This window comes from Malus domestica, chromosome 10 (assembly GCF_042453785.1).
Source record: "Malus domestica chromosome 10, GDT2T_hap1".
Lineage (NCBI taxonomy): Eukaryota > Viridiplantae > Streptophyta > Magnoliopsida > Rosales > Rosaceae > Malus > Malus domestica.
In genome coordinates this window covers 10,487,795-10,610,204 of record NC_091670.1, presented here as the reverse complement: position 1 = coordinate 10,610,204, position 122,410 = coordinate 10,487,795, and the positions used below count along the sequence as shown (strand labels likewise).

Sequence of the window (122,410 nt, the reverse complement as noted above, 5' to 3'; positions counted from 1 at the left end):
AAAAACTATTAAAGACTTTAGGTAAGTGAAAATATACTTAAAAGAAAATTGCGTTTTTATGTTTTGGATGTGACAATATGGTATGTATATACTTATTTAGTGTTATGTTTTTCATTTGATTATTTATTGGTTTAAAATATATTTTCCTTAATGGGTAACGGGTCGGGTCATATTACTTGTTAATATTATCGGGTCGATTTCGGGTCGGGCTATTTTACCCGTTTATTTTAACGGGTGTTACACGACATGACCCGTTAAGATATCGGGTATAACACGAAAATGACACGAACATGAAAAACTAGTCAATTTTAAATGTGGAATTATTGTCACAGCCTGTCCCGAAAATTTATTTATCGTGGATGTGAAATGATAGAATTGCCCTTAAAGGCTATTAAGGTACGTGTGACATGTTATTCAAATAAATGTATACATCCCTAAGTTTTTAAAAAATTGAGTTGGATTAAAAATTTTGTTTACATTTTGTGTGGCTAGGGACTTAGGAGCACCCACACACTCAAAGCAAACCCCCACTCTCTCTCTCCTATCTCGTATATCTCTCTTTTCTCTCAGAACTCTCTCTCTCCCACGATCATCCAAGCACAGATCGAAGGTATTAAGGGCACCATTGTACTCGTGAGGATCCTACGAACTCACCCATACCCATTTTAGGTAAGAAATCTTTCAATTTCACGTTGAAAACTCGAGGTCCGATTTGAGTACTGTTCACGAACTTTGTAATAGTTGGTTTTTAGGACAATCCAAGCTCACAGTGAGCTTTAGGAGGTTCTCACGAAGCTCGGGGATGTTCGTTTGAAGGTTTTGGACGTCGGGATCACAAGGTTCGAAGGTGGCCGGTTTCGGGTGAAATTTCCCGACCTAATTTCGAAGGATTTGGAAGTTTTTAAAGGCATAGCCTTCTTGCTCTCGTAAATTGTGAAGTTTTGGTGAAAATTTCATGGAAAATGATTAAGAATCGAGCGAGAAAAGGGCGATTCCAGGTTTGCCCAGTTTCCGGTGCCGGCGAGTTTTTTCGGCGACTGAAGGTAGGGGATGACGCACGTGGGGGCGCATGGACCCGTGCCTATCCCGGCGCGTGGGGGCGTGTGGCAAGTCCAAAATTTTTTCTAAAAATACCTCAACATCCGTGACATCGAGTAGGTCACTGTGGTATATTCATATACCCAATTTGAGCATCGTATGAGAAGTTATTACGTATTTTCGGTTATGTGCTTTAAATAACGTTTTTATAGTTATTTCGCATATAGGTGATACTTATCCCGAGGACGAGCGCATTCAAGGACGTCACGGGGGTTACGACCCTTCGACTTACCAGTAAGTGGGCAGTATTTTTTGTATTTACCTATATATTATTGATTTTTCCCAGAAATTGAATTTAAATGAAAGTGTGTTTTAAAATGCCATGCATGCATATTATGAAATATGTGAATTAGTATTTGATGCATATATATTGGTGATGTGGATGCACAGATGAGTATCAGGTGAGTTTTATGTTAATCATGTGATTTATTGTGATGTGAATTGTATTGAAAGCTCAAACATGCACCCCTGGTGTTAGTGCTTATATTATTCACCCCGCACCACACGATCGCCTTGGATCCAAGTAGGTGCATGTCGTACAGACCATTAGAGGGTTCCGACATGTAGTACAGACCATGAGAGGTGGTTCCGACTTGTAGGTGATTTTAGATTATTATACAGCTGTTGATGAGAGAAGCACTAGAGCGTATTCTTACACCTTTCTTATCGTACAAACTACTTCAAGTAGTTCCGATTTATGTGCAGAGTAGCGCCGTACAGGTCACTGTGGTGACTCCGGTTGGATTGGATATTAAGCTTTAGAATTAACCGTATAGGACCAACTGCAGGGTCTCTGGTTGATTCCTTATTTCACCTGTTATAATGTTGAATTCTTATTTTGTTGTTGACGTTTATGGCATGGCATACTTTCTGGTTTTTGATAAAGATTGGTGATTTGAGATATATGAAGATTTATATGCATATTATGTTATTTTCTGGGAAAGTATACAGGTTTTACAGCAAGGGGTTAGAAATGTTATTAAATGAAATGTTTTCAAAAAGCTTTGTTTTACTGACCCACTCAATTTTGTTTTGCGCCCCTCCAGGTTCTAGTTAGCGGTGTGGTGGCTCACGAGGATTCCCACGGCGTTCTGACAGACTACATAAATGTAGGACTCACCTTCGGGTGTTGTAATTTAGTTATGTTCCTACTTGACTGCACCTAGTACTTATGCTCTGAATATGTGTGTTTCACACTTAAACTCACTCTAGCATGTTAGTTGGATATTATTGCTAGTAGTTGGTTTTTTTTTATTCCTTCGTATTTCTCTTATCTATTGCTTCCACGTCGCACTTTTGGTTACGTCACGCCCACGTGACGGCCAACACGCCTTGATTCTAGGATCGGGGTGTGTCAATTATCTTAAAAGGCAGTAATTTGCAATATGACCCCTGTTTTGAAGTGTAGACTATTGTGTACTTATGTGAAACTATTTTTCACATCTTTTTTTTTATTTGTATTGAGCCAACTTGTACCAACATCCAAGCCAAGGTGCCATCATTTACAACAAGTTCATGTTTGAACCCCTTGTTGCACCTAGTATTCCACCTCTAGGATGTCGTTAAACCATGCTCCACTAGAAACTTAGTATTCTAACCTTAAGATTTCCTTGAGCGTTGCTCCACTAGATTGATCTACCGTTTTACACTGACCAAGAATTTGCTTGAGTTTACATTGAGCATTAGAGTCTTCTTAACCATGTGTCTTCCACACCTTGAGCATGTGTGCCTTAGCCAAAACCAAGATTTGATACCAAATGTCATGTACTATAATAACCAATGATATGTGAAAGTGACATGTGGCATGATCTGGTGTGTCAAGGTTGTTATAAAGTAGTTAAGGTAGGTATAAGGATTGAGTTTGTTAAGAAGGTTAAGAGTGTAATTGTATGAGTTAGTTAGAAGGGTATTCATGTAATTGTGGACTATGAGTGGTTTCTATATATAGTCATTTAGTCCTTACTATTGCAAGAATGCTTTGTGTAATAAAACATTCATATCGAAAATACTGTTACATTTATCTCTCTTTCTTCTGCATTTCTCTTTCTTCTTGCTCTTTAAAGCTTGATTTCTCAGTTTGTTAAAGTTGTTCATATGGTATTAGAGTTGGGAAGGCTTGTTATCGCCGCTAATCTCTAAGTTTCTTTCATTGCTAATCAATTTCTAACGTTCTTATCGCATCAAAGCTCTAGGTTTTCAAGTTTAGAGGTTCAAGATTACAGAACCAAGGTTGGTGCTAGTTGATTGGTGCTCATCGTATGAATTGGGTTTCTCTCAGGTGATAGTGACACACCCCGACCGAGATCAAGGCATGCTGGCCATCGCGTGAGAGTGACGAAGCCATGTGCACAGTGTGGAAGCGATAGAGATAAGAAATATACGAATAATAAAAACCAAATTACTAGAGTGCACTACTAAACAGAAAGTGATAGAAGTTAGTTACAAACGTAAACACTCCTAATCAGAGCATAGCAAGTCTAGATGCAGTCCAGTAGGACAAGTACTAGTTATACAGTACCAGAAATGTCCTACTATTATTTAGATAGGTCGGAACTGCCGACGTCCTCAAGCCACCAACAACAAGCTTACTTAAAACCTGGAAGGGCGCAAAATAGAAAATGTGAGTAGGCAAAAACAAATGTTTTACAAAATCATTTTCTTTATCAATATATCTAATCCCTCACTGTAAAACATGTATAATTTTTCCCATAATTAGAATATAAGCATATAAATAATTTATATATATATATATATACACACACACACGTATATATATATAATCATATCAATTCAATTCATGCTTCACATAATCATATTCATATGTATGCCATAACAAAATATAACTAAGTAAACAATCTAGGTAAGAATGATTTCATAGAAATATGATATGTTAGCCGGAACCCCTATGGTAGTCTGTACGGCTGAATTCATAGCTCTAAGTCAATCTAGTCGGAGTCACTACAATGACCTATACGGCAATATACTGCACATAAGTCAGAACCACTAAAAATGGGTCTGTACGACAAGATTTGGTGTAATATAATTATGCTGAATTCTATTTTCTCATAATAGCCAGGCGATAAATTACTAGTCACCTACAAGTTGGAACCATAAATAAGGTCTGTATGACAAGACTGTGCACTTAAGTTGGATCCAATTTGAGCATATAGTGCGGGAGGTGACGTAAATAAACAGGCATGTACTTTATATCTCTGGCTAAATCACAATCACCCTAGGTGCAGTTTTATGAGCTCAACATTATACAATCACATATCACATCATCGATGATTCACATAACCAAACGTAACTTACCTGAACTTACCTGAACTTACAGGTGCCTCCACAGCACCACATTTATATATATATATATATGCAACCATGAAATGCATATTCAGAATATAAAAGCATTTGGCATATTATTTCAAAGCATACTTTCCTAAAAATGCATTTATGGGAAATATATCAAGTATATAAGTATATACTGAAAACAAAAGCCCACTCACTAGTATGTTGACGGGTCGTAACCCCGAGTCGCCCGTGGATACGCTCGTCCTCGGGATAAGTCTTACCTATATGTGAATTAACTATAAAAACGTTATTTTAAAGCACATAGACAAAACTAGCTAATAACTTCTCATACATTGCTCAAAATGGGTATATGAATATACCACAGTGATCTACACAACTTCGGGATCATCCCCAAATTTTTAGATAAATTTTTCGAGCTCCCATGCGCCGCCACGCACCTGCAAGGGCACGGCAAAACGCGCCCCCACACGCGGCCAAACCTGACGGATTCCCTAACCACCGTTAGGAAATATTCCGTTAAAGCATAACAAATTCCGTTAAAACTGATTGACGACGTCAGCATATTCCGTCCAAACTAACAGAATATGTCGTCATCTTCTTCGGCGAGTCGCCGGTCGTCGGAAAACTGGGTAAAACTTTAAAACGTCTATTCTCACTCGTTTCTTAACCATTTTTCATGAAATTTGTACCAAAATGAAGCTAGGGACATCCACAATCATGTTATAACAGTTTTAAGACCTAAAACTGCTACATTTTTCCTAGGGAAAGCTCGATAGTTGGGCTTACCTAGAATAGCTTTAATCTCGGCCCTCCGACATCCATTTCCTTCCAACGAAGTACCCCGAGACTCGTGAGGACCTCCTTAAGCTTCCTGTGAACTTGAAATTTCCAAAAACACAAGATTTAACATTTGCATGAACAGTACCCCAAATCGGGGTTATGGTTTCGACGTGAAATCAAAGGTTTCCTTACCAGAAATTGATACCTTCGAACTCGTAGGGTCCTCATGAATACAATGGTACCATTTTCTTTCTCAATCAATGAGGTTTGAGAGGTCCTTGGTGTTCGTCCGTACAAAAAAAATGAGAGAGAGAGAGTCTGAGAGAGTGCGGGAGAGAGAAGAGATAGTGTGTGTGTGTGGCCTAGGATTGGTCAACCACCAAAAATATCATAACTTAATCCTAACTGGTTCCAAACAATTAGGATTTAAGAATATTGACCCAAAACCACACTTAAACTATATAACACAACTAACGTCTAAGGGTATTTTCGTTAATTCACGCCGTTGATAAATATATATTTGGGACGGGCTGTGACAAACAGTGTGCTGATTTCTGAATTGATTGTTGTCGAATTCAAGAATTCAAGATGTTGAGTTTGCTGATTGAAATTTGGGGATCTTCTGTGATTCAATTGGTTGTTATAAACTAGTATGCAGTCTTTCTTTGTGATTTTCTTTCAAGACAGTATCGTTCTCTCATAATCTGTGCGAAAGTATCATTCTTTCGAGAATTGTTGATCAATTGTTGTTATCAGTTTTCTTAAAAAGTTCATTTGTGAGTTCTTGTCAAGAGAGTGTCGTTCTCTCATATTATGGGTGAAAGTATCATTCTTTCAAGTCTCAATAAGTTACAATTTAATTGTTAAGTGGTATTCTCACTGTGTCAAGAAAGTATCATTCTTTCTTGATCAAGAAAGTACTTGTTCAAGAATTTTCTGTGATGTTAGAAGTTTTAATAACTTTGCTAAATAGTCATTTCAATTCAAGTCAGTTCTGAAGGGATACAAATTATTGGATCATTTTAATGGTAGTAATGTGTGTCCTCCAAGATTTGTGATTCATACTGATATTGGGGGTGACTTTTGAATTAACTATTGTTTATGTTCCTTGGGAATGTACTGATTTGGCACTACTTAGCTTATTGGTTGCTACCTTATCAGAAAAGGCTATAGAATATGTTTGTGGTTGCAAAACTACTGCAGAAGCATGGTCAAATCTTGTCAATAAATATGAATTTGTTTCTAAATCTTTAGTTAATCATCTCAAGATTGAGCTTCATACATTCCAAAAATGAGCTAATTCAATTGACAGATATTTCTTAAGATTGAAGAGTATCAGGCAACAATTAAATGCTGCAAGAGAAAGTGTTTCTGACAATGACATTATCATTGAGGGTTTTGCTGGATTACCAAAAGAGTATGCAATTATTAAAACTGTAATATTGGCAAGAGAGACATCCATTACTTTAAAACAATTTCGAGCATATCTTCTTGGTGCTGAGAATGAAATTGAAGGAGAAGCAAATATGATTTCTTAGAGCTTCTCTGCCATGTATGTGAATGGTCCCAATTTTGTCTCAAGAACATCTTCTAGTTCAGGTTCAGGTTCTACTTCTAATCTTGCAGGACATATTCACATTTCACCAGCCACTGGAAGTACTATAATTCAAGTTCCTTATAATGGTCCTCCAAAGGCATATCCATCTGCTCCACCAAGTTCATACCCTCAATCATATACACCATATTCTATTTCATTTTATCCACCTCCTTATGGTTATGGGTTTATAGGAAACAATGTTGGTCCAAGACCTCAGTTTGGGTCACAGCCTTTCAATGGTGGCTGTAATTACAAGGGGAACAACTTTAGATCAAGTACTGGTTTCAAAGGTAAGAATTATAACTCTGGAAGATCATCTAGCTTTCAATCTGGGAATTCAAGGCGAAATAAATCAAAAGTGTGGTCTGGTAATACTGAAACTGGATCAATAGTGGTGATTGAATGCTAAATTTGTAATAAATGAGGTCACACTGCTGTGAACTACTTTAGAAGGAACATAAACACTTCATCTTCTGGATTTGTAATGGAATGCCAGATTTGTGGGAAAATAGGACATTCAGCTTTGGAGTGTTATCATAGAGGCAACTATGCCTATCAAGGACAGCCACTACCACAGTCATTCAATGCTATGGCAGCACAGCAATCAACTGAATTTATTCCACATGATGCCTGTATTCTTGATTCTGGCACACCACGTCACATCACTGCAGATGTTAATTCTAAGTCATACTCTTTCCAATCTTAGTGATACATCTTCTTTGCTTCATATCCTAGATTCATCACAACTACAGGTAATCCTCCCATTTTCTCCAAGTACTACAATCATTGATCAATCTAATGCTCAAGATAATTGCATTCAGACTAGATTATAGACATAAGTTATATCAAGGAGAGATTATTCTTCTTTCTTAGCAACTTTACCTGAGTTATGATCCTTGCACTTTGACAATTGTGTGGAATATGATATGGGAATCAATACATGTGGTTTTTCCTTCTTGGCTGATATAAGTGAAGTTGAGGAACCAAAACATTTCAAGGCTGCATCCAGAATTGTTCAAAGGCAACAGTCAATGCAAGAGGAATATGATGCATTACAAGCTCAAGGAACATGGAAATTAGTTCCTCCTCCATCCAATAGAAGTGTAATAAAGAGTAAGTGGGTATATAAATTCAAAAGAAAACCAAATGGTAGTTTGTCAAGGTATAAATGAAGGCTAGTGGCACAAGGCTTTAGTTAACAATAAGGTTTAGACTACTCTGAGACTTTTAGTCATGTGGTTAGGCATACAACAGTGAGGATTATTCTTACTTTGGCAGCTCAATTTAACTGGGACTTGTGACAATTGGACATTAAAAATGCATTCTTCTAGAGGAAAGGGTGTATATAAAGCAACCAAATGGTTTTGTAGGTCCAAATCATCCAAATCATGTTTGTAGACTTATCAAATCCTTATATGGCCTAAAACAAGCGCCAAGGGCATGGAATTCAAAGTTTACAAGTTTTCTCCCAACACTTGGTTTTGAAGCTGCATTATCAGACTCCAATATATTTATGAAGAGTGATGGTGCAGATGTTATTCCACTTTTGTTATGTGTAGATAACATCATTCTAACTGGTTGAAGTACATCAAAGATTCAATATGTAATCACAGATCTTGCTTCAGTATTTGACCTTAAAGATATGGGAAAATTAACATATTTTTTTGGGTTGCAAATTCAGTATCAACCTGATGGTTCATTATTAGACAATCAATCTAAGTATGCAAATGAGTTGTTGAAGAAAGCAGGAATGGAGACATGTAAACAAATATCTACTCCTTCCAAACCTCATTCCTAGTTACTTGTTGCTGAATGTACTCCCCTGGTTGATCCAACTCAGTATCGAAGTCTTGTAGATGCACTTCAGTACTTAACCTTCGTAAGACCTGATATTGTACACTCAGTTAATGTAGTGTGTCAGTATATGACATCACCAACATATTTACATATGCATTTGGTGAAAAGAATCATGAGATATTTGCAGAGAACAACATAATGTGGTTTGAAGTATACTAAGTTAGCTGATTTCAATATTGAAGCTTATTCAAATTCTGATTGGGCATCACACATTAATACAAGGAGATCCATTATTGGTTTTGTTGTATATTTGGGTTCTAATCCAGTGTCATGGCAATCCAAGAAACAATCTACATTCTCACGGAGCTCAACAGAGGCGGAATACAAGGCTCTTGCGCACTGTGCAGCTAATGTATATTGGATTTGATCTCTACTCAAAGATATTCATCAGTTTATTGCTATACCACCAAAATTGCATTGTGATAACTTGTCTGCTCTAGCATTGTGCTCTAATCTAGTATTCCATTCCAAAATTAAACATCTCGACACTGATTTCCACTTTGTCAGAGAGAAAGTTCAAAAGGGAGATCTTGTAGTTCAGTATATACCTACAGAGGAACAGGTTGCAAATGTGTTCACTAAGGGACTTCACAATCCAACATTTGTCAAACATTGTAATAACTTGAATTTGGGAGTAGTGCATTCTTCATTGCAGAAATCAGTGCCTTCTTCATTACAAAAATTCTCAATTCATAATTCCACTTCAGTTCAAGACTCAAGTTCAACATCTAATCAAACTCAGCTTCACACCTCGCTTTGTTTGAGGAGGGAGTAATAACCAATGATATGTGGAAGTGACATGTGGTATGATCTTGTGTGTCAAGGTTGTTATAAAGTAGTTAAGGTAGGTATAAGGATTGAGTTTGTTAAGAAGGATAAGAGTGTAATTGTGTGAGTTAGTTAGAAGGGTATTCATGTAATTGTGGATTATGAGTGGTTTCCATATATAGCCATTTAGTTCTTACAATTGTAAGTAAGCTTTGTGTAATGATACATTCCTATCGAAAATACTGTTACATCATCTCTCTCTCTCTTCTGCATTTCTCTTTCTTTTTGCTCTCTAAAGCTTGATTTCTTAGTTTGTTAAAGTTGTTCATATACTAAATTTGAACCATGCATGATATCGTACACCTTTAACTTAACCACCTATTATCAACAAACTTTAGATATGGAGTTATATTTTAAAAGCCACCGGTGCAGATACCACTGATTATCGATGGACTTTGGATGTTGAGTTAAAAAACATCGGTGGCATACTTCCCTATTAAAATAACTTTTACTTGTCTTTCTAGTCTTAATGTGCATTACTGCTAATTTTCTACTAACGTGCAATACTTTAATTTTCTACTAAAGAAGAATTTCTAGCATAATTTAATAATTCTAAAATGTTTGAAGTTACTTTTTATCTCTAATTGGAAATTATATAACTTCAAGTGTAGAATATTGTTCTGACCAATAGGACTACTCTTGAAAACCTTCTTAGTTTGTATCGAGCTAACTTACATAAAAAAATATGAATATTATAATCTACCTATTATGTTTTATCAATGTAAATAATAATAACAAAAATGTACCTAATCAATCAATGGGTTGTTTCCCTTTTCCACATTTATTGTAGGAATAAAAATGTAAATTAAGACAAAAAAAATAAAAAATGAAATTATTCCTAGTAAACCCTGATGCATTTTGAATTTAGATCCAAGCTAGCAACTCGTAGGGGTAAAACAATTTTGTTGTATAACGAAAATAAGAAACTTTATCATGTATGTTATCATTGTTTTAAAATATATATATTTATAACTGATCATATTCGGAATTAGTTGAAAAATAAAAATGAGAAAAACAAAGAAAATCATATCAACTTTCTGCTAGCTAGTTTGTCTTATAGATGGCAGATATGGAAACAGATGAGGGGAGGGAGAAGAGGGGGGCAATACAACAAGGTGGGTGGGATCAATAAATCCCACATTCAAACTCTCACGTGTTAGACTACGTGATCAGTTATTAATTGAGACTTGAGGTCCACAACATTTCAAGGAAAGACCAGAGACCATCCGACTCGAAGGGATGAAACAATTTTTGTTTTTCTAATAGCTAATTTTGGATTGCCAATATCTTTTAATGTGGACGTATGTTGTTAGAATAGATTAGGAGACAGCTAGGAGGACATGGTCAATGAGGGACAACAATTTGAACTTCCTTAGGCCAGTTTTTTACCGAAGAATTAAAAGTGCAAATCAAAAATAGCAAATAGGAGAAATATTTGCAAAAAAAAATAGAAGTTGGGTGGAGAAATCTTCCTCATTTGTCGGAGGAACATTTGTTTCCTCGAATTATTATCATACCACTTGTTTTCCTCTCCCTCTGAGAATCCTCCCCGGTTGCATGCCCTCCTCCTTTAGGTACAATCTCCTTCTCTATCTCTTTGTCTCTCTCACACACAACCCTATGCACGTAGCTAATTAACTAGGTACACCATGCAAACAACAACGTAATTACGTGCATGCATGCATGCATTGAATAACTTTTTTTTTATTTGATTGAATAACTTAGTAGGTTCTGTATTATTCTTTACATATGGCATGCATGCATGATCCGAACATTTTTTTCTGTTGCATTGGATTGTTTTGTTTTTCAAATCGTGACTAAATTTTGTTTGCTTCTTTATACCTTTGACTAATGTTAGAAATAGGGGTCATCAACAGGCTCACCTAACAAAGGAGTGGGGGTTTCTCCGGCACAAACCCACTGTAATATTGATCGAAAACTCCTCCCAAAATGGGGTCCTCTGACGATCAGAACTCGTCATCAGATTCTCCATCGTCTGACTCTTCATCATCTTCATCGCCAACTCCCCCATCATCGTCATCGTCGTCGTCATCATCGACATCGTCATCATCCCCCTCTCCACCATCATCAGATTCAGGTAATTCGGATTCAGGTTCAGGTTCAAGTTCATCACCCCCACCATCTCCTCCAAAGGACTCATCATCTTCAGGTGACTCATCCTCCTCAGGTGACTCATCGCCATCAAACGGCTCGTCAAACAGCTCGCCGCCACCGTCCAATAATTCAAACAACTCGTCGCCTCCCTCCGACAACAATTCGTCCAACAATTCGTCCAACAATTCAAACAACAACAATTCGGGTAACTCATCATCTTCCAATAGCTCAAACAACTCGGATAACTCAACGGATAATTCATCGTCTTCCAACAACTCGAAAAACTCGCCGCCTTCCAACAACAACTCGAACAATTCCAACGACAACTCCAGCAATTCCAACAATTCCAACAACAATTCAAATGGAAACTCAAGCGGCAATTCCAACTCAAACGGCAACTCAAACGACTCAGACAACAAAAATAACAACTCAAACAGCTCAGACAACAAAAATAACAACAACTCAAACAGCTCAGACAACAAAAATAACAACAACAACAACAACAACAACTCAAAGAACAACAACTCGAACAATAACTCCAATTCCCATAAATCCCCCCCACAAAACTCCAACTCCCAAAAATCTCCCTCTTCCCAGAACAATGGAGGGCAAAATGACTCTCAGTCTCCACCCAAATCATCTCAAGGGAATTGGTCACCGAAATCGTCTGAGAATTGGTCACCCCCAGCACTTGGATCATCAAGCAAGTCACATCGCTCATCATCGTCGGACAATGATGGATCGCCGCCAACTTCGCACTCAGGAAGCTCTATGCCTATAATCGTAGGAGTTGTAGCTATAGCAGGGGTGTTGTTGCTTGTCTTTGTTTTGCTTTTCTTGGCTTGCTCTAAGAGAAGGAAGAAGAGACAGACTGCTTCCCACCTCATGGAGAACCCTGATCCATATCGTCCAAATGGTAATTCTCCAAAGTCTTTTTGTTTTCCTAGCACTTGTACAACTTTTGATTTGCTTTATGGTTTAATTAACATTTATGGAACTTTTAAATGGATTGAATTCTAGATAACAGATTTACTTAAATCATATTTTGTAAACTATATGATGTGGCAATTTAGATTTTTTTTTCTTTAAATCACTAAAGAAATATTCTAAAAATCAACTGCCACATCAAGTAGTATACAAAATATGGTCTAAAAATATGGTCTCCATAGTAATTTTATAACAGTATATACAAAGTAATGCTGGGAGACCACATTATTATACCACATTAGTGCATCCACATTTCATATGGCAAGTGAAACATAAAATCAGCATCCAATAAGATATAATCATTAATTGACGTGATATGTATACATTACTTGCCATATAAAATAGTAAAAAATTATGGTAAAAAAATATGATCTCCTTAAAAAATTGCATATATATATGTGTGTGTACTAATATTTATGTAATAATATGGGTACTGTGCATGGGCAGGAAGTGGTGAATATTGGCAAGGTGGACCTAAAAGCTCCGAGCACGTTCTTAATATGCCTCCTTCTGGCCGTGCTCCCAATGGAGGTTGGACTATGACATCCGGTGGAGCACCCCCCATGATGAGTGGCGATATGAGCTCGTCCAACTTCTCCGGTCCACACGGTCCCCCTCTGCCACCTCCACACCCTAATGTGGCATTCGGGTTCAACAAGAGCACCTTCACCTATGAAGAGCTGGCGGCTGCAACCTCAGGGTTTGCGCAAGCCAAGCTAATAGGCCAAGGTGGCTTTGGGTACGTGCACAAAGGGGTGTTGCCAAATGGAAAGGAAATTGCCGTTAAGAGCCTCAAAGCGGGTAGCGGACAAGGTGACCGTGAATTTGCAGCCGAGGTTGAGATCATTAGCCGTGTTCATCATCGCCACCTTGTGTCGCTTGTTGGGTACTGCCTTGCAGGAGAGCGAAAGCTGTTGGTCTATGAATTTATTGCTAATAACAACCTCGAGTTCCACCTTCACAGTATGCATTCTAGTTAACTCTACGTCATCAATACCTTATATACTAACTATATCATCTATCGACTTGTTAGATCTCAACTGATGTGATCATACTTCACTGTTCATCATTTGACAGGCGCGGATCGGCCACCCTTGGAATGGGCCAACAGGGTCAAAATCGCGTTGGGATCGGCTAAAGGGCTTGCTTACTTGCATGAAGACTGTAAGTAGTTCGTGAAATTACTACAACTATGTATATTCCTTTGATCCATTGCTCTCTTATACCTTAGTTCTCATACCGTATTTGGATTCTTTCAGGTCACCCAAAGATTATCCACCGTGACATTAAAGCTGCAAATATTCTGATTGACTATAGTTTCGAAGCTAAGGTATGTAACCCAAATTTGTTAATGAAATCTAGGAATAGCTTAACATATTAAAAGATGACTAATGTTTTTATTTGCTAATTTATATGCATGATATGTTCAGGTGGCAGATTTTGGACTAGCAAAGCTAAACCAGGAAAATGTCACCCATGTATCAACTCGTGTCATGGGAACATTTGGGTAAGGAACTTTTCTCATCAGCTCCTTAATTTAACTTGCAAGATATATAAAACTTTAAGTTACAAACTAACCACAGAATATGAATTTAATATTATGGCAAACTGATGATGCAGGTACTTGGCTCCTGAGTACGCATCGAGTGGTAAGCTGACCGAGAAGTCTGACGTCTTCTCTTTTGGTATTATGCTCCTGGAGCTCATTACTGGACGCCGCCCTGTGGACTTGTCTGGGGAATACGAGGAAGATACCTTAGTAGACTGGGTTCGAACTCTCCCTCCCTAATGAATTAACTTGCAATTACACATGAATTATGTTCTCTTGACAGACTGAATCAAATGTTAAGTTATTAGACTGTCAATATCCAATATCGATTTGATGAATTCGTATTTTTACTTGTGGTAGTGTGGATATCTCAATTGTTTATATACAACAAGTTTAATATGATGATGAGTTACGTATTCTCTGCATTATGCATGAACAACAACAGGCAAGACCTCTCTGCATGAAAGCAATAGATACTGGGGACTATTCTGAATTGTTGGATCGACGACTAGAGAACAATTACAACCAGGAACAGGTAGCACGCATGGTGGCTTGTGCGGCTGCGAGTGTTCGACACTCTGCGAAGAAGCGTCCGAAAATGAGCCAGGTAAGGACCACTCCTATGTAGAAATGAGACCCGCTCCTGCCATTTTTGTTGCTGATATTGTGCATAATGTACAACCTTTTAAATATATCTAAAGCGATATTTGAAATTTTACGCAGATTGTTCGTGCATTGGAAGGCGACGTCTCAATGGAAGACTTGCACGAGGGGATTAAAGGACAATTGGGGTCGTCTGGCTCTCCTAGTATGGCTTCCTCCGAGTTTGAAGCTGATTCGTATAACGCGAAAATGAAAGGGCTTAGGAAGCCGGCGTTGATGGACAGCACAGATTATCCAAGCAGCGAGTACGGTGCTACAAGCGAGTATGGCCTCAATCCCTCTGCAACCTCTAGCAGTAATAACTTATAAGAGATGAATAACAAATTAAGGGATCAACCGGCCACACAGTCCAGTTTGAGCAAGCGATAGTACCTCAAACTTGGACGGGACTGTCCAAATAAAGAAAATGAGAACTGGTTATAAATCCTTTGGGAGTAATTAATAATTATAGAGCCTTAAAATTAATGACTCTTCATGTTAATTAGTGGTAACTAACGCACTAAGATGGATGATGATGCTATAGTTGTATGTATCGTGTCGAAAAAGTGGTAGGCATTAGTGTGTGTGTCACTCTTCGTTCCCTGCAGACGTTTTTGTATTCACCCTGCACCAGCAGAAGCTTAACAGATATACGTCTGATTGATTTCAGGTAGGTCGAAGATGGCGGTAGAAGCATAATTGCGACGTTGTGTTAGACAAGGGCACCATTGAAGGAGGAGTTGTGATTTCTTTCTTCTGTTTTTCTGTTTATTTTCTTCTTTCTTTTGGAAATAGCTATGTGTGTTTGGATTTGCTACTGTTATGAAACAAACACATGCATTTGGAAGAATATTTGACCAGTACCTTATGTGTTTGTATTTTCTAACTTTAATATCTAATATTATTACTGTTGAAAATTGGTGAGATTTGAGAATAGATGGAAATTTTTGCTACAATAATTTACAATGTATTGGAACCAAACTGCAAAACCAACATGCCTGAGAGTAAACTGCAAACAGTAATATTGTCATCTGCAGTAGCATGCTGATATTTTTCGAAGGAATTGCCCACATATCCATGGTGACATGGGCTTTAATCGCTGACAAAGAAAAAATTACGAAAGGAAAAATCCATCTTCCAAACCTAAAGAACTGACACACCCCGATTCAGAAATGTTCACCTGGACATCCGAATCGAGTTGTGTTGGTCGAGACCTCGAAGGTGACAAAGCCATACAGTGATGGTGATGTGTAAAGTGCTCCTAATTTAAACCCTAAAATAACTAATGCTAGAATGTGCATGTTAGCAGGGTTGAACCCTTATCACACAAGTGATGTCAGAGCATAAGTAAGTTGCAGTAGGAGTAAAGAACATTTATACCATACGAAGAAACTTCCTTCGTCTCAGCTTTTTCCAGAAATACTCGTCATCATTAGAGCTCTACCACTAAATCCTGGAGGGCAAAAAAACAATGGTGACTAGGTTTATAAAAATAAAGTTTTGAAAACTTTTTCGAAAACATGTAACCCCATGTTGTAAATCATGTATATAGCATCCTAAAAATAATAATATAATACTAGTATATAGTAGTTACCCTTTAGCACGAGTGAGTCAAAGGATATAAGGTGCTGCTACAAAAAATATCTCATCATCAAATCTCAAATCACCATCAAATAAGAAAATCAATGCTCATTAACTAATGATGGCACACGAGTCATGTAGAAAGTAGCTACATGAACAGGTTGGGTGTTAAGGTTTACATTCTAGTATTACACCATGAAGTTAAGCAAAACGCATCACATAAATGTCTATCACCCTAAGGGATCTACCACAACCCTAAGAGGAATAAGCTAACACCTAACTTTGGATCCAAAGCGAATGTAAGTAGTGCAATGTGAGCATACACGTGGGCTTGTCCTATGCTCGGACCAGTACAATAAATAATAGACACTAATGCATATCACAATTAATGAGCAGATATGATGCAAGAATGTCATGTCACAGGTTTATGTTACAAATAATATTATAAACGTCAAGTGCATGCAAAGTTTACTTGTGATCAGAGAGGGTGGGACATTATTGTACTGTCACCGGTGAAGGTAGATTTGGGGCGGGATTTTTTCTAGTTTTCTTTTTTCTTTTTTTTCTTTTTTGTTTTTTCACATAGGGTCACATCAACATAAAATGATTTTTTAAATGCCACTTTGGCTGAAATGACTAAATTACCCTTTCACGCCAGAACATTTGACGGCCTTTTGACAAAATTGACAAAATCTCACCAAAGTGAAGGGAATATTGAGGTCCAAGGTGCGACATGGTGATATTATAGTTGGAAATTGCTATTCCCACACCCGTTTTTACTTTCCACATACCCGTGATAAAATTTTTGCCATTCATCTTCTTCAATTATCAGATCCGACGGTCAAAAATTAAAAGAGGTGTGTGAGAAGTAAAAATGTATGTGTGGATAGCACTATCAATTTTAATATCAGGGGAGAGCAAAATTAAGGTCGAGTTATAAGACCATCTCCAACCCATGGGATAAAGTTTTAAGCCCCCCCCCCAAACCATCTCCAACCATTGGACTAAAATAAGCCCCGGGGAGAAAATATATATCTGGGCTAAATTTCCCCCATAATTTAAGTCTGACTTAAATTATTCTGAACTCACCAAACTGTCTTATTTCAAACCTTTTTTTGTTTGTTACTTATAATCTAACGGCTATGATCAAATGAGATCAAATATAATGGTAAAAAAAATGATTTGACAGCAGAAAATTAAATCTAACGTTTTTAAATTATTTAAGAAAATTATTTAAATCAAATTTAACTTTAAACTTTAAAATGCCTATGTATTTGTATGGTTTTTAATTACTTATCGAAATTTAAATATATTTAGATTAAAATGTTCATAAAAATAAATTAGGATAATCTACATATATTTTATTTTCAAAAAAAAAATATTACCCAAAAAAAAGGGCTAAAACCATTATTTAATAATCTCGTGCTAAAATTTTAAGTCATAAGGATTGAAGGAGAAAAGCAGTTTCTAAATTATGGCTTAAAATTTTCGGGGTTAAATTTTTAAGCTTTGTCTCCAAGGATTAGAGATAGTCGAAGAGGCATTGCAAAGATACAAAGCCTAATTGCTATATAAAATTCAAACGTGTTTCAAATAAAAAAATAAAAAATTCAAACGTGTTTCAAATAAAAGCAGTTCTAACAAAAGTGCTTATGACAGTGTTTAGTACGGATGTAATCACAAACGGACACTTGATGGCTGTATACTATTTATTGATGATGCATCATAACTTTCAACTTTACAGTCACGATGGTTTAAGATTTGGGACAACAGATGCCAACAAAGGTAAAACTTTGCAAGGGAAGGAAGAAGAGGAAAACCAGAGGAACCAAACAGTAATACAATTATCTTCTTTGCGATTCGGTGTCTCAAAATTCAGGTCTACCACAACAAATGTAATTGGAAAGAAAAACTACACTTGAATAAACAAGAAAAATTGGGTGACTGGTATATCAATCCAACGATATCTTGACACGATACGATTCCGACCAAATTATTACTAATTAAGCAGATGAGCAGCCAAACGCTCAATCGAAAATGCAAATTGACCTCTCGCAAGCCCCTCGACCTCAAACTAGTAATGTTCATTTCTTTCTACAAAATATTTTGATCTGTATGCAGCCGTATCCCCCGCCACTGCTCTCATTATAGAAAAGTGAAAAAGCTGTTGTTCAATGACAGCATTAACCAACTAGCCGCTGGCCACAATCTCATGAATGGCATCACTGACAGCTCCATCCTCCGATCTGACAGTAAGTTTCATCGCAACCTCCTTCGATGAACTGTCAATTCCAAATAACAACCGCACAAGAACCTTCACATTGCCTATGTACACACCGGACAATACGCATGTGTGTGACCTTGAGTTGCTGGCAACGACCTCTGTGCCCTGAGCCATGCACACAATATATGTTATCACTATAAAACGTTACCACTTCAAACTTCAAGCAGGAACAGAATATAATGCATTGTTAAGTATCTACTGCAGATTTATAGAGGTATTGTATCCATTATGCATCTGCGTTGTTGAAGCGCAGCGATAAAAAGCCCTCAGACTTTTTAACATCCAGATCAACTGATTCCACAAGTACTTGCATAAAGACAAATCATAGACGTTTAATCTTAAAACAAAATTACCTCACAGGGCTGCATTCCAAGGAGGTTGATGACAGCATTAACAGCTTCAGTCAAGTTCTCCCTTGGCCCCAGGCCATATTCATCTACCCGCTCAAAATCAGCACCCATGCTATCCCAAGCATTCTTGAAATTGAAGACTGGAACCTTCAAAATGTAATCTGCAGCGACAACCTCAAGATCTTCCAGCTGGTATTCATCTTCCACACCATCTTCCTCTGCCTCACCAGTGGTTGGATCAACCTAGTGGCACACCCCCGGCTCATGAGAAAAGGGATTCAGACAAAGCTCAAAAGTTCTAAGGGTTGGCTTCTTAATATTGTATATTTATTATTTTCTTGCAGGATTTGATATCGTATATCATTGTGTATGTTCATAGGAAAAATCTGATTTAATGGTGCAGGTTATTACAAGTAAAGATCAACTATAAGCTTTGAACAGTATATCTGTGATGTGATGGTTGTAGATGACAAGAATTGCACATTATATAGAACGTGAAAAATCACATATAGCTTTCAATAGTTTTATTAGCTTAAAGTAGGCTGCACTCAAAATGACCAGTGCCAAATGATTAGTTAATTGTCAAGAAAGTTGGTCTATAAACAGGGATAAAGGGAAGAACTTGATACCTCTTTAACAATGAACCTCAACAAGTTTGTAAATTTTCCAACTGCAGGGACACCTTCTGGCTTCTCAAATGCCAAAAAGGTTTGTCCAGGTGTATCATATGGAAGAGACCTGAGAGACCTGGATGCCACTTCAGAAAATTCCTCAGCTTCTGAAGCATCAACCACGACAATGACCTACAGGCAGAGAGTTGTAAGGAAATTCTGACGCCTAACTACAAAAGTAAAAGTGCTTTTTTAATATAAAAAAGGGCTTTACATCTTCCAGTAATTGCTCGGGAATGGTATTGGTGCAGTTGTACTGGAACACAACATGGCTATCAAAAATGTGCTTGACAACATTAACTGCATATTCAGTTTCTGGCTCTGTTAACTCCACAGGTGCTGAGGACTGACATGTGAAAAAAGTACGCAATTAATTCCTAAGACAAAAAACATGAGCTGTAACGTGCATTTAAGGTATGAGAAAATATTCACGTTGCAGAACCTTGAATAGTTTCCCAAAGTTTGAATACTCCGGAATAGAGGAAAGCAATGTCTCATAAGCAGCAACTGTGGATGCAGGGCCAGTTGGAAGAGCACCAAGACCAGTTGGCTTTTTACTTTGAGCTTTCTTCTCAGCAAGTGGCTGCGACTTAACCTCCTTGGGTACAGAATTAATGTCAAATGGTTCTTCCGAAGCCTCCTATAATCACATTAAAACAATCCTCAGAAGTCAAAACACAAGATAAGGACCTTAAGGGCACAAAAACAAAAAGCAAATGGAGGTTATGTTACTCACATAATTCTTCAAACTTGTCTCCAGATTGACAAGTGGGACATCCAGAGACCCAAAGAGGAAGTCCTTTACATCATTGTCAGTCTCAACAACTGAACCATCTCCTCCAAGCGTATTTAGATAGAGTGTTGCCCTATCACGAACCTGAGAGAGTACCAAAAAGAAATTCAGTATATAACTATATACTGAAGCTAAAACAAAAAAAATCATGAAAGAAATGGCACAGGAACACAGAAACTCAGAAGCAGATTTGTACAGAGCCAGATACCTCGTTTTAGGTGAATGCTCATACATGTTATATATAACCTAAATTTAAGGCCTTGAATATACATATAGGATACCTCATCATCACTGTCAAAGAGACATCGTCGCAGCAGAATAAACACTCGCGGCTGATACATAGAAAAAAATAATTATAGTTCATTGTCATCAGTAACCATAGACAAACATATCTTCTTTGTATAGAGGGGGAGGGGGATCAGATTAAACCATAATTCATTGAAAAAGATGTTACCTTCAATGAATCAACCATAGCACCAAATTTTGCCAATGTACTAACTGCACTCGCGCGAACAGTGGCATTCTCAAGATGTACTCGATTATATATGTACCTTATATACTTGCTTGGATCAGAGGTTTTTGGCCCTTCAATGCCCAAAAAGTGGAGTATCTAATAATAAAATATCTCAATCAGCCAAAAGAGTATTAAGAGGAATAGATTCTTCACCAAGTTTATGATAGATAAATCCCACCTGTGTAGAAAGATAGGTGAATTCACAATCTTCGATGAACTCACAGAGATGAAGCAAGCCACTTTCTTTTGCATCAGGGATATCTCTAATGAGAATCACAATTGAATCAACAATTGCCTTTTTGTACTCAAATCCACCTTCTTCTCTGAGAATGTTGCTCAAAAAGTTCATCCTGTAGAAAACAAGAAGCAGTGACCATTACTTTGAAAACAACGAAGACAAATAAGAATATGTGCACTGAAAGATGAACAACATGAAACCAAACGTTCTCAAACAAAATTTTGAGTATGTGGTAGATCACTCACAGAGCTCTGAACTTCAAAGGAAATTTCAAACACAACGATCTTATGGCTTCCACAACAACAATTTTGAACTCGTCAGCGATATCTGACATGAAATTAGTTATCTGCTTCATCAAGCGATCCACACTTGATTCATTTCCTGTCTTCAGAAGTGTTGTGATTGCAAGTGTGGCAATGCTTCTGTTCTGGTCAGAAATCAAACTCTCCATATCAATGTTGCAGTTTGTGACAGGCACTGGATGTGTCATTGCCACCTGGAAGAAAGGTCAAAGTGATTATCAGGAATATCATTCACCGGGAAGCAAGAAAATAACTGCAATCAAAATAATTTAGTCTAACAAGCCTTGTTTCACATGCAGAATAAAGAAACAGAACTAAAATCTACATACTATCAGTAATTGCCTCAGATTACCCTCAAACTCTTTTCATATAGGATTTCTCATCTATCTCAAAACTACAAAAGCAGAACTCAGGACAGCAGGTCACTTTATTATAATAAATTTCAAACACAATGTTTAGTAGAGTAAAAGGAGAAGAAGGATGCCTTGTTCAAGGTGCGGACAGCAGCAAATCTTAGAACTGGTTTCGAAGAGCTTAGAAATAGCTGCAGAACAGTGATTGCTGGAGTAAGTTCTCTGGGGGTCACACCATGGAGCTCTGTAATTGCTCTAGCAGCCTCCAAAATCACCATCTCCGCTTTGTGGCGAAGACAAGCCTCAAGATAATCGTAAAAGGGACGGTCGCCCGCTTGTGCATTTCCAGACTCGCGGATAACCTATAGACAAATAATTTACTAAAATAAAGCATCAAAACACCAACGAAGCTAAAATAAAAGGTCCATAAGAATAAGCACCTGACTAGTATAACGAATCAAAAGGCACTGGGCCAATGGAGAGCGGACAGTCCCCCTTGTCAAGCTGGTAACCAACTTGCTCACAGCAAGACGGTCATTCTGTCGTATCTGCAATGTCAAAAGTACAAGATTATCAACACCTTTCAATTGTAAAAAGGATAATTTATAATTATTATAATGAAAATTGTTGAGTAGATGCAGAATCTTTCTTTGTATTCCACTTTAAAACTTAAAGAATGAAGGTTCACCTACAAGAATCACATTATATGGAATGAATGCTAAAAAAGGAAACAAGGGCCCATGATTGAGAATTAAAAGCTGAACCAGTCTGCAAAACAACAAATCACTGCACACCTAGCCCACTTGCTCACATCAACCAAACATTTGTCTATAAATGCAAGTAATTAGTTAAGAAATGATGTGGTAAATAACCATATGGAATGGATTTTGACTAAAAGCTTCCTCTATGTTTCAGGAAAGAAAAAATCTTGAATGTAAAGTCTGAAAACCAAACCAACTATGGCACATACCTGATGAAGTAAAGCCAGTGCATGAAACTGTACAAGGGCTGCTCTTGACTGGACAGCTTCCTGAACCTCATTACTCCATCTTTTGACAATCTCTGGGTTAGTCTGTCAAAAGAGAAAGATAAGGGTACAAAGCCAACAAATAAATAAAACCTGAGACTTATGTACAGCAGAAACAGTACCTGGAGCAGATGGATCCCACTGACTAGAGCTGCACTTGCAACCACTGGATTCTTATCAACAATGGCTTGTTTCAGATACCGCTCAATCTGGGTAAGAAGGGTTCCATCTGTAATCCGACAGAGGACACGGATGGCATTTGCCCGATACATGTCTGTTTTACTATTCATATCCTTCATCAGGGAGCTTGTCACAATAATAACCTTGTTATGAGAAAAATTTCAGAAGTCAGTCCCAATTTTTGAGCATGCAAATGTACGAAGGAAATTAAATGATACAAAGTCGAGTCACCTCATCTGCAGAGGGGGACAACTCTTTTATGATCAGATAAACCATTCTCCTCAATCCTATATCTCTCGATTGGAAAAGCTTGGTCACGGAAAAGAAAACTTCTGTAGCTTCAACCTAATAATTATACAAAGTAACAAGAATCAATTGATGGCCAAAGTATACAATAACAAAATGATGCAACTAGATCACTCAAATTGACAATAAGATATTGATCAATGTCAAGGGAGCAACAGAACCATTCGGTACAGAAGAAACCTGACCTTTGTAAAGGTTTCCCCCTGGTTCAGTAGATACAAAAGCTTTGTGATAACCTGAAAATTGACGACAATGCCAAACATACAAAATCAGTTTCTGCTGAGCAAATAAGAAGACAGAAAAAAGGCAATTAGATGGATAATTTGGTGGTGCAAAGCAATAACCTGGGAGCATCTTCTAGCGTCGAGTTGAGGATCATTAAAAACCCTCGCTTCCTGAAGAACAGCACCCTTCTCAATCCCCAGAAACGGAGAGTACTCTGCAGAAAATCAACATTAAAACAATTACAACAAGAATCACACCATTAACATTTCTAATACCGCGAAACCCGGACCTAATTAAACGAGGCTACAAGATCCCTATCACTATCCCACTGGCATTAAATAAAGACAAACTGAGTAGATTTGCCACAATTTTACTAACCGCATTGCGACATAACCTCAACAAAACTTAGAAAATATCCAGATCAGGACAAATTGAAGCAGATCAACAATAATTAAACCCTAATTCACTCATATCCGATTCAAATGCCTCACAGTAGGTAAATCGAGAAACAAAACCGCTAAAACAAAGAGATCTGGGAACACGAATCGCCGATTGATGAGTCGCAACACAGAGAGCCGAAGTTGAACAAAATTGGGAGAAAAAACCAGATCGAATTGGAGAGCGAGAACAATTGAGAGGTCTGTGAGTGAGGGGACATACCTTCGTCGTCGCGATCGTCGTCCTTCTTCACGAGAGGCTGAGCCATCGCAGAACGAAGTGAATCTCTGAGATGTGCAAAAACTGTAGGACTAAAACCTCCCTCTCTCTTCTCTCTGTGTGTTGTTCGTTGGTTCGCTTCGCGAGTGAGGTAGTTTGAAGGAGGAATGACAAGAGAAAAATGAGGGTTTCTTTCTAAAAACAACCGCACAGAGGGCTTCAGATCAGATGGTGAACTAGACGATGGAGTTCGGTTCCTCTGTGGCTGAGGATCTGGTGGTGGTGAAGTGTCTGCCCAATAGTAGTGCGCCACGTCTTGTGGCTCGTGGTTCTAGTAAGAGTTGAATTTCTAAGTTACTCTTCCACTCAAAAGTAATAGTTAGTGGTTGTTTTTTTTTTTTTTTGAGGAATAGTTAGTGGTTGTTAAGCCACCTCAAATGGAAAGGGCTTTACAAGGTTCAAAGCAAAAAAATGACTTGATTTGTTCAAAAATTCATCACTAACTGATGATTGGGTTATAATTATACGAAGCCCATCAAGTTATTATTTGGCCAAATGAGCATCAGGCTGGCCAAATGAAGTTCCCTTCTAAACCTATTTTTTTTTAGTCAACTCTTTAATTGTAATAATTGATTCAAATTCAACGGTTAGATTTGAAAACATTAAACGGTAGTTTAATTAAATTAAGCAATAAATTTAAAGTATAAACTTAAAACTAAAAAAATTATTAAGGGGTTATGTTTTAGCTCATCGGTTAGAGACGATACATGAGTATAGTCTGATATTGTTCATTTAAAAAAAAAATTCAAAGCTAGACAGGGCTATGTTTAGCCATTTCAGATAGAAATAGCCTTACATTTCCTCATATATTTTCCTCCCAATCTATTGGAATTTAAATCACAAAATTTAAACTGAATTGACGTAATTAATCGACTCTAGTTGAGAAGCTAGGATGTCATCCACCACCTCAAATCAACTCCAAACATGCAGACAGCCCATAATAGCCCCCAATTGCCTATGCCTCAGCCATTAGACCAAGTACAGCAAGGCCTTTAGCCCGATGGACCGTGGACAGAATAGGACCAAATCGCTAGGGCAATCAAGTCCAGCCCATGCGGGCTTTAGCGCTGAAAAGGGCCTGAGCGACAGGTCAGGCCCGAATCGCTGGCCCGAGAGCTCGAGGTGGAGATGATGCAAGGCTAACGTTAGCCACGATTTATAACATGGGTCACCGGACCCCTCAAGGGAGAACATTGGAAAATTTGGTAAGGATTCATCCCTATTCCGATCTCGACTTAAAACTCCATTAAAAATTGTAATTTAAGCACAAAAATGATGCTAAAATGAAAAGGAACAAGATTCTACCATTGTGAGTAATAATCGTGGTCGAGATTAGCCGGGTTTGGTCATGGAGCTCGCCGGATTCTGGAAAAACGAAACATAAAGCATGCACAGCGAAAAGAACAAAATTTAACCATTAAGTCTTTACTCGGAATCACAACACCAACAAGAAAATCCCAAATATTCAAAGGAACAAGGAAATCTCACATGAAACTACAAGCTAGAGCTTGAAGCTCTTAGGTTTAGGATCACTGCACTTCCCAGTGCACCGATGGTGCATGCAAGCAAGGGCTGATCCATATAGGGACCAAGGTGGTTCTAGGACCACCCGGATGCCAGAAAAACGCCTATGAAGATCCTTGGGAAACCCTCCAAATATTACAATAGGGAGGACAAATTCACACCTAGGACTATATGGGCTACGCCTAGGAAATTTATTTTGTTAAATGAGATAGTTATGGATGGACCGTGATACAATCAAAATTCTAGTGCAGTGCATCCATGGAGGAGGTAGAGGAGGTGCAGCTTTCCCGTGAGGAAAAAGGCAAGTATTTACAAATTAGAAGAAGGGATTTTATTCATGATGACCTAGCTTTGTTTTTACCATGATTTATGAATGAAAAATATTATTATTTAGTTTTTGTAAGTTTATCGTTTATTTCTTTTTTTTTATGTTTTACATTGGGTGGTTATGACCACCCAATGTGAGAATCCTGAATCCACCACTGCATGCAATAACCCAGTTATGTTCCTAAAGTTGCCAGGAGTCCAAATATACAAGTTCCAAGTTCACAATGTGAAGAAATGGTAGGGAATTATCGTGATGCTCTCGGTGCTTTATCCGAAATTACAAATAAAATTATTTTGTACTATTTTATAAAATAAAAAATACTAATATTTTATTACCTATTGTCAGGGCTATTCAGTTTTAGGAGTGAAGATGCAAAAGACAGTTATTGTTCATTAAGGACAGTTAATGTTCACTGAGTGAATTCAATAGTGAATAGCTCTAAGGGGCGTTTGCAATGCTGAAGTTGCTCTAACACTAGAGAACTAGAACTGAATACAAGGCCACCGCGCCACGTTTCATTCACTCTTGTGATTTGGAAATGTCATGTATTAAATAAAACTCCAAAACACCTTCATAATCTTGTACCAAATTCAAAATGTTATGTCAAAGGTTGTCATAAACCTTCTCAGCCATCAAATAACGCTTCAAATCTTCAGTACCCAATATTTGTACCAAAAAAGTACTAGCCTTCTTAAATTTCGACACACCACCTACCGCATCTCTCTCCCTAACCTAGCAATAATAGGTTTAACTATAATTATAAGAAAAATAAAACTAATCCAAAAGCCAAAAAACTCAACAGCAGACAAAACTCTCCACCCCAACCCACCCTCGACAGCCACTCTACTCCGTCATCGACTTCCAACTTCCTCCTCGCCGCCAGCTGCAGCGTCTCCATCAGTCATTGACTCAACAACTTAAAGCTAAGCCTTCTGCCGCGTCTAGCTACAGTAAGTGTACTTGCAAAGGAACATAGCTATTGGCGATGCCGATGACTAGTGCAGGAAAAGATTTAAAACAACAAATACTTCTTTGCAAATTCATTCCTGGTAAGTAAACACACATTAGTTATTTACTTTCATTTCTTTTCTCCCTCTATCTTTTAATTTTCAAAACAACAAATACCCAAAAACAAGAGCAAGCAAATAGAAAAACATAAGGGGCAAAGAGCGTAAGATAAAACAGATAAGTCATTTACAACATTCTAACGGAAGGTACATGGACGCGTGGGAGACGGTAGCTACAGAGGGAATATATTCAGGCAGTGAGCAGATGGGACGGTTTCTCAAGCCGGAGTTTTCGTGAAATGTATCTCTTTTTTCTCCCAATGTTAAAATTGACTGTTTTTCCATGTGGGGTTACAACAAGCAGCAACACATTAGAGCATCTTTTAGTTTCTCAAACCCAGTATCTTCATCAACAATACAGAAAGCTACGAAGGACATACTATGCGAGGCATTGAGAACAGTGGATACAGAAGATGGAGGTATCTGCTTCCCGGTTGGTTCAAATTATCTTCCTATGCCCTCCGAAAGCCCATATCTGAAATAAACACGAAGTAAAGTCATATTTCATAATAAGCAATATGGCACTTTTTCTAATGAATGATGCATGGTAGACTGATTGAGAACATAAAGAAGAAAACCAGCATAACTCCATGAATATCAGACTCAGAGATATAGGATAACTAGAACAAAGATACTTAACTCCCGTGGTAGATTATGCATACAAGGATGCTTTTGCATGTCAAAGTGTCATAGGAAGGAGAGATTCTCTCGTGCAACCAATATTTAGTCCTAGTGGTGCCACCGTCCAATAAATGCTTGCCATGTGTTATAAAAGTGCACTCACAGTCTAATTGGCTATTGACATGTCTTGAATTGGTGATATGAGCATAAAAAGGGTACTAACTTGCAACATAAACATCAAATTACACTGCCTTATTTTATATTCTTTTTCCTCTACTTTTATTTGCATTCATGATTGCAGAAAGAAACGCATTAAGAAGATAAATCAACGAATAATAGTAAAAATAATGTTTCCCATGCATGTTGCATGCAGAATGGCCTAAGTGAAATAACAGATACAGGGCTAAGGGAAATAACCTTTAAATTTGTATCCCAACTTCCTGTACACAAGGCACTTCCATCAGCCGACAAACCCAAACAGCTAATCTGTGCCTCATGTGAGTTTTGGAGGGATCCCAAGTTCAAAACCACCTGTCACAAAATGAGAGAGCAATTAGAGCCAATTCATCCTTTTACAGGCGTTGCCATAAAATCCATAGCCACAAGCCAATATTAATAAAATGATGGAACAAAATCAAAATGCAAGATTTACAAGACTAGTTTATGACTAGGCATTCTAAAAGTGTTACGATTGTATTTATGAAAATTTTGCACCATAACATCTCATTTGGCAGGATTAATTTATGACTCTGACATTTAAAAGTATGACATTTTTATTTACAAAATATTGACATTTTTATTTACAAAATATTGACATTTCTACGTTGCAGCATGGACAACCATAACCTCCCAAGGTGGAACCCAACAGCTACTCCTCCTTCCCCCAACCCTAGGTATTGAAGGAGGTTTACTAAACAAACTTTATTCCTCAAATTGCATGCAATGCTATAGACGTTATTTTGACATTATGATTGATCACGGTATAGGCAGGGCACATGGCAATAGACTTTACCAGGAAACCTTGACAATCCAAGATGCATTTTCTTGCTTTAAGAATAACTATCACAAATGAAAACCTTAACTGTATTTTCAACCAAGGAAGTGAGACTTATATTAAGATTATATCAAGTGCTAGAACCTATGAGAAACACAATCAAGGGAGAAATAAGAGCTAAGCTACAGAATTTCAAGTTACCCTGCTAAATGGAACCAATTGGGTAGGATGACTTTACATTGTGAACAAGACATTCTGCTGTGTTTAGCTTAAAAAACAAAACATTCATAAAATGCTTATATTTACAAGTCATATTTGAGACTAGAAAAAATAACTTATAAATCAAATGTATGTAAATGTGACGTACCACCCATGCAAGATGTTGCCAATAAACATGCTGAATAAAATGCTTATAGACCAAAACTAGAATCTAAAGTACAAGACAACATGACTGTACGGCATCAGCAGAATAACTTATTAAATAAAAGAAGGGGGATCAATTGAAGATGCAAAAGCATATTCATATTTGGTGAAGAGGTTGAATATGGCCAACGAAATTGGCTTTACCTTTGCCAGCAAAGTATCCCATACATAGCAATCCCCATTTGTGTATCCAGCAAAGAGAAGCCTTCCTGATATTGAGAATGCAATTGTTTTCACAGGTGGTACATCATTATCACTGTGTGTCTGATGGTATACTTGGAGTTGGTGCCCAGTTCTAATGTCAAATAATCTGCAAGTTCCATCATCTGAGCCAGTTCCAAATCTATTTCCATCTGGAAAGAACTTTACCACATTAACATCCCCCTCATGACCATGAAATGTTCGCACTGCTCGACTTGCAACACGAGTGTCCCACAATCGAGCAGTTGTATCACAGGAACCAGAGACAAACAATCTTGAGTTGCTTTGATTGATGGATACACTGAAAGAATGCAAAACAATTTACTTAGAATTCCATGAGAAATAGTATCCTTTCGTAAACACTGAGATTTGTGTGACAAATAGAGTGCTCATGATGGAAAAGCAAAAGTAAAAGCAAACGGTAAAGGTACAGGAGGAAACATTAAGGATTAAGGAATATTCTTTTAAACTCAAATACAGAACAGAAAACCATATATCAGGATAACTAAAAATACATCACTTACCAGTCAAAGTTAGGAATGAATGGCAAGCCTAGACACAATTTCTAACAGCATTCAGTATGTTAGAGCAAACAGTTCCATTACATCGTAAATTCATGGACATGAATATGGACCAGAAACTCCAGATGCAATAAATGTTACGCATACAGCCATTTAAAATCAGCCGGTATACCTCAGTACATCTGCAGTGTGTCGTCCAGACTGAAATTCACCTCCAAAAACTGAAGTCCTGAGTCCAGTAGTAATATCCCACAAAACACATGTTTGATCTCCAGATCCAGTAATCAGGTGGGTGTCCTCATCTGGATCGTATTGACAGGAGGAAACATAACCCTTATGCCCATTAAGTGTTCTTGATACAGGTAGATTCCCATCCTTGTCGCACAGAGAATTCAGGTTGAAAATAGAGCAAGCACTATCAAGGCCACCACAAGCAACAGATTGACCAGTCGGTGAGAAAGCACAAGTCATGACCCATGCACAAGGTAATTTTATAGCATGAGTCTTCTGGCTTGTTAGCGCATTCCACACTATCAAACGCCCGTCTTGAGATGCACTGACAATTCGATTCTTTTCAGAGGTCCAATCTAACGAATACACCTACAGCAGTCTCAGCGAGCATAAATCTTATAGAACCTTCTCATATTCAACTGGCATCACAAATACTTTAACTAGACATAAACTGATTTTAATTATTTGTAAGGGTGAAGAGTAACACAAATCTTGTTCTATTACTTCTTTTCCTTCATAATGTCAAAATGTGAATCAATTTAGTTCCTATATAATTTTGCATAGTTTTGTATATCCAATTTATTTTTTTATAAACCTCAAAACCACTGTGCTCTTTCTCCACTAATTTTCCATTGCACATTTTGTTAGCTACTCACCTCCCACAAACTCTATAGCAATTTAATCACGGGTAGTAGCTCTCTTAGACCTGAAAGTTTCTTAGCTGGACAATTCTACCATTCTACACCCACAATCTCAAAAGAAAATGAAAGAAGACATGGCTAGGCTGAGACCCCCCGGACATGACTTCTTTTCAAACAAATTATTGTTTTAGTTTTTAGTTTTTTTTTTTTTTTTTTTGGAACCATGTAGGAGGATACAAATGTTCAGTTAAGAAAGAGGACTTCTTTTACGGTGGCAATAGGGCTACCCTTTATACGATGTCAAATTTAAAATCTTCCAATTACTACAGGTCAATCTCCTAGTATTGATTGGGCTTGCTGCCTGAAATGCCACTACCCATTAATACTTTCGACCATTGTCTTGAATGCATTTAACTCCAATTACTGTCTTCTAGACATTTAACTTAGTCCATATCCCTAATCAACCTACCCATTTTTTAGGCTAGTTTGTCCTGCGATACGATTCGTGCCCTTTTTCTTTGGTATGATTTCACTCTCAACAATTACTCACACTCTCCCAACTAGTCAAACCCAAACATTACAATTTCACATATCCAAAAACATAAAAGAAACTAGCTTTGTAATCTGAATAGCACGCTTCAAACAACCAATGCCCAACAATTCCACTAACCCATACGAATGTGATTCGAAAGAACCGAAAGATGATCACTTTTAAAAAAAAAACACAACACAGACCACACAGGCACAAAAACACACAGAATTACATGTGGGCAATCATACCTTCCTTGTATGACCTTGCAAGGTTCTGCAGCATACAAGATCGGTGGGGCCAAATGTGAGCGGAGTCTTCCCCTGAGACATTGCATAGCCAGCCACTGCAAAAATTCCACCAGCACAACCAATTAGATCTAAAACCCCCAAAAATTACAATCCAGTAGAACAATATTCGGTAATAATTAACAAACCAGCAACCCCACCACCGCCATACCATCAGTGTCGAGCAAGGAGGCGCGCTTCTGCTTCAACCGCTCTCTGAGCGAGTTGACGGTGTCGCTCGCCGCCACGTGGCGCTCTTTAAGCTCCGCAACTGACATTGCTCGGAATTCGAGCTCAGGATTGGGTCATGGAGCAGAAGTCGAAAGAGTCCTCCGGTTCAGAGTGAAATTAGGGTTTCCATTTCTGCTTCTGCAAATCCAATGGGAAGCTAAAACTCGCGAGGAAGGAAGGGAAGCTCTGAATGTACGTGTGTGAAAGGTGAAAAGGCGAAGACGGTTGTTGGCTTCTGGTCTCGTGGCTGAGAGAGAGGGAGGGAGGGAGAGCGGTGTGACCTGTGAAGACGTTGTGGCAATTTGCGTGCGAGTCGTGAGGTTACAGGTGTAATTTCCAGTGGCGGCTCCGGGTCCCGCGTTGGTCCACTTGGCAATTTTTCTTCGGAAGATGCTGTGGACGTGAGACACCGTGTCATGTGGAGTCTGATGTCATAAACTCACATGTCACACGATTCATGTGAATGCTACAACTTTTGCTCGGATTCGAATTTGGTTGTTATTCACATTCCGCTTGAATATAATATAGCAATTTGTATAAAACAGATTTATTGTTATTCTTATTTTTCGTTTGAATATAAATTTTTAAACTCAAAGTCCATTTAGTATGGCAATTTGTATGGAATAGATTTATTGTGATTATGTCATTCTGTTCGATTCATAAATCTTTTAAGTCTAAAATTATCTAGTATAGCAATTTCATAGAACAAATTTATTGTTATTAAAGCTTATTGTTCGAGTAATGTCATGTCTTGTGTTAAATTCTTTTTAAATTAACACGATATTATTTTTTCAAACATCACGTCACAGTTATTTTGTTTCTAATTATTTTATATATAAAACTAACGAAAAGTCCAAAAAAAAAATTTTAGTTTTTATGAAAAATGACAAATAAAGGTATAGTGAATAGTACCAAGGAAAGGTGAAAATATGATTTTTCGTTAAAAATGAACAATACCGAGAGTCTTTCATTAAAACTCCCTATTTTATATTTTTATGTGTTGAATTCTCAAGGAGCGAGGGACCGGTTGAAACTTTATTGTTTAATGGATTCTCTTTGTGGAGATCCGGATGATCAATCAATTGTGTCCATTTGGTCAATTTTCGTTAGATACTGTTTATATTTAATTTTTAAATAAAAAAATTTAAATAATTTTTAATTGCACGATGTACAATGAACGGACACGATTGATTGATCATTTGGATCTCCACAAATAGGATCCTATTCGTTTTTTAATTAGCTCATTTTGTAAGCTCAAAATGTGTGAATAGACACATTGGGTGACAATATTAACAATGTGTGAGAGGAGGGAAGGGAATAGGATGAGAATATGAGAGAAGAGAATCCTACTCTATTTCATAAAATACATAAATGGATATGAAAACTAGGCAATTGGAATGGAAATAAACTAATTAAACTAATTAAATATAATACAAATGGATCAACAATTTGTTTTTTTATAAATGATAGTGCTAGTGAATTAAATTGTTATTTGTTAAGGAGATGGGAACCAGTGAATATGAAACTCGCATCATAGTGCATAGGTATGATTATTTTTCACTATTGCGATGAAGTCCCATCTATAGATGGATGGGCACTTGAAAAAAATTAAAAAAAAAATCTTTTCTTATAATTTATGACATTGGATGTATTGGGTGCTCAACACACTGACAAATCTCTCATTTAATGCAAACAATAGAATAATTTGAAGCAATGGTCCTGAATTCCTTCGCGATTTACATATTTGTCATTTAATTCGTTTTTAGTTCTTGCACTATTGGTCTTGCCATTAATTCTGTTATGTTTTTTTTTTTGACTAAATACATGAGCAAATGAGGTATTTTACCTCGTAAAAAAAAGTGAAATAAAATTGGTATAAGAAATAAAGGGAGATGTCAGTTAATATTTCGGTCTAGTCGTATTCTTTTTTACTTGTAAGTGAGAGCTTTTAAGTTCGATTCTCGTGAAAGACGAATTCGACCACATTATTGCTAACACATTATGACTCTAAGTCCATTTTTCACTCTCTTAATATAGATAATATTGTTTGTTCAGAGATTAGAGTGGGGTTGTTGTGGTGGTTGGGGAGTGGGGAGAAGGGGCCTGAGTGGTGGCAGCAGCATGGGTTTGTGAGTTGAATAGCTATATGAGTTTGGGTTTGAATATCAATATGCATCGATTGAATTCAATTCATTCGATATAATAGTACAATTCTTGTTTAGAGTATTTATTTTTGCATTTAAAACCTCGAGTATCACTTGTATAAAAGGAAAAATAAACATAAAAATCATCCCAAATAGATCACAGATCATATACGTCTTTTCCCAAAGAAAATAAAATATAGCAGCATATATGTGAAAGTGTAAAATTAAATAAAATGCCAAAAAGTTCCATTGCCGGGAATCGAACCCGGGTCTCCTGGGTGAAAGCCAGATATCCTAACCGCTGGACGACAATGGATTCCTTGTTCATTGGTCTCACAATATTTTTATTAAATATATGTTCACAAAGCAGTTCATAACCTGGGTTTTTGTTTTTACTAAATCCATAGACAAACTAGATCAATTATGTTGCCCAGAGTTAATAAGTATATATAGATGAACCAATTTTCAACCATAGGTGCAATGGCGGTTTATTGCAATCACTGAAAATAATAATACTTATACATCTTGATGCGGGTTTCCTAACAATTGAGGGTTTTACCCCAATAATGATATCATTTATAAGATAGAAAATAAAAAAAATCCAAGCATAGGCATTGTACCTATCAAGTTAAGAAATGTTTAGCGTGACAATTATTAATTTTGCAAGTGTTGGTTTGAATCTTCCTCTTCAACCTACTCCTTTTGAGTTCAAACTATCCCTCATTCCCCTAGTTTAGATAAATTTAGGGTATATTAGCATATCATTTATCATAAAAAAAATATGGTAGAATGCGAATATAAGTTTCTTTCATGACTAACTTGTGACAGCCCGTCCCTGATTTTAAGAGTTTCTAAAGTTTTAATAAAGGATTTTACAAAAAAAAAAAAAAAAAAAAAAAAATATGCCCTTTGAGGCACACGCATTATTCGAGGTTAATCGTTGTGTCGTGCCATCTAAGATTTGTTTTCTTGGCTTATCCTCGTAGTACTCGTCGCTACGGAAGCGTGGGCGCACGCGGTTCGTGATATGGAGTTATATCGAAGAAGATATTAACGTTTAAAGTTTGGGACATTTTAGTAACTCAATTATTTGTGGTAGAATTTCAGTTTTAAGAAGGGGAATTAAGGGTTGGGCGCTGCCCAGTTAGAGAGGGGAGAGAGGTGGACTGCCCTATCAGAAATAAAAGAAAGAAGAAGGGGGATCGGCTGCCCAACCAAGGAAGGAGGAGATGGACCAATCGGAACAGTGAGAGAAGGGAAGGACCAATCAGAATCAGGGAAAGGAGGAAAGAAGGGAGAAGGAAAATGAGGGGATCGGCCGGACCCAGTTCGACCCGCGCGCGACCCGTCAGATTTTCTACACATTTCCTTCGAAATTCCACCATTTTTCCGGCGAATTGCTTCAAGAAATCACTTGGAAACTTCTCCATGACCTCTCCTCTATCCATTCCATCTCAAATTTGGAGACATTTAGCCTTGAAAATGGAGAAAACCGCAAGAAGGGGTGCGGCGACTTTGGCTTCGAATCACCCAATCCCGAAGCAAATTCTTTCAATTGCCACCACCCATAGCTTCCTCTTGAGGCCTAGAACAAAGCCCAAGCATTGATTGGGACGACGGAGTTGATTTGAAGACGAATTGGAACTCACCCAATTCTAGGGTTCCACACGGATTTTGGTGAAATTGAAGTGTTTCCAGGCCAAATTGGCCTTGGCCTCAGGTATAAAGTTTGCTCTACTCGTTGAGATCTTCAATTTTGTATGTTTTGAGAATTTTTTGAAATAGTTGGATTTTCCGGCGAGCCGGGGCGGCCCGTGCGGCGGCGCATGGCCAGTGGCCCGCCAATGTCATTCTTAGCATGTGTTTAATGCTCTAGGTTCAGTTTTGATAATTGATGGACGTAAATTGAGTAATTGAACCTAAGTTCGTTACGATTCGTGGTTAGGTGAAAATGTGAATTTACGATCCGACCGTTGGATCGTCACCAAACTTTGATACGTCGTAGTATGTAATATTTGAGGATTATAGGAACTTACGGATCGGGAATCCGATTTACGGATCTTCTGGAATTTGAGTTGTAAGTTCATAAAATAGAATGTTAACCGTCACTTGGTTTTGGAAATTGACGGAGATCAGACCGTTGGTTGGTAATGAAATTTTAGGTAGTTGTCCTAGAGGTATATTGTGGACCTCTGGAAGTTATGGATTGGAAATCTGAGTTGCAGATCTTCCGGATCGAACTGCGTAGTGATGTGTTTTATATAAGTTATATTCTATCGATATGATTTCTGAGGTTGGATTTGATTATTGTTCTAGGCGCCGATCGTGATGACGCCTTGATGTATTGTGCTAGGGAGTTGTAGGGCGAACTCCAGGTGAGTGGACAGTATTTTCTATATTTACCTATATACTATTGATTTTTCCCAGAAATTGAATTTAAATGAAAGTATGATTTAAAATGCCATGCATGCACATTATGAAATATATGAATTGATAATTGATGTGTATATATGTTTGAATTGGTGCTGTGGATGCACAGGTGAGTATCAGGTGAGTTTATATGGTTTATATGAATTAATGATGATGTGATTTGCATTGGAAGCTCATAACCTGCACCCTAGGTGATAATGCTTATATTATTCACCACACCGCACGCTCGCCTTGGATCCAAGTAGGTGGATGTCGTACAGACCACTAGAGGTGGTTCCGACATGCCAGTCGTACAGACCATTAGAGGGGTTCCGACTGGTAGGTGACCTTAGATTATGTGCACAAATGGCTGATGAGAGAAGCACTAGAGCGTATTATTTCACCATCTTAGTCGTACAGACTACTATAGGTAGTTCCGACTTATGTGCAGTGTAGTGCCGTACATGTCACAGTTGGTGACTCCGGCAGGGCCGTACAGGTCACAGTTGGTGACTCCGGCTGGATGGGATAGTGAGCTATAGAATCAGCCGTACAGGACACTGTAGGGTCTACGGTTGATTTATTATTTCACCTGTTATATTGATGCATCTTTATTATGTTTTGATGCATTGCATGACATATTTTCTTGAAAAGTGTTAAAGACTTGAGATTTGAGTTTGAGATTATATATGGTATATATATGTTAATTTATGGGAAAGTATACAGGTTTTACAGCGAGGGGTTAGAAATGTGTTAATTGAAATGTTTTCGAAAAACTTTGTTTTACTGACCCACTCAACTTTGTTTTGCGCCCCTCCAGGTTCTAGATAGCAGAGCTTTGGTGGCCACGAGGAATCCAGCGGTGTTCTGACAGAATTCACAAAAGTAGGACTCACTCTCGGGTGTTTCATTTTAGTAATTGTATTTTTTTTAAAGCTTCCGAACTGTATAAATGGTTACGTCACTCTCACGTGACGACCAGCATGCCCTCCTTCGGGACGGGGTGTGTCATAACTTCTTTTGGAAGTTGGACTCCATAATTTCATCCTTTAACGTAGCTTGAATTTAGTAAGTTATTCAATCTAATCCAATCCCAAACACCAAACATGAACAAAGTGTAATTGAATAAATTGTATATGTACAATTTTCATTTCTATCAATTGTCAACAAGAGAACTTTATAATTTTCTTCCTAGTTAGTTAGTAATTGCTTATAGCATGTTTGTGATTGCTTCTGTAATGGTTAAAAGTACGTTTTGATAACTAACATCATTTTATTACTATGTTTAGCAAAAAAAAGTTTGTGTTTGCGAGTTATAGTAGCGCTTTCAAAGAGACACTTGCATGGTTCATTTGAAAGTGTTTTTAAAATAACTTAGGTGCTTTTGGTAAAAATAGATTTTAGAATAAGCATTAGATATGTGCTTCTTGCAAAAAACATTTGATTGTTTTTCCAGGATCACTTAAATTTTTGCTACGAATCGGTTTTAAAAACATTTTTAAGAAAAACGCTTTTAGTTATTTTAAAAATAATTTACAACGAAATATATTTTTATGTAGGGCATTAAAAAATGTATACTCCACTTCCCTGGCCCCATGCCATGTTTCTTGGCAAAAGTAGCAATTGCCTCACAATGCAAAAGCAAATATGATATGTCCATCAAAGGTTGGAATCTAGTTCTATTGCTACTTGGGCTATCATTGCTGCTGACAATGCCAGGTGCCCATCAATCGAACAATAACAAAAATGTTGCCCACTCTCGTTCAAAATGATTGGAGAGAGGGAGAGCGCGCGCATAGCCACAAAATCATTTCGGTTGAGTAGGAGGGTAAAATTTTTGGAGTTGTGGTAGCTGACAGTCGCTTAAAGATGTCAAAAAAACGGTTGACGTTCACTCAAGCGCATAAACGATGGCAGTACAATTCTGGGATCGGGAATTGAAGTTTCATTTGCATGTCGTGTGCTTCTTTCTTGTTCAGCAACGAAAAAGATTGCTCTCTATGAAATTCAGCTCATGATACTCCTCCAACAAAGTAAAGTCTAAATACCGCTAAATAATTTTCGGTTAGAGGTAAGCAACGCGGCCGAAAAACATTACCACTGGGCAACTTCTAGTTCAATAAGGCGCCCGCAAAGATTTCACTAGCCACATTGTTTGCGAAAGTCGGATGCAGTCTTCAACATGAACAAAGCTCTAACTCAATCCAATCAATCCAATCAATACCGAGAGTCGAACGGTGGTACAAACCCCACAAAATTTCCACTTTTGTACCAAATACATACGCGAAAACAAAACCTTCTTGTGGTAGAGTTCTTACAGTTAATAAATATCCCAAATAAAACTAGGAACCTTTACAATTAAACGGCTACATATATAAATTAAAAACAACAAAAAAGCACACCAATACATTAAACGGCTACATATATAAATTAAAAACAACAAAAAAGCACACCAATACCTTATTCCTTGTATCCAATTGATTTCTAACCTTAACGAATCCGTTATTCGGTATAATATTAACTTTCCCTGCTTCCACAGGTAGTCATGTACTTCCACCAGTGTAACTGCAAGCATTATAACCTGCAATCAATTCAAAGACGTAATTAGCAAGAGTTCCGAAACAAATCAAGCAGAATTTTTTTCACAGGTAGTCATGCTGGTTTTGGAGATGTTCCATTTTTTCACCGGTATAAACCGCGTGAAAAGAAAAATGCCACAGTTTTTAAGTAGTGCAATCATTCACAAAAGTTGTTGGATTATAAAGAGAATGGTTATCACCACAAAAGTCAAAAAGATTATACACTTTTACGTTTCTAATCGGTCACTTTATAAATTATTATCCCAGAAAGTAAATCACCCTTTATGTTAAGTGTGTCCTCATCATGGAAAACATGGGCCATTTCGATATGTGCTCGTGTTAAAGAAAACTTACTGGGATTTGAGGATGTGAGCATCGCAGTTTGTGAGAAATCGCAATTCAGAGGAACTGTGCCAACAGTATGATAATACAGATTCATGGCATAGGCAGCATGCGATGCAACAGTGTTTGGGTCGAAACAGGCGCCTCCTGGTTGGATTGCGCTGCAATCAATACCATGGCCGCAAGCATAGTCAAGATTTGCCTGCAATTGAGCATCAGAAACGCCGGATTTGGGCACACACCACTGTGCTGAAGTAGGCTTGGGTGAAGGAGACACCGTTGGGGTTGATGGAGTCTGAAGGATAGAAATCCAAGGGTTATAACTAATCATGCGTATTATAAAGCATAGAATATTAGGCATTATAAGGTCCGGCCAGATACAGGACATGTTATGTTCTCATACGTATTGAACGGTCCATATAACGAATTATCTAGATTTGCAGTCAACAAATATAACACATAAAAGTGATGTGGTAAGAGAACATTTTGCTAGAAGGTTTTAAATATGTCACCTGGCTACTCTTTGTGAGACCAACTTCATATGTCGCAGTTAGATCAGGCTTGAATAGACCAAAGGATCGCTCAGAGGCTGGACCAGGTTTCAAATCCTCATCATAGAGCGCAAAGATATAAGTCTCCACAGATTTTCCAGGCATCAACGGAGTTCCAACCATGGATCTAAGGTGTGCAATCAGATTGCCATTATACGCCCTTGCATTCTCCACACTAGTTCCAACTTCGTTGCTATCTCCATGGTATGGCCATCCAGTCTCAGTGATCAAAATGTCAATGTCCTTGAATCCAACTGCATTCAAGGCTGACCGCACAGCATCAACCTAGAGAAAGTAAAACTTCGTCATTTATATTACTGCATCAATCAATGACTTCAAAAGCATAAGGGTTAAACCATTGGAACTCTCTAATTAGTTAGCTTGTCATTAAAATTTTCATTGCAAGAAAAGAAAACACTGCACATAGTTCAAACAAGTTATGCATTTACTAAGCAACAGAGAAAAAAAACGCCGTTCAATTAACGATATACCAAAAGGAAAATACTTCAAAACTCGATTTCATTTTCAAATATTCTTTCCAATTCTTTCACATGGGTAGGACCTATGATAGTGCGATACAATGGTAAAAGATTGAGGTCTGTCTTACAGCATCATCCGACCGCAAAAGATTCGAATGCTATCTCAAAGATCTGCGGGGAAAAAAACCCATTGCTGCTAAAGTTTCACTAACATTTTCTCCTATAGGAAGAAATAGGAGGTTTATACTTTTATATGGTGGTCCCAAATTAAATTTTTGGTTCTATGAAACAACAAAATTTGTCTAGGTTTTTTTTTTCAAATACATTGTACTAAATCCAAAGCCAAAAGAAATCATGGCCTCATCTAAAATTATTGTGATGGGCCACTAGCCAGCCTGTCACATTGTCACCATCCATCAATTGCATATAGAAGGTAATTTCAATGATCCCATCATTTCCTTGATAAAGCAAAGGACAATAATACAAGAGTAATATGGATGACGCTAATTAAATGACCGTTGAAATTGGGGTTTCCAAAAACCCTCATTTCCTACACCTAAACCTTATTATCCATGCTTTTTATTAAGCTTTGAGCATTTCCAAAAGAGATGTCAAAATATCCAAATCAGCACTAATACTAAAAAATAAGGCAACAACAATGTATTCAAATCGAAAAGCCAAATCTAATGTGACATGACATGAATTGACAGCCCACACCCTTGCTACCAAAATTGACAGCAACTTCAATTTTTTTTTAATTGATTATAAAATGCATTTTATTACGTTTTAAAACATTTATTATAATAGCTTAATGTAATAAAATAATAGTTTAATTTGACATATTGGGTGAAAAACAACAAAAAAACAGGTCAAAGTGCAACATAGACTGTCAAATTAAATTTTACGTTCATAATTAGATGTTCAAGTAAAAGACCTAAAAGTTAAAGATATGGTAATATTATATTAATTGATTTATTCTACATTTTCTTTCATCTAGTTTTTCAACTAATCCTCACACCCCACGTTGTCTAATTTTCTCTAATCTACTTTTGACTCTAAACACATGCAGGGTGCATATTTGCCTCAAGTGTTTGGTTGGCTACAACAACCGACGTCTTTTAGATAACGAAAAACTATTTCAAATAATAAAAGTACTTTTAATACTCTATCCATGCTTTCCATAGAAGCACCTACATGAAACCCTTCTCTTGATTTTAGCTTCTAACAAAAGTGCTTATGTGCATGCTTCTCAAACAAACCGCAAAGTGAACGCCAATTACCAAAAAAAACCATTAGTTCTAAACTCTTACGTCAATGTAGTGGACTCATGATTTAAAGACTAACGTGTGAGTCGTCGTATGACGCAAATCGTAGTCCGTTGACGGTTGACCCACGGGTCAATTTTTCAACTGGGCCTAGATCCATTCAATAAAAAGCTCAAATCCGGCCCACTAAAGTGTAAAACTCGCTCACCTGAGCATCGAACATATTCATGTACTTGATTCCGCTCCCCGAGTCGACTCGTCCCGCGTTGGGTTGGAACAAGCAAAACGCCAGCGTTTCGGGCCTCGGGTCGCTCTGGTAAGCAAAAAATGGGTAGGGGTTGACCGCAAACGGTGATCCATTGTCCCTCTGGAAGGCGAGAAGTCCTTTGAGAACGTCCTGGAATCCCGGGTTGAACTGACCGGAAGATGGCGGGTCGGACTGGGCTAAAACGGCCATGGAGTGCACCGTGGAGACCCGGACCTTGCCGCCGAGAGACGCGGCGGAGAGGGCAGATAGGACATTTCGCATGGCGGGAAGGAGCTGGGAGATGAGGCCCTGGTCGTTCGATAGGAGAACCTCGTTGCCGACATTGATGAGGTCGATTTTGCTGGCAGGGTAGAAGGGGAGGACGTTGGAATTCACCCACTGCGCCGCCGCGTTGGGATCGGAGGCGAGGGCCGGGATGTCGCCGTTCGAGGCGCCGATGGCGATGGCGATGCCGGAGCCGGCGAGGGCCTTGATTATGGCCGGGTCGGCGCCGTAGAGACGGACGCGCTTGATGGCGGTGGACTGGAGGAGTTTAGCGGTTTCAGAGGGCGGCGGGAGGTTGTCGGCGACCTGGCCGTAGTTGACGCCGATGAAGGACTGTGAGTCTGCGATCAAAACAAACCGTTTCAGTGGGGTTTTTCCCTACTTACGATGTGAGGTAAGTAACGGAAGGTTTGGTGGAATTCGAGCAGTGCTAATAACTGTGCTCTCATGAATTCATTACGCAAAACTAACAAATTTTTATATTTTTCTCGGGAAAGTAGAAGTAATTACGTACCTGCAGAAAGGAAAGCGGTGAATGAGAGGAAGAGAAGGAGGATGGGGAAGTGCGAAAGCGACGACGCCATGGACGATGACGATGAAGTGTGTCGACAGAAGGGATACTAGTGAGAAGCTGTGTGCTGCTTTTGTGCAGAGTGCGGAAGACGACGGAGGAATATATAAGGAAGCACCGGACTTCAGACCCCAAAACAAACAAGATTGAGGGCAACGGTCAGAAAGTAAGCAAGGTGACTCTGAAGTCTGAACTCAAGTGCTCACGTGCGATGGGACCCCACCTGTCTCTCACTCTTCTCGTTGACGTATGCCAAATATTTATCCATTTTTATATGTTACTTGTATGTTACGTCTAATTAATGAGATATTGTATTTGTTAACATGTGTTAATTTTTTCTAACAAATGCTTTTTCAAACGAGAAATGTCAAGAAGATTCTTTGAAAGTGAAATTTTCTAACACTTCACAGTTAATGTCAATTTTTATGCTAATATTATAAATATTATGTCAAAAATATAAGATGACGGATAGTTTATGGATAGTTATATTTTTGAAAGAGTATCCTTAGCATCTCTTTGAGGAATTCGTTTTAACTTTCTACTATTCTCTGCTGGCCTTTTCTATTTAATTTTAAACTTGTCTTTCTCAATTTATTTCTTCAATTTAATGGCGAAAAAAAGGTTAATGACTATTAACTCCAAGAAGAAATCGAGTTTTGATAGCTGATATATGAATAAGGATAATGCTAGGAACATTAAATTTGTAAGTTAAATGATGTGTTAGTAATAAGAAACAAACATGTTAATTAATAATCTAACCATTGACAACCACAACATTTAATTTACAAATTTAGTTCAAAATATTTGATCTACCTAGTTGTTTAACCAAATTATTGTATTAGATTCAATGTTAAAACCTTAAATTCTCATTGGAATAAAAACATGGGAGTTTGTTATTATCATTCCCAAAGAATCATTGTGCACTCCTGCTTAGGGTTTAGTTTGTGGTTACTTAATCTTTTATAGAAAGGTGGAGTCTTAACTATGTTTGGTAAATGATTAAAAAAAAAAAGTTTTTTTTTTTTTTTTCAAAATCATATCCAAAACAACAGAAAGCAGAGCAACTCTAGACATGCTTTTTTTTTTTTCATTGGAGGCGGGTGAACAAATACCAATTAATGCAACTTTTATATCGACAATCCTACCCCAATCTTAACACTTTTTTTTAGCTAAAAACACTTTTATTACTATAGTATATCAAGCAATTTTGAAAAAAGCACAACAACACCAAACTAGCTCTTAGTATTATATTCTTTCGAGACTGATGGGGCTGGAACCCGCAGCTTCCGCCTTGACTAAATTTTTTTATCGAACAAGGTCAAATTGTGTCAGCTAAAACCCTCACTCGATGAAATGACTTCTGCAAACCCTTGAACTAGATAAAGGTGTACTTGGGTGAAGTCGTCATTTCTAATGAGAGATAGGGACAACGAGGGAAGTGAAGAAAGTTGAGATTCCACTATAAAATCAATTGGCAATATATATAGACATTAGCCTAACTTATTTATAAGCTCATGCAAGATCTTTCCTCCTATCAATGTGAGGTTTATTCTCAACCACAAATACATGAGGTTTTTACTTTATTTTGAGTTATTATCACAAATGATCTCTAAAATTGACCTAACTCATCACTGTAGTCCATTAATTTGAAAATCGATCATTTTCGTCCTTAAAATTGACCTAAAATATTAACTTGATCCATGCCATCTAGTTTCGTTAGATTTTCTATTAGTTTGTTGATGTGACAAGATATGAGCGGGTAATCTGGTGTTGTGCTCATTGTCATTGACAATACTTGTATTTAGGTAATTAGGAATAATGTCGTGGAGTTGATCACTCATATGGTAGTGATTCTATAAAATTAACTATCAGAGTTTTTTTATAACAATTTCATTTTGAGTTATCGTTGTAAAATAAATATTGGAAAGTAGTTGGATTGACTACTAGAGTATTCGCACGCGGTTGCGCATAGACTTTCAGATTTGGTTGGGTGTTGGTCGGTCTTGCCTTTGGAGAATCTCAGCGTCATCAACCCACCTACGCTGACGGTGGAAACATGGAATTCCAAGTGCAAAGGGACTTTTTGGTCGCTGAGAAAGTTATTCTTTCACACTTGCCGCGAAAATGCAAAGGAACTTTTTGAACAAGAAACTTCCCCGAGGGGTAAACTAGCACTCGTACACCCGCAAAGTTCTTGTGTTTAAATTCAGGACAACAGCAAAAATATTATCATTTATATAACTCTACTTGAATTACGTGACTTGTGCTCATAAACATTTTTGTTGGAATTGCGATAATTTAGGCGTGAGGGGAGTTTCAAACCCCGGACACATAAGTAGAAACTCAATACTCTACACTAGGACATTAGATATTAAAATTGAAGTGTTTCATAAAAATGTAACTGAAAGTACGACGACGACTCCATATTGCTTGAACTATAAAGGAACAAGTTTGAGATTGTTTTTAAAATGGTTAAAAGTGTTTTCTGCAACCAAAAATGATGATTGCGTTTGATAGAAATTTATAGAAGAACTGTACTTTATACAAGTGGTTTTAGGAGAAGAATATGCCAAATGCTTCTTCGAGAAACACTAAAGCACTTGTAGATTTTTAATAAAGAATTCAAAGTTTGTATATTTAAATCATTTCCAACTCATTGAGATTAGTCTAGTGGTGGCGATGGATAGAATGATGGTTGTTCTTCTAACTGCTTTTTGGAATACACTAAAAAAAAAAAAAAATACTTGGGGACATATGAAAATACGTTTATCCGTGTTAAAATACTACCAACCAAACCTAGATGAGTATAACCGACAGATATACACACACGGTGAGTTTCAGGTTTGTGTGTGTGTGTGTGTGTGTTAGATGATGAAATGAAAGGATGTAACGAGTAACGAGTGGACCTCCCAAACTTATGGTGTTTGCTTTGCTCAAGGAAGACTTGGTGAAGGACTTTGAAGTGAGGAAGACTTGGTGAAGGACTTTGAAGTACTCTGCAGTGAGTTGCTGGCTGTAATAAGTCTGCACTGGCTAAAATGGATGGATATGGAAAAGGCCACGTATATACTTGAGGACTTTATGCAATCTATACCAGGTGGTGAAAGCAAGGGCATTAGGCTATCTCTAATCGAGGGTTAGCCAGATGGCTCGTTTTAGCCATTTGGCCTTCCAAGATATTAATATTTTAATGAACAATATAGGGTCATATTTGCTTCCATCTCCAACTGAAGGCCAAAGGGCCATATGGCTCGTTTTAGCCCTGTCACAAAAAACCATCTCCAATAGAGAGCCAAAGGGCTATAGGGCCAAACATAATTTATTATTTAAATTTAAAAACAACAACTTAAATTTAAAAACAACAATTTAAATTTGAAATAAAATGAAGTGAGATAGTATGCGAGGGTGAAAATTATGTGAGAAATGGTGTAGAACTGACTTAGGTATTTATATTTATAGAAGAAAAAAAAAGGTTTAAATTCATAACAAAAAAAAAATGTAAGGCAACGGCTAGCTGCAGTCAGTTAGCTGTTGTATTCAAAATTTTAAATTATTTGTGTCGATTATAACCGATACGATTGCAATTCAAATTACTATTCGTGTCGGTTATAACCAACACGATTCTATCGAGTCAAACTGATTCCTGCGATGCCATTTATATTCAAATTAACCGACATGATTTCAATAATAAAAATGATTCATGTTGGTTATATCTGACAGGAAATCCGACATTTTTACACAAACTTTTGGCGCCTGGTTGGCGGGAAGGAGCCAGCCCTCTGGCCCTTTGGCCCTTTCAGATTCCATCGAGCCTACTACAAGCCCTCTGGCCTAGCCCTCAGTTAGAGACGGTTTTCGGGCTATTTTCGACCCTTTAACCCTTTGGATCTTTCAGTTGGAGATGGCCTTAACCTCCAACCCAATAAACCCTCTCCAGCAGTCCATAAAGCAAAGGCAATTGGTGAGCCAACCACTGCCTCCTAGAGCTAGAAACACCTTATTTTGTTTCGTACAAGGGTGACTTATCATATTTAGAATCACTCTGCGACGTGCTCTGTTTACTATTCTTTCGTACTCTCTTCTCTTTACCACGTGATAGGTCAGCGAAGCGTGAGCAGGCACGGATAAGGAAACGGCAAACAGTTTGACCTCATGCGAATGAGCAACGACGAAATGACAAGATGAGGTGCTCCGGGCACCCCCGAAGAAGGGTCGAAGGTTTTGAGCTTGTAGGGGGAGGGGGAGCGGCCCCCCGGGGGAATCCAACGTGACAACTTTGCGAGGTTGAAATCACAATTGTTTTTGGTTGAAATTGAGCACAAACCATGGCGAGAAAAAAAAAAAATCAAGAATGTGAACATATACAATAAAAATAAATAAATTGGATGCGTCTCACATACCAACTCAAATGCATCAAATCTATTTCGAACTCCAAGGTTAAGTGAATTAGGCCGGGAATAATACTAGAATGAGTGACCTCCTAGTAAGTCCTTTAGTTTCATTCAGCTAGCACCTCTAGTCTGTTTGATGAATAAAAATTTCATCCAACTTAGATTTTTCAAATGTGAATACGTCCACAAATGGGAAACGTGAACTTACCTAATGAATTGGACGAAAGTGAAATCAGAACGAAACTGCAAGGACAAAACTGTAGAGATGAAAGTGAAAATCCAAGTTTATTACAAGGACTAATAGTGCAATTTGGCCTTAAAGAAACGTAACTATTTAGAAGTACAGGCAAACACATCTCAAAATAATGTAGAAGGTGACTACAAATATATGATCAGGAACAAAAAGATTGAGATAATGTATTACAAGCGAAAAAACATCGCTACGACACTCATCTAGAAACAATCTTCCAAAAACAATCATGCAAAAGAATCTCATTTTCCATGAGACATGTAAATCAATCATCTGGTTTGATCATCCAACAAACCACCGGTGAGATTGATAAGAGCATAACCCACAAGGCTGGGAATGTGTCACCCTTATAAAATGAAGGCAATTGAATAAAGGAGAAAGTAGAAAGAAGAACAAAAAAGCCAATCCTCAATCCATCCTAGTATTCTCTTCTTCAAGTACGAGATAATTGGTATAAAAAGAGTCCAAATTACCCTCCGGCTGAGTGAGAGACTGGAGTAGTTTCAAAGCGACCATCCTTAAACATATGAATAAACTGTTCCGGCAAAGCATGCTCCGCCTGCAAGATAAAAAGTGGTAAACTCAAGAAATCACATAACATTTAGTGTTACTTTGATTAGCAAAGATGCATTTCCCATGTAATGCATGAATTTAGGAAGGATCCTAACAGTCAGAACGGACATGCAACGGTTGCAACCCCATATTATATCATACTCCAAATAAAGAGAGTAGAAAGTGAAAAAATAGATTTAATGGAGTGAAAGGAAGCATCAGCTTCATGGGAGCAAGATAAGAGATAACGATCCTACTACATTGGAGTATGTACCCAGAAGCTTTTGGTGTACTGGTAAGTTAAAATATCATAGGGAACAAATACTAGCCTACAAAACCTAAACCTAAATATCATAGGGTACCAACAGATAGGCTTGCGTCTTAAGGCTCTTCTGTACAAGCCAGTAGCCATATCTCATACAACAAGGCATTGCAAGCCAATATCATCATCCAACTAAAAGAACATAGTATTCCTAGCATTAATTACGTGAACCAACTAACCCTAAATCCCACGTTCCCATCTAAGTTACTGGCGAAGTGGCTGGAAATATTTCAACAGGATTTGAAAAACACTAGTACTTCATATGTTGAGCATCGACACAAGAGATGAAAAAAACTTTCAGGCAACTAAAGGACAACTGTCCAACTGTTGCATACTCCGTTTTTTACAATGAATATAAAAAGGTAGCTTAAATTTCAAGCAGAATCATGTATTATTTATATACAATAAGGTCCGGATATTGATACAATTCCTCTAATTATTCTTTCTAATACAATACTTCAGTAAATTTCGATTTATTTATCATATTTTATTTTAGTTTTAGTTTTCTTCTACGAAATTTCTTAAAAAATGAGGAGTCTTTTATGCCACGTTACAGAGGGCCTTTTTCAGAAAAATCCGTCGTCCGGGTGCTTTACCTGGACTAACTAGTAAAAAGCCTAGAGCCAGAAGTGATCTTAGAAACCAATCGTGCCCCAGAAAAAAAATCTCAATATCATATTCGTTTAGAAGAAAAACAAAAATTAATTTCAAGCAGAATCGTGTACAATCTGGGTAATATAGTCAGTAATGGATTAACAAGCTACTTCAGCAAAGCATTTAGTAAACATAAAATTTGAACCATCTCTACAAATAACATATGTGGATATGCTCCCCAGACCTAAGAAGTTTACTGTGTCGTAGGCCAATTATTTAGGTATTCATAGAACTATCTAAACACCTAGCTTGCATTCCAAGATAACTTGGAAGTTGCAGGGAAGAACAATCAAGCAAGTCTTGAAAAGAATCAAATAAATATAAAATAAAAGACAAACATGGAACATACCCAATCACCATCAGCTCCAGAACTGGGTACCAATATATTGACCTCACTGGACTTAGCAGTTGTTATAGATGCCCCCATAGCATCTTTGCTCAAATAAAATTGGCAGCCAGTTGTGTTGTCCACTGAAACTGTAGGAGCGGAGCCCTGGAATAGCATACGATGAATGAATATAACAAAGATCACAAGATGATTTTATATATCACCATATAAGAAGCCACTGAATGGTGATATTTGGGATGATAAATGTTGCCAAAATTCAATTTTCATGTCCTAGAGTCAAATTGCATATAGGCTTTATAGCTAAGATCATACAGTGGTTTTATATAGCATTATAAATGAAGCTACTGCATAGAATTATGATTGGCAACACTGGAAACATCCACCTTCATGTCTTAAAATCGCTGAAAGTTTCATGAGATGAATTCTAACCTGGCATTGCACCTCAACACGGTTGCAATTTACGATCTCACAAGCAGCCACAACATCCTTTGTTCACAAGAGAACACACAATTAGCACAGATACATCAATATGAATTGCTTCATTACTAATCTTACACTAACCGTAAACAGGACTCCCATGTTAGCGCATTTGTCGATGGTAATGTTGTTTACTTTCCCTGCACATTGTGCAAATAATTGTAAGTTCACATGATTTTCGTACAATGACCCTACTACTTTCTTAAACCTGACAGCTACCTATTTACATATGACATAAAAGTTTGTAAGGAAAGGCAATTTAACGTTTAATATATTTATACAATTGAAAATAAAGTTTTTCATACGGTTAAAGTACCTTGAATTTGAAGAACAGAATCTTTGCACCCAAAAATATATACAGACTGTTTTGAATCACATTCACTAATAACCAAATCTTTCTTCGCAATCTGATTCTCAACAACCCACCTGCCAGGGCATAACATGACAAAAAACAAAATCACTTGCTGCTTTTACTCCCTCACATGAAGTTTTAAACATAGTAGAATGATCATGTGTACTCACTTGCGACCCATTTGGAGCTCAAACTTTGGTGGTCCTACTTTAGCAACAGCAGGTGAACTCATACGACTTTCCTTCTCATGGGTACCAACAACGCCACTTCTGTCAGCACGATTCTTTGTCTTCATATCAGCTGTCACCTTTCTCAGACCTAGGGGACACAAAAACCAAATCAGCACTGTCCAACATGTACAATTTAATGACAAGAATAAAAATTACCTGAAGTCACAGGCTTTCCAGAATTAATCTCTTGGAAAACAGCTGCCATCCCTTCTTTGGGGCGAGATGATGAAGCCTGTGAAGTTTCGGAGCTAAAGAGTGATGCTGATGGAGGAGGTGGAGGAGCAGGGGCACCTGGTGCAGGAGCTTTTGGTTTTGAAGAAGCAGCAGTTACAGCTTTTCCGGTTGAACTCCAAACTGGACCCAATGGATAGAAACTCTTAACATAATCTCTTAAACCAGGTAAATACAGTTCCTTGAGAGCTTTGGCCCACTCTACATGATTTGGGTCTTTGGTTTTATACTCCACAAGAATCTGTATAATCACGAATTACTGAGTCAACACCCACTCACTGTAAAACTTTACTTTGATGCAATCATTACATGATTGGTGATAATTGATAAGTGCTGCAAGAAAAAGGACCTGTGTGCAATTAGAACATGTGATTCCAGGACATGCAGTTCCCTTTATATAAATTACCAGATTCTTACAGACGTGCATAGTACCTTGTTGCAGTAGAATTCAGCCATCTGCCAACTTTCTTCGACATGTGCAATAGGCATGCTCATACCTTGAAAGAGACAAAGCACAATAAGGCATTTGAAACATAAATGAATTTTCATCTGTCTGTAATGCAATATAACACCGATTGATTTTCCTTACCACATTCCTTCCCTGTATATGCAGTCCATGCCAAAGCTGAGAGACTGTCAGCAGCAGTCTTCGAGTGATTAAAAAAATCAGACCGCCTCCCTTCTGTCAAAGAATTTGCCTTTGTGATGGCCTCATTCAGTGGTTTCAGAAACTCAGCTAACCCTGCATTGTCAGGTTTCTGCACAACACGGAACAATCCAATTAACATAATTATTTCATTTCACCAGCCAACTTACAAGATATAGTGCAGTTAAACTAAGTAACCTCTCTCACTCCTGCTACTATCAACACTAAAAATATCTACAGAATAGCATCATCAATCCTTCAAATTACCCCCAAAACATAGCAACACTAAATTCTGAACAGAAAATTTCATTGTGCAAAAGTATTTTGAGAAAGAGAAAAGGAAAGCACGAGTGCAGTATACCCTTAGAGATTCCTTTACCGGTTTATCTTTTCCTGATTTTCTGCTAACATTTCATTGTTAATTTGCTATGGTAAGGCAACCAAATGTTGATTCCATCTTTCAAAAGCTTGTAACTTTTAATTATTCTTATTTGATATTGAAAAAAAAGAGGTCGCACTTGGTGCGATGGCAAGTGCCTTCGCCCATGAGCGGTAGGTCTCGGGTTCGAGACTTGGGAGCAGCCTCTCCATAAATGGGGGTAAGGCTAGCCGACATTCACCTCTCCCAGACCTTGCGTAAAGCGGGAGCCTTGTGCACTGGGTACGACCTTTTTTTATTTGATATTGAAAAAAGTACATAAACATCGGATCCAAACCCAACAAGACAGCACATCTCATTCAATGTCCTTTACACAATCGATCACATTTACGACCCGATTAACATCTAGCATGAAATACACTGTTTCTTAACCTCAATTCCGCAATCTAAAAGCTAAAACGTCATCTCATTTTACATTTATAAATCCGAAATTTTCAACACCCAATGAAACCAAACAATAAAAAACGAAAAAGAAAATCCCAAAAACACAAAGGCATCACAAGCGAGACTGACCTGAGTTTGCTTAACCTGGATAAGCAGGTCCTTCTGAGTAGAAAAAGCTTGCTGGAGAACCTTGGTGATGTCCAGCACCTGCCCCCCAATCTTCTCAGCTGCGGCCGAAACCCTACCCAGGTACTGCCCAATCAGATCCTCATAAGCCACAATCGACGGATCCAGCGGCGCATCCTGGAAACCCCTGGCTGTCGCCGACCCTCCACCACCGGACAGCGACAGCGCCTCTAAGCGCGACACAGCCGATTCCAGCCTCTGTATCAGCTTCTCCTCCATAGCCACAAACCTCAACCGCACTCTCTCTTGCACACTCTCGGTCTTTCTCTCTCTACGGTGAGATTAGATGCGATTGTTTGGTGCTTTTTTCTTTATTTTTGGAATTTTTGGAATTTTTGGGGGTTTTTCTTATTTTCTGACGCTGAAAGGTGAAGAGGGAATTTTGATTTGGCGGGTGTTAATCCGAGCCTTCCCGGTTTCTTTGGGGCTTCAAGCCTTCAAGTTTAAGCGAGACGTGGGGACACCTGGCGGAAGTGGAGCGAATCATGGCCGTTTGTTCGTGCGTTGTTGTGGATCACCTGTAATTACTTTGTGTTGTAGTTAACATTGTTATTCGTTAGGGAGAGAATTCGATTGCAAAGCAAGTTTTAGCAAAAGACTCGGTAGGCACTCGACAATCTCATCCCGTCATCAATTTCAATGGAAAATTTAAATAAGGATTCTCCATAGACTTTTTGTCAAGAAAATTTTATTCTCAAGACAATCTCGTCGATCTCTTCATCTAGTCATTACAGAGATCCAATTTTCAGATACTTGCTCGAGGAATTAGAATGCCTAACTCGTTTGATTTATTTGTCTGGTAGATACCAAGTTAAGCTTAATATACTTTATTTCCCTTAGTTGAGGAGCATTTGTCTTACTGGATTTTGCTAACCTGACAATATTTAGCTGGGCACCTAACCTAGGTTGGTAATGTTGAGCGTCGTTTGATTTCCTCAAACTTAGACTTTGCCCTTCTCAGCTTTTTATCTGAGACTTTGGGTTTTGTCCTACTTTAGGTTTAACCTTTATCAATAGTTTATGAGTTTATGTTTCCTTAATGCAATCTTAATCTAGATTCGTCAACAATCATCCGAGAATACCTGATGCGACTACTTTTTAAGCTTTACACACTCAAGGGGGCGTGTTGTAATTAATATTGTTTAAGAATGTGATTATGTAAATATAAAAATAGATTCCAATAGGAATAAGGGATATCTAATCCCTCTATGACTTGTATTACTTGTGAGACAAGTAAAGCCCACCTGACTAGTATAAACAAAAACATAAGGCTAACAAGGAGCATGAGTGAATAGATTCGCTAAGCTCTCTTTTTTCTATCTCTTGCCGTCCCTCTCCTACTTTCACTCTCTAAATTTTCTTTCAACAATTCACTAGTTTTTGTTCAAATGACAATGCTTCGACTAGAAAACAAAATTGGAAAAAGTTTTTAGGAAAGAGAAGGTTTTCTTTCTTCTACTTTTGATATCAGTACAAGTTTTTTTTTTTTGGGTCAAGGTAGGTAATAATCATTAAAACGAAGTCCAGACAGACGAATTACATCGTACATAGCCTTAGAAGGAACCAACATATAGAAAGAAGACCCCACTTATGCAAACAAAACATGACAAAATAGTACATAAATGAAAGAATACAACTATGTTTTAGACCAAGAAGATTAGTCCTCGACCTAAGGCCAAAGGTGGCAAGTAAGAAAAGCCTAGAAGCCTAGGTGTTAGATGACCCACCTCAGCTACCTAGAAACCAAAAGTGGCCGGCAAAACACACCACCAATTCTGCACCATAAAGTAACACTTGTTCATCACGACGTCATGCCATACAAAGCCCTTCAATTGCCCTAAATAATAAATAAAGTTAAACCACCAACATACACTGTCCAAATACCTCAAGCAAATTGAAATTTATCACCAATTAACATACAAACCGAAAGAAGCAGCCAAATCGCAACTATATTCATTGCCCGGGGACCATCAAGAACATAACTTAACACTAACAAAGTAAGCCATGATAATCCACGACCCCAGGCATCCAACACAGTGGGTCAAGCACGTGTCAGGACATCCCCTACCCCGAGGTATGAGGCATACACACCTTTGAACGCCACATGCGTGGCCATTTACCCCAGCATAGCACACTTGATACCGAAGCCAAAGCCAAGGCACCCGGATTACAAGCCCACGAAGAACATGAGCACGTTTTGTTGCTACCAAGAGCATAACGGCCATGACGGCGAGAAGTGTATCACTCTTCGTGATCGTATTGAAGCTTTGGCACGTGAAGGAAAAATTGATCAATTCCTCATTCACCCTCCAAGGGATAACCGTAACCAACGCCAGGTAAATGTGATATATTCCATAAGTGGTGGCACACCCATATCTAAATCTTCCAACAGGGCCATGAAAAATAGTGAACGAGCTTTAAGGTCTGGCCACCAACTGTTTCACATGAAAGACATCAGGGGAGGTAAGTATCAAAAGCCTAACTGGGATCCAATATGTTTCTACCCTGAGGAAGAAAGAGGTATCATCTACCCTCACAACGACCCACTGATCGTGGAAGCTCACATAGCCAACTTTGAAGTACGACGAATCCTGGTAGACACGGGGGCTTCGATCAATATCATGTTTGCTGAAGCTTTCTATGCACTTAATGTAGCTGAACACTTGCTCGACTGCTCGATTTCCCCTCTGATAAGCTTCTCCGGTGATATCGTGCAACCTTTGGGGAGCATACACTTACCTTTCACCATTGGTACAGGCCCTTACACAGCTACCATTACCACTAACTTCCTGGTGGTTGATTGTCCAACGACATACAATGTCATATTCGGACGCACATGCATTAATGATCTCAAGGCCATGGTATCCACGCATATGTTGTTGATGAAATTTCCAACCCCCTATGGCAATGGTTACATCAAAGGAGATCAACTTAGTGCACGATCATGTTACAACACTTCGGTCAAGCAACAGCGTCTGCATGTGCCCAAGGAAACCCTTTCTATACATGACCAAGTCATAAAGACCAGCCCAGACGAAGCCAACTTGGATCTTCACGATGGCAACGGTCAACCCGACGATCCTCGAGATGACTTTTTCACCCAGCAAACACAACTCGCTGAAGAGTTGGAGAAGGTCTCTATCTCAAAAGATTATCCAGATCACATGGTGAAGATTGGTACCACTTTGTCACCATCTATTCGGTTGGCATTGATCTCTTTTTTGCAAGAGAACACTGAGGTCTTCGCCTGGTCATATGAGGACATGCCAGACATCTCTCCCGATATAATCTGTCATCGCTTAAGTATTGACCCCAAGACCAAGCCAGTGAGACAAAAGCGAAGATCTTATGACGCTGAACGGTACGAGGAATGAAGGCAGAAGTTGAAAAACTCAAAGGCATAGGCTTCGTCCGCGAAGTCAATTATCCAACGTGGGTAGCAAATGTTGTCCTTGTTAAGAAGAATCCGACCAAGGAAAATCTCATGCTCCAAAAGGTCTTGTGGATAATGTGTGTCGATTACACCGACCTCAACAAAGAATGCTTGAAGGATAGCTTTCCTCTTCCTCTCATAGACAGACTTATAGACTTTACAACAGGGTGTGAACTCCTGAGCTTCATGGATGCTTACTCAGGATACAACCAAATCCTCATGAACCCTCCGGACCAAGAACACACAGCCTTCACTACTGACAGGGAACTATATTGCTATAAAGTCATGCCTTTCGGCCTAAAGAATGCAGGAGCGACTTATCAGAGACTGGTCAATTCAATGTTCACCGAACAGATTGGGAAGAGCATAGAAGTTTACGTTGATGATATGCTAGTCAAGAGTAAACATGTTGACCAACACATCACCAACCTATCTGAAAGTTTCACCATTCTTAAGAGGTATAAAATGAGGTTGAACCCCAACAAATGTGCCTTCGGCATAGGCTCTGGCAAATTCTTAAGCTTCATGATAAGCCAACGAGGCATTGAGGCTAATCTCGAGAAAATCAAAGCAATCCTCGACATGAAGGAACCGGTAACTTTAAAAGACATCCAGAACCTTACTGGCAAGATGGCAGCCTTAACTAGGTTCATCTCTAAGGCCACAGACAGATGTGCTCCTTTCTTCAAAGCACTTAAGGGAAGTAAGAAGTACATTACATGGACTGATGAATGTGTTGAGGCATTCAAGAACCTCAAAGACTACATGAGTAAAGCCCATTTGCTCTCCAAACCTGAGGTTGGTGACACTCTCATTATCTATCTGTCGGTATCGGCTTTAGTAGTAAGTTCCATTCTCATTCGAAATAATGGTAATGTCGAAAGACATGTCTACTACGCTAGCAAGGCCTTACAAGATGCGGAGACACGATACTCCAACATTGAGAAATTGGCTCTAGCATTGGTCATGTCTGCTCGAAAACTTCGCCCTTACTTCCAAGCATACTTCATCATCGTGTTTACCAATCATCATTTTCGACAGATACTCCAAAGTCCTGACATTTGCGGGCGAATGATCAAATAGGCGATAGCATTTGGTGAGTTTGGCATCTCCTACCAACCAAATCCAGCTGAGAAGGGCCAAGCAATGGCAGACTTCATCGCCGACTTCACATATTATGTTGACATTGTTTCTACGCCTAAAGAAGTGGTTTCAAATTCAAGGCGTCGAACAATGAGGTCGAATATGAAGCCCTCCTAACAGGCTTACATTTGGCCAAACACCTTGGGGTTAAACGAATTGATATCTTCAGTGACTCCCAATTGGTGGTTAACCAGGTCACCAACAACTTTGACGCTAAGGATAGCTCCATGGCAGCATATCTGGCACAAACACAATTATTGCTCAAGCACTTCCACTACCAGATCACCCAAATTCCTCGAGCGACAAATAGTCATAAAGATGCTTTGGCTCGCCTCGCCTCAGCGGTGGAAGACAAGACTGGGAGAAAAATTCAGGTCGAATTGTTGGCAGCACCAAGCACCATGATTGCGGAAGTGTGCAATTTACAACAAGGAGATAGTTGGATTACCCCGATTTATAGATTCCTTGCTCATGACACCCTTCCAAATGACAAAGGCGAAGCTAAGCAGATTCAATACAAGGATACCTGTTACTTGATCATTAATGACCAACTCTACAAGTGAGGTTTTAACCTACCATACCTAAGATGCCTTACGCCCGCAGAGGTGGAAACTGTAATTCGGGAAATACATGAAGGAGTCTGCGGAGATCATGCTGGATCTCGATCCCTAGCACACAAGGCTTTTCGCCAAGGATATTACTGGCCAACACTCTACCAAGATGCCATCAAAAGATCCCGCTCATGTGATAAGTGTCAACGCTACGTAACTATTCCTCACTCCCCTTCCAAGCCGCTCACTCCTATGATCAGCCCTTGACCCTTGGCCCGATGGGGACTTGATTTGATCGGCCCAATGCCTGCAGGGAAGGGCAAGATTCACTATGCAATCGTTGCAGTTGACTACTTCACCAAATGGGCCGAAGTAGAACCCTTGGCAACCATTACTGAGGCAAAAATAGAAGACTTCATATAGAAGAACATCATTTGCAGATTCGGCATTCCCAATGCGATAATCACTGACAACGGGCGACAGTTCAACAACAATAAGTTAAGGATGTTCTGCTCTAAGTTCAACATCAACTTATGTTTTGCCTCCCCAGCTCATCCCTAATCTAATGGACAAGTTGAAGCCATCAACAAAATAATCAAGCGAACTTTGAAAACCAGTTTGGACAAGGCTAAAGGTTGTTGGCCAGAATTTGTACCCCAAGTTCTTTGGTCATACCGCACTTCGTATCGGACATCAACAGGAGAAACCCCATTCTCACTTGCCTTTGGTACAGAGGCAGTTGTCCCAGTTAAGCTTGAGCAAGCAACGTTCCGAGTTCAGAATTACGTGCAAAGTGAAAATGACAAACAACGTACCCTCAACTTAGATATAATCGAGGAACACAGAAACCAAGCTCACTTGAGGAATGTCGCCTACAAGCAGCGCATCTCCAACTACTATGACTCAAGGGTCAAACCTCGTTCTTTCAAAGTGGGGTACTGGGTATTGAAGAAAAGATTACTCTGCGACAGAGTCCCGAGTGAAAAAACACTTAGTCCAAACTAGGATAAACAGTTTGAAGTTGTTGGTATTAGTCTCCCTGGCTCCTACAAGCTTAGAAGCTCTGATGGCTCCTACAAGCTTAGAACGTTGATCACTTGAAGTACTATTACAAGTAAACTCACATTGTACAAGTGTTAAACTTCAATTGTTCGGCATCCTATGTAACGAAGACTATTTGGCAGGAATTCAATAAAGAGGTGATTTAGACAACTCGATCATAATCTTCTTACATTCCTAGAAATGAAACACTCGGGGTTCAAAGCTTCAACATCCCTATATAACTTAACATAGTATACCCAATCACCAACCTCGAACACCCTTTCAGTTCTTTTTTTGTCACTTTAAACCTTCATCCGATTTCGAGCAGCCTCCAGATTAGACTTTAAACTGCCAATATTCGATTCCTTTCTTGCAATGTTTGATCCACTGCTGCAACATTAGTAGTACCACTGTCATAAAAAGAAACAGAAACAAGTGGAGGTGACTGCTCATACACAATTTCATAAGGTGTCATCTTTGTAGCAGTGTGATACCCTATGTTGTAACTTCATTCAGCCCAAGATAACCACATAGCCCATTTCCTTGGTTATAAACTGCAAAAACACCTTAAATATGTTTCAAGACATCTATTGACAACCTCAGTTTGCCCATTTGTTTGGGGATGATACCTATAACTGAAACACAATTTAGAACCATGGAAAGTGAAAAACTCCTTCCAAAATTTGCTCATGAAGGTTGGATCTCTGTCACTAAAGATGGAGTTAGGCATCCCATGCAACTTGAAGATGTGATCCACAAATATTTGAGCAATCATAGAGGCTAAATAAGGATGAATAACTGCTAAAAAATAAGCATACTTAGATAATCGATCAACCACCACCCAAATTACAAATTTTCCTTTGCAATGAGGCAAACTAACAATGAAATCCATAGAGATGTCAGCCCAAACCTTAGTAGGAATAGGGAGTGGTTGGAGTAACCATAAAGGTGATAAAGTTTCATACCTATGTTGTTGACATATGGGACAGCTAGCAACCATGTCTTTAATGTGCTTTTTCATGCCTTCCCAATAAAAAGATATAGAGATCCTCTATATGTTTTAAGGAACCCTTCATGACCTGTAATAGGACTAGAGTGATTTTCCTCGAAAATTTTTGTTCTCCAAGAGCTTTGGGGTCTAAGAACAATTCTGCACTTGAACTTCAAAAAACTATTATTGATTTGATATCTGAGATTTCCCACTAGATCTTCATCTGCAGAATTAGTCAAAACCTGCTGGATTTTGTCCAATATCCAAGGATCCTTTTTAACATGCTTCCTGAGTTCATCCATCCACTAAGAATAAGGGTATGAAATTACTAAACATTCCACATGGTCTAATAAATTCAGTGTAGATAATTCAGTGACCACTTGATTCCTTGACAATGCATCAGCTGCTAGATTATCACTACCTTGCTTATAATGAATCTCATAATCGAATCCCATAAGCTTGGACACTCATTTTTTTCTAAAATGGTGCATTTGCTCTCATTTTAAGGAAATACTTCAAACTATGGTGACTAGTTTGAATAATGAAATGGTTTTCAACCAAATATGATTGCCATTTGGTAATTGCATGAACAATGGCCAATAATTCCCTTTCATAAGTATTGATTCCTTGGACACAAAGCTTTACTTGTGAAAGCTATAGGTCTACCTTCTTGTTGCAGAACTACTCTAATTCCAAACCCAGAAGCATCAGTTTCGATACAAATGGCTTGTTGAAATCAGGTAAAGCAAGAACATGTGGTGATAGCATAACAATTTTGAGAGTATTGAAAGCTGTTGTAGCTTCTTCAGTCTAATTTGGACACAAAGCTTTAATGTAGTTAAGGGACCAACAACTCTTCCAAAATGAGGTATGAACTTTCTGTAATATCCAGTCAATCCAAGGAACCCTCTCAAGGCTTTGATAGAATTAGAAAAATGCCATTTTGCAATAGTCTAATTTGGAAGGGTCATCAGCTACCCCTTCTTTGGACACATTGTGACCTAAGTACTCCACCTTCTCTTGTCTAAAAGCACACTTGGATATCTTGACAAACAAAGAGTGACTTTGTAATGTATCAAAAATTGTTCTCAGATTTTGCAAATGAGGCTCCCAAGAAGCATTGTAGACTAAAATATCATCAAATAAGACCAATATAAACTTCCTTAAATATGGCATGAATATCTCATTCATCAAACATTGAAATGTTGCAGGTGCATTTGTCAATCCGAATGGCATAACCAAGAATTCATAATGTCCATCATGAGTCATATGTGTAGTCTTTTCTATATCATCTGGATGCATTTTTATCTGGTGATAGCTAGCTTTTAGATCCAACTTTGAAAAGTATTAAACTTCATACAATTCATCTAACAATTCATCAATAAGTGGAATTGGAAATTTGTCTTTAACAATGATCAAGTTGAGACCCCTATAGTCCATACACATCCTCCAAGTACCTTATTTCTTCCTTACTAAAATAATAGAAGATGAATAAGGGCTGTTACTCACTCTGATAAAACCAAATTGCAACAATTCATTAACACACTTCTCTATTTCTATCTTTTGCACTGGTCCATATCTATATGGTGTACAATTAGGAGGTTTGCTGCCCCTAACTAATGGAATTTTGTGATCATGCATTCGATGTGGTGGTAAGGAATTTGGAGCAAGGAACAATACCTCATATTCCTCAAGTAATTATTGTAATTCCTGCTGCTGTGTGACAGAAAAATTCTGGGGCAATTGCTTGACTAAAGATTGATCCATATGGGATGCATCTATGTGGCAGAGAAAGGCTCCAATAGTAGTTTCTTGCTGCAAAAGCTTATGCATTTGTAGGGCAGTGATATCCTCAATCTGGTGCAAAGAAGAACTATGACTAGTAATGCAAAATGTTTGAGAGCCTTTGGAAAACTTCATATACATTTTGTCAAAATCCCACAAAATTAGGCCAAGAATTCTTAACCACTGCACTCCCAGTACCATATCACATCCTCTTAATGGTATTGCATACAAATTAGTGATGTAGATGAATTCTTGAATTTTGACAAAAACTTGACTTAAGGTTCATTTTGTAGCCACTCTTCAACCATCAGCAATCTTAACATTGAATATATGTCCAGTATCCAATGTGTACTTCACTTTCTTAACCAAACTCAGATTAATGAAGTTGTGAGAACTGCCTGAGTCAATGAGAATTGTAACTGGGCAATTTTTAATGAACCCTTTAACCCTTATTGTATTAATGGTAGGAGGTGCAAGAGTGCCAAACAAGGCACATGTAGTGATCTCAAGCTCTACAATTTCATTGACTTCCTCCTCCCCGTTCCCCAAATTCTCAAAATCTTGAACATTAATCAGGAGCAGCTGTTTCTTTTCACAAGTGTGACCCCTAACATATTTCTCTTTGAAGTGAAAACACAGACCATTTTTTTTACAGTGATCAATTTCTTCAGGGGTTAATCTCCTCACAGAAGGGCTTTTAGGACGGTTTTCAAGGACTATTGAATTAATGACATTTTGCAAGGCAAGTGATCGAAAGGTAAGTTGAAAAGAAGAAGCTTTATGTAAAGATTTCACCTTCAGATCCGATAGCTTAGCATCAACTTGCTGGGCAAAGGAAGAAGCTTCAAGAACATCTCTTGGTTTAAGCAACTTCACATCATGGTGCAATTCTGCTCTCAACCCACCAATGAAGCAAGATTTAAGAAGGGCATGACTTATATCTGTAGTTCGATTGGATAATCTTCAAAACTCCATGATATAATCTTTGAGAGACCCAGTCTACCTTAATTTCATCAGATTTTCAGCACAATCTTCAAATTCTGAAGTCCAAATTCTTGGCAAAAAATCTTAGTGAATTTCCTCCATGAAAGATATTGAGTGAGGCACTTCCCCCATTGGAACCATTTTAAAGCTTATCCTTCCATGTGAAATGGTGCCAACTTCACATTCTTTGAGTCTTCAATGTTGAAGAAGTCAAAGTAGTGTTCAACCTTAAACACCCACCCCAATGGGTCATCTCTGTCCACAAATATAGGAAAATCCATCTTCAAGAATGGTGGTCCACTAGCAGTTGGACCCAAATCCTGGCTATTGAAATTGTGATTAGGGTTCATCCCATCTAGAAGATTGGGATTCGACGACGTTGTTTCAAAAGATTCTCCACACGATCCCCCACTGCCTTTGGCTACTATAGATTAGCAGTTGTTGTATTATCAGATCTTGACTGGTTTTGAGCTCCGTTTCGAGATTGGCAATCATGGTTTCAAGATTAGAAACACAGGATTCCGTGGCTTTCCTCGTAGCTTGGTGCGTCATATAACGATGAAGGATTGAGTGGATCAAACGCTGACTAATACCAATGTTAAACCCAAGCTCCACATCTTCATATATTGTATACAAATTGATTGGTATTTCTTACAACAAACAATTACACAACAACTTCCTCTTCTAGAAATTTCCCTATATACTAGCTAGTACTTTGCTCACTAAGTAACCCACTTAACAGACTAACCGAAATACTTCACAACAATTCTAACAAACATAACAGCCTTATCAGCTAACTAACCATCTTGGTCGTACATTTGGACAAACTAGATGATGCCACTTGGCAACCTAACACATAGTCGGCCATAAGAGAAAAGGGAGAGGGATTTCACTTAAGTGGAAAGCCCTATATAAGGAGGCGCATTATAGCTCCACCCTTTATTAGAGTTTTCAAGAGGCAGAAGAGAGAAAATATCTCTCATTCACTCTTGGAGGCCGGCCCTAGAGTCGAGATGTAGAGGCCTCCTATTTTGGTGGCTTTGGAGAATTCATTCAAGCATCCAAATCCAAGAATCTAAAAAGCCATACTGATGAAGATGAAGGCTATGAAGTTCAACTCAAAAAGAGGAATGAAAAGCCCTCACTTTGGGTGATTAACCCTTGTCTATGCAAGAGTATCTACAAAGATATAAAGAAATCCGAACTTTTTCTCTTTGATTTAGGTTGATTTTTGGTTCACAACTACTATACTTTGAATTTCATGGGTTAAGTTTTATTTTTTAGTATATACAAGCATGCTTCTGTTATTTAATTGTTAAATGTGTATGTATGTATGTCGTTCTATGAACTTAATTTAGAAAAGAAAAAAAAATTCTACAACTACAACGTCTGCTTGTAGGGTGGAAAATGTCTTCCAATCCCAAAAATACTCCTTTAGCTTTAATTTTTGCTGAAAACATAAATTTGAACAAAACTAATGAACAGTAAAGGAAAACATAGGGTACGACGCAAGAATTAAGTCTAAAAAGCAATAAACATAGGTACGAAAACGAACCTATCATGACCAGTTCACCAATGTGGCATTTGGTTTGTTAACCTACATAATGGCGTAACATTTATCTACTACCAAATGTACAATTCAGAGCTAATATCAGAGTAAATATTAGAAAAAAAATTGTAAACCTATCAATTTATATAGTAGTGTAAAGAAAGCTCATATAGTAGAAAATTATGAAATTTAGACACAAAGATGCCCATCCTCTTAGCTTTCTGCTCTAATTGGTCGTGTGTCGAAACTCTTCTAAGTCGATTTATTGGTTGAAATTAAAAAAAAGAGGAAAATGATGAGGCTGTTTTAAAACAAATTAAACCTAGGATTGATATAAAATTAAATAGTGTCCTATCCCTTCTAAATAAAGCGGATGTAATGTCATTTATTAAAGGTAATGTTAAGTAAACAAAATATGTAGATAAAATTTTAAAAATTAAATAATATGAAAGTTAATAATTAATTTATTACTTAAACATTGATAAATATGCTCATTCCTATTGGTGACACATTATTTAGTTTGTAAATTTTATCTACAAATTTTGTCTCTCTAACATTACCCTTTATTAAAACGGATTTACATCATTTTATATAGAGTAATACTAGGAAGACCAAATGATATGGATGTTGATGATTGGATTATTACTTCAGTATTGATTAACGTGCTTATTTTCTATTGACGACACATCACTTGATTTAAAATTTTGGTCTTCCTAACATTATTCTTTTAAATAAGGAAAATAATTAGGAAGTCATTAGTGAGTATTCTATGTACTCACTTTCTGATTGCCCCAACAAAGAAATGTCACATATTCCTTGTTTTTAAAGCCGAAGAAAAATTAATAATATGTTTTTTATTTTTTAAAACAATAAAACATGTGTTAATTTATCCTTGAACAAATTTAAAAGGTAATTACTCATTAGTGAGTACTCAAGTATTATCCTTTATATAATTTGAGTGCGACAATGAATTAATTGATAAGGGATTTTATTTGTTTTTTGTATCATGATTCATGTCGCACCATCATGACATGATATAATTGGGGTCAAGGGGCCAAAACTAGCCTATAATTGTGAAACTTCTGTGTCCTATTACATATATTTTCATATGTTACGCAACTTTAGGTGTGGAATTTTTCATATCCTGACCACTCATCATATTACATTCACCGTTATGACCACCCTGAGATGGTTTTGGTTAACACACGCTTAACAACTGACATACACATGAAGCCGTTCGATCTGAATAGCCCTGAGCGCCAGGAACAAAATAGGTTTCATTGATCGCTCGATTAAAGGCCATCAACAGGTTTGGCTTTTGACAATGACCTTATGATCGATCGAGCCATCAATGAAATTCAAACCCTTGATCTTAATCACTAAGGGCTTGTTTGGTATTATATTTTAATCTAATTTTATAGACTCAAAAACACTTTTTAAGTTTACACTTTGAATACTTTTTTAGTGTGACTGTTTTAAAAGACTAAACTCAAAACTAAAATAAAAATTAGCCTACTTTTAGAAAACACAAAAAATGAGTTTTTAGAGTTTTTAAACTCCAAACTCATTACTTTCTCTCTTCTCTCCTCTCACTCCCAGTCTTTTTTTGCTAGCTATATGTCTCTATCCTTTCTTTTTCTCTCATTCCCCCCTCAAAATCTCTCATCTCTCTCTATTGTTGTTCTCTCTACTCATTCTCTCTCATCTCTCTCTCCTTCGACTTTCTCTTTGGATTTCTTTGCGTGTCAAATTGAATTTAGTAGTAATTCTTGAATTGACAAGAGTTGTTCTAGGTTTTTTGTTTTTGTTTTTTTTTTAAATTTAAAAACAATTTTGAATCTCATACCAAACATATTTTTAGATCTTAAAGAAAATTGATCTTAAAAAATATTATTAAGAAATGTTTTGAAAAATTATAAATATTTTTTAATACGATACCAAACATGTTGTTACATATTTGCACTTTTCAGTACATCTTCCTATTCCCTTTGTCACAAAGTACTTAGAGCAACGCCAGCGTTGCTGGTTGCTCGGGCGACAGGGGAGGAGAAAGGGCCTGAGGGCCGGTGGGAGCAGCTCCAGCGGGGAAGGGCCCGAGTGAGGGTGGGAGCCCGAGTGGGAGGCCCATGGAAAATTGACAGGCCTGGCCCCCAAGCCTTATGACGTCAGGCTGACGCAAGGGCTGGGTTCGGCCTTTTATTTTTATTTTTTTTGTGTCAGGCGCGTGCCCCTCACTCGCGAGTGGGGGCGCGTCGCCCGACAGGATTTCAGGGGGATGGCCCGCACACCAGTTACCTTTGGGAAGCCACGTGGCTTCCCACGGTCCGTTAGATCCCAACGGTTCTTTAATAAGAACCGTCCGATTTACAACGGTAAAAAAAAAAAAAAACTGATTTTATATCAACCGTTCGATCTGAGATCAACGGTTGATATTAATCTGCTTTATAAATTAAAAAAAAACTAGTTTTAAAATTAAGAAAAGTTACCGTTGTGACACGTGGCACAATCTGGAGTGTTGGAATTCAAAATTTTTAAATCCAACGGCAGAGATTAATTATTTGAATAAAAATTTAAAAAAAAATTGTAAAAAATCTGAAAAAAATTTGTAAAAATTTGTTTTTACTTTTCTATAAATACCACTTCTTCTCCATCTACCCTACACCACAATTTTATATTTTCTCAACTACTTTCGAAATCCATCGCTAAATAATTGTTTTTTTTATAAAATGACATGTGGCGCAACGAGAACGATTTAAAAAATCTTATCCGAAATTACAAATAATTTTATTTTGTATTATTTAAACAAACAAAAAAAACTAATATTTTATTGCCTATTGCCAGGGGGAGGGCTCCAAGGGTGGAGATGCAAATGGCAATTACTGTTCATTAATGGCAGTTACTATTCATTAAAGGCAGTTACTGTTCAAAATGGTGGATTCAATAGTGGATTGCCAGGGGAAAAGGCTCCATGGATGGAGTTGCTCTTAAGTTGTACTAAAGATTGCAGCATCGTTACGAATGAGCACGCGACCAATTATAAGCACCTCCCTCGTGATCTCCTTTAAAAGGAAGTACTTTTCCAGCACATTCACATCTCAGTTGTTCCAACTCACGAAATTATCAAATGACATATTGAATGCTTATAAGTTATAATAAGGCCCTACCCACGCTCCTTCTCGGCAGAAAACTCAAACCCCCGACCTAAAATCACCTCTATTTCCCACAATATTTACAACAAGCCCTCGCACTTTTCCCATTTTCAAAGACTTATAAATGTTGATTAAATTGGTAATTGAAACTTTAGATCCTATTCTGCCCTCAATGGCCCTTACTCACTGAGTTCTTCTAGTATGCAGACTGAATATTTGCACGACAGTAGCGGGATGTGAGCGTTAGGTTGTTCAATAAGGTTCGTTTGGAACTGTTTTATAAAATTTAAAAATAAAAAAAAACTTCTACTTGAACGCATTTCAGTAAAAGTGCTTCTATTAGAAGCAGACTGAACTTTTTGCTAAAAATGAAAGTGATAAACATGATCCACCACCAACATCATCAATATTGTCATAACTTATTAGGTATTGAGTTTTTTTCACAAAAACGCTCAGTGAAATTATATGTAAAAACTCTCATAGATTAATGGTATATTATTTTGTCATATGACGATTGTGAGATCTTATTTTCAAACAGAAAGTGCTCCTTTAAGCATTTGAGTGCGTAACTAAAAAACACTTCTAACTTTTTCTGTCGAATATGGTTAGAAACACTTTTGGTATTCTAAAAGCGTTTTTAGTTATTTTAAAAGTATTTCCAAATAAGTACAAGTACTGATTGGCCAACACTTGCATCCCGCAATCCTATATTGAAAAAATTCATCAAACCTAAAACCATTTCGAATACTCAGAAGAAAATTACTATTAGACTAAAAGCTAAGCGTTGATTTTAATAATATCATCCATTTGACATTTTTATGTTGTTGGGAGAATGATCAAATAGATTCCTTAAGATTTTAGCCAAAGAAGAAAACAATAATTCGACTATAAAATATGGGACTTTAATGGCTTAAGACAAATTAATATTCTTCAAACTATGATATAATCCTAAAAGCTCCAACTAGCTAGTGCTCTTTTTTCTTCTCAACTTAAAGATTTTAAAGATTTTACTCTTTGCCATATATATATATATATATATATATATATATATATATATTTATTTATTTATTTAGGTGGTGAGTTATATTAGACAGCCACGTTCGACCTCAACCCACCGATTACACGAAATAGGGTTCATTGGTCGTGACCTGTATAATATATGGTGGTTGAAACTTTGGCATATTTGGTTTCCAAGTAGAGAAATGACAAAGAGATGTTACCCTCCCTCAAATAATATATTTCTTATTTATTTATTTATTTATTTATTTATTTCTTTTAATATAAATGTAATGCCTAAAAATATATGAAAACCTTGATGAACATATCCCACAAAAAGAATCCAAGTAGTTGATCTTGTGTGTCTTGCAACGTGCAAAACACACCTACCCAAATGTGCAATGTGCAGAATACCATGTGCATCCATCGTTATATAAATATCTTTATGATTTCTAAGTAATTGTGGATGTGAAAGTTTACAAGTGATCATTGGCCATATTTTTGTTTATGTTATATATCATAAGGGTATATAATTAGGGTTTAAAATTAATTAGAGAAAAGGAGAGAGATTCAAAATTGAGTGTAAGCAGGTGGACATATTGTTGGAGAATATGATTTCACAATGCTCATATAACAAAATAATATATAACTAATATATGGAGGTTACACCCCTAATATCACTCAAGCCTTTAATGATAAAATCGTCACCTAATAATAGGTAGTTAAGTTAGGACAATATCGGTAATATTAGTGGTGGACCATGCTGAACCTATAAATTTTATCATGGTATCATAGTAGCCTATTCTTTCCACTTTTATCGAGGCATTTGGCATAAAAATCTTACATCTATTGATTGCACAGGTGATTAAGTGGGAACAATATCAATACTATTAGTAGTGAACCATGGTATGTCTCTTTGAAACTTTAACATGATGATTGGGCTGTCGAAAAGTTGTGTTAGCTTTAATATAATGATGTGACTAGTTCTCATTGTGGGAATTGGTTCCTTGTGACCCCATGTGGGGCCATTCGTGAGGGACATGTTGGAGAATAAGATCCCACATCAATGTTCTGACAAAACAATATACAACTAATAATATCACCGAAGTCTTTTGTGATAAGTGGTTAAAACCCAACATCTAATAATAGGTGATTAAATTTGAACAATATCGACAATATTGGTGATGAACAATAGTGAACCTATAAAGTTTATTACACATTACCATAATTCACTAGTCCAACTCTTATCTGCAAATTTGATTCAAACTCAGACCCATCAAATGACAGTCAAGCTTTCAAGCAAAAACTACTTAAAGCTAACAAACAGAGCCTAAGATTGGTTCGAAAAGTTTATAACTACTAAACATTTGTGATAAGGCATTTCGAAATCAGTTCAAGCTAGATCTGTAAAGCTTAATCCTGATTTAACTTCCAAATTAAAATATTGAAATCTAAACATTTCATTATTAGTAAGCAATTGACGTGGCCTTTAAGCTCAAGGTTAGTTTGCCCCACATTTTTTTGAGTCAATCTTGAGTACATATATAATGCACATATCACACATGCACACATGCACAGCTGCATATATAGTTTTCCATGGATACGACGTCTAGATATTAGTATTATTATTATTATTTTAACGAAAGAGATATCCTATAAGATATTAATGGCGAACTAATTCTTCTTCTCATGTAGTTTTAGTACCACATAAAAGTGGCATCGTACTTTTGACTTTCGAGTCAAATGGTATCCTAAAGCAGAGCTGGAGCTGCAAGAGATGCATCCATGAGAGCTTGAACTTTGATCGGAATTCCAAACCTTTTTCACGATCCACTTGACCAACCTGCAGATGATAGGATGTCTAATTTTATTGAAGAAAGAATGGTCGATATGGTATTTAAATAGCATCTAATGTCATTGTTGAACATATCAATAACTATCCAAAAAAAAAAAAGAGTAATGTTATATTTACCATATATTTGTATTATCTCTATAATAAAGGTCGGGTGCACCAACACATATGGATCTCATCTCTATTAGAGATCTATTAGAGAGATAGTGCGAATAGAAGGTAAGAACAATATTTTTGATAAAATAATTAGAGAATTAGGAGTGGACTATGAATGTTTCGTTTTTGGGGATCAACAATTTACTAGGGCTAAAATTGTTTAGTTTGTGTCTTTAGTTCGATTTCGTATAAAACACTTCATTATTTTTATATTGCTAAATTTAGTTTAATTTTTAAAACTAATCTACTTTGTCACTTAATATTATGGTCTAGTGATATTCATTTTCTTTAGTAAATGAGAAATTTTAAATTCGATACTCGCTAAATACAAAGTTGAATCACATTATCATAACAAACTCGTTATAAGACTTACCAAACCGGCCTAAAGTCATTGCTATTTGGCTGGCTGTTCCCTACAACTGCAGTGGCAGTTCTGTAGTAACCTCACATACCAAACCCAAAATCTAACTACTCCTTCTTCCTCTTTCTCTTTTTTTATCCATTTTTTTTCTCTAATCTTTTACTTTCTTTCCTTCCCTTCAACTTTTGCTTTTCGCTTTTGTTTCCGTTGAAACCCCTCTCTCTCCCCTCTCTCTCTGTCTCTCTCTCGATGCAAAATCCTCCAACGTCTATATTGCTGACTGAACTTTAACTTCAAGATATTTCCCATCAAGCCCAACAAACACTCCCACCACCTCTCTCTCTGGAGAAAATTCACACCTCGAATTTTCCATCAACCTCGCTTGCCGGTAACAATGGCAGTTCTCGGAGAGACAACCGAAGCCTCAAACAACTCCCTCTCCCACAAGATCACCGCCAAAACCCCATTATTCAACCTCAAACTCTACGCTGTTATCGCCATCCTCGTCCTCTGCCTCCTCGCAGCCGCCCTTCTCATCTTCCTCTGCCTCCGCATAACTCGAGTCTCCCGAAAACGCAAGATGCGCGTGAAGCACAGCTCCGGCTCAATCCCCCTAGTCTCCAAGGAGATCGCCGAGATCAAGGAACCGAGTCCACGCGCCGCCGACAATGGCGAGAGAAAAATGGGAAATGAAAAGTTGAAGGAAGCTCCGCTGGAGGTGACGGAGATTGTTGACATCGAAAGAGGGAAAGGGAACCGGAGCGGGTTGGAAAGTGACGGGTCGGGCCCGCATAACATCGGGTGGGGCCGGTGGTACAGCTTGAAGGAGCTGGAGATCGCGACACGCGGGTTTTCTCCACAGAACGTGATTGGAGAAGGAGGATACGGCATCGTCTACAGCGGCGAGCTGCAGGACGGCTCTGTCGTGGCCGTCAAGAACCTTCTGAACAACAAGTACGTGAATTTTATTACTTAGTGTAAAAACTATTATTTCCATTTTTTTTATTTCATGAAATTATTTTCTGTGCAAACAATTAAATAAATAGGGGATTAGTTAAGGAAAATGAGTGTCTTGTTATTTTTATGATTAGGATTTAGATCCAATCCAAGCGCCTTTTAAGCTCTGTACTCAATAATGTTTTTTGAATGAGGATTCTTTGTGAAAATTCTGAGGATTCTCAAATCGTGCATCGTGTGGTTATAAATCATTTTAAATATGTTTATTTAAAATTATATATGAACAGTAACTCGATTTGAGGATCTCAGGATCCTCACAAGAGAATTCATATTCATGTTTTTCGCGGTCAACAGTTAATAATTATTTTTATGGTATATTTGTTTTTTCAAATATATTTAATTTAAAATCTCTAAGCTCAAGCGGCATTAAGAAGCGGTGGTGGTCCTTGTGGCTTCAAACTTACGTCCAAAGATGTGTTTATTTATGTCAGTTGCACAACAGTACGTGCGTACATTGTTATATGTAAGTTTCGTGCTGATGGAGATAAAGTCACAACGGGAAGTTATTAGAACATTTCTTTTGAAGATGTCAAATTTTAAATATAAAATTTAAATTTGACAGCTTATGTGGTACTTTAACAACTTTTAAATTTTGCTTTCTACTCGATATGTCAAATTTTAAATATAAACTAAAAATTCATATTTATTTTCTTTGCATTGATAATGAAAGAAAATGAAATAAATGGTATAAATATATTTAAACATTGCATTGGTAATGGAAAGAAACAAAAAGGCAGTACTTTGAACTAACAAAACTTAAATAAAATAATTAAGTAAAATAAATTTGAAGTTGCTGTCAAATTTGGCAGCAAGAGGAGAGATATGTCATTTCATGTCATGCCACATCAAATTTGGCTTCTCGCTTGGAAAACATTGTTGTTGTCATTTTTTACCAGTATTGCTGATTTGGACATTTTGATATTTCCTTGGAGATGCTCTTATGGTGGTATTTCAAGCTAATCGTACACTAATATCTATTTCATATTTTTGTAAAAGAATGTATGATTGACTTGAAATATTGTTACAATAATATTTTATTAACTAAATTTGTTGTCTTTTTTTTTGTCATAAACTAAATTTGTTAAAAAAGGAGAAACGGAAACAACTCCGTTATTTTGCTTTTCTTTTTCTTTTTATGTGTGAGTTCTGGGTGTACATAATATTTTATTTTTTAATTATTCTCTATGTAGTATGTCACATCAAAAATATAGACGTTGTTTTGCATGTAATTTATATAATATACTTTTTGAACTTGTTAAATAATATTAATAATCACAGTTTGTAGACCAGAGTTTGAATGACATGCTTATCTTTTGATAAATAAAAAAAAGTAAAAGAGACTCCCTTTGTGCTTTTCTCAATTTTATTCTTCCTTTTTTTTTTTTTATTAGTTATATTCCAATACAAATTATGACCTGTTACCTTTTTGCTTTCTAGACTTCCAATGTCTCATTGCTTTGTCTGATCTTTACACGAAATTTGTTTTCACTTTTGATTGACCAAACATTACTTTGTCATCGTCATATCCTGGTTTTTGGATTTGGATCCTTATGAATCCTCGTTGTAAGGATCCTAGGATCAAGTCATTGTAGTCATTCACCACATATTATGCGGCCACAAATCATTTGAATTTTTAATCTTATCTACATGGCATAATAATTTATGATCATAGAATTTGTAGTGAACGGCTGCGATAACTTGATCTCTAAGATCCTCACAATGAGGATCCGGAGAGGATCCAAATCCCTAGTGTTATATATGTGTCTGCACTTTTGCATTCGAATTCGAATTTCTCTCCTCGTAAGTTAGAAGTAGGTTAGAATATTGCTTAGAAAAAACATATGCTGATGTTAATGCGTATACCGAAGAAAGCTAATAGGAGCAAGAGGAAAAACAGTTGCCTGTAAAATTATATATAGAGTGACTTTTCCTCGTCTGCTGATTTGAATTCCGTATTGGTATTATATTTTTGTCAACTCGAAACTCATCGCTGCTAGTCATCTGATGCATAGGGGTCAGGCAGAGAACGAGTTTAAGGTGGAAGTCGAAGCCATTGGGAAAGTAAAGCATAAGAACTTGGTGGGTCTAATTGGTTATTGTGCAGAAGGTGCTCAAAGGTAAAACTCCATTATCTTATCCTTTAGGTGAACTGAGATCGATGAACCTCTTTTCTCCTCTAACATGCCCATTGGGACTTTTATTGATCTGCAGGATGCTTGTGTACGAGTACATTGACAACGGCAACTTGGAGCAATGGTTGCACGGCGATGTTGGGCCTGTCAGCCCTCTGACCTGGGATATTCGTATGAAAATCGCCATCGGGACAGCAAAAGGGTGAGATAGTTTTGTTTCTCCTTGTTCGTTTCACTTGTTCTTCCTTTCTTTTTAAATAAAAGAAAGTGAATCTAACATGAAGGTTAATTAATCTAGTAGTCGTACAACGAAAACGTGTAAAAGATTGTGCTGTGTTTGTCACTCTCGTGATTTCCTTTATATCGCTACGAGAATACTTTTCATCCTTATGATTCTTGTTTCTCTGACAGGCTGGCCTATTTGCATGAAGGGTTAGAACCCAAGGTGGTGCACCGTGATATAAAATCCAGTAACATTCTTCTGGATAGAAAGTGGAACGCAAAAGTATCAGATTTTGGTCTGGCCAAGCTCTTAGGATCGGAGGCAAGCTATGTGACTACACGCGTTATGGGGACATTCGGGTTAGTTAATTCTCAAATCCTAATGATAACTACCATGATGCATTATCAAGGCTGTGTTATAGTGATTCTTTGCTATAATTTTCTGTAGATATGTAGCTCCAGAATATGCAAGCACAGGTATGCTTAACGAGGGGAGTGATGTATATAGTTTCGGAGTTCTACTAATGGAGATAATTACAGGAAGAAACCCAATTGACTATTCCAAACCAGCAGGAGAGGTAAAACTAATTTCTCCTCTTCTTCGGTTCTTCCTATAGAAGCATTGCATCAGTATCGTAACTGTTTACAGTTGCTGTATATCAGATGAACCTGGTTGATTGGTTTAAAGGAATGATCCAAAGTCGCCGTGGAGAGGATGTTGTTGATCCTCTGATTGCAGTTCAGCCCCCTCCAAGAGCTATGAAGCGAGTATTGCTGGTTTGTCTCCGATGTATAGATCTAGATGTCCATAAGCGACCGAAAATGGGGCAAATTGTTCATATGCTTGAGGCAGATGACTTCCCTTTTCGTTCAGTAAGTCCTTGTGTTCAGTACTTTGTAGATGCACTGCAGATAACTCGTATCCTATTTTCAACAAGTTTCTTGCCAGATTGTTATTTGTTCAACATTAAGACCACGGAAGCACCATCATCCCTTCAATTTATGTTTTTCTGCAATTTCCGCTTCCTCAGTTTTCTGTTTATGTTTGCAGGAAACTCGATCAGCTCGATAAAAAACCTTTCCCTTTCCCGTGCAGCTGCATCCAGTAGTGTTCAATATTCATCCAAGTATGCCGGGGGTAGTAACAAAGATTGAGGTGGAGATGATAAATTTTTTGGTCGATAAATAGCAGTTCCTGAGGCGCCATGCGCACAATGATCCTCCATTAGTATATACAGAAAAGAACTTACAAGCATTGAATGTGTGCGTATATAAATTTCTAATTTCTCTTTCCTGGTCTGATAGATTCTGTTGATATGTTCAGCACCATACTTATAGATGAGCTTGTAAATATGTACTTATATGGTATTTTAATATGTAGCAGCCTCTCCATAAATAGGGGTAAGGCTAGCCGACATTCACCTCTCCCAGACCCTGCGTAAAGCGGGAGCCTTGTGCACTGGGTACGACCTTTTATGGTATTTTAATATGTAAGGTCCGTTAAGAATCTTCATTTCCTTATCAGTTTCAGATGAAATCCGAGAACTTTTTAATAAATGTAGTTTGAGTATAGTAGCTTTTGGGACGGACTTCAGGGATTTCGAGTCTCTCCATTTAGCATCCCTGTGCATTCAGAAGTACTCTGAAAGACAACCCAAATATTGTTGCTCCCTGCTGCTATCTGCGGTCACCAACATTGCAAGGCAGTGCCTCTGTTGGTTCCATGCATAATTATTGGTACCATGACTTGCCGTTCATGTCATTGTTTGTTGCATTATTTACCTACCGACGGATCAGTGTCCACAAAGGAACAAGGGAGCAGACAAACTCTAGTAGGACGTTATTGCGTTGCAAGAAAGGAAGAAGGGTACCCATGAGGGGGCTGGCCAGTGGCAACAGTACTAGACAATGTTAGCCAATCTTTACTCGAAAACGCTTAAGCTATCCGGGAATTGATCAAGTGCAGATCCATCCTTCACGCGGCGGATGATGATTAATGTAACAATAGTCACCATCATCGTGTGGTTTACAAAATATGTTTAAGTAAATAATCTCTCTAGCATCGTCTATATAATTTAAACTGTTCAAGTGCGGTTAGATATTCTACTAAATATTTTTGACATTTTGCAATTAGACAGCCTAAATTCAGTAATTTTGTGGGAGCATTACAGGCAACTTTTCAATGCTATTATATTCCCACTACTAATCTTAATCCTATTGGACAAGGATTGTCTACCCTCTCACTTCCCGTGGCCTCCTGTTTGTGTGGTCATGGTTAAGTCATGTCATCATTTTATATTACTATTCATTTTTGTCTTATTATCTTTATAAAAAAAAATATAAAATGACGTGGCTTAGCCGTGACCACACAAAACAGAAGAGCACGAAAAATAGAAGGGCAGACAATCCTTGTCCGAATTTGAAAACTCAGAACCGTCCCTGGTGGGACAGCACAACAACAACAAGAACATGCATTGCAAATTAATGGTAAATGTGACATGAACAAAAATAACTACATTTTAGAAGGAAAATTAAATGACATACCTATTATTGAATTTGTGAGTCTTGTATGTGTGTCATATTAACACATTAACAAAGTTATCGATAAAAATTCTAAAACAAAACCACATTAATGTTTCGCTGCAAGTCATGAAACAAATTCATTGATTTTCAAACTTAATGATCAAAATGACATTATATTTGAATGAGAGAAATAAACTTGAATTTTGGATAAAAGTCAAAATTTATAAATTGACATGCACGAATTCTATTGTTTGGATTTATTTATAAACATAGAAATTTAGAATTTCTACGTAAAAAAAAAAAACCCTTAGAATTTGGAATCTCCAATTCTAAGTTTAAATTCTATGTAAATTGGTGTTATTTTCCAAATTTTATGATTAAGAGTTTAAAAATAACAAATTTCGTATTCAATTGCTTTGTTTTTATAGGTTAACTAAACAAAAAATTTTAAAATTTTAAAAAATAAAATTATGTCATTTCAATCTCTGTCATTTTAAAATTCCTTAAAACAACTTTAAATTTCTTTATCCGAATTTACTGATGGTCAATTCAAATGACTACTTTAAATAAAAATCCTGATTAAAAAAATAAATTTCACACATGGGTAGTCCACGTGTCCTCCTGCAGTACATAGAGTATTGAAAATCCCACACTGATCTAGATTAGGATTCTCTCTCTTAATCTTTCTATTTCCTTTCATCATCTTCTCTCACATTTTTTTATTTTATCTTTCTTTTGTTATAAAAAAATTAATATAAGATGTTGACGTGGCTTAACCGTAACCGTTCAAATAGGAGGGAAGGGAAGGAGAGGAAAAATAAAAAAAAGAGAAAGAATCCTATTTCCAATAATCATTCGAATGATGTATTCAATTAGGAATTTGACAAATTTTAGTGGATTTATAAATTGATGAGTTTTTATGGAATTTAACTAATTTGTAGAGATTTCATGTAAAAATTTTATTCAATTCCCACTAAATCTTATGAAGAGATGTGAGATTTGTAAATGCTTAAAATATACTATAAAATATCTCAAATTCTCTCAAATTCCTTAACATTTTCATATTCTTTAAATTCAAATTCTAATTAAATACATCTGAAATATTATAAATTTCTTTAAAATTTTAATTAATGCACCTAAATTTCTAAAGATTTTAAACCATCTTAAAATCTTTATCGGATAAAGATTAAATTTCAAAGAATTTAAAATTCCGATTAAACACCTAGATTGGTTTAAAAATTAAAATCCGTCAAAGAATACACCTCTTTTTTTTTTTATTCCTTCGCCCCAAAAAGCTCCCGATTCTCGGATCACGCAAATCCCAGTATGGTCACAGGTACCGGCTCCAAAAAGCGGCATCGCGCCGTACAGCCCGCCAGCTCAGCCGCCGGCAGCAGTTCCAGCCGCCCTTGCACCGCCGTCATCATCGGCTCCGTTGCCAGAAGACCCACCCATCCCGACCCAATCCCGAGCCCGACTCTGAAACCCGACCCCACCAACCCCTACTCCTTCGACGACCCTTCCTCCGCCGACGTCATTCTCCGCCTCTTCGTCGACCCCTCGCCTTTAGACCCCTCCGCGACGTCATTGTCTCTATCCCCCGCCACCACCCAGCCTCAAGACGACGTCGTTCTCCACCTCCACGCCCACGCCCTCTTCCGCTGCAAGTACTTCGCCGCCCTCTTGTCGGACCGATGGCAGCACCCCGACTCCCAAGACGACGCCGTTCGCAAGATCAACCTCCGTGTCCCACCGACCCCCGGCGCCATGGAGGCCCGCATTTCCCTCCTCCAACTCCTCTACACCCCAGACCTTGCCTCCGCCATAACCACCGTGTCGACGGCGCTCGACCTTCTCCCCGTGGCTTCGGAGCTTCTCTTCGATGATTGCGTACGATTCTGCCTTCGATTCCTGGAGGCCGTCCCTTGGACCCAAGACGATGAAGCTCGAGTGCTCGCTCTAATCCCTCATCTGAGCGAAGACGAATCCAAAGACCTCATCGCTAGGGTTTCTGGAAGCCCCGATTCGAGCGAGGAGATGCTGTACGGTCTCATCCTCGCCGTGACCCACAACCAGAACATGGCGTACGTCAAGGCCTTCGTCGCGAAGCTGCTCCGGGATTTCGGGTCCAGAGACCTGGTCGAGCGGGTTCTGGATCGGGCGTTTCAGACCACCTTCAAGGTCGTCAAGGAGTCCATGGAGGAGTACATGAGTCCCGGAGTCCGTGGCGACCATGACGAGACCGAGGCCATCCAGAGGCTCAACCTCCACACGGCATTGACCCATGGGAAGCACCTGGTGTGGCTCGTGGAGAGGATGATCGAGCTCCGAGTCGCTGACTCGGCAGTCAAGGAGTGGAGCGAGCAGCCTGCTTTCACTGCCGATTTGCAGAGGGCTTTTCAGGACGATGCGTGGAGGAATATTGTGCCGGGGCTACCTAGCGTCTTGCTTCGCTGCACTTCAAGGCTTGCCAATGCCGTCGCCTCTGGAACCATTTTGGTTGCTGCTCAGGTATTATTCCCATGTCATCTTTCTTGCTAGAGTAGCTGAATATCATGTAATTGAAGTTCTTTGTTGGAATACAGAGGTCGTTCTGTTAGTTGTACATTTGGCCATTGATATGTTCATATGGTGCATTGCACGATTGGACTAGTGGAAGCCACAATTTTGATGGGACCTGTTCAACATAGGAACTTTTCTGTTTATGTTCTTGCGGTAGTTTTCAAATTAATGGTAAGTTGAACAACGTTAGAGTTTGAGGACGGAAAGGGAGCAGAACGGTAGTTTTCAAATTATGTTTTCACGGCATGTGGGAGCTAATACAATTTGATGTTGGGTTTCTTCAAACATTTCGAAAGTGGGATTATTGAGTGAAATCTTAATGGGCTGTTTATATTTCTGCTGAACTCCTGAACTGTGAATCTTATGGCATTGACAGAACCAGCAGACACTATAGTCTTCAAAGGGTTACGTTTTAGTATGTTTGGATTTAGGGAAACAGAAAGGAAGAAGAAGGGTGTGGAGGGATACTTGAAATGTTTTCTTTTTCGTTTGTATGGTCAAATGTAGAGAGGAATGGAGAAATTAGATTAGTCTTAAATCCTCAATTTTAGGTCATTTTTGTCTTATAAATGAGATTTATGTGTTGTTCGATTTTAAATTTTTTGAAGATGCTCGCGGTTGAAGTCTTGAAAGCTTTCTCTCCATTATGTCCTAGTTCCTATCCGGCCTAAAAACAAAATTGAATAAAACACTCATTTGCTTTCTCTCATATTTATTCGCTTCTCTTCTAGCATAAAATACATTGTAAGTTGCTTCTTACTAAGTGTGTATGGGCAAGAACTATGCTGTTCTGTTTTCGTTCGTGGGTGATTATCTCCAAATGGAGCAGCAGTTATGTTTTCCTTTGATTTTTGTTTTTTTTCCCAAATGCTTTACAGTAAGGTGTTTCCAACTTTTTAACATCCGAACACGTGGATAATGCTGCTTGGTTAACAACACAATGTAACCGATCTTACTCTCATTCTTGTTTCTTTGGTGTCCAGGGGATTACAAAAGTTTTTATTTTCCCTTTTCTGTTTCAAAACCCGTGGCCCAGACAGATCAACCTGATGGTCCTAACCTAAGGCTGATTGTTTATAATGTTTTTTTCAGGTTCGGAAGAAGCTTGTCAAAGATTGGCTTCCAGTTCTGATTGTTTGTAAAGATACCAATGCTTCCCCTCTGACATCTAGTAACAAACCACTGTACTTGGATCTGGAAGAGACATTCCTCAGAATAATCTCGACACTGCCCATGTCCGATTCACAGGAGTTGCTGCAGCAGTGCCTCAGCTTCTCTACCCGGAACGTGGACTGTCCTCACCTGGTCACTGCGTTCAACACCTGGTTCCGCCGTGCGACTCATTCCCCTCAACGTGAGAATCTTTGTTAAAATCGCTTGGCAAAGTCGCTTCACCCGCAAGCTCAGAATCTTTTGTAAGAATCACTTGTGCATATTAGCTTGTCGTGGAGAGCCAAAACTTGCACCAGGTATATATAACTTGCTTTTGATAGATTAACGGTGATCAGAGCTGGAGTGGATGGATAACTGGATCCTGACAAAATATCTGATCTCGTAGGAAAATTTCTCATCTGTTACGCTGATTATCACTTTGGTACAAATAATGTGTGAATGAGATTTCGTGTTGCACTCGTTAGTTCGCTAACTTTGAGCCGAATCTGGTTGTTATGAACCTACTACATTCTGATGTGTATTCGCGTGCCGGAAATATGCACGCGAGATAAAGCCCGGAAAGGCTGGACGGCTAGTAACAATATCGTGCTTCTTCATTACTTTTAGAAGGGTATTGGGATGTGTCAAGAAAACCACTGACATGGGATTGTTAGGGAGTTGAACAGTGTGAGGCTAAAAAAAACAACCAGGGGAAATGAAATATTGCAGTAGAATTACAGTAGCCGGCGTCTAAAGTTGCGGGTGGTGCCTTGGTAGGTTCGTACGAGCAACCCGACTCCTAGCCCTACTCCAACGCAGATGCTCATGCCGATCCCGACACCCACTCTCACACCGGCATTGAACCATGAAAGCTCACCGTCTTCACCTTCTAAATAGGTCCCGGAGTACAAGTGGTTTTCTCCGTTGTCCGGTTTGTAGTCCGAGTACTCCGACTCCTGCCAAGTTCAAACAAAACGAAATGCTCAAATCAAGAAAAGTTGAAATGAGTAACTAACCAGATTGACAGCTAAAACTAAATAACCAGAGTACCTAGTCATTGAAGAGAAGAAAGGTTCTATAAAATGCTACTATCTCGTTAACAACAGTCTAAGAAAAGATTCAGACTGAACTAGACCGTCATCAAAAACCCTCGGGGCTCGTTTGGTGCCAACGATTGGATTGAATTGGAATGGATAAATCGCACATTCAATGTATGTTGAATGTTAATGGATGCATTCTATTCTATGTATGACTAATCCATCTTCTACCTTCAACGCAGACAACATTTCTAAGTTGGAATCCATTTCTGACTTTTAACATACGCTAAATCTGGTTGGTAATCCATTCCGGTCGAATCCTAGACACCAAAGGAGGCCTTAAAACGAGAGCATGTTACAAAGATGTTTAACAGAGACGGAATGATTTTCTTTTAGTAGAAACAAACCACCGTGCTGCACAGAAGGGTTTCAAAAAGAACCAATGAATTCAGTCCTGCCGGTATGCATGATACGCAATATGACCTCGCAGACAAGTAAACAAGAGAGAATTTCAGTGTACTTTGAGGTACTAGATTTGCATTGTCTTATCACCTAACATAGTAGCCGTTCCTTTTGATAGATTCTTGATTGATCAGCAAAAAGCACAGGAATATCATATATCTCTAACATAAACAACTCGAGAACATATACGATGATAAAATGAGTTTTGTTCTGTTGACTTGGGAGCAGCCTCTCCATAAATGGGGGTAAGGCTAGCCGACATTTACCTCCCCCAGACCCTGCATAAAGCGGGAGCCTTGTGCACTGGGTACGACGACCTTTAGCTTCACAACATGAGCCTGTGCCGCTACAACAATTCATTATCTAGCCGGTGGATCTAACACGCAACAATTTACATACTTTTTCGGTGCTTATGCAATAAGAAAGTTTCACAGGTGAATCGCTGGATCACCGAGCAATAAGCAGAGTGGCATTGGCATCAGACATGGCCGTGGGTAGCAAGGCAACTCAAACTCAAACATGAAATACATAAAGCATGAAAAACACAGAGTCGAAAGTAGGTACCTGAAAAGCGAACCTATGAGGATTGTTTTTCTGGTCTTCAGTTGCCTCATACTCCGGTATGGAATCCAGCAACCCTTTCCTCACATGCCTCTTGCAAAGACCGAGCTGTAAAGTCTTCGTTAAAATTATTGGAGTGCCCGAGAAGGACCCGGCAATGTATACCTCAATCGAAGGCGAAGCAGACTCTGGCCCCATAAATTGCCTTCCTTTAAAGAAGCCAGTGCTTGCAACTATATCTGATTCACAACTCATGCTCCATCTCTGACCATGATGATCTGTTTCCGCAACGAAACCATTACTATTACACAGTTCTAGAACGCCAGATAAGACCACAACGTCTTTGTCCAAAACCTCAAACTTCACACTTCCAGTCATCCTTATGCTGTCAGTGCTCACAAATGTGGCTTCTTCGGACTTCTTATCTAACCTATCCCTTCTAAGAAGGGTTGTCGCCCCATCTGAATAGATGCTAGTTCTAACACCATTGACTTCAAGAAGGGTATCAGGATCCAATGGAATGTGATTTACTGTGAGGAACTCCGGAGCGGAATCATCAATCTCACATTTGCTAATTCTGACATAAAAGACTCTTACATCAAGCCAGGGCAGTGAGACCTTGGATTGTCTCACAACCATGTGGCCATTTGATGCCTCATACAAATTTCCCATGATTCTCAACGTTTCAATTTTCCACGACCAAATCCTCCTTCCACCTCACTGCCTCAGTTGAGCAGATGAATGAAGATAGCCCATGTAGATGTAAACCCTCTGAGCATAAAGAACCTGCATCTATATCAACAAAATCAAATTAGCGAAAAGGCCGAGAAAAGTTATAACGAAATCAAAGTAAAGCAATATATGCAACATGGAAACAACAGAAACCCGACTGACCAGTGAAAAGAGAAATTTACTCGAAACGAAAAAAGTTTCTGTTTGTGAGAGAAGAAAAGAGCAAAACCAGTGACATAGAAGAACCCAACTCCCAAGAATAAAACCATTTTCCAGAAGGATATAGAGGAAGCAGAAAGAAAAAAAGTTCTTGTTCCGCAAAAAGTCACCATAAAAGCTATTTTTTCTGCAAGAAATCATCAAAACAAGGAGACTGATTTTTTTATAGTAACAGAAGCACAGAACCAACCTATAAGCAAGTTTTTCTGCAAGAACTCAACTGAGGAACAAAAAGCTATTGATCACAGAGCGAGAGGAGCAGGAAGAAGAAAACAAACCAAAGCAAAAACAAAAGGATAAAACAGAAAGGATAAGATGGGCAAAAAAAATTGCAAAAAAAACCAGAAGTCTTAAAACATTGGAGAAAATTGAGAAATTCTTTGGGTTTCAGGTTTAGTCAAAAATCACATCGAAATCAAAACGAGATTCATACAAAGAGATGCAGACAAAGCCAAAGGATTGAACGTTGAAACTTACACGCAGTAGCAGCAGAGAAATAAAGCTAAAAGCTTGCTACAAGTGGAAGATTTATTCCCTTCTTTCTACTTCAAAAAAAAAAAATGCTGAACAGAAATTAAGACCAACCCAAGTTGTGAAATTTGAGAAAGAACAATGGGTTTCTCTTAATTTTAGTTTTGGTTTTGTAAATTGGGGATTTGGGATTGATAAGACCAGTGTTTGTTTATCAGAAGTGGGGTCGGTATGTATTTAATATTTCCTCAGATGATGAGATCTTATCCTGGAAGAAAAGAGGGAGAGAGAAAGCATGCACTCTGGTTCACAAGTGCTAACGTAATGAAAGGGACGTCCAGGGCTAATTTTTTATTTGTGAATCTGTTGGAGGATCTTCTAATATCCAAATGATGAAAAAATACAACCATAGGCTACTTGGATTTCCACATCTTTTTCTTGCAAGCTTTAAGTGGCTTCAATCCATTCAATTAAATCGGCGATTGTTTGGTACAAAAACGCACTAAATAATTATCTCACCTTATATATTCATATTCGATGTCTAATAAACGAAATAAACGAGGCTGCTAGGCATGCTACATTATTGCACTAATACAAGTAGCTATTCTCTAATAGAAATATGACTCACCAATACAAGTAGCTCTCCTCCATGAAAGTGGTGTTACACAATACATTTCTTTGATACAAATGCAAGTTTAACCGTACGAATGAACTATCGAGTTCTGGCTATCTCACAATGAAATATAGCATTTTTAAGCATTTGCACACTCATTTCTTGAGCAAAAGCTACAAAACTTACATTTTCAATTGCAAGAAATGTTTACTTGTCAAACTTATAAACCGACGAAGAACATTTTCCTAAGTACATAAAGTCAGTTTATGCATTAAGGTTTGTGGATGTAGTGATCAAACCTTTGTTTTCAAACATTCGGCCGAATCTAACCAATGGTCAAAAATTGCCCACTTGCTAATTGTACATCTATCTTGTCAAATTGAAATTACAAACCCACCCATCACCATGGATTAGGATTTCGTGATAAGTCACCTTTACCTGTGAGCTCCTCTAACCATATTTCTTGTGGCCAGCCTCCCATGACATGTTGCTTTGCCACGCGAGCGCTCATTTCTTTCAGTCTTTTTTCTCTCAAAAGAGAAAAATCTCTAGGTGACACGATGATCATAATATTCAATCATTTACTTTTTGATTTGATATCTAGAGCGACGAATAAATAAATCTCTTTAACTAGTCACAATCCTTGATATCAAATACAACAGTAAGTAAGCATAAATTTTTAGGAAAACTAATGAAAAAGGTTTAAAAACTTTGAGTTTTAACGATAAGGACAAAATAAAGGGTAAAATGAATAGTACCATGTTTGACTTTTTAGTGTTAAAATGTAATTTTTCGTTAAAGTGAACAGTACCGTGGGTTATTCGTTAAAACTCCCTAAATTTTTTACCAGGAGAACGAGGCTCCCTTTTCTCGTTCTTATTTTGTGCTCGATTGAAGCGGATTGAATGCTCGCATTACATGCTGTGCACTTGATCACTTAATTGAGAAACATAAATTATGTGCAGAACGATAAAGGAAGATCACCAATATTGTAAAAAATGGGTCTATAAATAACATGTCACTACGTTTTGTTACCATCAATGATATCAACATATTTTCTCTATAAGCAATAGATGCGGTGATCTAATATATAAGGTAAATTACATAAAACTACCTTAATTATTGGGTTATTAACAGTTTCATGCCTCGTCTTTAAAAAGTTTCAATGTCATACCTTATCTTCGAATTTGTTGCAATGTCATACATTTCGCCAGTTGTCTGTCAATTCCTCTGTTAAAGGCTGACATGGCTTGAGGCGGGGCCCACTTTCTATTAAAAAATTAATAAAATTATTATTAAAATAATAATTTACCATTAAATTTTTTTTAAAACCCTGATCCCATCTTCCCCGACACCTTTTCCCTGCACCCATCCTCCCGTCTTCCCCAAACCCACCGTGCACCCATCCTCCACCTCCTTCTCTGACTACCCCCTTCCTTCCATCGATCTGCACTTGGACGCGTCGCACCCCAGCTACATCAGCAGCGTCACGTTCGTCGTCGATTTCTAGACTTGGACTTCATCACAGACTCGAACTCCTCAAGATCGTGGTGGTAGTTCTGAAGCTCCACGCCTCGATGCTGTAATTCGAACGCGGACTGCGGTCCGATTCCTAATTTCCGTTCAGGTCGACGTCGCCGTTTCGCGCCTCCGAGTGCAGATTGACCAAGGGAAGGGGGGTTGAGGGAGGGGATGGAGGAGGAGGTGGAGGATGGGTGCACGATGGGTTTGGGGAAGACGGGATCTAGGTTTTTTTTTTTTTAATTTTTAATGGTAAATTATTATTTTATTAATTTTTTAATAAAACGTGGGCTCCATCTCAAGCCACGTCAGCATTTAACAGAGGAATTGACAGATAACTGACGGAAGGTATGACATTGCAACAAATTTGAAGATAAGGTATGACATTGAAACTTTTTAAAGACGAGGTATGAAACTGTTAATGACCCAATAATTAAAGTAATTTTATGTAATTTACCCTAATATATATGCTCGAAGGCCACTCTTTCCGCCTTAACGGCGCATAATGAAAACAACTCTACCGTCACACTTCCAATGACCAAATAGAAGGCCCTCAACCCAAATAATTAATAAGCTCATGCATCACGTGTATCATTCCTATTGTTCTTGTTGATAGTCCATTGATTCTTCAAGCATTACATAGTACGCCATCACAATCAGTGTATACCACAGTTTAAGCAAAAACAAAATTGGTCACCGATATCGTTTATCAAATAGAAACTTATATGCCATTGGAGGAGAGCAGTACAGTACAACTTGAACGAACCGGGATGAGGTTGCCAGAAGGATATAGAGGAAGCAGAAAAAAAAAAGTTTTTGTTCCGCAAAAACTCACCATAAAAGCTATTTTTTCTGCAAGAAATCATCAAAACAAAGAGATTGATTTTTTTATAGTAACAGAAGCACAGAACCAACCTATAAGCAAGTTTTTCTGCAAGAACTCAACTGAGGAACAAAAAGCTATTGATCACAGAGCAAGAGGAGCAGGAAGAAGAAAACAAACCAAAGCAAAAACAAAAGGATAAAACAGAAAGGATAAGATGGGCAAAAAAAATTGCAAAAAAAACCAGAAGTCTTAAAATATTGGAGAAAATTGAGAAATTCTTTGGGTTTCAGGTTTAGTCAAAAATCACATCGAAATCAAAACGAGATTCATACAAAGAGATGCAGACAAAGCCAAAGGATTGAACGTTGAAACTTACAAGCAGTAGCAGCAGAGAAATAAAGCTAAAAGCTTGCTACAAGTGGAAGATTTATTCCCTTCTTTCTACTTCAAAAAAAAAAATGCTGAACAGAAATTAAGACCAACCCAAGTTGTGAAATTTGAGAAAGAACAGTGGGTTTCTCTTAATTTTAGTTTTGGTTTTGTAAATTGGGGATTTGGGATTGAGAAGATCGGTGTTTGTTTATCAGAAGTGGGGTCGGTATGTATTTAATATATAAGAAAAACTAATGAAAAATGTTTGAAAACTTTGAGTTTTAATGATAATGACAAAATAAAGGGTAAAGTGAACAGTATCAAGTGCTTTTCGTTAAAGTTCCCTTTAATATTTCCTCAGATGATGAGATCTTATCCTGGAAGAAAAGAGGGAGAGAAGGCATGCACTCTGGTTCACAAGTGCTAACGTAATGAAGGGGACGTCCAGAGCTAATTTTTTATTTGTGAATCTGTTGGAGGATCTTCTAATATCCAATGATGAAAAAATACAACTATAGGCTACTTGGATTTCCACATCTTTTTCTTGCAAGCTTTAAGTGGCTTCAATCCATTCAATTAAATCGGCGTTTGTTTAGTACAAAAACGCACTAAACAATTATCTCGCCTTATATATTCATATTCGATGTCTAATAAATGAAATAAACGAGACTGCTAGGCATGCTATATTATTGCGCCAATACAAGTAGCTCTTCTCTATTAGAAATATGACTTACCAATACAAGTAGCTCTCCTCCATGAGAGTGGTGTTACATAATACATTTCTTTGATACAAATACAATTTTAACCGTACGAATGAACTATTGAGTGCTGGCTATCTCACAATAAAATATAGCATTTTTAGGCATTTACGCACTCATTTCTTGCAAAAGCTACAATAGTCACATTTTCAATCATAGGAAATGTTTACTTGTCAAACTTATAAACCGACGAAGAACATTTTCCTAAGTACATAGAGTGAATTTATGCATTAAGGTTTGTGGATGTAGTGATCAAACCTTTGTTTTCAAACACTCGGCCGAAATTAATCAATGGTCAAAAATTGCCCACTTGCTAAGTGTACATCTATCTTGTCAAATTGAAATTACAAACCCACCCATCACCATGGATTAGGATTTCATGATAAGTCGGCCTTTACCTGTGGGCTCCTCCAACCATATTTCTCGTGTCCAGCCTCCCATGACATGTTGCTTTGCCACGTGAGCCTCATATCTTTCAGTCTTTTTCCTCCCAAAAGAGAAAAATCTCTAGGTGCCACGATGATCATAATATTCAATCATTTATTTTTTGATTTGATATCAAGGGTGACAAATAAATAAATCTCTTTAATGTTTTAGTCATAATCCTTGATATCAAATACAGCTGTAAGTAACCATAATTTTTTTACCAGGAGAACGAGGCTGCCTTTTCTCGTTCTTATTTTGTGATCGATTGAAGCGGATTGAATGCTTGCATTTTATGCTGTGCACTTGATCACTTAACTGAGAAACATAAATTATGTGCAGAACGAGAACGATAAAGGAAGATCACCAATATTGTAAAAAATGGGTTTATAAATAACATGTCACTACGTTTTGTTACCACCAATGATATCAACACATTTTCTCTATGAGCATTAGATGCGGTGATCTAATATGTAGGGTAAATTACATAAAACTACCTTAACTATTGGATTATTAACAGTTTTATGCCTTGTCTTTAAAAAGTTTCAATGTCATACCTTATTTTCGAATTTGTTGCAATGTCATACATTTCGTCAGTTGTTTGTCAATTCCTCTGTTAAAGGTTGACATGGCTTAAGGCAGGGTCCATTTTCTATTAAAAAATTAATAAAATTATTATTAAAATAATAATTTACCATTAAAAATTAAAAAAAAAAACCCAGATCTCGTCTTCCCTGACCCCCCCTTCCCTGCACTCATCCTCCCGTCTTCCCTAAACCCACCGCGCACCCATCCTCCACCTCCTTCTCTGACTACCCCCTTCCTTCCATCGATCTGCACCCGGACGCGTTGCACCGCAGTTGCATCAATAGCGCCGCGTCCATCGTCGATTTCCAGACTCGGACTTCGTCACGAACTCGAACTCGAGCTCCTCGAGACCGCGGTGGTAGTTCCGAAGCTCCACGCCCCGATGCTCCACGCCCCGACGCTATAATTCAGACGCAGACTGCGGTTCGGTTCCTAGTCTGAGTTCGGGTCGACGTCGCCGTTTCGCACCTCTAGGTGCATATCGACAGAGGGAAGGGGTTTGAGGGAGGGGACAGAGGAGGAGGTGGAGGATGGGTGCGCGGTGGGTTTGGGGAAGACAGGATCTGGGTTTTTTTTTTAAATGGTAAATTATTATTTTATTAATTTTTATAATAGAAAGTAGGCCCCACCTCAAGCCACGTCAACATTTAACAGAGAAATTGATAGACAACTAACGGAAGGTATGACATTGCAACAAATTCAAAGATAAGTATGACATTTAAATTTTTAAAGACAAGATATGAAACTGTTAATGACCCAATAGTTGAGGTAGTTTTATGTAATTTACCCTAATATATATGCTCGAAGGCCACTATTTCCACCTTAACGGCGCATAATGAAAACAACTCTACCGTCACACTTCCAATGACCAAATAGAAGGCCCTCAACCCAAATAATTAATAAGCTCATGCATCACGTGTATCATTCCTATTGTTCTAGTTGATAGTCCATTGATTCTTCAAGCATTACATAGTACGCCATCACAATCAGTGTATACCACAGTTTAAGCAAAAACAAAATTGGTCACTGATATCGTTTATCAAATAGAAACTTATATGCCATTGGAGGAGAGCAGTACAGTACAACTTGAACGAACCGGGATGAGGTTGCCTGGTTAAATTTGGGTCATACTCAGCTTCGATCGAGAAGCCCTATCCAAGAATAATTTATAATTAGCCAAGCTTGAACTCATTTAACAGAAATCATGCTATTGCTATATACCAAATAAGCACAGGTAAAAGATCACACAATTGAAGTATCAAAAGTTTGAGTAGTTTGTGTGGAGGTGCTTTAACCCAGTCATTTGGTTTTATTGCAGAGAATTTGAACATAAACTTCACAGGTGATCATACTATGCAGTAATAGCAGAAAGAATAAGGTAATTAAGCAATTTGCATCATTCAAAACAGACAGTACAATAAGATATTCTTGTCCAACCATCATCGGTGGGGACATTTTGTACTTATAAATAACTGGCAACAATCAGAGAGTACAAGAGCCACTAATGTGGCTAGAACTTAGAACCACCTCAAAGAAAACCGATTTCCTAAACATCAGGGTGATCCCTAAGGGACTATCTCAATTCTCTCTATTAGTCATTGGTCACTTTGAAACCCATGAAGAGCTATTTGTTTGTAAACTCCTGATTTTAACTATCCCCAAGTCCTAAATTGAAGGATAGGCAAATCCCAAGTTTAGCGTCATTCAAACTACCCGAAATCACTTGCTAACACAAGCTGTATGATTGAACAAAAAACACAGAAAATGTCCTTGGCCGTCTACCTTAGAAAGGTATTGGAGTAAATATCAATGTGCACACTAGCATGTAAACATTCAAGACAGTGAAACTATTTTTTAGGAACGTCTAGGGTCTTACACTATGCAATTGCCAGAAAGCAATGGGAAAGGGAAAAGAACAAAGGATGGAGGAACCAATATGCAAGCCAAAGGTAAGTGGATATTGGTAATAAGCAATAGAATGAGCACAAACAACGCTGTCACCTAAAATAGGCTTAAATTTCTCCATCCCTATCGACTTACAACCAGCCTTACATATTTATTTATGTATTATTTTCTTTTTGACAACCATATGTAGTGTATTATATTACTCAAAATATCAATTATCAAATAACTCAAGCCTTAAACAGTAATCTAGTTGTTTCACATTCACATTACAAAATACACACAATAAGCACCCATGAAAAAAATATTTAGTTGCCAAAAAAAAAAAAAAATCAATGCATCCATGTGGATCATTTATACCACAATAAGAAACTGCAATTCCATGCATTACTTATTTTGAAAACAAAAGAGCAGAATAAGATCGATTCTCTAAGGTACCGCTGAACAATCTAACAGAAGTTTAACAGCAGCAACTAAATAGCTGAACTAACTGAGCTGGCATAAGCTACGCAATACGGTGTCCAAAATGTCAAGACATGACTCGGAAGGGAAACCCTATGCACCGATTACCTCTTTTACAAGCCAGTGGGCCTTGTCACAACGGTGATGCAAGACCTATACCACGATGTAGAAAAAATGAGTCAGAAATAGGCACCCAAAGCATATAGAAGCGGTAATCAGTGCGCCACTAGAGAAGAAACGACTGGCTTAAGAGCTGCTTGTTAGTGACCAGAATGAATTAATCACATTTGTCCACTAGAAACTTAAAATTATTATCCAAATTTGACACCGATCCGAGTTTTGATTCTCGAAATGAATGACAGAAAAGACGGATAATGGAGAAAAGGGACAACTTTGTTGAGATTTAGCTCTTCATTTTGTCTACTCAACCATTCAAAAAAGCCAACAAATCCCAATTTATTTCACACAATAAACAAGTAGAAAACACTCCCTATACCTCATTACCGATATAGCTATACGTGCAACTAACAAAACAATTCAACAAGAAAAAATTCAGTGAAAAATAGAAAAATTGGGTAAGTGGGTTACCAAGAGAAAGGGAGCTCCAGCAGGTGGAATCGACGGCAATGTTGGATGTAAGCCGAGCAGAAGCAATGGCGCTGTGAAGCGGCATCATTGACTCCATGCATCCCAATACCGAAACGAATCTAAACACAATAACAATAACAGATATTTGTTAAAACTGGGTTTCAGAAGCCATAGTAATTGTGAAAATTGGAATGAGTGGGAGGGATTTGAGAAGACTGTACCTTGTAGCACAAGGAATTGTTCTGGTGGCGGAAGCAAACGGGGACGCCATGGCTGCCGGGTTTAAGGAGTTAAGGGAGGTTTGGGTGAGGGCTCTTGAGCGAGCTATGGACCTTGAGCCCGCCATTAGAGCTGATCTGCAGAAGGAAGCCATTTCTTGTTCGCAGGATATGGGGTTTGAACGAATCCGCAGGTCGAGGAAGCAGAGAGGCAGCCGACAGCTTCAACCCTACTCGTTTCTGAAGGCACCATTTTCTTGATTTGGGCCTTTCATCTAATTTCGGAATTGGGCCAAATTTGGCCGGATGGGCCGGGTCAAGTTATTCTCGGCCCTCGCCTCATTGGACTACTTGAGTGGTCGGGTCGAACCCGGACATCAAATTCCCATTTCCATCTGATCGGCACTGGCCTGCTCATTCCCAACGTCCCCAAATCGAACCCGAGTCGCGTCGAAGAAGACCCATCGACTCAGCCGTCACCGGCAATGGCTGCGATCCTAGCTCGGAAATCTCTCCAGGCTCTCCGCGCCAGACAGCTCGTGAGTTTATCGTCTGCCCTAACTCCCCTTTTCTTATCCTCCGTTTGGTTTCCGAGAAAATTAGCCAAGAGAAATCCAATCTTGATGTTCCTTTTTGGGCATATATCGAAGTTAAATTTCTCAACTATTTTACTCCTTCCAAATTTCTTGGATCAGGAGCATTGTACCGTTAATCGATTTGTTTGAGCAAAACTGAGCTGGTTTTGTTCTTAAATTATATCGTTTGTAAAATCTTATTTTTTTATTGTATTGATAGTTGTAAAGTTTGAACTCTAAATAGCTAAGTTTTAACACCGAATAGTTATAAAGAGGGTTGGAACCAAATTTCGTTGAGAATTGATGTAGTTTTGGAACAATTGTTGCTTTCTGAATGCTATGTGTTGTGAGCTTTAGATTGGTGTTGTTAACCTCATTTTTTCATACGGGAAAGATGATTTAAAGTGGTGTTATTGACCTTATTTTTTTCACATGGAGGTGTATACTTACGGGTAATGGAAGGCATAAAAAATGAAAGAATTGAGTATGCCTTGCAATGTCATTTGCTCTGAGAATTAGGGGGATTGTGGGGCAAATGAAAGGAGATGGGGGAATTCTGGGTTATTGAGATTTAGAGTGTGTTTGCTTCTCGGAATGGGGTTTTAGGAATTTATTCCATGAGATGGGCGTCAGAAGTATTTGGAAATGTTGGGAATGAAAGTGATTAGGACACAGATTGACCTTTTCTGTTCAGAAGCAAATACTTGAGGTAATCATTTTGATTTTTTGAATGTCAAAAACAGAGAATGGGTTTAGAAAACCCAGCTCTTCCTTGGGTTAACAAAACTTCCATTTTATGGGTTTTGGATATCTACAAAACTTAGAATAACCTCATTCCTCAGCATCAGTTCTTCAAATCAAACCCACCGATGGTTTTTTCGGAGTTCTTTGGCATTGGAACTACACACAAATTCCTGAGCATCAGTTCTGCAAATCAATTATATTTGATTAAAAATACTAGTTATATCTCCTAGTTTTGTTTGAGTTGTTGGTGGTTTTCTGTTTGCTGTGTTTTGTTGGGCAATGTTGGTCTTCGTGACCACCCTCCTTGTTTCTCTTTTTAGTTTCTTTAACATACTCATATCCTTTTCACAAGAAAAAAGAACTAGATTTCTGCTCCTTCCAATAAATGAACTAAGTATCATACTTTGTCACCATCAGCATCTTTGATGTGTCAATTGTTTAGCATACACTTCGACACAGTTTCTTATCTTAGGTTCGCTCCTTCAATTATTTCATCTATATTCTGTTTCTCAACTTCCAAATGAAATCTATTAAGTCTAAACTAAGTTTTTTCCCTTTTTCTTCTATTAAATTTCATTTCAGCATAATTCTTGCGAGAGCTTTATTAGAACCCTTGGGTTTATATATACCTGTATCATATTCTTTTTTAGCTATTGGACGATACAAGATTTATCCGGTCCATTGTTTGGTTTGTGTTTAGGCTGTACCAGGGCAAGCATTGCAGGGTTCTTCCTACTATGGACTGCAATCCACTTCACAACACTTCTCCACTATAAAAGGTTCATATTCTGTGGTTCATGTGGTGTTCAATATCATGCTGTATTAGGTGATTTGTCATGTTGTGATGTTATTTTTTAGAGTTTGTACTTATTTATTATGCCAATTTCAGAGGATGAGGAAAGAGAGCAACTCGCAAAGGAGATCTCCAAGGATTGGAGTTCTGGTAATCTACCGTCCTCTCAAGAGGAAAATACCATTATGTTTGTTCTTAATCTGGTGTTACATTATTTTTCCACTGTCTGAAATAATAGCCTCATTTTGCTAATTACTGCAGTTTTTGATCGAAGCATAAACACATTATTCCTCACTGAAATGGTTCGAGGTCTGATGCTTACGCTCAAGTACTTTTTTGAGAAAAAAGTTACTGTAAGTATCATTGAACACACATTGCCAAGTTTGTTTTTCATTTTTTTTCCTGGTGAATTATGACATCTATCTTTTATTTTTGCAGATCAATTATCCTTTTGAGAAGGGCCCTTTGAGCCCTCGTTTTCGTGGTGAACATGCCCTAAGGCGATATCCTACGGGAGAAGAGCGTTGCATTGCTTGCAAGCTTTGTGAAGCTGTAAGAGTTGAAACCTTTCTTTTGGTATTCTAGGTTTTCGCATATGAATTTAAGACAACTTATAAATTTAGGATTTGACAATGAAAACTCTTGCCTGCTAAAACTGTTTAGAAAATTCATGATTTTTTTTGTTTGTTTGTATATCTGGCATCAGTGTACATGTTTCTGTGTTGGTGTTTATTTTTGTGGATATTTATTCCATGAGCTGCTTAGCTTAGAGGCCAGACAATTCTGCCTACTGGCCACATTCGGAAAACTATATTGAGTCTGTTGCTTTGTTTGGCAGCTGTGCCTCATTTATGCCCTACTTGCTTTTCATATTAGTATATACTTTTTATGTGTGCATGTAAGATATCAAATCATTATGTTTTCATACTTGTATCTCTATACATTGTGTGCTTTCTGCACTTTCTGCTTCGGATATGATTCAATCTCATGTAGAATTTGAAGAATCATTTCACTGTGCAAATCGTTAACAGGCAACGTTCATGTCCTATGTTATAATGTTTGAGCAGCTGAATATTCATTTTAACTTACAAAGCAGTTGTTTTTTGTCAGATCTGTCCTGCACAAGCAATTACAATTGAGGCTGAGGAACGAGAAGATGGTAGCCGTAGGACAACTAGGTGAAGAATCATTCTCCTTTTTTCCCCTTCCCTCCCCGTTCCTTTCCGTCTCAATCTTCTCCTCACATTTATCTAGTCTTTCAGGTACGACATTGATATGACAAAGTGCATCTACTGTGGATTCTGTCAAGAGGCATGTCCTGTTGATGCCATTGTCGAAGGGCCAAACTTTGAATTCTCAACAGAGACTCATGAGGTTAAGGAGCATCCTTTCTATTGACTCATTGCAACTAATCCTATGTTTTCATTTCTATTTTTGTCACTTTGGGCAACAACTGATCCAAGCATTTCTTTCTGCCTTTGTTGCAGGAGCTTCTTTACGACAAGGAAAAGCTGCTGGAGAATGGAGACCGTTGGGAGACCGAGATTGCTGAGAACCTCAGATCCGAAAGTCTTTACCGCTGATTTTGCACCCATGGTTTATTTCCTAGTTACCATACTCTATTTTTCTTGACTTTTTCAGTATGGGGAAAAATAATAAGATCCGTCAATGGATCTTAAAGAGTTTATTGTTTGTTTCGTGATAGTAATGATTCCAAATGCGATGTAGTTTTTTCTTTAAGATATTTAAACACATTCAGCATGCTCGAACGCGAATTCTTTTGAGAAACAAAATGTTGTCGACATCAGAGAAGCATTTTCATTATGCTGCTGCCTCTCTTGCTCTTTCAAATGAATCACTAATTATTTTATTAAGGACATTGATAAATATTCGGGATTGAATTGTTTGTGAATCGATAGCATTTGGAATCTATTGCATTCTGCGTGCCCAACAACTTAGAAACCACAAGCCCGGATCTTAACTCAAGTGACGGGAGAAGTGGGGTTTTTGAGATAACAAGCTATTCACGAGTTGTTTGATAGTAATAATAAAGGGCCTGTCTTTGGATACCGTCTTTGAAGGGTTAAAAGCATTCTCAGATGCTTACGAGGAAAAGCCTTGGTGTTGGTTTGTCTGTTTTTCAGGTTCTCTCTCTAGCTTCCTTCTCTGAACTCAGAAACCAGATTTGAAGGCCTCCCTTGCCACCTCTCCTTGCTTCGGTTTGGGGTCGAAGGCCTCCCTAGCCATCTCTCCTTGCTCCGGTTTGGGGTCGAAGGCAACCTAACTCCCATTTTCTTCTAGTCATCCTCCCTCTTCCCTTTTCTTTTTCGCCCTCTGCATCTTTCCTCTTCCCCATCCTTCACCCATCCGTCCTCTGCACTGTTCTCTCTTTTGGCCTTTGTTTTGGCTTTCCTTGAGCTTCGTTCTTTGAACTTTGTCTCAATTCCCATGAGCATGTCTCAAATCTGGACTTTCATGACCCTTTATTGCTCCGTTGCTCCTTTCCGTTGCACGTCCTCAATCACTGGCCTGCTACTCGGTTTGTGTGCTTCTCCTCGAGTGTTAGGCGGTTGTTCAAGTGCTTTCAGCACTATTTGGTAGGATTATAGGAGCGCTCACTGCGTAGGTGGCTCGCTCACCCCCCATTTTCCATTGATCTAGTTGTTTCATTAGTTCATTCTTTTGGTGATGGTGGCCTTGCGATGGAGGCGCCTCTGGTGGCTGCTGGTTTCCATTCCAGTTTTGGTATTTTTTGTTCTTCAGCTGGTCACTTTTGGGTCGTTCTATTGTATTTTCTTATCTGTTGTTGGGCTTGTATTTAGGTTATGGGATGCATTTTGAGTTTTTTTTTGTTGTTGTTCACCATAACACACATTATTGTTAACTCATTGTGAAGTTTAGCCTACTCCTCCACCTCTCCCTCTTAGTGTAGATAATATTGTTTGTTAAAAAAAAAATGAATATTTTCAATTCCTGGTTCTAAAAGACGTTAGGCGCTAGTCGGGCGGGAGACTAGAGCCTAGCACATAGACGGACTAGGCAGACTAGGTGGATTTAAGTAAATGTATTATATTTCGTGTAAATAAGTGTGTGTCTATACTTAAAATATATATAATTTTATCATAAACTATAAAATAGAATGACATATACATTATGAAGTATTGGAACATAATGAAAACATGGGGAACAAGTGTATAATGTGTGTTCATTTAAGTATTCAACAAGTCTCTTACAATTTATTGAAAAAAAATAAAATGCAAAATAAAAGTTTTCTATTTTGTCTAAGTGAGTTGCAACTGAGGCTGGTTTGGGCATGCTAGGCGGGCGCCTCAGCAAGTCTAGGCGCCTTTTTTTAAGTTTCAAATGTCTAGGCATTAATCGGGGCGGTAACTAACACTAGGCGGGGATATTTAAAATAGTGGTAATACCTTTATTAGTTTTAAAAAGAATAACGTTATTTGTCCTTCTACACACATTTTATCCTAGAAACAAAGTAACCGCTTCTACTTACCACTACAACCACAAACTCAAACACAAACCTTACATCAACACTGTTATAACCACCACCATCGTTGTCTCCGTTTCCGCTGCCACAATTGTCACCATTGGCATCACAACCACAACCAAACAACAATCTCCAACATCACCATTGCAACCACCATCGTTACTGCCACCGTCACTATAATTGTCACCACTGCCACCATAACCACAACCGTTGTTTCTACCAATATTGTTACTTTTGCATCGCAACCACTAGACCCCATTATTGCCACCACCACCATAACCCACAATTGTATCATCACCATTGTCACCCCCACTGCCATCGTCGCAGTCAACATCACTGCCACCTACAACTGCAACCACCAGCCTTACACAGTCACCTACATCACCACCACTAGTGTTGCCACATCCATCGCCAATGACACCACCACCACCATACTCCCACCATTGCCCCTGCCACTACCACCATTGTAGTCGCAAGTTCCCTTTTACTATGTTCATTTTTACCATTAGATACAGTTATTTTACTTACATTAAAAATTTACCATTACACAACTTTTCATACTCTGCAACATTTTAAAAAATACAGTTTATTAACCGTTTAATTGCTTTATTATATATCTGATTATTCTTAAAGCACAGTTGTTGATCCTAATTACTACCAAGCCTACGTGGCGCGCATGCCAAGTAATTAATAAGCTAACTACGTCCTTCGATTGTGTGTGGGGTGTGCCAACTCCTCGGCCGAGTTCGACTAGGGAGTAAAATATGTTGATGTGGTGTTGGGCGCGCTGCTGACTTTTTGATCTTGGATTGCGGCTGATGAAGGAACACGTCTCGACCTTTAAGTTCTAGAGCTTGAAGACAAGGCTACTAATTTCTTCGAAGTTCACAAATTGTCGGCGCCGGGTTCGGTCTCAGTAATTATATTCGTGAGATTATAAGTATGCCGAACTAGTACCAATGTATACGGACACAAATATTCAAAAGAGATAAATGTTTTGATGGTAAATGTGGTTCGGCTGTCGGAGTGCCGAACTCTAAAATGTACTTGTGAATATCCAATCATAAAATAAAACTCGGCTTTCAATGTGTCAAGCTTAGTAACCTGGTAACACCTCACTTCGCCGAGAAGATTGATGAGATGACCTCTACCAACAAAGACTCGGAAATCCTTGTTGACTGAGACTTGGATAAATAACCAGTCGATCTCGAAGTAGTGCTGTTTATCCAAATTGAAGGTGATCATCGACCGGCTGATTCTACGGCTCTAGTGTTGTTTATCTAAAATAAATATGTTGCAGGTTGCCTTCACAATGTTGTCTATCTAAACTAAAGATGTGTTGGCGAGAAGAAAAGGGAAGAGGAAAAAATCTCAAGGTTGTTGAGAAGCTTTACGCATGGCAATTTATGTGTTGATTTGAAGGGGCCTTAAATGCTGCACTCCCTTCCTTATTTATAACAGCAAAGCCCTCTCATGGCCAAACTAGAAAATGTACTCGGATTAGAACTCCTACCCAATCTAATTAGGTTTTGGCCAATCCTAAACCCTATAGGACTTTGAACCAAGCTCCTTAACGAACCAGATTCATCCCCTAAATCTAAGCATATTTAGCTTTAAGACTCTTTTTTGCACTAAGGTTCGACTACCTCACCCTAATCTAAACCCATCCTCCTAGCAACAAGATTCAGTCGACCTTGACTGGACAACCCATAACAAGAATCTAGATGAATGTTACTGGGCCGAGAACAACTCAAAGCTCGGCCCAAAATATTATTTTGGGCCTAAACATTGCCCCTCGCTTCTGAAGTCTTCAGCCTACAATTCCTGGCCGAGCCTCGACCTTGAAGAAGTGATTCATTGCCAAAGAATAAACCCTTAACATATTCCTTCTAGAAAAACTAGAGAACATTGCAAGCCTCGAATACTCCAACCACCCAGACGCATTTATTAAGCACAACCTCTCACATCTATCAGTTTTATTGACACGTGGCAGCTCCTCATCACGACTGTCCATCTTCAATCATGCATACACCCTCGTTTGAGGCGTGCAAACACCGAAACGTCTATTCATCATAAACTTCGTCGTTACACACAATCGTGTAACCTCAATTCACGTGTTTTTCAGCCTCTTCACCTGGATTTCCAAGATTCATTATAATTACAAAATTCTCCGGCCGGATTTACCCTTTATCTCTTAAACCTAAACCGTTGATTTTCTCCCCTGATTGCCTATAAATACTCTGCCCAGATTCATTTGAACTTTCACACTTTTAACTATCAATAATTCTTGCCATTTTTCTCTCAACCCAGAAAAAGAACCCAAACTTTGAAACCCAGAAAAAAAAATAAAAATAAAAACCTTCAAACCTTCATCAATAACAAGACTTCATTGATCGAAATGCTATCAAAACCCTTCGATTTGAAAGTGACTTAAGTGCCACTCACCAGATTTTGGGACCACTCTTTAAGGACAACGTCCCAGAAATCATCACCGAGATGTTGAAAGCCCACTGCCTAAAACCCTTATTCCAATGGTATGATTGGACGAAGTGGGAATCGACAAAACCTCAAGGAGCCTGGGCCTCAACCCTCGTGACCTGGGCTGCTTGGGTCACCCTAATGGAGCCATACTTTGGTGATGAGTGGAAGACTCTCAACATCTTTGATGATATCAAACTCTTGACCTTTGAAATCAACATGGACCTAGAGCTTCTGATAGCCGCCCTGAGCTTCTGGTGTTCGGCCACCAATACTATCGTTCTTCCTCTCAGCCTTATTGGTCCAACCATGTTGGACATCACACCCATACTCAGCACTTCTCCCTCCAGTCTCCCAATTGGTACCAATCCTTCTCGGTATTAGTTTGATCTGGATCTGAAAGTAGGCTTCAACAATCGTGCCGTCGAGGTTTTAACAAAGAAGGTTCAAGAGCCTTCAAAAGAAGATGTGCACAAACTGCACAAAAATTTCTTCAACCACAACACCTTAATCAACCATTTTGCTGGTTCTGAGAATGAATATCTCAAAAAAGAAGAGCACGAGACCTTATTGTTTTACTGGTATAATAAATTCATCTTTTGTACTAAGTAAAACAAATACTTAGCTGAAATATGCTAGTGGCCGAAGCTCTGGCCAGCAGTCATATCTTGGTCCTCAGCTCGGCCATCCTCGCTAACCTCAACCGGTGCTTAGCTGAGGCCTCTGTTGGGAAGATCGATCCGTACTAGAACGATCCATACCAGAACGACCCACTTTAGGTCTTCCAACTCTAGCTGTAGGTCGAATTTTCAACACTAAGTTCAGAATTCCCAAGCTTCAACTCTTCTAAAGTGATGGGTCTTCAGCTGGCCTTGCGCTTCATTCCTACTCACTTAGCCGAAGACATCATCAAGTATTTTTTTGGCCTTGAAGATCTATCAGACGACGAATTTCTGATATGTCGCCGCCAGAAATATCTTTCTTCCATCAAACTCCCCACATCTACATGGGAAGAAACAGAGGAAACCGACCTTTAACAGTCATAGGGGTCGTTTACCTTAGCTCGCGACTTTCCTTTTGGTTGCGATGTTCGACGAGCTAGTTGAGAAGTTTACCATCCCAACTTCGTGGCTCGTCAATTGGGCTTCCTTCAGGGTTGTCCTGTGCCACTCATCACCTCTCGCTCACTCTTAAGCCGAGAACGCCTCTCCTGCTCCTCGAAGAGGGAATGCAAGAAAGCCGAGTAGAAATTCTAAGAGCGATGTACTAAATTCCGCCTTCGACCGAATACTCCAAAAACCTATTGTACCAGCACCTTCGCCGATTGGTGGGATGCTTACATCAAGGATTTCTTCGGTCGAGGAAACTTTGAAGAAGCTTTTTGGCGATTGACCAAAGAAGACTCTTGCTCCAAAATCCAAAGAAACAACTTAAAATATATATCTTTTATTTCTTTGTTCGTCTATTCAAACTTCATTCTGACTCAAGCTTAGCTTTTCCAGGTGGTTATGCAATAAAACGGGTTGATGTGGTTGCGATGGTCGCAGCCAAAAATAAACTTGCACCTCATCCAAAGAAGGCTACAACTTGTGGCTCCCTTAGCTGGAAAGACAACTACTTCAACTTCAGTAGTGGCCCTTGCTGCGCCGATCGCACTGAGCAAACGGCCTCGCCCAAAGTTCGAGACAACTGGTAACATTGCCCAGCCCAAAAAACGTATAAAGAAAAAGGAAAAGAAGGGAGAACGGGAAATTCATGTTATTTCAAGTCAGACCACATGAGCGACCACTCCTAGTATCCCTATCCCTTCTCATGTTATCCAGGTCTCGACAATGATACCGCAAGACCCCTTGACCCCAACCATGGGCTAGGCGACCATGGTTTGACCCACCACGCAAGGCGCTGTTAAAGTTAAATAGGTTGTTGCCCTAGTAGTTGAGGAATTTGCAACTCTGGAGCCTGCCATTGCCCCTCTTGATGTCGACCCAGCAACCGTTACTTTGGAGAAGGTGGCAACCATGGCCAAAAAAAACTTTTCCCCCAATCCAAAGAAGAATCCAGTGATCGTGTTGGAGGAAGAGGTATAACAATTTCCTTTAATAATGTTCTCCTTTCATTTTCATATTTTTTATTATTTAATTTTAAATTAAGCTAACGATGTTAAAATTGAAGTTTAAGTTAAAGCACACATGCCAAAAAATTAAAAAAAAGACACAAAAGAGACACGGAGTCGGGACATCAAGCCCACGGCCCACTCAATTTCTTGCCTTCAGTCCTCTCCTCCTACCCGTGGACTGTGAAGCCAGTAAACTCAGCCATCCACTTCTGCTTTTCGAGAGAGAGAGAGAGAGAGCGCGCGATGGCGGAGGAGGCAATTTTAGGATACCTGGAGTCAAAGGATGAAATATCAGATTCCGGTCAGTTTGCAAGTGAACGTGGACTCGATCACAACGAGGTTGTCAACGTTATCAAGAGCCTCCATGGTTTCAGATACGTTGTTGCACAGGTTCTCTCAATTTTGCCCCTTTTTTTCCTTTCTTTCTCATTATCTGCCATTCAGTAGACTGCATATTGTTACCATTTACTTCTACCTTGAATATATTTTTGCCCAAAACTGTAAAGTAAATAGTTGCTTCAGTGCACATAATTATATCTAAAAATTACCAAATCTCATTAGGGTAAGGAATTTCCTTCTTGGTTGTTTGTTCTGAATTTTGGGTTAAATTCCTTCATTTTTACTCGAAATATAACCACGAATTCCTGCTGTTTTACTGTTGAATACATTTCGTTAATCTGCAGGACATCAAAAGAGAGATGTGGATGCTTACGGATGAAGGAAATGCATACACTGTTACCGGGTCACCGGAAGTGCAGCTGTTCCTGGCCATACCACCTGAGGGTATCCCCAAAGAAGAGTTGCAGGTGATTCTTATTGATCTCGCCTTTATTTGGAAATTCTGATGTGATTTATTATCCATTTGTTTTATTCAATAGTTTGTTTGTGATGGATACTTGTTGTATGATTTCCCGTCGCATTGATAGTTGAAACTGATGTTTTATTCAGAAAAAGCTGGACCCATCAGTTTTCAAAATAGGTAGCGCTCAGGCTGCAAAGAGAAAATGGGTGGAAATGGGCAAGCAACTAGTAACCCGAAAGGTAACACCTTGTTAACGAGATCACTACGCATAATAATAATGTCTGTTTGCAACTTTATATTTTACGTAGAGGCTATGAGCTTCCTGGAATTGAATCTAATTCAGTACATCCAGTACAATGTTCTATTCGAAATAAGTAGGCTCTTCTGTTGATTTACTTTGGCGTCACAGTTGATGAAGCCAAGGATACTGTTATTGTGTTACAATTTTCTCTCTTGTACATTTCTTGTTTGTAGTTGTGCATACATTTTAAATTCCTCCTGGTTTGTGAGCCTGAAACTTGTGGTTATTTGATTTTAAGTTTGATGCAGGGCAGGTTTTTAAGTGATTTCATATTAAAAATTTCACATTGACCACATAATTATCTTGTAAAACTAGTTACAAATCCTGGTCTATCGTTTATATAAGCAAGGATCAGAAGTCTCTTGAATCAGAAGTCCTTCATGTTGGCCCATGGGATCCAGATGGGGATGATCAATGGGTGCTCCATATATCACCTTCACAAGCACAAACATCACCACTCACCACCACAGTTAACACATATCTACACTTAAAATGGACCTCCATTTAACCAAATGGGTATCCATTGACCACCCTAGATCCAGACAAAGAACTTGTTATTATGAAAAGAAAAGAAAAAAAAATCTCAGATACACCAAAATCTTTTATTTTTATTTTTATTTTTTTGTAGAGTTTATTACTTTTTTAATGTGTTTTAGTTCTTCCCTTCATTACTCATTATTTATTGCTTCTGAATGTTTGAGTCTATTCAAATTTTTTTTTTGTCAAATGGACACTGATTTTATTGTCTGTTTAATTAATCAGTTCATTGGTGTTTTAAACATTCATTTTGCACCTTTTATCTTTGTGTATGCATTGTTTATACATTTTCATAAGCTTCATCCTATTGTGTGTGTCTTTGTCCCTTTCTTTTTAATGATTCTGGCTGTATTGGGATGCGCAAATGGCGTCCAAATGTCTGATGCTAGTATAGCCATGTTTTGCCTCAGTTATGTGTGCATGATGCCTGTTACTTAAATACATACTCATCATAATTATCTTCTTGTGCGTCCTGCAGATCCAACATGTGGAGGACGAAGTAAAAAGTTTGCTTCTACAGATACAAGATGGGCAGGTGGATAATTTTTTTTCAACACCAATAATCTGACATTGCTTGCTAACTAGATACACACATGCACAGATGTAGAATGTTTAGGGTTATATGTTCAGCTTCAGGCTTTAGTGACCTGTACATAGGTTTGGGTGTCTGTATTCACCTTTTATGTTGTGCTGGGGCCTGACCAAAACATGAGGAGGTGGGGGCAACAGGTTTAGCATACTAGAAAGCCACTGTCTTGTGAAATATTCAAGTGGCTGTGGGACCTGTTCGTACTTTAAATGAGCTGGGCGTACTGTGTATATACATTATCATGCATGAAATAAAATGAGATGGATTTTATTTTTATTTTTCAATACCTTATTCCCGCTTATCTGATGCACACTTCCTATCCTTAGGTACATCGTATCTTTTCTTGTTTAATGTTTTCACTGGCAACTCATTTGGATTTTCTTTTCGTTATATGCGATTACAGGCCATCAACCAAGATGAAATTAAAGCTCTCAAAGCAAGAAAGCTTATTGTTCCACAGTAAGCATCATATATTTTTTCTACCCTTTACTTTTATAGTTCCCTTGTTCTCTTTTGAGGCCGAGGGGTATCAATAAAATTTCTTTGACTGAAGAAGATAAGTTTTTTCATTGTTATCATTTTTATGTTCTCTTGCGCTATCTTCTCAAAAAATGTTCTCTTGCGCTATAGAACGTGGAAGGGCTACTCAGTTAAAAAGGGCTCCAATTATGCTCCAAAGAGAAAGAAAGTAGCTACAGATTTGACTCGAGAGAATCTTCAAAGGTACATATGTGCTTGCAAATAGCCATGAATATAGATCTTGATCGGCAGAATTTCTGGCAACAATAGTGCTAAAGTTCTGTGAAGCATAGTTAACTTGGAATCACCAAATTAGAAACATATCTCAGAAGTATCCTTGTGAAATAAAGGGGCATGTCCTCTTGTATCCCAGGCATATTCAAACTAGAATTTTGTTTTTTCAATGGTATCTGAAATGTATCTACATGTTATGTTTTTGTATACGTGGGGCTTTGGAGTATTTGAGGTTAATAGTTTAAAAACTAGTGCTATGCTCTATCTTTCCCTTCTGAGACATAATGGCATGCCCTTCTATAGGCTATCATGTGAAAAAAAAAAAAAACTAATGTGTTGGCCGATGGAATTTAGATCATGTTCATATATCAATAGTATTACTTGCAAAGGAGCATTATGTGTAAATAGTTTTACAAGTTACATGCGCTCGGTAGAATGTCCCACATAATATCCCTTTTCTTAATCACAAGTTTGATTTGTCAGTTCATAACTAGCAAACTTATGAGAACTATTTCTAGTGACTGTTTTTTCTCTGGTCAGATTAAATTTCTGGCTTTTATTGTTAATTATATTATGATTGTGGGCCTTTGGTTGCTCAGCATTTCAGTCATATTGCTTTAGCTGAATGAGCAATCTTTTGTATTTGCTATATAGTGCATTTTATTTATTTATTTATTTTAGTTTACTTTATTTTGAGGAGGAGACAATTATGTTCAAAACTAAGACAAGATGCAAAGAGTTTGGTCAAGAAGACCAAACCGAGCAAACAAAACATAACAGCTCAGAAAAAAAACAATCAGCTCCATAGAGCTGATTAAGAAACAAGGCAAACTACAAAATAACTGTTTTCCAATCTAGCGAAAATAAGGACAGCGAAATTTCTCTAAACTCTGAGGAAACAGATACCCAGAGCAGACAAAACTGAATTCTTTCCCGAAGATTTTCAATTCTGGCGCCTTCTTCTAAGATCCTTCTCTCTCTCTCTCTCTCTCTCTCTCTCTCTCTCTCTCTCTCTCTCTCTCTCTCTCTCTCAATCCAGAGCCTTCAAATCCAGTGCATGTTTTAATTAATAATTTAATACCATTGCTATTTCAATTAGCATTTATTAACTGTTGTACACTCCCCTTTTTATATGGCCCTGGATATTATACTGACTATACATGAATAAGCTTTCCTTTATGTTTTTTATTTCTTTTTGGATTATGTGATGCACTCATCAATGAATGCTGTTATATGCAGTTTATTTTGCTGATAGATTTAAATGATTATTTCTGTAATTAGGGGTGATTGGAAGGAACTAGAGTTCAAAGAGTATAACTTCAGCGCTAAAGGTCTGCCTATTGAAAGTGGTCATCTTCATCCACTGCTCAAGGCAAGGACATATTTCCACCATATTTTTTTAATAGAAGTGGCTTTTTTGAGTAATATAAAACTGGTATAATGTGTTGTCCTCAGAAGCTAATTTCTTGGGTTACGAGGTTCTAAAAAAATGTGAAAACAGAAATTTTGAGATAAAAACACATCCTTTGACTTGGTAGAAGTTTTGAGATAAAAGCACATTTTTGACTTGGTAGTTTAGAGCAGATAACATTAGCAACCATTTTTCTAGATTTGTATCCTCTAAAGAGAAACACTAGTAAAGACAATAACATCTTACAGTAGTTTACTGCAAGCTGGTATATTAGTAGTATCAGTGATGCAAGTGGATATGCTATTTTTTTTTTGTTTTAGGAGACTTTCAAATGATACTGCCAAAGTCTGCAGGTGCTCAATTTGAGCTTGGTGCCATACACCATAGAAATATCTTTCTAAGAGGAAGATTAGGTTACAAAATGTCATTATGTGCTACAGTATACGTAGAACTTTTACAACTTTTAGTTTGAAGCAGTTTTGTATAAAATAGCTGTTAGAATTGCTAAGTGAATTTCGCAACTTTCAGGTACGACATCAGTTGAAGGGTATTTTCAGGCAGATGGGGTAAAACCTGTTTCTTGTCTAATATTTGCTGATAATGTGTTCTCTCACATATACATATACATGTACATGTCTCTATGTACAAGTCTATCTTTATGTATGGGGTTTCGTACTTACTGCAGGTTTGAGGAGATGCCTACAAACAATTATGTTGAGAGCAGGTAGCCTCTCTTCTTACTTTTACCAACTTGTCTTACTTTTAATGGTTCCAATGTCAATTGTAGGTTATGATAGGGCCACTACTTCTAGCCCAGTCTAGTCGATCACAAGTAACCATATTGCTAAAGGGTAATGCTAGGGAGACCAAATTTCTAAACCAAATTTTGTAAACCAAATGATGTGGATGTTAATAATTGGATTATTAATAATTGGTATTTATATTATCTGGCTGGAGTGACAATAAATTTTAGTGATATATCCAGGTTATATTGAACTATTGGTTTCGAAAACCTCCCATAAAGTAGATATTTGAGTGAATGTTTTTGACTATATGGAAAGCACTTTGAGTGATAACTTTAACGTGAAAACTCTAACTCTCTCTCTCTCTCTCTCTCTCTCTCTCTCTCTCTCTCTCTCTCTCTTATTGGAAGAGTTTCTTTTTGAAATTCTCCCATTTGTACTGTTTCTGTGGGATTTCAGTGTTTTACAGCTCATTATTTATGATGACTAATGGTAAAATACTGAAAAATGCTTGTTTCTGCTTTACTTGCAGCTTCTGGAACTTTGATGCGCTTTTCCAGCCACAGCAACACCCTGCTCGTGATTCGCATGATACATTTTTCCTACAAGGTCTCTTTGACGTTTTTGCTTTATCCTGAATGCTTGTGTATCTTTCTTCCAACTGATAATTTGCTGGCTTTTTCGCTTTTAGTTCCTTCAACCACCAAGCAACTGCCCGAAGATTACGTTGAGCGGGTGAAGCAGATTCATGAGTCTGGTGGTTATCAATCCCGAGGGTATGACATTTTAACTTCCTTTAATGTTCCCACAATATTTGATATAACTACATGTTTCTGTTCTCTCTTTTTGGCAGATATGGATATGATTGGAAAAGAGAGGAAGCAGACAAAAATCTTTTGCGAACTCACACAACCGCTGTTTCCTCCAGGATGCTGTACGCACTAGCTCAGGTGCGTTCGTTTTTTTAATTAACTGTCTACATGCTCTTCGTGTCTTTCAATCGACAACTCATTATTTCTGTTTTATGTTAGCTTCAAATTCTAATCTTTGAAACTTCTTATTTCCTTTATTTCCCCCTTCTTCCGCCTTTCCTTTTTAATGGCACAACCTGTAACCTTTGTATTCAATTTATGCTGAGTTGGTGTGAAGTTTAATTTGCTTACAATGCCTTTTTGGTCTTGGTATTTTTCTTGCACCATGATTCTTTTAATGTAATTCAGCTTCAATTAATATCACATTTTGCTTGCTAACTAGTATGTACTCATATTAATACACATTTAAAAATTGAAATTTTGTCATAGTCAAGGTCTAACTAGCATACATACAGCTCTGAAAAGTTTTTGAAGAATTTTCTTCAGTTTTTCCCCAATAGGTGTTTCTAACTATTTGTTAAGTAATTATTTGGCGTATTTTCTGTCTACCTATGGAGTTGTAGGTCTTCAATGTAGGCTTCACCTTTAGTTTTTCCGTTTTGCATGTGCCTGCATAAGCTGACACAATCACACACAAGCAGCCCAGAGTTGTAATTGTTTTTCCTTCTTTTGCATTGTTCACAGAAACCATTTGTGCCCAAAAAGTACTACTCTATAGATCGTGTATTCAGAAATGAAGCAGTAGATCGAACACATCTTGCAGAGTTCCACCAGATAGAAGGTAGCATTCAGTTTATTTATTATATTGAGGCTAGCAGATGTTCTTTAACACCCTACCTATGAGAGTGAAAGGAGTAACATTCAGTATAACTTGGAGTTTTGTAAATCCATCGTGCACTGGTGGTGTTGGGCTATAGAAGTAATTGAAACTAGGTTAAGTTGGTTTGTGTTAATCAATTGCCTCTCTGAATTTCTACTTCTGGTTTTAGGTTTGGTATGTGATCGAGGGCTTGCTCTTGGTGACTTGTTAGGAGTACTCAAAGAATTCTTCTCACGTCTGGGTAAGATATTGGCTGGCAGTTTGCTGCTGTCTTGGTTTTTGTGATTGCGATTTTGGAGATTGGGTATTACTATTACTATAATGGGAACTTGTTTCTTTCTATTCTTATACTCTTAGGCATGTCGAAACTGCGTTTCAAGCCGGCTTATAACCCATATACTGAGCCTAGCATGGAGATTTTCAGGTGCGAGTTTATTCTCGATAAGGTGAAAACGCTGTTTCATGTTTGTAGTTGAAAGCTGATAAACAATTTCCTTTTTGCTCAAATAGTTATCATGAAGGCCTGGGGAAATGGGTAGAGATTGGAAATTCAGGCATGTTTAGACCTGAAATGCTGCTTCCTATGGGACTCCCAGAAGATGTTCGTGTTATTGCATGGGGCCTCTCCCTCGAAAGGTAAGAACAAATTCTTTATCGATACTGTTTTCATCGCTATCTTTTTTAAAGTGAAGGTTTGCTGAAGAGCACTCTTAACTCTACACTGAATTGATTTTTTTTTCTTTTGTGGATTTTAATTTGTGCCAGACCGACCATGATTCTCTATGGGATTGATAACATCAGGGATCTTTTCGGACACAAGGTAACACTTTACGTCTTGCTCTTCAATTTTTTCCGTAGTTTTTCGTTCATCTGAATTGGCTTTCACCCGTTTCTCTTATTTTGTAGGTGGATCTTGGTCTCATCAAGAAGAACTCGATCTGTCGCCTTGGATTATAAGCATTTTCTGTAGCTGTTGCAAGAATTTTGTTGTACTGCAGTTTGCTCATTCGAAATACAAAGATACTGGAAATTTATTGGTTTGCCCCTACTTTTGTGTGAAAGCTTGACAGGACTTGGCTTGAAAACATTTGCGTTCGACCAAAAAGAAAAGTGCTAGCTGTTGTGAGGATGCATAGTTGTCATTTTAGAGGTAAAATCAAAGAACGATATAAGAAAATCGTTATCTATGGATTTTATGGGATCAAATGACGTTGGAAGAGATTTCAAGTTCGAATTCCTAAATAATGAAATGGTAAGAACAATACGACATAGTCCTGAATGGACAAAATGGACTATCCTCGTTCCTCAACTTAAACAACAAACCACATTCCTACCATTAAAAGTATCAAACACAAAGGAAACAAATCAAAAGCACATTATAATCATAGAAATTTTTAAATAACGAGGTTATGTCTTGCTAATCTAAACTATGGAGAAGCAGATGGACTTGAAGAGTTTGAGACAAAATGAACTTCCAAAGTACTTATAAGTGGCTTTTATAGTTCAGTTGGTTAATAGCATTGACCCATGCACTAGAGGTCAAGTGTGCAAACCCCATTTTCATAGTTTAGATGAATTTAATGTAAATTATCCTATTGTTCGTTAAAAGAACTTCCACCGTACTTGAAAGGAAGGAATAACTTCCAACAATATTGTTTGTTAAAAAAAAAATGTGTTATTCGTTTGATCACTTGGTAATCAAGGATTCATGATCATCCACTTTGAATTTGATATCATGAGTGGATGGAGCATATAGATATGTTTTGAATGCTTTAATCTCAACTTGTGATATTAAATTTCAAAGTGAGTAATACCATACATTTTTTACTATCTGATGACCAAAAGAACAAAACTCGAAAAAACCTGAAATGTTTTGCAACACCACCGTCTTTCCTTTTGGGAGAAAAAAAGGCTATGTCATAATGTTGACAAATAATTTGGATGTTTTCTTATCAATTGAGTTAAGAAAAAGAAGAGTTGATATTGTAGGTAAGATGAAATAGGAAAGAAGTGACCATTTTTCTATTCAACAATACAACAAACAATCCTTCAAACTCAATATCTCCTCTTAACAAACATTCTTGTGAGTTGTGTGGGATGTAATTGTAGAAAGTTTTTTTCATTTCAGTTTGCTGAAGAAATTTTAGCTAATGTAGGGATCGATAGATGAAAATTTAGTGAATTCATTTAATTATGAGACTGTTTTGCCATCTATTTATGTCAACAAATCAACGATTTATGTAATAAGTGATATTCACAATATTAATTCATATAAATGACTGAATAGTCTCCAAATTACATACAAATTTTTAAATAGTAATAAAGAAAATAAAATGTTCAAATTATAAAGTTTATATGTAAAATGATGTTATGTTTGTTTTTGAATACATCATATTTTTACACTAAGGGGAGGAAGAGTTCGGCTAAGCCACAGAATGAGCAACCTAATTTGGTATTAAATTCGTCATCCACGAGATTCGAACCTAAGATCTCTCACTTCCAAGTAAAAAAGAAAAATATCACCAAACCGTAGTACTAAGTGGCAAATAATGCCATGTCTTCGAACAAAAAGCCAAATATTATTAAAAAAAAAAGAATCAAAAAGTGTGTTTAATTAAATGGATTGACCTAAGAGTGGAAAAAAAATACCGAAAATTCCAATAAAATCCCGATCCCGAACCCAAAAAATCCCAAACCAAAAATCTCAAAAATTTCGATACCCAATATCGAACCGATTTCGAAATTTTGGTATTTGAAATTGTAACAACCGGCCGATTTAGTTGAGATTTAATCTCAACCGTTGAATACAAATCAAAGTTCAAATCCTCAGAGAACTCAACTCAGTCACTCTCTCTCCGTCACTTCTCGACTCGACGACCTCACCTCAGACAACCTCACCACCCTCCTCGACCTCGCCTCAGACAACCTCACCGGAAAATCCGGCCACACCCACATCACACAAGTGTCTCACCTCTCTGATCTCTCTCGACTTCTCATCCCTCAGACCCTCACTGTGGAGGAGCCTTCCTTCACGGCACAGAGGCAGAGCCACGGCCACCGGCGCTGCTCACCTCTCTGATCTCTCTCTCGACTTCTTCATCCAGATTCCAGTGCACTGTGCACCGATTCTCCCCCAAATCAGGTAAATGATTTCGACATTTTTGCTTAGTTTGATTGATCGGACTGGAATTAGAAATTTTGGTGATTAATCTGGCCTGTGTAGTTTTGTTTTGTGATGGTAACTTAATAAGTTGTTCATTTGTAGTACTGGAAATTAGGGGAAATGTGAGTGAGGTTCATAAATTCTTTAGCAGTCCGGTTTTTTGTTTACTGCGTCATGAAACGAAAGGTGGGTACTTGATTTTATCAGTTCCAAAGAAACTATGATTGCCCGAGAATGCTGGTTGTTAATGCATATCATATGAGGTGGTTAAAGAAGAAAAAAGAGGGTGGCAGGGGCCGGCTGGTGGTTGCGGTTAATGGACACAATTGAATCCCAGTTCAAGTGGAACATATAATAAGAAAATCTGTTTTCTTCACTTTGAAGCATTTCAAACTCTCGTTCAGGTCCAAAGTTGGAGTCTTTGTTTGTGTGAACTGTGAACTATGGTTTTTACTAGCCATTGTGTACTTGCATGCTTCAGTTAATGCTGATTTTTTAGTACTTCCATCTCAGAGTTTAATCATTCTGATGTTCAAATTGATATATTTCTGTTGCTTTTATATGAAGTTCTTGTTTGAGCGACATTTTGAGATTAGGCCTAATGGGAAACCTTCTGACATGTACTCTCATTTTGAGATTAGCCCAAAAGCCCAAAACTATTTTGGGATTCCCGAAAATTTGGTTTGGGATCGGTCTTGAAATTGGGATTCCCGAAAACTTCGGATTGAGAATCGGGACATGGTTTTCGGTTCGGTAACCGGCCCTAGATTGACCACATACAGACGTGCCCGTTAGCCCATTACCCAACTAACCCAACCCTAAACCATTTCTTCTTCAGTCTCCCCTTACGCATCGTTCGTGGCATCTCAAGCTCACCCAGTGGAAGCTTTAGCTCCACACTCCAGAAAATTCAGGTTTGGCTTCTCACTCAATAATATTAATAAATAATAAAGCCTTAACCTTCTTCTGATATTTTTCAATTTTAATATGTTTTGGTTTCTGGGTATTGCTCCATGATCGCTGACTGGTGCTTATGTGGTAATTAGATTATCTGAATCTCCATTTCTTGACTGTTTGTAACTGGGTTTCTGTTGTGGAAGTTTCAATTTCACTCTTGAAATAATTCCCCAATTTTTGTTGGAATTTAAGGTGATCTGAAGCCTTTTCGTAGAAGAAATGACACAAAACCTAGCGCAATGACGTTCTACGATTCATATAGCCGACCCCACTTAGTGGGATAAGGCTTTGTTGTTGTTTTGTTATTTTTTGAGCGTATGCAAACCCAATTTTGGAAAAATTACACTTCGATATGCAACTTATGTATAAATAGATATAAGGTGAGGGTTCTCATTGATGTTGGTGAACTGAAATGATTTGGTTTCACAGCTCGAGTATTCTGTGGTGATTTTCTTTCAGGGTTTTACCCATCTTTCCGGAAAAAAAAGACGATGAATTTTGCAACATCAATATGCAGTAGGTTGGGTCTTAAGAACATTGTTACGAATACTCCCGTATACAGCAGTGCTTCCGGTACGAGTTCAATATCACTGACTGAGTTGTGCTAGAACGTAGCATGATTATGTTGTGTTTCTGCTTCGAAGTTCTGATGTTTTGCTTGATGTGCTAATTATAGATGTCACAGCGGAAGGATTGAGTTTGACCTTTCGGCGCTGGGCTACTAAAAAATCTGCTGGATCCACCAAAAATGGTCGAGATTCAAATCCCAAATTTCTTGGAGTGAAGAAATTTGGCGGAGAGGTGAGAGTCTGTTGTGTATAAAAAAACATAATGGACAGTTCGTTATAGCTTGTCTAATTCTTCCGTTGGAATCACTGTAACGTTGTTATTCTGTTTATGTTGCAGAGAGTGATACCTGGAAACATCATTGTTCGCCAAAGAGGCACCCGTTTTCATCCTGGAAATTATGTTGGTTTAGGGAAGGATCACACCCTTTTTGCTCTGAAAGAAGGCTCTGTTAAGTTTGAACACCACAAGCTCAGCGGACGCAAGTGGGTGCATATCGTGCCCAAGGAAGGTCACATGCTTCACCCTGTCTATGCAAATGGTGGGACTGCACCATCGACAGCGTAGTTGAAGACGGTTTCATATCCTTGTAAGCATGTTTTTAGATCATTTTAGGTTCAAACCTTTCCCCAGGTTGGTTCGAATAAGAAAAGCGATGTTATGCCAAAACCAGATAGGTTTCTGTTATTTAGAAGCTTATCATCTTAGACGAAGGAATGCACATCTCAGTTTTACATTAATTTGAACTCTTTTGTTTCAGCTTACTTTCTCCTTCATTTCTTCCTTCCTCCACCCTTTATCCACCCCACTTGGTTCCTCTTTCCTCCATATACATTCCCTGTGTCTTTGAAGAAGAATGAAAAGCAAAACTAAAATGAAATACTTATCAAACGGGGCATGAAATATTTATCATGAACCAACATAAAATTAAACGTCCAACCAGTGTAATCAGTTTCAACATGAAATACTTATCATCTTCAAGCATATATCAGTAATAAGTTTCTAAGGGTGGTGCAAGGTATGTGATTGCCTTGGGCTCTGGTTCTCTGGTTTTTCTCCTTTTCTCTCGAGGATTCATCTTCTGTTTTAAGAGTCCAGAAAACTATAATTCTAATCTTCTTCTGTTCTCTCTCCCTTTCTCTTTTGGAAGGCATTCCCAGCTTGGTTAGGAGTCCTCTTGGGAGCCGACGACACACTTGAACTAGTTTGCTTTGGACGTCTTCAATTGCCTGTCATGTTTACTTTTATGATCTAACTTTTATTTTAATATGGGTCGTTATAAAAAAGAGTTTATTATTGTGACTAGTATATGCCCACACGCAAAGTGTGAAATTTTTTACTTTTGTTTTTAAAATTGAAGGAGAGAGGAATAGGGGTGAGAGAGAACGTGAGAGTGAGGAGAAAGGGAGAGAGATTTGTTTTTCATTTTAAAATTTTTCAAATTAGAAATGATAAAATCATTTGTAGGTGAAGCTTAAACAAAAAAAGAAAAAATTTATTTTGTTTAATTGCGTTATTGTCCTTAACTTTTTTTTTTGTGATAGAAGACAAAAGTATCTTTTCATCATCTTTTGGTTGACAAAGAGGGTTTCATTAATATGTAGTTTAGATTAATAAAGATTTTTGTAGTTTTTTGTAATTATGGGCGGTTCTCTCGTGAATAGCCTTCAGCAAGGTATGGCATTTAGGGTTTGAACTCGGGAAAAAATCTTTCTTCATAGACACAAGACATTCGTTGCTGATCTAGAAAAGATCTTATTATCGAGTTTCATATATTTAAATACGAACTAGAATTGTGGTCAGTGGCGAAGCCTCTTATGTTTTAACATATAAAAATCATACCCTCTTTTTTGGCATGTCGATATAAATCAAAGGCCTATATAGCCTAGAGCAAGATCTCATTTTGCGTCACGATCTTAAATTTTTATTGGAATATTCAAATCTAATGTGTTAATTTTTTTTGGGATAAATTACATTTTATCCCCTCAAGTTTCGGTGCAATTACAACCTTATACATTTTTAAAACATTTCAATTTCATACATTTAGTATTTTTTTTTCAATTTCATACAACCATTAAAAAATTTATTAAGTTAACTGTTAAGTAATGACGTGGCAAATATAAGGTCCCCATTTGTGCTGACGTAGCTACAACATTTATGCCACGTGGCTAAACATGTAATAAAAAATTTAAAATATTAAAATAATTAATTAAAGAAAAGTAAAAAAAATAAAAAAATAATAAATCCCCTTCGTCTTCCCCACCCGAGCCCACCCCCATCACCCACTCTACACCTTGATCTAACCCAAAATTCCGAAAAACAAAGATCTTATCACCGAGTTTCATATATTTAAATACGAACTAGAGTTGGTGTCAATGACGAAGCCACAGAGGCTAGAGCTGGCCCAGGCCTATCTTGAAATTTCAGCCTCTTATATGTGCTGTTTGCAAGCTTCTAGATCGTGTGGCTCATTGATTAGTGGGGTTTTTGCAACTCCAACTGGCCATGGTTCGAGATTTGCAAGTGTTTCAGCATTTGAATATTTTTCTTAAACTAAAAGAAACAAAACCCTTATAATTTGCCCTTATTTTTTTACCCTATTAAAACTAAGCCCTCCTCCTTTTATGATGGGGTGTGCTTGTAGACATCGAAATTTCAGTAAATAAATGTTGACCGATAAATCAAAGTTTCAATGCTCATGTATTACATAAATTTTACACGTAGCATGTGTCTAAACAAAAAATCGAGAATCATCAGAAAAGTCATCAAACAGGACACATGTCAACACCTGGCAGAAATGATTTATTTCATCTGAATAATATATTCAAAATTTGGCTTTGGAAAATTCTATAAATAGAAGCCATTTCATTCATTTTAGGGAAACCAATTGATATTACACCAAAACCTTGAAGCTCTGAAGCTCTGAAACTCCGAAGCTCTCAAGCATCCAGGTTCCCGAAGAATCAAGAAAGCCCTCTTCGTTCTTCGTTCTTCGTTCTTCTAAGATCAAGCCCCGACGGCCCTTGGATCAACAATCATCCACCTTCAAGATCAAGCCTCGAAGGCCCCTTTGAAGAACTTCCACCAATCAAGATCAAGCCCCAAAGGCCCTTAAAGAACTTTCACCAATTCAAGATCAAGCCCCGACGGCCCTTGAAGAAAGTGTTCATCATTCATCATCCGTTCATCCTAAGATCAAGCCCCAACGGCCCTTTGGATCAACAACGTCGACAAATCCACACATCCAACCGTCTTTTAAGATCAAGCCCAAAAGCCCTTGAAGATCCGTTCATCACTGTTCTTCAAGATCAAGCCCAAAAACCCTTGAAAATCAGTTCATCACCGTCATTCAAGATCAAGCCTCAACGGCCCTTGAAGAAACTTTCAACCGTTCATCCAAGATCAAGCCTTGACGGCCCTTGGATCAATCGCACATCCACAAATACACACCTTACGGAGATTGAATCAGAGGATCAAATTTGAAAGAGATTGTAACCCTACAAATCCATTAACACCAAAATTATCAAATACAAAATATTATTTTGTGCACGTGTTATTGTCTCACTTGTTTCAGGAAAATTTCGTGTTTACAAATTTGGCACGCCCAGTGGGACAATCTCTACCTCTCATCTCTTTCTCCGTTCAAGAAATTCAAGCACACTTCCAAAATCAATGGCATCAAGTAAAGGACAAGCCGTTCTCACAAAGGGAAGAAGCCTGAGCACTTCCACCATGAACGGAGCATCCATTGGCGCCACAACCGCTCCTCAACATGCCACTTCAAAGTTGGTGCCGCTAAAGGAGCAAGGGGAGCATCAAAGGCGCGAGTCCGTCATAAACCTGACCTCGCTGGAGGCACCGAAGCATGATGCTGAAGCACACAGGATGACATCCCAAAGCAGCCAACGACGTTCTTCGTCAGCATCCTGGATGTCTAAAGGAAAGTCACGTCTATTGGTTGCATAAGTCATGACCATATGCGTTACTTCTATCGAAGAACAACTGGCTCAAATGAATGAAGCGATTGCAAGGATAACACTGATTGTGGAAGAAAAAGACTTGCAAATCGCTGCACTCGTCAGCCGACTGGAGCCACAGGACGACGAGAACCCCAACCCAGAAGATGATCCATTAAAAAGAGGAGTTGGCGAAGAAGATGAGCCTCCGGTGGAGAGAATCAATGTGAAGCCTGAGCCAGACCAAGCAGCGACACTCATGAGATCTCTTTCTATCCAGCAGCTGCAGGAGATGATCACCAACACCATCAAGGCACAATACGAAGGGAGCTCAAATACCTCTGGGTTGTACTCGAAGCCGTATTCAAAGAAGATTGACGCCTTAAAGATGCTGAAGGGTTATCAACCGCCAAAGTTCATGCAATTTGATGGAAAGGGAAACCCAAAACAGCACGTTGCCCACTTTGTTGAAACTTGCAACAACGCAGGGATCGAAGGGGACTACCTCGCCAAGCAGTTTGTGCGCTCGCTGAAAGGAAACGCCTTTGAGTGGTACACGGACCTAGAGCCTGAGTCCATCAACAACTGGGAGTAATTGGAGCAGGAATTCCTCAACCGCTTCTACAGCACCCGCCGCACTGTGAGCATGCTAGAGCTAATGAGCACAGAGCAGTGGAAGGACGAGCCAGTCATTGACTACATCAACAGATGGCGCACTCTAAGCCTCGACAGTAAAGATAGGCTCTCGGAAACCTCTTCAATCGAGATGTGCATCCAAGGCATGCAATGGGGTTTGTAATACATCCTTCAAGGCATTAAACCACGGATTTTCGAGGAATTGGCCACTCGCGCCCATGACATGGAGTTAAGCATTGCCCATCATGGGAAGAAAGAACCAATCGCCGACTACAAGAATGACAAAGTTGTTGGGCCAAAGGTGGAGAAGACTGCATGGAAACCCACCAAGGAAGCAATGACGGTCAACACAGCTCTGGTCAAAATCCCTACACGAGGCAAGGCGATTCAAGCCGAAGCTTTTCGTGATCAAGAGATGCGTAGACGCACTTTGAAGGAGCTCGAAGAGAAGACTTATCCGTTCCCTGACTCTGATGTAGTTGCCATGTTGAAAGACTTGCTTGACAAAAAGGTGATCGACCTACCTGAGTGCAGACGGCTGAAAGAGATGAATCGTACTGATAGTCCAAGGTACTGTAAATTCCACCGTTTCATCAGTCATCCAACGGAAAAGTGCTTCATACTGAAAGATCTCATCCTGAAGCTAGCACAATAAGGGAAAATCGAGCTTGACCTCGAAGACACGGTTACGGCACACACTACTACTATCGTGTTTGGATCACTTGATCCTGTGCATCTCCGAAGCATGCATGACCATTCTCGTCAATGTTCAAGTCACACGGCACCTCTTACACAACTATCACCGGGGGCAAGTAACCAAGATGCATCTACTGGTGATAAGAAAAGGTGGACATCGATGACCTACAAAAAAAAGAGGAAGCCAAGACCACAAGCCACAAGGCCAAAAGAGGAGCCTAAACCCGCCCCTCGAACTTCAGTCTTCGACAGGCTGAATCATTCAAAACCTAGAATTTCGGTGCTTGATCGCATCAGTGGTCGAGACCGAACTTCCGTTTTCAAAAGGCTTAAGACGCCAACACCGCAAAGATCTGTCTTTGAAAGGTTATCAAAACCCAAGAAACAAAGCGGCACAGCTAGATCTCCTTCATAACTATCGGCTTCGGACAGACTTGAAGAAACTAAGAAGCCTTTTAGAAACAGGAAGACAACGCTAAAGGAAGAAAAGCTCGACAGTCTAGCAGGAAAAGACGATGTTCAAAGCTTGATTCCTTCAAGGATGAAGCACCAAGCAACTTTGGAGGTCGACACAAAAGGACCACTGAAGGTAAGGAGGCGCACCATCATCTACACCGGCGAATCTTCACGCCAACAAATCCAAGAAGATCGTACTGAAGAGGAGGCCTAAGAAGACAAAGAAGACGAAATCCTAGAAGAAGACGTCACTTCCGGCTCTGTCAACTCAAAATCTTCACCTCAATCGCTGGGGGCATGCTCCAAAACCATGCCAATCAAGCCGAGTGAAGTTGAAGGATGAACTTGTGTCACTCCGAAGAAACTGCACAAGAAGCATATGTCTTCTCCACAAGTGCACCAATCAGAAAGGGGGCAAAACAGCTTTCGCCAACCTCCAAAGCGATGTGAAAGTGTTGAAGATGAGGAGATTTCGACACAAAGATCGACCATGAGCGATCTCTTATTCATCAGAAAATTATTCAGCTACTCGGTCAAGGCTCCTTGCTATAAAGATTGCGAGGAATGCCTCTCCAAGCAGCAACCATCTCTTCCACAAGTTCACCAATAGGAAAGGGGGCAAAGCAGCTCCTGTCAACCTCCAGAACAATGTGAAAGTGTTGGAGATAATGAACCTTTGACACGAAGATCATCCATCCCCATCACGATGCGTGACATCTTCCCAGAAGACTTCTTCAACTACTCAGTCAAGGCTCCTTACTATGAAGATTGCGAGGAACGACTCTCTCGGATCACTTGACGAAACAACAATGCTCCTCATTCACACGAGCCTAAAAGGTGACACCAATGCTCCTTGTTCGTACGAGCCTAAACTGCACGAACCAAAGCTCCTTGTCTGCATGAGCATAAAAGGGGACAACAAAAGCTCTTCGCTTGTATGAGCATAAACTGTACATGGCAACAAACGCTCCTTGCCTGCACGAGTTGAAACTGCAAACGGCACCAAAAGCTCCTTGCCTGCACGAGTTGAAGCTGCGTACGACAAAAAAAAAATGTATTTGAACTACGTCATGACTTGATCCCTCCTCAACCGAGGGTACGTAGGCAACTTGAAACTTCAAAACTTCAAGTACAGTCACATCACCAACAAAAACACAAACACTTTGAAGAATAAAAAAGAAAAAGAAAAATGTGAATACTTTATTTCTTTAAAGGAAGGGCAGCTACAAGACGGTCTTTCTAGGCAGCAAGGTCAATGTGCATGGCAGCGCACCACCGAGGGAAAAAGACTGTGAACAAAAGGCACTACACAGAGAAACCTCGTTGCAGTCTCTTGCACAAGCACTACCCCATCTCTGGAAGCTTCGTGAGGTCCTTGCATCATGCTCTGTCTTCTCAAAATTAAAGATTCCTTTCATCACATCACAATAAAAAAAATAAGGGTTTTATTATTGAAAGTCAAATTTATTACAAATGCAAAAATATTACTTTGTAAAAAAAAAAAAAAAAGGAATATAGTTTCTGCAAAAAAAAAAAAAAAAGAGAGTAGAAAAAAAAAGAAAGAAAAGAAAATAACATAAAAAAAAAAAGGAATTGGGTCGCCCCATCCTCGTCTCTATCAACAAGAAAGGGAGTCACAGCTCAGGCCTTCCATCATTTCGTAGGCCCGACTCTCTCTTCCATCCGCACACAGGCCTTGGCTAAGGAACACAGCCCAATAGCCAGGCCCACCTGTCGCTCCCCCATCCCCAGCTCTTACACTCCGAACCCGGATCCCTTATCTAAAAGACACATTTGTTGGTACTTACAATTACATGTCACCAGAGAGAATTAGCGGGAGTACTTATGACTATAGCTGTGATATTTGGAGTTTAGGTTTGGTGGTACTGGAGTGTGCTATCGGGAGGTTTCCTTACATGCAATCTGAAGATCAACAAAGCTGGCCAAGTTTTTATGAGCTTTTGGAGGCAATTGTGGAAAGTCCACCACCTTCAGCTCATCCGGATCAGTTCTCCCCCGAGTTCTGTTCTTTTGTGTCTACCTGCATACAGAAGGATCCTCAACACCGATATCGTCGTATTCAAAGCATCGCGACTTCGTCATATATTTTCACCGCCAACATGACAACGGCTGGTGGAGCATTTTCCGGGTCGATTTCCATTTTCCCAAGGATCTGGAGTCCTCTTCTGGGTTCCCGATCACTCCCACTCGAGTCACTCCATCGGGGCTCCACTGCTTCACTCCGGCAGCTCTCCACGACGGTAAACGAATCGGTATCGCGACTCGCCGGCCCGGTAAGAATTTTCGACACATTGAGCTCTTTGATGTCGAATCCAAGACGTTTCAGCCGATGTTAGAGATCCTGAACCAGAATTTCCACCAAACCTCACGTGCTGCACATGGTGCGCACACCTGGAACAAGTTGGCTTCCACATACCTGTCGCTGCATCCGCTCCCTGCCAAAAGCGTATACCATATCAGTAAGAATGATTAAGGTCGGAGCAAACGGTTACAATGGCAAACAATTTGGTGATACAACCAAAACTAAGATCTTTGTTGGAGGATTGCCGTGGAAGACTCAAGTCGACACCATGAGACGCTATTTCGAGCAGTTCGGGGAGATCCTGGAGGTCGTTGTCATCATCGACAAGTTCACAGCAAGATCAAAAGGCTATGGTTTTTCCTTCCAAACATCCACTTTCCGGTCCGCTCTGCTCGACCCGATTCGGAAACGGACCCCCCATTTCCCCAATGTTGCTACCTGAGCAGCCAACTCCTCTAGGCGAATCTCATTCATATCCGCAAGCTCATGGATTCGTCCACCGACGTGAAGAAAATAGCACCAGCAGCAGCATCAGAGTGAAGAAGAACACAAGTAGCCAGCCAAGGGTGACAGGGATTTGCTGAGGATCTTCTCTCGGTTAGAGCTCTGCAAAGCCTTTAAAAAAATGGTGGATCTGCTCTCATCGTGCCCTCGTCCACTTCAAGGCCGAGACTTCCTGCATGCACCACGAACTCCACTCATTCGTCTTTTCTTCCACGGCTGCGTCAAGCTCCAAGCTCTCGACCAACTTCACCTGCAACGGCAGCGTTGTGGTGCAGGTGGTGGTGCTACAGTGCATCATTTGATACATTCTCCCCAACAACACCTTGGAGCAGCAAGCAGAGCGAGAGAAACGACTTTCGTGGCATCAGCGACGAAGAGGATGACGAGGTGTGCAGGAAGAAGCTCAGGCTCTCCGAGGATCAGTCAGCTATCTCTGCGACATCCAGCCCATCATGATTAAAGGCAAAAAAAAATGTTTGATCTTTGGTGCGTTTGGCACCATGATTAAAGGCAAAAAAAAAAAAA

General features: G+C 38.4%; 12 protein-coding genes, 1 long non-coding RNA gene and 1 other non-coding gene across 26 annotated transcripts; 7 read left to right on the top strand and 7 right to left on the bottom strand.

The window, feature by feature from the left end:
- Positions 1–10,915: 10,915 nt before the first annotated feature.
- Positions 10,916–15,679, top strand: LOC114827554 (putative proline-rich receptor-like protein kinase PERK6). 5 transcript variants are annotated; one of them, XM_070806871.1, is made up of 11 exons: positions 10,916–11,043; positions 11,328–11,567; positions 11,640–12,500; positions 13,019–13,534; positions 13,649–13,735; positions 13,831–13,901; positions 14,002–14,078; positions 14,192–14,339; positions 14,566–14,727; positions 14,844–15,046; positions 15,433–15,679. In XM_070806871.1, the coding sequence occupies exons 2-11, from the start codon at positions 11,420–11,422 to the stop codon at positions 15,434–15,436; spliced, it is 2,277 nt and encodes a 758-aa protein (XP_070662972.1). In that variant the 5' UTR covers positions 10,916–11,043; positions 11,328–11,419; the 3' UTR covers positions 15,437–15,679. The 5 variants fall into 5 exon arrangements, with proteins under 5 accessions (XP_070662972.1, XP_028965410.1, XP_028965415.1 ...); XM_029109582.2 differs by having other exon boundaries at positions 10,917–11,043; positions 11,658–12,500; XM_029109577.2 differs by having other exon boundaries at positions 11,328–12,500.
- A 2,490-nt stretch (positions 15,680–18,169) lies between these two features.
- Positions 18,170–24,555, bottom strand: LOC114827553 (coatomer subunit gamma-like). The gene is made up of 18 exons (XM_029109576.2): positions 24,247–24,555; positions 23,706–23,800; positions 23,547–23,597; positions 23,287–23,400; positions 22,998–23,198; positions 22,819–22,920; positions 22,289–22,396; positions 21,980–22,210; positions 21,439–21,689; positions 21,134–21,305; positions 20,896–21,051; positions 20,723–20,773; positions 20,385–20,525; positions 20,091–20,288; positions 19,863–19,994; positions 19,607–19,780; positions 18,981–19,220; positions 18,170–18,732 (listed from the first exon to the last, which is right to left on the bottom strand). The coding sequence occupies exons 1-18, from the start codon at positions 24,290–24,292 to the stop codon at positions 18,535–18,537; spliced, it is 2,661 nt and encodes an 886-aa protein (XP_028965409.1). The 5' UTR covers positions 24,293–24,555; the 3' UTR covers positions 18,170–18,534.
- A 2,756-nt stretch (positions 24,556–27,311) lies between these two features.
- Positions 27,312–32,209, bottom strand: LOC114827552 (guanine nucleotide-binding protein subunit beta-like). Its single transcript, XM_029109575.2, has 6 exons — positions 31,843–32,209; positions 31,635–31,729; positions 30,155–30,582; positions 29,405–29,762; positions 28,261–28,374; positions 27,312–27,697 (listed from the first exon to the last, which is right to left on the bottom strand). The coding sequence occupies exons 1-6, from the start codon at positions 31,946–31,948 to the stop codon at positions 27,662–27,664; spliced, it is 1,137 nt and encodes a 378-aa protein (XP_028965408.1). The 5' UTR covers positions 31,949–32,209; the 3' UTR covers positions 27,312–27,661.
- A 2,080-nt stretch (positions 32,210–34,289) lies between these two features.
- On the bottom strand, positions 34,290–34,361 carry TRNAE-UUC (transfer RNA glutamic acid (anticodon UUC)). The gene has a single exon. It is a non-coding gene; the product is annotated as a tRNA-Glu (tRNA).
- Positions 34,362–35,170: 809 nt separating this feature from the next.
- Positions 35,171–37,658, top strand: LOC139188857 (uncharacterized). Its single transcript, XR_011572217.1, has 3 exons — positions 35,171–35,765; positions 36,362–36,420; positions 37,275–37,658. It is a non-coding gene; the product is annotated as an uncharacterized lncRNA (long non-coding RNA).
- Positions 37,659–38,684: 1,026 nt separating this feature from the next.
- LOC103440414 (glucan endo-1,3-beta-glucosidase 7) lies at positions 38,685–43,177 on the bottom strand. The gene is made up of 5 exons (XM_008379095.4): positions 42,717–43,177; positions 41,879–42,543; positions 39,888–40,211; positions 39,388–39,670; positions 38,685–39,035 (listed from the first exon to the last, which is right to left on the bottom strand). The coding sequence occupies exons 1-5, from the start codon at positions 42,784–42,786 to the stop codon at positions 38,998–39,000; spliced, it is 1,380 nt and encodes a 459-aa protein (XP_008377317.1). The 5' UTR covers positions 42,787–43,177; the 3' UTR covers positions 38,685–38,997.
- Positions 43,178–47,430: 4,253 nt separating this feature from the next.
- LOC103440413 (cyclase-associated protein 1-like) lies at positions 47,431–52,939 on the bottom strand. The gene is made up of 10 exons (XM_008379094.4): positions 52,180–52,939; positions 51,171–51,339; positions 51,014–51,078; positions 50,507–50,822; positions 50,291–50,438; positions 50,085–50,194; positions 49,853–49,908; positions 49,721–49,777; positions 49,292–49,435; positions 47,431–47,973 (listed from the first exon to the last, which is right to left on the bottom strand). Exons 1-10 carry the CDS (start codon positions 52,453–52,455, stop codon positions 47,884–47,886), a joined length of 1,431 nt encoding a protein of 476 aa, XP_008377316.1. The 5' UTR covers positions 52,456–52,939; the 3' UTR covers positions 47,431–47,883.
- A 17,320-nt stretch (positions 52,940–70,259) lies between these two features.
- LOC103440412 (probable receptor-like serine/threonine-protein kinase At4g34500) lies at positions 70,260–75,155 on the top strand. Its single transcript, XM_008379093.4, has 7 exons — positions 70,260–71,181; positions 73,257–73,361; positions 73,456–73,578; positions 73,788–73,958; positions 74,047–74,176; positions 74,262–74,471; positions 74,650–75,155. Exons 1-7 carry the CDS (start codon positions 70,622–70,624, stop codon positions 74,668–74,670), a joined length of 1,320 nt encoding a protein of 439 aa, XP_008377315.1. The 5' UTR covers positions 70,260–70,621; the 3' UTR covers positions 74,671–75,155.
- Positions 75,156–77,160: 2,005 nt separating this feature from the next.
- Positions 77,161–80,319, top strand: LOC103440411 (BTB/POZ domain-containing protein At1g63850-like). The gene is made up of 2 exons (XM_008379092.4): positions 77,161–78,632; positions 79,776–80,319. Exons 1-2 carry the CDS (start codon positions 77,448–77,450, stop codon positions 80,052–80,054), a joined length of 1,464 nt encoding a protein of 487 aa, XP_008377314.1. The 5' UTR covers positions 77,161–77,447; the 3' UTR covers positions 80,055–80,319.
- A 109-nt stretch (positions 80,320–80,428) lies between these two features.
- LOC103440410 (uncharacterized protein At1g01500-like) lies at positions 80,429–86,777 on the bottom strand. 6 transcript variants are annotated; one of them, XM_029109574.2, is made up of 3 exons: positions 86,654–86,777; positions 81,899–82,687; positions 80,429–80,791 (listed from the first exon to the last, which is right to left on the bottom strand). In XM_029109574.2, the coding sequence occupies exons 2-3, from the start codon at positions 82,565–82,567 to the stop codon at positions 80,570–80,572; spliced, it is 891 nt and encodes a 296-aa protein (XP_028965407.1). In that variant the 5' UTR covers positions 82,568–82,687; positions 86,654–86,777; the 3' UTR covers positions 80,429–80,569. The 6 variants fall into 6 exon arrangements, with proteins under 6 accessions (XP_028965407.1, XP_070662970.1, XP_008377308.1 ...); XM_070806869.1 differs by having other exon boundaries at positions 81,899–82,681; positions 86,654–86,677; XM_008379086.4 differs by lacking the exon at positions 86,654–86,777 and adding an exon at positions 83,324–83,810.
- A 2,506-nt stretch (positions 86,778–89,283) lies between these two features.
- On the bottom strand, positions 89,284–91,835 carry LOC103440409 (protein NONRESPONDING TO OXYLIPINS 2, mitochondrial-like). Of its 2 annotated transcripts, XM_008379084.4 has the most exons (4): positions 91,592–91,771; positions 91,371–91,489; positions 90,891–90,935; positions 89,284–89,569 (listed from the first exon to the last, which is right to left on the bottom strand). In XM_008379084.4, the coding sequence occupies exons 1-3, from the start codon at positions 91,741–91,743 to the stop codon at positions 90,916–90,918; spliced, it is 291 nt and encodes a 96-aa protein (XP_008377306.1). In that variant the 5' UTR covers positions 91,744–91,771; the 3' UTR covers positions 89,284–89,569; positions 90,891–90,915. The 2 variants fall into 2 exon arrangements, with proteins under 2 accessions (XP_008377306.1, XP_008377307.1); XM_008379085.4 differs by lacking the exon at positions 90,891–90,935 and having other exon boundaries at positions 91,592–91,835.
- Positions 91,836–91,992: 157 nt separating this feature from the next.
- Positions 91,993–95,524, top strand: LOC103440407 (NADH dehydrogenase [ubiquinone] iron-sulfur protein 8, mitochondrial). The gene is made up of 8 exons (XM_008379083.4): positions 91,993–92,127; positions 93,608–93,686; positions 93,797–93,850; positions 93,962–94,053; positions 94,139–94,252; positions 94,811–94,878; positions 94,963–95,074; positions 95,188–95,524. The coding sequence occupies exons 1-8, from the start codon at positions 92,074–92,076 to the stop codon at positions 95,281–95,283; spliced, it is 669 nt and encodes a 222-aa protein (XP_008377305.1). The 5' UTR covers positions 91,993–92,073; the 3' UTR covers positions 95,284–95,524.
- Positions 95,525–101,878: 6,354 nt separating this feature from the next.
- Positions 101,879–109,675, top strand: LOC103440406 (phenylalanine--tRNA ligase alpha subunit, cytoplasmic). The gene is made up of 18 exons (XM_008379082.4): positions 101,879–102,189; positions 102,483–102,605; positions 102,748–102,840; positions 103,918–103,974; positions 104,432–104,487; positions 104,659–104,751; positions 106,063–106,153; positions 106,721–106,758; positions 106,878–106,916; positions 107,468–107,544; positions 107,627–107,711; positions 107,789–107,885; positions 108,492–108,588; positions 108,797–108,868; positions 108,985–109,051; positions 109,138–109,263; positions 109,393–109,447; positions 109,534–109,675. The coding sequence occupies exons 1-18, from the start codon at positions 102,043–102,045 to the stop codon at positions 109,582–109,584; spliced, it is 1,464 nt and encodes a 487-aa protein (XP_008377304.1). The 5' UTR covers positions 101,879–102,042; the 3' UTR covers positions 109,585–109,675.
- Positions 109,676–111,318: 1,643 nt separating this feature from the next.
- On the top strand, positions 111,319–114,078 carry LOC108173799 (uncharacterized). 3 transcript variants are annotated; one of them, XM_017333529.3, is made up of 5 exons: positions 111,319–111,769; positions 112,629–112,704; positions 113,207–113,320; positions 113,424–113,548; positions 113,654–114,078. In XM_017333529.3, exons 3-5 carry the CDS (start codon positions 113,239–113,241, stop codon positions 113,879–113,881), a joined length of 435 nt encoding a protein of 144 aa, XP_017189018.1. In that variant the 5' UTR covers positions 111,319–111,769; positions 112,629–112,704; positions 113,207–113,238; the 3' UTR covers positions 113,882–114,078. The 3 variants fall into 3 exon arrangements, with proteins under 3 accessions (XP_017189018.1, XP_017189019.1, XP_070662172.1); XM_070806071.1 differs by having other exon boundaries at positions 111,442–111,769; positions 112,432–112,704; XM_017333530.3 differs by lacking the exon at positions 112,629–112,704 and having other exon boundaries at positions 111,320–111,769.
- The last annotated feature ends 8,332 nt before the right edge of the window (positions 114,079–122,410 follow it).

Excerpts from the sequence above, each read along its gene's own strand:
- LOC114827554 (XM_029109577.2), top strand. The coding sequence starts at position 11,420 with ATGGGGTCCTCTGACGATCAGAACTCGTCATCAGATTCTCCATCGTCT. Across the intron at positions 13,535-13,648 it reads CCTCGAGTTCCACCTTCACA|GCGCGGATCGGCCACCCTTG; the intron begins GTATGCATTCTA and ends ATCATTTGACAG. Across the intron at positions 13,736-13,830 it reads TGCTTACTTGCATGAAGACT|GTCACCCAAAGATTATCCAC; the intron begins GTAAGTAGTTCG and ends GGATTCTTTCAG.
- LOC103440406 (XM_008379082.4), top strand. The coding sequence starts at position 102,043 with ATGGCGGAGGAGGCAATTTTAGGATACCTGGAGTCAAAGGATGAAATA. Across the intron at positions 104,488-104,658 it reads AGAAAGCTTATTGTTCCACA|AACGTGGAAGGGCTACTCAG; the intron begins GTAAGCATCATA and ends CTTGCGCTATAG. Across the intron at positions 106,759-106,877 it reads GGTATTTTCAGGCAGATGGG|GTTTGAGGAGATGCCTACAA; the intron begins GTAAAACCTGTT and ends TACTTACTGCAG.
- LOC103440411 (XM_008379092.4), top strand. The coding sequence starts at position 77,448 with ATGGTCACAGGTACCGGCTCCAAAAAGCGGCATCGCGCCGTACAGCCC. Across the intron at positions 78,633-79,775 it reads CCATTTTGGTTGCTGCTCAG|GTTCGGAAGAAGCTTGTCAA; the intron begins GTATTATTCCCA and ends TGTTTTTTTCAG.
- LOC103440414 (XM_008379095.4), bottom strand. The coding sequence starts at position 42,786 with ATGGCGTCGTCGCTTTCGCACTTCCCCATCCTCCTTCTCTTCCTCTCA. Across the intron at positions 40,212-41,878 it reads TGAATATGTTCGATGCTCAG|GTTGATGCTGTGCGGTCAGC; the intron begins GTGAGCGAGTTT and ends TACTTTCTCTAG. Across the intron at positions 39,671-39,887 it reads GTCTCACAAAGAGTAGCCAG|ACTCCATCAACCCCAACGGT; the intron begins GTGACATATTTA and ends TCTATCCTTCAG.
- LOC103440412 (XM_008379093.4), top strand. The coding sequence starts at position 70,622 with ATGGCAGTTCTCGGAGAGACAACCGAAGCCTCAAACAACTCCCTCTCC. Across the intron at positions 71,182-73,256 it reads AAGAACCTTCTGAACAACAA|GGGTCAGGCAGAGAACGAGT; the intron begins GTACGTGAATTT and ends TCTGATGCATAG. Across the intron at positions 73,579-73,787 it reads GCCATCGGGACAGCAAAAGG|GCTGGCCTATTTGCATGAAG; the intron begins GTGAGATAGTTT and ends TTTCTCTGACAG.
- LOC103440410 (XM_029109574.2), bottom strand. The coding sequence starts at position 82,567 with ATGGGAAATTTGTATGAGGCATCAAATGGCCACATGGTTGTGAGACAA. Across the intron at positions 80,792-81,898 it reads CTCATAGGTTCGCTTTTCAG|GAGTCGGAGTACTCGGACTA; the intron begins GTACCTACTTTC and ends TGAACTTGGCAG.
- LOC114827552 (XM_029109575.2), bottom strand. The coding sequence starts at position 31,948 with ATGTCAGTTGCGGAGCTTAAAGAGCGCCACGTGGCGGCGAGCGACACC. Across the intron at positions 31,730-31,842 it reads CTCCTTGCTCGACACTGATG|TGGCTGGCTATGCAATGTCT; the intron begins GTATGGCGGTGG and ends GAATTTTTGCAG. Across the intron at positions 27,698-28,260 it reads GTTGGGATACAAATTTAAAG|ATATGGGCTTTCGGAGGGCA; the intron begins GTTATTTCCCTT and ends TGTTTATTTCAG.
- LOC103440413 (XM_008379094.4), bottom strand. The coding sequence starts at position 52,455 with ATGGAGGAGAAGCTGATACAGAGGCTGGAATCGGCTGTGTCGCGCTTA. Across the intron at positions 51,340-52,179 it reads TCCAGGTTAAGCAAACTCAG|AAACCTGACAATGCAGGGTT; the intron begins GTCAGTCTCGCT and ends CGTGTTGTGCAG. Across the intron at positions 50,195-50,290 it reads GAGCTCCAAATGGGTCGCAA|GTGGGTTGTTGAGAATCAGA; the intron begins GTGAGTACACAT and ends ATGCCCTGGCAG.
- LOC103440407 (XM_008379083.4), top strand. The coding sequence starts at position 92,074 with ATGGCTGCGATCCTAGCTCGGAAATCTCTCCAGGCTCTCCGCGCCAGA. Across the intron at positions 94,253-94,810 it reads CTTGCAAGCTTTGTGAAGCT|ATCTGTCCTGCACAAGCAAT; the intron begins GTAAGAGTTGAA and ends GTTTTTTGTCAG. Across the intron at positions 94,879-94,962 it reads GGTAGCCGTAGGACAACTAG|GTACGACATTGATATGACAA; the intron begins GTGAAGAATCAT and ends CTAGTCTTTCAG.
- LOC114827553 (XM_029109576.2), bottom strand. The coding sequence starts at position 24,292 with ATGGCTCAGCCTCTCGTGAAGAAGGACGACGATCGCGACGACGAAG. Across the intron at positions 23,801-24,246 it reads CGACGATCGCGACGACGAAG|AGTACTCTCCGTTTCTGGGG; the intron begins GTATGTCCCCTC and ends GATTTTCTGCAG. Across the intron at positions 18,733-18,980 it reads TTGGAATGCAGCCCTGTGAG|GGCACAGAGGTCGTTGCCAG; the intron begins GTAATTTTGTTT and ends TGCATGGCTCAG.
- LOC103440409 (XM_008379085.4), bottom strand. The coding sequence starts at position 91,743 with ATGGCTTCCTTCTGCAGATCAGCTCTAATGGCGGGCTCAAGGTCCATA. Across the intron at positions 91,490-91,591 it reads ACAATTCCTTGTGCTACAAG|ATTCGTTTCGGTATTGGGAT; the intron begins GTACAGTCTTCT and ends TATTGTGTTTAG. Across the intron at positions 89,570-91,370 it reads CTGGAGCTCCCTTTCTCTTG|GGCTTCTCGATCGAAGCTGA; the intron begins GTAACCCACTTA and ends ATTCTTGGATAG.
- LOC108173799 (XM_017333529.3), top strand. The coding sequence starts at position 113,239 with ATGAATTTTGCAACATCAATATGCAGTAGGTTGGGTCTTAAGAACATT. Across the intron at positions 113,321-113,423 it reads CGTATACAGCAGTGCTTCCG|ATGTCACAGCGGAAGGATTG; the intron begins GTACGAGTTCAA and ends TGCTAATTATAG. Across the intron at positions 113,549-113,653 it reads TGAAGAAATTTGGCGGAGAG|AGAGTGATACCTGGAAACAT; the intron begins GTGAGAGTCTGT and ends TTTATGTTGCAG.